At 53.0% G+C, this 136459-nt stretch overlaps 10 protein-coding genes and 1 long non-coding RNA gene across 25 annotated transcripts in view; 10 read left to right on the top strand and 1 right to left on the bottom strand.

Annotated features, from left to right (window-relative positions):
* The first annotated feature begins 4085 nt into the window (after positions 1-4085).
* HOXB9 (homeobox B9) lies at positions 4086-9069 on the top strand. Its single transcript, XM_070393385.1, has 2 exons — positions 4086-4691; positions 7239-9069. The coding sequence occupies exons 1-2, from the start codon at positions 4178-4180 to the stop codon at positions 7472-7474; spliced, it is 750 nt and encodes a 249-aa protein (XP_070249486.1). The 5' UTR covers positions 4086-4177; the 3' UTR covers positions 7475-9069.
* On the top strand, positions 4606-17996 carry HOXB8 (homeobox B8). Of its 7 annotated transcripts, none has more exons than XM_070393387.1 (4): positions 4606-4691; positions 12775-12833; positions 15044-16021; positions 16852-17996. In XM_070393387.1, the coding sequence occupies exons 3-4, from the start codon at positions 15598-15600 to the stop codon at positions 17157-17159; spliced, it is 732 nt and encodes a 243-aa protein (XP_070249488.1). In that variant the 5' UTR covers positions 4606-4691; positions 12775-12833; positions 15044-15597; the 3' UTR covers positions 17160-17996. The 7 variants fall into 7 exon arrangements, with proteins under 7 accessions (XP_070249488.1, XP_070249493.1, XP_070249487.1 ...); XM_070393392.1 differs by having other exon boundaries at positions 15547-16021; XM_070393386.1 differs by lacking the exon at positions 4606-4691 and adding an exon at positions 11963-12042.
* A 1322-nt stretch (positions 17997-19318) lies between these two features.
* Positions 19319-22813, top strand: HOXB7 (homeobox B7). The gene is made up of 2 exons (XM_070393395.1): positions 19319-19824; positions 21982-22813. The coding sequence occupies exons 1-2, from the start codon at positions 19425-19427 to the stop codon at positions 22233-22235; spliced, it is 654 nt and encodes a 217-aa protein (XP_070249496.1). The 5' UTR covers positions 19319-19424; the 3' UTR covers positions 22236-22813.
* Positions 22814-25554: 2741 nt separating this feature from the next.
* HOXB6 (homeobox B6) lies at positions 25555-33839 on the top strand. Its single transcript, XM_070393394.1, has 2 exons — positions 25555-31961; positions 32937-33839. The coding sequence occupies exons 1-2, from the start codon at positions 31547-31549 to the stop codon at positions 33194-33196; spliced, it is 675 nt and encodes a 224-aa protein (XP_070249495.1). The 5' UTR covers positions 25555-31546; the 3' UTR covers positions 33197-33839.
* A 1868-nt stretch (positions 33840-35707) lies between these two features.
* HOXB5 (homeobox B5) lies at positions 35708-38331 on the top strand. The gene is made up of 2 exons (XM_070393384.1): positions 35708-36418; positions 37111-38331. Exons 1-2 carry the CDS (start codon positions 35854-35856, stop codon positions 37356-37358), a joined length of 813 nt encoding a protein of 270 aa, XP_070249485.1. The 5' UTR covers positions 35708-35853; the 3' UTR covers positions 37359-38331.
* Positions 38332-46934: 8603 nt separating this feature from the next.
* HOXB4 (homeobox B4) lies at positions 46935-54556 on the top strand. Of its 2 annotated transcripts, XM_070393382.1 has the most exons (3): positions 46935-47546; positions 51458-51816; positions 52670-54556. In XM_070393382.1, the coding sequence occupies exons 1-3, from the start codon at positions 47200-47202 to the stop codon at positions 52966-52968; spliced, it is 1005 nt and encodes a 334-aa protein (XP_070249483.1). In that variant the 5' UTR covers positions 46935-47199; the 3' UTR covers positions 52969-54556. The 2 variants fall into 2 exon arrangements, with proteins under 2 accessions (XP_070249483.1, XP_070249484.1); XM_070393383.1 differs by lacking the exon at positions 46935-47546 and having other exon boundaries at positions 51162-51816; positions 52670-54555.
* Positions 54557-54692: 136 nt separating this feature from the next.
* On the top strand, positions 54693-78942 carry HOXB3 (homeobox B3). 5 transcript variants are annotated; one of them, XM_070393375.1, is made up of 5 exons: positions 54693-54958; positions 55667-55845; positions 73607-73694; positions 76933-77266; positions 78084-78942. In XM_070393375.1, exons 1-5 carry the CDS (start codon positions 54935-54937, stop codon positions 78932-78934), a joined length of 1476 nt encoding a protein of 491 aa, XP_070249476.1. In that variant the 5' UTR covers positions 54693-54934; the 3' UTR covers positions 78935-78942. The 5 variants fall into 5 exon arrangements, with proteins under 5 accessions (XP_070249476.1, XP_070249480.1, XP_070249477.1 ...); XM_070393379.1 differs by lacking the exons at positions 54693-54958; positions 73607-73694 and having other exon boundaries at positions 55780-55845; positions 77203-77266; XM_070393376.1 differs by lacking the exons at positions 54693-54958; positions 55667-55845 and adding an exon at positions 60372-60674 and having other exon boundaries at positions 73607-77266.
* On the top strand, positions 55795-86674 carry HOXB2 (homeobox B2). The gene is made up of 3 exons (XM_070393381.1): positions 55795-55845; positions 84179-84848; positions 85583-86674. Exons 2-3 carry the CDS (start codon positions 84461-84463, stop codon positions 86263-86265), a joined length of 1071 nt encoding a protein of 356 aa, XP_070249482.1. The 5' UTR covers positions 55795-55845; positions 84179-84460; the 3' UTR covers positions 86266-86674.
* On the bottom strand, positions 78031-82774 carry LOC138993915 (uncharacterized). 4 transcript variants are annotated; one of them, XR_011468354.1, is made up of 5 exons: positions 82616-82771; positions 80842-80913; positions 79338-79396; positions 78878-78928; positions 78031-78244 (listed from the first exon to the last, which is right to left on the bottom strand). It is a non-coding gene; the product is annotated as an uncharacterized lncRNA (long non-coding RNA). The 4 variants fall into 4 exon arrangements; XR_011468353.1 differs by having other exon boundaries at positions 78866-78928; XR_011468355.1 differs by lacking the exon at positions 78031-78244 and adding an exon at positions 78259-78339 and having other exon boundaries at positions 82616-82772.
* A 9597-nt stretch (positions 86675-96271) lies between the features above and the next one.
* On the top strand, positions 96272-97648 carry HOXB1 (homeobox B1). Its single transcript, XM_070394910.1, has 2 exons — positions 96272-96851; positions 97320-97648. Exons 1-2 carry the CDS (start codon positions 96272-96274, stop codon positions 97646-97648), a joined length of 909 nt encoding a protein of 302 aa, XP_070251011.1.
* Positions 97649-121316: 23668 nt separating this feature from the next.
* SKAP1 (src kinase associated phosphoprotein 1) overlaps positions 121317-136459 on the top strand; it is a 304194-nt gene continuing 289051 nt past the window's right edge. Inside the window, exons 1-2 of the mRNA XM_070393189.1 lie at positions 121317-121393; positions 134681-134830. Coding sequence (XP_070249290.1) covers positions 134752-134830 — 79 coding nt within the window. The 5' untranslated portion in view covers positions 121317-121393; positions 134681-134751. The remainder of the gene's footprint in view (positions 121394-134680; positions 134831-136459) is intronic.

Consider the following 136459-nt stretch of genomic DNA (forward strand, 5'->3'; position numbering starts at 1 on the left):
CATTACACTCAGCTCTCTCTACTGGTCAGAGGCACACTTGTGTGGAACACGCTCATGCACAACTAATGGTGTCTTCATCTGGTGCCCATCACCACCATGAAATAAGGATCACACGATGCACGCTGCCCCCGCAGCTTTGGGAAGGATATGCAGTAAAGGATTTCATGGTCGGACAAAAAAGTCACAAAATTCCATGACCTCCTGAACCAATTTGAGGCATTTCCTTCACCTTCCAGAGTAATATTTTAGAAGGAAGTTGTAAAAGAATCCAGCTTTAAGCCACATGCATTTGTTGGAGAATACGGGCGGTATCTACTTGGCTTGAATATCAAGTCAACAGGCAGATTTTCAATGGCAGCTTCCGAACCCACTCATGTTTTATAGCTACAATTCAAGGACACAAATACTCAAGTTTTTCCCTTTTCATAGGGGTGTGATGGTTACAAAAACGTCCACAAAAGCTTTTGGATCATAGATCTTCTTATATGAGTAGAGCTGTAAATCTACATCACAGGAGTTATTCACACATCCACATATATACCACTAGATCTTACACACAAATGCTTAAGCAATCAGGTATTATGGTTGGGCAGACTTTTACTTATTACATATTCTATATGCAGCATGGAATACAGTATATTTACACACTAGGTTCAATATTGATTTGAAATATACATACAGGATACACACATCTATTCAAACACAGCATGCATAAATTTCAGCTTAGCTTATCGATTAAAAACAATCTTTCCCCTTTATTATTTTTGTTTTTACTTTCTTCTTTTTTTTTGGTTTATTTCCCCCTTTGTTTAAAATTTTCTCTTACTGACAAGGACCCTTCTAAAAGCCACCCCTCAAGCTAGGCACTCACCAGCTGGTCCGGGCCAGGCTTGGCCTCTGCGCTCCCCACCTCGGCCTCACTCCTGTGCGCTCAGGGCCCCAGTGTGAGCAGGGCTGCAGCTTGTCCCTGCCTGCTCTTCCCCGAGCCACCAGACACCAGCCCAGCTGTGTTCAGGCGCGCTCCTGTGCAGGGAATGGCAAGAGGCTTCGAGGGAAAGCAGGGTTTCCCTTCTTTCTCTTTAGGATTGGGGGTGGGGTGGGGTACAGTTTGCTCTCTCAGGACAAGGTGACCCTCACTCAAGGAACCCCTCTATTAGGCATCTTTAGAAACTGGGCATCACTGGCTGAAATCTTGTTTGCCTCCCTCGGTCAGGGTAGGTAGCATTGTCTGCGAGAGAAAATAAGGGTTTTGTGGGGGGTTTTTTTTTGGGGGGGGGGGACGATGGCCTTTAGAACACCCAAACCAGGGGCCCCCTCTCAGCCAACCCTTTGGTCATTTGTCTGAACTGGAGTTGAGTTTCAATTTGGAGCAACAGTGTTTTCTAGAAAGCCCGCCTGGGTGGGGCTCATTGCTTGGTTGCACCCGAGTCCCTACCTGGAGGGACATGAGCTGAGGGGCCAGTTCATTCTTTTCCTTTCAGGGTCCCCTGAGGAGACGGAGACCCTCAAAGCCTGTCATTTTGACATCGTTCCCATTCTCCAGCTTCTGTGTGAGCGCAAGCTGAGTTCTGGGGGCAGAAAAGAGGTCTGGGTCCCCTCGTTCAGCACCCAGGAACCACCCAGGGTGAGGGGCAGCTCCTCAGACAGTCAGCAGCCCGCAGCCTAGACCCTGCCTGCTGGGACCCTCCACCCTGGGAGGGCACAACCCATGAGCCCAAACGCTCTTCTTCCTCCAACTTCTTCCCTCAACTCAGTGGCCCTCTGGACTTCTCTCCTGCAAAGGGAGGCAGCAGCACAGCCAGAGTGGGAAGGGCCGCCAGGAGGGCTGCAGGCGAGCTCAGCGCCGGCACAGCCTGAGTCTTAAGAACAACCCAGTGCCGTGACTTTCCCATAAATAAATAAAGTCTCTGCCCACAGTCCGAACCTCCTTTGGACCCTAATTTATATGCCACAGATGCCATGTCCGCAGCCCGCCCTGCTTCAGAGCACGATTATTTACGGCAGGAGACACTTTTTTCCCTGAAGAGTATGTTTATTACAGGTAAAGCCAACAGCGGACTCCACGCAGCTGGCAAATTCGGAACAGGTGCTGCGCCTTAACTGGGACTCATCCACTCAGCGCCCAGCTTCCGGCTGGCGAGTCCAGGTAGCTCTCTGGGCTTTCCCAAGTGTCCGGCGCTACTTAGGATTGGCATCGGGGTTTGTTTTTTTTTTGTCTCTGCCGCACTTGGGTCCCCTGGAGAAAGCAGATCTTCCTGCTGTTTGGTTTCGGATATGCCTGCCTGTCACCCTCGGAGAGCTGGGGTGGGAGAGGAGGGGAGGGGGCGGCTGGGTGCCCGCATTGATCTTTAAAAAAATCATTTTGAAATCGCCATAATGTGAAGAAATATGGCGCTTTGCCCTCGTATTTCACATGTAATGACACGAGATGGCTTCATTTGGAGAGAAAAGCTGGCGGGAGGGTGTGTGTGTGTGTGTGTGTGTGTGTGCAGAGGTAATCTGCAGCCTGCTGCACAACAGAGAGGGCCATGGCCAACATGATAAAACCTCACATTAGCACGGCCCCGCTTGTGTTAAAATAATGGGGGGGGGGCCTATTTTATAAGGGCCCAGAGTTGGCGAATGCGGAGGAAATCAGCCCCAGCCTGCCCCTAAACCCAACCGGAGGAGAGGAGGGGGGAGGAGAATCGAGTCTGTCCAGGCCACTGCACCCAGGGCAGAAGCAGGAAGAGCCAGCTCAGGGCCCAAAGAATTGATACCAACAAAACGGGAGATTTGGAAACTCCAGCGAGAGAAGGCGGCGGGTGGGCGGGGGACCAACCCCACGGGCTCTCTGCCTCTGCTGGTTGGTGTCCAACACTAGTGCTGGAGATCTTTCTGGACGACAGTGAGGAGTGAGAGGAGTGGGACAGAACTTTGAAAGGCTCCATCCTCACTGGGCGGAAGGGAGGTAGCTGGACCCCTTCCCACACCTCTGCTCGCTGACACCTTAGGGAAGTTGCCTTAATCCTTTGTCACACCCAATTCCCCCATCTGGGCAATTTTAAGGGCCTGGCCTGTTATTCAGTGGAGGGAAGGAGAAATGGCTGTGTCCCCCCAGCCCCATACTTCCCTCTGGCCAGGGCCAAAGAGAGGTCCCAGAAGTCTAGAGGAGCTTTGGCAAGTTGTATTAAACTCTTCCAGAGGCTCAACTTTCCAGGGCCTGGTGAATTCCTTTCAACTCATGCAGGTTCTAAGTTCAGGACAGCTGAATTTTAGGTCAGGATTTTTGGACACTCACCCCCTTATATTCCCCTCTCTCAGCTACTGAGGGGTCAGGAGAAAGTCCCAGGGCAGTAACCTTCCTCGAATAGTCGCAGAGAGCCCCCTCCAAAGAGGATCACGTCTCAAAAATCCCCAACTTCTCTCCCACCATCTCCAATGAATGGCTGCTGCGCAGTTGTTTCATAAACATCTTGTGACAAGAGGACAGAAAAGAGGAAAGGAGGGCCCGAGGGATGGAGTGAAGGTGTGTGTGTAGGGGGGCGGTGGGGGGGGGGGCAGGACCACTTCCTGGTTAATTACGCCCTGGGCCCTTCTGGCTGCTCCCAAGCTGGGGCTCGGTCCCTCCCACTGTCCTGCTCTCCCTCTCTCCCTCCCCGACCCGCCTGGGGAGAGGGCTCCGCCGCCCGCGTCCCTCCAGAGGCAGCCGCTGCTTCCCTCCGCCTCTCCTCCGCCCCCGCCACCCCCCCCCCCCATCGAGAACTCCACCCCCCTTCTCGCGAAAGGCGGAGGGACCGGGCGGCCGGCTGCTCTCGCTGAGGTTACGTGGCCGCCCGAGCCCTGACGTGATAGCACATTGCATCAGCATAAAACAATCCATCCTCGATATGGAATGCGCTGCGGACGGATGACAGAGCGCGCGGCCCCCTCGCCGGATTGATTTATGTCGGAGTGACGCTTTATCAGGCAGTCGGAAAAACTTTGACCAATCATTTTGCAAGGAGCGCTGAGCCGGGCCGCTCCACTGTACTTTGTTGGCTGAGAAGTTGAGCAGGGGGTGGGGGTGGGAGGGTGGGGGGCCGGGGGGGTCGCGTCCGAAAGCCCTCACACCGGTCTGGGTGCCACCTCTCCCTGCCCGGGCGCCGCCGCGCGAGCGCTTCCCTTCCCCCTGCTAGCGCCCGGATAATGTCTGAGAATGTCCATTTCTGGGACGCTTAGCAGCTATTATGTCGACTCGATCATAAGTCACGAGAGTGAGGACGCGCCTCCAGCCAAGTTTCCTTCCGGCCAGTACGCGAGCCCCCGGCAGCCGGGCCACGCGGAGCACCTGGAGTTCCCCTCCTGCAGCTTCCAGCCCAAAGCGCCGGTGTTCGGCGCGTCCTGGGCGCCCCTGAGCCCGCACGCGTCGGGGAGCCTGCCGGCCGTCTACCACCCCTACCTCCAGCCCCAGGGCGTCCCGCCGGCCGAGAGCAGGTACCTCCGCACCTGGCTGGAGCCGGCGCCGCGCGGCGAGGCGGCCCCGGGGCCCGGCCCGGCGGTGAAGGCGGAGCCGCTGCTGGGCGCGCCGGGGGAGCTGCTCAAGCCGGGCGCGCCCGAGTACAGTTTGGAAACTTCGGCGGGCAGGGAGGCCGTCCTGTCTAATCAAAGACCCGGCTTCGGGGACAATAAAATTTGCGAAGGAAGCGAGGACAAAGAGAGGCCGGATCAAAGTAAGTTATAAAAAGTGAGGAAATGCCCAGGCCGAAGGCCAGGCGAGGGGGAGGGGAGAGGCCATAAACGGCGGACAATGTGAAGGGAGACCGCGGCGCGGGCGGCGGGCGAGCGGGGGAGGAGGGAAGAGGGCGGAAGGAAGGAAGGAAGGAAGGAGGGAGGAAGCCGGCCGGGTGTCCCGGAGGGGAGCCCGAGGCCGCGGGAGGAGCGGCGCCCCCACTGCGCAGAGCCCTGGAGGAAACGGGGGAGCAGGGACCAGCTCGCGGCTCTCTCGGTTCCCGGAGCCCCGGCGGGCGGCGCGGGGAGAGGCCGGGCAGGCGGAGGGCCCGGCGGGCCGGGAGGGAGCGCACGCGGCGGCGGCGGCCCGCGCGGCTGGCAGAGCTCCCCGCGCCACGCGCGCCCCGTCAAAGCGGGCCAAGGGGAAGGGGGAGGCTCATTAGGATTTTATTTGCGATGCCACAGCTTGGCGGAGGACCGAGCCGCGCGGATTTCGAGCAGGAGCGGCTCAGGGTCCGCAGCCGGCGCCGGGAGGGGCGGGGAAGCCCAGGGCCCGGGGACTGAGCCTCCTCCCCGGTGCGACGGCCCCTCCCCGGGAGCCTGCCCTCCGGCCTCCTCCTCCTCTCCTCCGCCTCCTCGCCGGGGTTGCGGCTGCCTTTTCCTCGGCCTCCCGCTGCTCTCCGAGGGCTCCCCCGCCCCAGCCCGCGCTGTCCGCCTGGCGGGGAGTCGGGAATCGCTTCCGAACTTCGGGACCGACCGGCAGAGTGGAAGAGGAGAGATCCCGAAGGGCCCCCCGGGAGCGGAGGGTGGGGGAAGAGAGGCTGACGGAGGGGTGAGGGACTTTACCCTCTGACGGCAGCTTCTCTTCACCTCCCACTCCCCCCTAAGCACCCCCTCCAGGAACCCGTCGGGCCGTTTCCCGGAGGTGCTGCTGACAGGGTGGGGCGGTGGTAGGGAGGGTCCTATGTTTTGTCTTTAAGGTTGAGAAGAGCAAATTGGTTGGGGGCTCAGCCCCAACCAATAACCCTGAGGCTGGTGGGGCCAAGCCCTCACCCCTTCTTCTTTTTGGAGCGTGGGGGTCAGATGCTCACTCTGCTTGCTTTGCCAGATTTCCCACCAACAGAGTGGGGCGCAGGCCCTTTGGGGTGTTCCTACGGCCCCACTCCCCTGAGCTGCCTGTGGGATCCCACCTGCCAGGTTGAATCACAAGAGCTGGCATTTGGGTAACACCCCCTCTTCCCAAACCCTCCCTGCTCACACCCAAATAGAGCCCCCCACCCCCAGCCCCCCAGCCCCCCAAACTCTGCCTGGAAAACCCATTATTGCAAGGCAGCAGTTTGGTTAGGATCAATTATTAACATTTTTTCCTCTTTCATATTTAATGTGAATGTAGGTCCTATCACAGGCAATCACATTAAGGAAATAGCGCTGCAAATTGGTAAGACATGGTACTTAGTGTAGGATGGACCAGATTATTTTAAAAAATATTTAGTAGTTTTATTTTTATTTGGGGAGAAGGAATCTAGTAGAGGGCGGCTATTATTTTCTAATAGTTCCGCTTTATTTGGCAACTTTTCTGAATCCCAGGATAGGGAGAGAGACCAGAAGGAGAGAGAAGCCTGTAAATATTTCTACCCCCCCCTCCACTCCATTACCCTTTCCTCTGTTCCCCTTCACCACAAGGAGCCAGTTGGAGGGAAGTGTGCTGGGAAGAGCTCTCTGTTACCCCGCCTTCTCCCTGGCTCCCCACCTTGGGACTGGAGCAATCTTGCTTCCCAATTTCCCTGAACTTGCTTTCGCCAAACTGCGAGCTGAGCAGGAGCGGAAAAGGAGAGACTATTGCAACCATAAGTTATCTGGGAGCCCCTGGCGCTCCCTTGTCCACAGACTGGAGTTGATAAATGGTTGCAATTGGGCTGCTGGTGAATTGGAGTGTGCTGGATGTTCGCATCTCTGAGTGCGGACACATATTTGTGGGGGGCGTGTACATGGGGGAGTATCTACATGGACATTACATGCCTGCTACCATGTGGCCAAGAGACTAGAGATTGGGACCAAGGCACGGTGCACTGGGACTGGGCTGGCGGGCCAAGAGGTCTCTTGTCTGTGGCTGAAGCTGCTCTGCCCCAGTCCAACCCTCTCACCTCCGGGCCCTAGAGCGAGGACCTTCAGATCAGCCACCCCTAGTTGACCGGTAGTGGGGGGGGGAGGCACCATGCTGGGCTCTGACTTGAGTCCTTACCTGTTTGGACCCAAGTGTAGAAAGAGATAAAAAGAAGACCCAAGACAGGCAAAGCTTTGGCCATGCTGGGCACCCTGGCAGCTGGTTGGCTCCCTCCTGTCCAAATCACCTCCACCCAGAGATGTCCACAGCAACTCCCGGCCCATGGCTGGGCCCCTGTCTGGGAACTTGAAGGCCCAGGTGCCCCTTTCTCCAATACCAGGTGGGGAGTAGATTGCCAGGGGGGTGCCCTCTTGGAAGGAGAACAGGAGACCCCTCCATCCCTCCCCCCTTCCTTTCTTTGATTCTGTCGCTGCTTCTCTTTCAGCTAACCCTTCTGCCAACTGGCTGCACGCTCGCTCTTCCCGGAAAAAGCGCTGTCCCTACACCAAATACCAGACGCTGGAGCTAGAGAAGGAGTTTCTGTTCAATATGTACCTCACCAGGGACCGTAGGCACGAAGTGGCCAGACTCCTCAATCTGAGTGAGAGACAAGTCAAAATCTGGTTTCAGAACCGGCGGATGAAAATGAAGAAAATGAATAAGGAACAGGGCAAAGAGTAAAGACGCCCCCTCCCCTTCCCACTCCTTCCCCATCTCACGCTTATTTATAAGGTGGCTGCAGAGCCAGTGCTGTCTGGGATGTATCCAAGTGGATGGGGAAGGGAGTCTTTCCCTTCAAAGCCCTTTCCTGCGACCTAGAGCCTCTCTCCTTTCTTCCGCTCTCACCAGCCCTCCTCTCCCTAGACCTCAGGAGAAAGTTTTGTTAATTTAGAAGGTAGACATAGTTGGTTCTTAAGAAGGGAATGGGCCACAAGGAAAGAGAGACCCTAGTTGAACCCCTAGCATCCCGCGCCCCCCCACCCCAGTCTTTCTGGGAAGCCCCAGCCCCTCACTTCCAGCCTGCCTATCCCAATGCCACCCAGGGACACTCCAGCTGCACACAGCCCAGCAGATGCCCTCATACATGAAGCCTGGGAACACAGTAGTGACAGGGAGAGCTCACAGCCAACACTCAAATGCAGTAGCCTCCCTAGTGCAGACCGTCGCACGGGCAAATCTGTTAGAACAGCCAGCACACCATCAGGCAGGATTCTACCCCTGATGCAAATACAGAGCAAGATGTCTAGAGACACACTCCTGAACGAGGCACTGCAGCCCACGGGGCTGAATGTCAGCATGCCACCCCCACAGAACCCCCAACTCTCCCCTTCCGGGCCCAAGAGCGAGGGGGACAAGCTCGGCCCCCAAGCTGCCGGGCTGGAGGGGGGAAGGAAAGGCAGCGTAGTCTTAGGAGGGTATCTTAGGTTTTCTGAAGGCGTTCCACACATTTTGTTGCAGGAAATGTTTAATTCTGCATGTTGTTTTCCTCTCCTTCCAACAAAAGGAGGTCAGATCGTGGGTCGTAAGCCTTGCCAGTGTTGTCCACCCGTTCATCCGTGTCCCGCTTGTCTGCGACTGTAGCCCCTCTTGCTCGCCACCGGCCCTGCATCCTTCCGCATCCCCCCAGCTCCCAAATCAACTCTGGTTGGCCAAATCCACCTTGCACCAGCGACTCAAGCCGCCCCTGGTGGGAAACCCTCCCCTCCAGCCCTCTAGGTCCACCCTGCCTTAGGCAGGAAAGCCAGGGCAGAGAGTCCCGTGGAGAATTGATTGAGAATCGATTCCTGAGCGCCCTTCCTGGATAAGTTGTGGCGGACAAGGAGGAGCAAAGGCTCCCGCGCGCAGGCCTGGGGCGCATTCCTCCCCATCCTGCCCAGGTCCCGACCCACTCGGAGGAGGAGTCGCGGGAACTGGCGGCTGCGGCCCTGGCGCAGAAAGAGACGGCCCGGGCGCCGATCTGCGATCTGCTCCGGGCCTGGATGGCGACCTGCGCGGCTGCTTCACGCACGCTTCTGGGGATCAGTCCCGCGTGCAAAGGAAAAGGCGGAATGGCACCTAAGCTTCAGGCCCAAGCTGCCTCTCGGCTTCCTGTCCGCCCCCTGCTCCCCCACCTCGCCAGTCCCTTTCAATTCCATGGACTCTTGCTTCTGCGCCTCCCGCCCTGGCAAGGGGACATTCCAGTAGAACTTCTTTTGCTTCGTCAGTGGCTGTGAAATTGTGCTGTGTTTTGTGATTTCTTTGGGGGTGATTGTCTCGCCTGTTTTCAGTTGTCTCTTACATGGGAGGGTGGTGGGTGGGAGTGGGGAGGGTCAGGGGCTTAGAGCTCTGATTGTTTTGGAAGAAAAAAAAAGAAAAAAGTACAAAAAATATATATCGCTCTAGAAAATAAACCTCCTCTTGTGTCTTATTCTGTGCTGGCTCTTCTCACCTGGCCAGGAGCAGAGGTTCTAGTTCCTCTTGGGTGGCTTGGTAAGAAGGAAGTTTAGACCCTGCAGAGCTGGCTCCTGGGGGAGCTGAGAGCTGGTGGGGACCCCAGGTCCCAAGACCAAGGCTTCCATTGAGCAAGAGCCTCCCACAGGAGAGCTGGAGATGGGAGGGGAGGAAAGGGCCTGGTCTCGCTTCTTCCAAAGGTGTACCAGGGGCTCCCACAACCCCCAGAGCCGGAGGGAGGGCAAGGCCCGGCCCCCGTGGCTCCTGGAAGCAGCTCCTGGCTCAGCTGCCTGAGAAGGTCACTGTGGTTTGGTCACTTTAAAATCTCATTCATGCCAGCGAGGAGGCAGTAGCTTCCTTCTGCTGTTCCCTGCAGCCGGGACGACTGGTTAGGCGGAGGCCTCCCCAGGCTGAGCCCTCCTTTCTAACATTCACGAGGATCAAACCCCTTAGGGCTCTCGGTTCCCTCCTGGAATCGGAGCCAAAGGTAGCTCCCTTGGTACCAAGCGGGTGGAGGTTGTTGTTGGTGATGGGGCGACCCGGGCAGGCAGCTCCAAGGGCTCGGAGAGAGGATTGAATGGGGAACAGAATTGTCTCAGGAGAGAAAAAGAATTCCCTTTCCAATCAGGCCCCAGAAGTAAGTTCTGTTGGGAGAGGCACCTTTCTGCCCCCCTCAGACGGTGGGGTCCGTCCCCGCCCCCCCGCAGAGCCCCTTTGAAGGCTGCTGTTCTCGGCGCAGCGCTGCCCTGCGCATCCAGGCTTTGGGACTCGGCTTGTGCGGGGCTGGCGCTGGGGAACCCGCCTCGCTCGGAGCCTCCCACCTGGCCACGCGCCCGCGGCGGCCTGCCAGGACCCCAAGGGCTCGGGTAGAGGTGCGGACAAAGCATAGCCCGAGTGAAAGGATCCTGGAGTGAGAAGGCCAGGCCTACCCCTCTCCTGCGAACAAAGGGATGCGCTCATCGGAAAGCTAGCCGCCGGCAGGAGAAAACGAGGCTCCTGGCCGCGGTGGGAGGGCCTGGCGCCCGCCTCCTCCAAGGGTTCCATTCGGGTTATACAATGAATCTGGCTTTAGAGCCTGTGTAGACCAGGCTCCCTCCTCCTCCTGGTCTCCCCGGAGCCGGCCGGGGCTGAGAGCGAGCCGAGGAGGCCGGTGCCGCCCAGAGGAAACGCAAGAAGCGAGAGGAGCCTGCGGGGCGGGGGGCGAGCGCGCTGGGAGCAGCCTCCAGCGGGGTCTGCCTCCTCCGCGGTGGTGCTTCTTTAAAGACAAACAAAGGCGAGGATGCGGAGGCCGGGAAGCCGGAGATGGGGAAAGCTGTTGCCATAAAAGAAAGCGAGAGATTCGGAGAGGAAGAGCGCGCAGAGTGCCAGACAGAGAAGCCGGGAGAGGAATTCAATGCCGTGCGCGCAGCCATAAAAGAATATGACCGCTATAAAAGTTTATAGCGTATAAATTTCTGAAGGTTAAGAAACTAAGCAGCAGCAAAGCAAACAGTGAGGGGAAACTTTCCGGAGCCGGGAGAGCCGCAGCTGGGCCTGGGCTCCGGGCCTGGCAGGGGTGGGGAGATGGGAGGGGGGACAAGGGGGTGACCAGCTCCCAAGCCCCCACTTTCCCCGCCCAGTACCGGGTTTGAGGTTTCCGGGGCCCCAAGGGGCAAAGAGGAGAGAAGAGGGAAGGGAGCGAGAAAAACACTTTGTTGTCACCAATGCTTTAGAGAACGCAATTGGAACTCTTGTCTTTGTTCTTCACTGCCCCCCCCCCCCAGAATCGGACGTCATAAAGAAGCCCCTTGCGCGTACACACACACACACACACACACACACACGTCCGGCGGGGCCAGACGTCTGGGCGCGGGCAGCCTCTTGATCCCTTTACAGTCCCATTCCACCCTCTCAGGCCTCCTCTCCCCCCCACAAAAAGCCCAATTGTTTCTTCTCAGAATTTGAAACAATGTGTTGGGTTTGAAAAGTGCTCCACTCCCCCTTTTACGGGCTATAAACGGCTCACTGCTCGGCGGTCTCCACCAGAATTTCGGGTCTTGGAATCGGGGACTGGTGTCAGCCGTGGCTTTTCTTTTTTTCTTCCCCGCCCCCTCACCCTGTTTTTTGGTTGGTTTGTTTTCAGCTTATCTGCACAATTCGAGGAACCCTTTCCTGATTTCCGGTGCCCTTTCTCTCCCCCTTTTCTGCCAAGAACGAAAGTTTCTCCTCGCTTCTCGCCTGGGTGGCTGGCTCTCGGAGAAACCGGCCGAGCCGGTGGCGACGGCGCCTTTTCTCAGGGTGGCCGCTAGATGGCAGCCTTGCTCCACGCGAAAATCCCCGGTGCGGCGGCTGCGGGCGCTGGTGGCTGCACTTCGCACCTTTGGTGGGCCCAGAATCTACGAACTGAGCGCTGCGAAAAGTCATGAATAATTTGTGCGTAATAAAAATATAGGGTTCATTATGGCCGTTTCCCCCATTTTATAGATTTCAGATGTATTGATGTTGCCCCCCCCTCAAATAGTCAATTTTACGCATTTCCCCTAGGAGGAGGGCTCAGCGCTTCTCATCCCCCCAGTTTCTGTGTTCTGTGGGGGCAACACACGCAAATAGAACGGGGAATAGTAATAATAGTAATAGTAATAATAATAATAGGAATAATGGGTCTAAATAAAAGAGGAGAATTGGTTCGGGGAAAAAGCGTTTTCCGGGGAGGGGAGCAACAGGAATGTCTGCGGATGCGGGTGAGCAAGTCAGGTGAGAGGGGGGAGCCGGCAGAAGAAGGTCAGATGGAGAGGAAGCTGCGGGAAATCTGCTGCCAGATCCGCAGGAGAGGGACCTGGGTGAGCTAGCCCGGGAGGTGGGGGGTAGGGGATGGGGGGACAGTATTTTTGGGGGGAGAAATGGATTCGTGGCTCTGGTGGGATTGGAGGTGCCCATAGCCGGCGAGGTGGGCTCCGCATGGACTGAGGCTCCAAGAGCCTTTGTAAGTGTCGGGGTCTGGGCTGGGCGCGCGCCGGGCCAAGCCGGGAGCGGGGCAGGGGTTCCCCGGGAACGGCGAGGCGCGGAAGGCTGCCTTGTTTCGCCCGGAAAACACGCGCGTTTTCCAGAAGCGCGTGGGGCGGCGCGGGGCGGCAGGGAGCGGCAGCTCACTTTCACCCGGGGTCCGCGGTCCCCAGGTGCGAGCTCGGGCTCCGGCTGGGGCGCAAACGTGGGGGGGGGGGCGCGGGTCCTTTCGCGATTTAGCAGCTGGAGGCCTGGGCTCCGGGCGCTTCTCACCCTGAGACCCGCGCACTGTCTGCCCTTAGACTCTCCGATTCCAAATCTCCTGTTTCCTCCGGACCCAGCTCGACCCGCGCCCCTCACTGGGACCAACCTGCGCGAGAAATAGCCCCCCGCCCCCCTTAGAACGAGCCCCCTCCTCCCCCAGGAGCGCGTGCGAAGAGGCGAGCGGACTTTCTCAACTTGAGTTTCTCTAATAAATCTGCGCTCCGTTGGGTGTTTATAAATTATCTCCTCGCTCTTTCCCGTTGCATTTTTTCCTTCTTATAACAGAAACATTTTCCTTCCATCAGGAATTTCTGGCACGGTGTAGGGATGATTTAGAACAAGTCATTGAATTGCTACCTTACCGGTGAGTCCTCAAATCGTGACCATAAAATCCCCCCGCATTTGATAAAAATGTTGCTTCGGCAACAACTTAACTCTCTCTCGCTTCCACTGCCTCACCGCCCTCTTCGCCTGGCGTTTGAAGATTCAACACTTTCCCTTCCCTTTCTCCTGTCTCGCTCCCTGGCAGCCCCTCTCCCATTCTCCAGATTCACCTGTGAAGGGCCAGCGGCCCCCATGGTCACTTCCCCTTAGAAAGGCGATGGTTTGATTTTTACAAAGGTTGGGGTGGCTCGGATCCCCGCAATACACAGCAAACCACGCTCCTAAATAAACAACAAATGGAATGTATTTGTAAAACCTCCACTTTTCTTGCTAGAAAATGTCTCTCCTCTCTCCCCCTTCCTTCCTTCTTTCCCCTTCCCTTCCCTTGGCCAGTGAGCCCCCCCAGGAGCCCATAGGTTCAGACCCTCAGACCAGGGCCTCCTGAAGCCTAAGCCACCACCACCACCACCAGGCCTGGCAGGCCAGGAAAGGCCACCCGCTCAAGGGGATGGCACCAAGTCAGTTCGGAGCTGCAGTCCATACTTCAGGCCCCAGGTCCTCAGGTTGGAGGGAAAGCCAAGCCCAACTAAAGGCTCCCCAAGAGGGGGGGGGGGTAGAAAACGGGGGACTCGGTGGCCTTGCCGCGTCTAAATCCCCTCTACTCCAAGGTCAGTTTAGGCAGTGACAGTGGCTCACAGGATGCTGAAAGCTAAAAGGCGCCCCCTTCATACACACCCTTGCAGCCAAGGCCTAGGGCTGAGGAGGGCACCGGGCAGTGGCATCAAGGCCAGGTGCCAGGGCCTGGTGCCCAGCGGGGGCTCCAGTGCCCTTTGCTCCCTGTGATGTGCTCATAGGCTTGGCGGTGCCCTCTCCCCCAAGCATGCTGGGAAGGTCGGGAGGCCACTGGTCTTGGTTCCTGGGTCCCCAGGCCTGCGTGCAGGAGTGCGACAACCAACTGGGTGCCATCCTGCTGGTGGCATCAGGCTCCTCTCCCATCACACGAAGTTGGCCCCCCAAAGCCCTGACTGGGCCCAAGCGCCTTCTATCAGAGACCTCCTCCCCATTCCAGACCCCCCCCCCCCCTTAACCAGGCTGTGCAAAAACTGCAGAATCCTCCGTTTTAGGGGGAACTTGCTTGGTGCCCATTAACCAGAAAGTTTCTTCTCCCTGTCCCGGTCCCTCCTCACACCCTCCCAGACCCCTTCTCCAAAGAAAAGCCTGGCTTGTTTATTGAATAGGGAAACGCTGGTGAGCGGCCTGGGGGTGGCAGAGGGGGTGGTGGTCTGGGGGCTCCAGAGAGGGGGTGGGGACAGGTGCTCTGCACAGCTGAAGGAGGCAAAAACTCGCGAAAAAGCCACCGTTTGCACCGAAAAAAAAAAAAAAAAACCCCACCAACCCATAATCGTTTTCATTTTGGCTTTGCCACCCCCACCGAGCTGCAGCCGTGCAGCGGGGGCGATCGAAGCTGCAGTTTTATAGCTGTAGAGGAAAGAACTCGTAAAATGCTAACAGCTTTTATGCGCTGCGGCATAAACAACAACAGACTCCGGCTTTATTGCGTTTTATAGTTTGTTAAAGAGTTTACAGGCGTTTTTTTCTGGGGGGGCCCGGCTACCCAGCCAATTCCCTTCACACGACAGTTAAACCTTTATCAATAATAAGGAAATTGATCATTAAAGCTTTAAATATGACTACCTCGTTTGTCGGAAAATATGTTTAGGAGGGGAAGCTGTATGATTTGATAACTTGTATTAAAATACCAATTACATTTATCGGACCTTTTAAAACTCAGCGCAATTAAGCCGCGTTCTTTTACATTTTTCCGAAGCGACCCTGACATTTAAAAAGACTTCAACTGCCTCGTTAAAAATCACGAAATTAACAGCGTTGCCTGCGTCTGGCGCTGGGTCTCTGTGTGTGTGCGCCTGGTTGTGGGTTTTTTTTTTTTTTCGTGACTCCCCAACATCAGTCTTTGGGGGTGGTCTGCGAAGGTATTTGATTTGTTGTGAGGGAAGAGATATCTCATTAATGTAGGTAGTTAAACAGATTTAATCTGTATTCATTCTCTCTCCCCCTTCTCCCTCTCCCCCTCTCTCTACCCCCCCCTTCTCTCTGGGTGTTTTTTTTTTTCTTCCCCTCCTCCCCCCCCCCCTCTCGCTCTCCTCACTCCCTGGCGCTCGCTCGCTCTAGCTCTCTCGCTCGCTCGCTCTCTCTCGCTCTCACCCTCGTTCTGCGTTCTGTCCGGGAGGAGTACGGAGAAGCCAATAGGATGCGGGGTCTCTAATGGATGCAAATGATCATGAAAAGACAGTGCAAAATATGAAACAACTCATTTGCAGGGAAGTAAATCACCGAAAACTGTTTATGAACTGGCATCCTTTCTTCGAAATGTAAAGCGAGGACCTCTTGAAGTGGCGGTAGATTTTTGTTTGGGGGGTGGGGGGTGGGGGGAGGGCGCGCGAGCCGGCTGCCATGCGAGCTTAGACTTTTGGAGGCTCCGCGGTCCTTCTCTATTCCTGGAAATCGCAAAAAGTGCGGCGGCTCCGAGCTCTCCTTCGCCTTTTTCTTTCTTTTCCTTTTCCCCCTCCTCCCTGTCCCTCTCCTCTCCTGGCGAGGGTGGCTAGGAGCCGGCGAATCCGCGTTTTTTTTCTCTCTCTCCCTCCCTCTCCCCCTCCCCACCCCCTCCCCACCAGCCCCCAACTACAGCCGCCGCCGCCGCCGCCGCCGCCTCAAAATTCAATAAAATGAGCTCTTATTTCGTCAACTCACTGTTCTCCAAATACAAAACGGGGGAGTCCCTGCGCCCCAATTACTATGACTGCGGCTTCGCCCAGGACCTGGGCGGCCGGCCCACCGTGGTGTACGGCCCGAGCGGCGGCGGCGGCTTCCAGCACCCGTCGCAGATCCAGGAGTTCTACCACGGGCCGTCGTCCCTGTCCTCCGCGCCCTACCAGCAGAACCCGTGCGCCGTGGCGTGCCACGGGGACCCCGGCAACTTCTACGGCTACGACCCGCTGCAGCGCCAGAGCCTGTTCGGCGCGCAGGACCCCGACCTGGTGCAGTACGCGGACTGCAAGCTCGCGGCCGCCAGCGGCCTGGGCGAGGAGGCCGAGGGCTCGGAGCAGAGCCCGTCGCCCACCCAGCTCTTCCCCTGGATGCGCCCGCAAGGTGAGCTCGAGGCCGGGCCGGCGAGGGGGGCGCGAGCCCCGAGGGCCCGAGGCCGGGCCGGGGGGCCGGGCAGGCCGGGGTGCCCCCTCCGGCTCCGGGGGAGCCGTGCCTGCTCGTTCAGATGGTCTCCCATTTCTTTCCTTCCTTCCTCTCTTCCTCGTTCTCTCTCTCTCTCTGTCTTTTTCTCTTCCTTTTTTTTTTTTGTTTCCCTTGAAGGAGGGTCGCTAAGAGACATTTCCTGAATCCATAAACCCCTCACCCCGCCTGACTTTCCTTCTTCTCCCCCTGCTTTCCCCCCTTTTACTGTTTTATGGGGGGGAGTGGGGAGAGGGTGGTGGGAGTGGGGGCGCTCAACTTTTGCACTTCTCAATGGCTTTATAGTTTAATTGCCCTGAAGAAACTTTTCTTCTGGGGCAAAGGCTCTGGGGGCTTTTCAAGGTGGGTCCATTCGTCCCCATCCTGGCATTTTTATTCTTATCTCTCCCCCCCACCCCCCATCCTTCACATCCTTCCTTCTAAAGTTTATGGCACTTTTAATAGATTTGAACCACCCCCACCTCACTCTCTGGTGCTTGTTACCAGGGGAGGCGGCTCCCCCTTTCTGGCGGCCTTAAATTCTGTGGTGTCTGATCCCCCTCACCCCCCACGCCCCCACCTCCAGCTGACCGCGGCCTCCGAGCGCCCCCTCCCCCGCGCGGGGTAGCAGGTCCCCTGCCCTTACTTATTATGCTGGTCTCCCAGGCTGGTTCACGAATCTTCCAACCTTCCCCGTCCCCGTCCCCTCCCCCACCCGCCCCTTCCCTCCGTCTCGCCCTTTCCCCCCTTCCCAGCAGCCGCCGGACGCAGGCGAGGCCGACAGACCTACAGCCGCTACCAGACCCTGGAGCTGGAGAAGGAGTTCCTATTTAATCCCTATCTGACTCGCAAGCGGCGGATCGAGGTGTCGCACGCGCTGGGACTGACAGAGAGACAGGTCAAAATCTGGTTCCAGAACCGGAGGATGAAGTGGAAAAAGGAGAACAACAAAGACAAGTTCCCCAGCAGCAAATGCGAGCAGGAGGAGCTGGAGAAGCAGAAGCTGGAGCGGGCCCCGGAGGCGGCGGAGGAGGGCGACGCGCAGAAGGCCGACAAGAAGTAGCCTCCAGCTGGGACTGCCAGGGCCGCGGCCGCCCTCCGCCCGCCGGGCTCCCGTCCGTCCGCCCGCCCGCCCGCCCGCGCCGCCGTCGCCCGCCCGCCCGCCAGCCCGAGAGCTCCGGGCCCGCGAGCCGGGCCGGGAGCCTGGCCTCCCGCCGCAGCGTCCCCACCGCGCCAGTCCCCGCTAGTGGTAGTATCTCGTAATAGCTTCTGTGTGTGAGCTGCCGTGGATGCCCTTCCCTTCCATGGGGGCCGGGGAAGACAGGGATGGTGAGCAAGGACCCCCTCGCCCAGCGAGGGGGAGCGGTTGCTGCTCGGCCGAGCCCCCTCCCCACGCCCCCGTCCCGTGTAAAAAGCCTCCTTGTGCAATGGCCCCTTTTCCCTGTAATGACCGAGGTACCGATTTCTGCTAAGTTCTCCCAACAACATGAAACTGCCTATTCACGCCGTAATTCTTTCTGTCTCCCCTCCCTCTCTCTCTTTCTCTCTTTCTCTCTCTCTCTCTTTGGCCCCCCCCCTCTCCTTCCTCATTTCCTCCTCCCACCCCCTCTGTCCCCGCTGCCCTACCTAGCTCGCTGGCTTTCTCTCTTGCTTCTCTCTTTCCTCCCCCTCCCCCTCTTTGATTTGACAATTTCGTCTTAAGTGTTTCTCAAAAGAGGTTACTTTAGTTAGCATGCGCGCTGTGGGCAATTGTTAAAAGTGTTCTTAGGTTTACTGTGAAGAGAATGTATCCTGTATCCGTGAATTGCTTTATTGGGGAGGGAGGGAGGGCTAATTATATATTTTGTTGTTCCTCTATACTTTGTTCTGTTGTCTGCGCCTGAAAAGGGCGGAAGAGTTACAATAAAGTTTACAAGCAAGAACCCGAGACTGGCCGGGCCTCGCTGCTCATTCGCTCCAGGCGCCTTGCAGAGCTGGGGGGGGGGGGGGGGGGGAGCTGGCCACCCGCCTCCAGCGCCCGCCAGGCCTGGACGCGCGGAGGAGGGGGCGGGGGCTGGAGGCAGGTGGTGCGAGTCCCTCGACCCAGGGGCGCAGGGGCTGAGGGAGGCGGCTGCTGCGTGATTGGAGGAGAGAGGAACGAGGGAGGGGAGCCCAGAGAAACCCCCACCCTTTGCGTTCCGAGACTGCGTGGCCCTGGAGACCCCAGCCCTGGCCGCGCAGGAGAGATGCGCCGGGGCTGGTGGCTGTCTCCTCACCACTTCTCTCCTTTGTTTCTGGGTGCCCTCTGTGTGTGTGTGCAGGGGAGGGGGCGGAGGTGGAGTGCGGGGCTACTGAACAAGCTTATATATTTTTATTTTTCCTGGAGTCTGATGGGGGGAACGGGAGGAGAGGCGAGAGGCTCGTGCCTGCCTCTCCCTCTGGGACGTGGCCACCGAGGCCCAGCTCCGAGGTCTTGGCTCGCCGCCTTCCTTCCTTCGCTCCCTCCGCTTCTCCGGCAGCCGGGCAGCCGCTCCACGGAGGCATCCGCCTCCCGGAACCAGAAGAGCAGTGCACCGGGCTGCCCTCCTCCCTTCCTTTCTCTTCCCACCCACCCCACCCCCCTTCCTTAAAAAAAAAAAAAAACATTTTTAAGTTTTCAAACCTTTTTTTTTTTAAGCCGCCAGAAAACGCAGCATCCAACACCCGTGGGCTGGATCCGGCGCCTCAAGGAACACCCACGAAGCCTGGCTCCTTCCCTGCCCTGTGCCCGGGGCGCCCAGAGAGCCTGCCGCCAGGCCCCCCGCGCTCCTCGCTCAGGACCGGGCTGAGCCCCCCAAAGGCCCAGCCAGGCGGACCTGGCCCGGATTAATAAAGACGTGACTGGCCCACACCCACCCGCCCGTGGCGTGCAAACCCTGCATTTGTTTCTCGCCGGTGGCGGCCTGGGAAGGAAGGGGGGGGCGCCAACACGGGTGGCTCCCCGCTTATTTATTTCCCGGCCACTCCGTGCCTTTCTCCCCACATCTCGCCGGCCAGCGGCCTCCGGCCCACGGGGGTCGACAGCGGCCCTGGAGCCCCCAGCCCCAACCCACAGAGCTGGTCTCCCCCATGCATTATTGATCATATTTTATAAATCCAACGCCACACAATTTTTTCCACATTACCGGAGCCGTGGGGAGGCGGCCCGGCCATTGGCGGAGGGGACGTCACGTGGGCGGGGTCACGTGGCCCGGGGAGGAAAAAGGGGGTCCTTTTTGGTGTAAATCTGGACTCTAATTCTGTAATATATCAAGGAATCTCGTAAAACCGACACTAAAACGTCCCTGCCTACAAATCATCCGGCCAAATTATGAGTTCATTGTATTATGCGAACGCTTTATTTTCTAAATATCCAGCCGCAAGTTCGGTTTTCGCCACCGGAGCCTTCCCCGAACAAACTTCTTGCGCGTTTGCTTCCAACCCCCCGCGCCCGGGCTATGGAGCGGGGTCGGGCGCCTCCTTCGCCGCCCCGGTGCCGGGCCTGTACCCCGGCGGGGGGGGCATGGCGGGCCAGGGTGCCGCCGGCGTCTACGCGGCCGGCTACGGGCTCGAGCCGGGCTCCTTCAACATGCACTGCGCGCCCTTTGAGCAGAGCCTCTCCGGGGTGTGTCCCGGGGACCCCGCCAAGGCGGCGGGCGCCAAGGAGCCGAGGGACGCGGACTTGGCGGCCGAGAGTAACTTCCGGATCTACCCCTGGATGCGCAGCTCAGGTAACGCCACGCACCGAGCCGTCCCGAGCCGCAGGGCCCCGGGCGCCTTCCCCGGAGGGCGCCCCCTGCCCGGCCAAGTGCCCCTTTCCGCGTCCACCGTGCTCCCCCGGCCGGAGGTGGGCCCTGGGGACGCGGCACCCCCTGGGCCGCGACCCGGCGCGCTGCCTCCACCCCAGGTTTGCTGGGCGCTCTCAGGCTCGCTCTGCTTCCCGGCGGCGCTCTCTCCGCCAACGGCCCAGCGCTCGGATCCCCCAGCTCGCCCCCCACCCTTCCTCTCAGCCTTTTAGCTTTAAATATTTATCAGCCGCGCCCGCAAAGGCCGGGGAAGAGGCCGTTTGTCTTGCGGAGGAAGGCTAGGGTTTGCAGAGAATAGCCATTAGGGTTCTTCCCCCCCCCCCCTCCCCGCCCCCTTACCCCCGCTGGGGATCGCAGCTCTGGGTGTGTCCCCCAGTCTCGGCTTGGATAAGGTCTAGGGGAGGGGGCTGCAGCGATGAGCAATTCTCCCCTCCCCCTTCCTTCCCAGCCAACCCTGCTCCCGCATTATTCCCTTCTGGACAATTAGAGGTGGGCTCTGGAGGCCTGGCGGGAGGAAGGGGTATGAGAGATTAGGATCCAGCCTGGGACACAGAGCCAGAGAGGCAGGTGGAGAGAGGGGGCAGGCTGAGGCCAAGAGAGATGAGGCTCCTGACCCCCCAGTGAACTTGGGAAGGGGGAGTCAGGAGAAGGAGAGAAAGGGGCAGAGGCCTCATGTTGAGTACAACGGGCTTACTCAGGTGCCCTTCTAGGGCTCCCCGGCCCCCCTGGAGAACTGGCCAACAAGTTTGCAGGTATTATTCCAGGAGGGTGCTGTCCTCTTGGGGGAGGCACTAGGACTTTATAGAGTCAAATCAAGAGCTCGAAAGTACAGGCCACTAAGCCAGCTGCTGTAGGAACCCCAAGAGACCAGGTGCTCCATGGAGTTTCCTGACAAGCCTTCCCCAGGCATTCTTCCTAATGCTGCCCGGGACTCAGCGGTCAACCCCAAGGTCCGGAAGGCCCAAGACTTGTGGTCAGAGGCTCCCAATCCAGCCAGGGCTGAGGCCCAGGAGAAGACCAGCTCCTACCCCATCAGTATTGGTGGTCATGGTCCCCATTACCTGCTCCATAATTCAACTGCCTTTCCAGTTGATTTATCAAAGTCCCAATTTTTCTGCTCGTAAACATTTCAGCTTGGCTTTTATCTGACTTGAAATTAGGGCCCCCAACCTCTCCTCCCACCAGCTTCTTCCCTGGCGGGCTAGCACCAGCACCTCCCCCGGTTCAACCTCCCCCAAGCCTCCTCAGGGTTTGGGGCCTAACCTGCGAAGCTCTCCTCTGCCCCTCAGCCCCCATCATCCAAATGCTTTATGTTCTACCCCCAACCCAGGCTGCTGTCTGTACTCTCCCCTGTGCTTTCCTGGAGGCTGAAAGATTGCTTTGGAGAGCTAGGTTGTCAGGCAGGTGGGCAGGCAGGACAGCCTGTCCCTGTAAGACCTCTGCCGCTCACTGGAAAATAGTCATCAGAGGGCAGCTGCTCTCAGACCAACTCCATGCCCCAAGGAAATCTGTGAATTCTCACCAACTCCTCATTCCACAGGGGGGGGGGGGGGGCGGGAAAGGAGGGGAAGGACTGGACATATGAGGGTCCTTTGTCTCCTTTTCTTTTGGGGAAAAGCACTCAGGCCAGGCTTAGTGCTTTATATTGGGGTCACTCACATGGTTCCCCTTGCCCCCTACCCCAAAGACCATCAGAGCCAGCATCCAAGGGCTTGAGGCCCCTAGTCCTGAGGGTGATGGCAAGATTAAGGTCCCTTGTCCCACATACACCCCTTCGGCCCTGGGCCTGTAACAGGCAGCAGTTTAGAGGTTGGGTTCAGAAGCCCAGGCCTGGAAGATTTCTTAGCTGGAAAATGGGAATGTTTGCCTGCGCAGGCCTGTAGAAATGTCTGCACACGGAGGAAGAGGGTGGGCATGGACTGGGGTATGGAAAGTGAAAATTTGGTTTAATGGGAAAATGGGCTCTTCTAACCACTGGCTCCAAATCTCCAAACCACACACAAGGTCTAAGAGGGAGACGGGCAGGCTCCTGGCCTTTTTCCCCCCCGCACGCGCTGATTTTTCTCTAAACACTGTGCGCAGGGACCGACCGCAAGCGAGGCCGCCAGACCTACACGCGCTACCAGACCCTGGAGCTGGAGAAGGAGTTCCACTACAACCGCTACCTGACGCGGCGGCGGCGCATCGAGATCGCGCACGCGCTCTGCCTCACGGAAAGACAGATCAAGATCTGGTTCCAGAACCGCCGCATGAAGTGGAAAAAGGAGAACAAGACCGCGGGGCCCGGAGCCGCTGACCAGGACAAGGCTGAGGCTGAGGAGGACGAGGAAGAGTGAGGGATGGAGAACGGGTGGAGGAAGAGAGAGATGAGGAGGGGAGAGAGAGGGAGAAGCCCAGCTTTGGGGACTGAACCAGGAAACGCAGATCAAATAGGGGAGGAAACCCTATTTAAATGGAAAACAGTTTAAAAAAATTGTTTAAGGAGAGAAGGTGAAATTTTGGTTTCTTAACACTGAAAACAAAAACTACCTATAGAAAAGTCCGCCGGGTTTGTCTTGTACAGTATGGGAAGGATGTCACCTACCTGTTCTATAGCTTTCTGGAATTTGCCTCCCCCTTTTTTTTATGTCGCTAACTGTAAGGTCTTTGTAAAATGTTGCTGTTTTGTAAGCCCCCTTCTTTGACGCTGTCTTTTGTGGTCTGTGGGTCTGGACTAACGTGTTGTTCCCCCGCCCTCATGAGCCCACCTTCCCAGTAGAGTCACTGAAGGGGCCTTAGGGAGCCCCAAGGACCCACCAACTAGCTCCATTGTCCTCTCTGTGCACCTGCCCTGCCCGATGCTCCCTGCTCCCGCCTGCCCTGTGGTCCTCTTTACATTCTGTGTGTATCTGAAGAAAGGAGAAATAAAACACAATTTAAAAACAAACGGATGCTCTATTTTCTGTCTCCCTAAGGCTGGGAGGGGGTCAGGGTTAGCCATGCATCCCCGCACCCCTCCGCTGTGCCAGCTGATGCTGGCCTATTTCGTTCTGTGCTGGGCTCTGTTCTTTTTCCTGGGGGCTGCCAACTAGTGAACTCCAACATCGTACACACGTTCCCTTTACATTTTTTACACACAAACGCACACCATCCCATATTTATAGGCTGACGCCACCTATAAAGAAATATATATGGTCAAACACAGCCACAAAGACACACTCATCTTCATATATTCACCAGTACACGGACAGGCGTCCTCACATCCCAACTTCATGCCCAGATGCATGCACTCATGTTCACACACACAAGTAAACACAGATTCACACGCCCTGCCAGACACATTTATACATACCAGTGTACACTCACACATTGGCTTATAAACACACAGATTCACATCCCCCAAGTAAACACATCCAGAGCCCACATGCTCAATCGCACACAATCACAAAACAAACCTCACTAAACCCTCACACTTCCACAAACTTCCTCCGCCAGGCCTTCCCCGCAGGCCGAGGGCTGGGCAGTGCCGCCAGGGCTCCAGCTGACTTGCAAAGTGCTGGCTGGGCCCCATGCGGAGGAGGCGCGGAAGGAAAGGGAAAATGACCACCCAATTCCACTCCAATTCTTGGGATTCCTGGCCGGCGGCGTGGGGCTGAGGCCAGACCAGAAGCGGGAATCCGGGGAGGCCTCCAACGCCAGGCGCTCCCAGCTCGCTCGGCAGATATTTTCTGCAAGATCCATGCGGTCATTTTATTTCCATTCATTTGCACTTCCATGTCTTTTCACGTATATGTCCTAAATTAACACAGTGGCCCGGATAAAACTTTAAAATGGGGGCTGGGGGGCCGAGCGGAGAGAAGGCCAGCCTGGGCCGCGCGAATTTACCGGCTGGTGTGGCCGCATCCCGGCGCCCGACCAGCGGCGCCGCCCGCCCCTTCGCCGCCGGCTTCTTCGGCGCCTTTCGGCTCGCTTTTGGCGCCGCCAGCAACCTGCAGTCTCCTCCGGAGCTCAGGGAAAGAGAGAGAAAAGAGAAACATTGGCGGGGGAGTTATTTCGTTTCCAGAATTGGGGCGCTAGGAGCTTAATTCAAAATACCGGCTGAGGGTTTGGGGGGGGGGGGCTGAGAAACAGGAGGTGCATGGCGTGGTTCTTGGGGTTGCTTTTGCTCCAAAAGACGACTCCCTAATTGAGGGACAAAGCCCCGGAGGCTGGCACCTCCGAAGCTGGACCTGCGGCGCCGAGTTGGAGTGTGTATTCGATGATCAACCCTGGATTTTTATTTCAATGGAAAGAACAGCAGTCGGCAGACTGAAGGAAGAGGATGGGAAGCGCGTTTTAAAATCTGTTTGATTGGGATTTGTAAGTAAAAGGCCCCTAAACCTGCAATTCCCCCCATTAATGACCGCAGAACCCCCTGGAGAGCACATGGAGTTGTCCCTGGGAACCTGGGCGTGTGGGCATTTGGGTGGGAGAAGCAGGGATCCCGCTTTAGCCTCCTCCAATTCGTGGGGTGCAGAGGCGAGAATCTGGTTGCTGCACATCTGCCTAGCCCCCCATCAGGGCCACCTTTCCTCCCTGGAGGAAAACTAGGGCCCCCACACCCACCATGCTGCAGCCTCACAGGTGGGGGTCCCGCCATTAATAGAGCTAGGAATGAGGGGGGTGATCACAGAAGCAGAGGGGGGCACGGAAGCTTTCATTTTGCCTCGATGCAATTGGCAACTCAGAACACCAGCTGCTGCTCCCGACTAACCCCCAAATTGGCTCAGAACAGTCCCCGTGTGGAGTATTTGGGGTGAGTTTTTACTAGAAGAGGGGGCAGAGCTCCTGTGAGAATAGGGAGGTTCCAAAAAGAACCCCCTTCCCAGCTGGACCCTTGTGGCTCCTCGACCTGACTGCCTGCACCCCAAATATCACCCCTTCTCAGGGTGGGGTTTCCCAAAAAAAGCGAGAAGGAGAAGAAAAGAAGATGGCGACTGAGAAAAGGGTTGCTGGTGGAGCAGCCATGAAGAAATGCAATAAATTCCTTGTTGTTTTATGAAAATTTACAACTTTGTGATAGAAGTTTATGAGTGGTTGAATCCAGCGATTGGCCGGCGCCGGTCATGTGGCCGGGCGATCGTGAACATGAACTTTTTATCATTTCCCTGGTGGTTATAATGCAGCATTCTTTTGGACACCACACCTAGGTCGGCGCACTGTCGTCCTTGAGGGCTCCAGCCTCTTGATATTTTTATACTTCAGTATCAGTTCGATCAAGCAAAAGAGAGAGGGAGAGAGAGGAAGAGAGAGGGGGAGAGGAAAGAAGAGAGAGAGGGGGGAAGGAAGGGTGGGAATTACACAAAAGAGAGAAGCTAAAATAATTTTAATTCCTAAGTTAATTTCCTTGCTGATCTGGGATTTTAGTCATCATGGAGGGTAAATGGACAATCTGCCCAGGACTGCAGGCTGATACCATTTTTCAAAGCCAGAACTTACTCCATTTTCTATGCAAATATCAGAAAAACGAAACACCCTCTCTCCCACCAAGTCGGAGAAGGGGAAGCGACGGCTCTCAGGTTGGGACAATATTATCTGGAAGATGAAGAGGAAACCGAACGCTCTTTTTTCCCCCCCTCCTTCCTCCCCACCCCTTTCCATCGGAGGACAGAAACCTCAAGGTCTGCAAAGGTAAGGGAGATTCTACAATTTTCTTCTTATTCTTTTGCCTCGATTTTGTAGGTGGGGCTTGGGTTTGTCTCCCCCCTCCCCTGTCCAAGATGGGGTTGAACCCCACCTCTGGGTGCTGCAGGGAGAGGCTTTCCCAGGAAATTCGGCGGTAGAGAGAGGGGTGGCTGCTTCCTGGAGGAGGAACGAAGGCAGGGAAGATGGGAGGAGGACCCGAAAGGGGCCACAGAGGCGAGCTCTAAGTCGCCTTTTTTAAGCCGGGAGGAGAGGCTCAAGCGAGGGGGCTGCCACAGGGAGGATGGGGGTGTTTGGGCTTCAGGGCACTCGAAGAAGAAGCCGGTGGCTACAGCCTCTGTGGGTTTGTGCCTCCACCCCCTCCCACCATCCCTCCCTCGTTCTGGCCTCCCCCCCAATTGCCCCTACGCTGTTCTCTTGCCCGGTAAGGGTGTCGGCAGTTTCCCGGCAGCATTGGCACGAGGGGCGGTGGCGCGGAGGGCCGTCCTGGTCTCTGGAGGGCCTGGAATCTCCGCAGAGGCCATGGCGGGCAAGGAGGCGGCTAGAGAGACAGAAAGAACAATTTACGGAGAAACATGCTCATTCTCTCGCTTTGGAAACATTTCTGAAATTAAAGGGCTGTAAGTGGAGGCACCTAAATGGAGGTACTCCCCTCCCCCCAGCCTGCCTGAGAATGCCCAGGTCTCTGGCCACTCCCGAAGGAGGGAGCCTGGCTCTGCAGGGAGACCATGTTGTGGTGTTGAACGCGGTAGGTTACAATGTGCTGGTTTCTGTGCGACACTGATGCTATTACTTGTGTTTTGTTGGTTTGGGGGGTGTGGGTTTCGGTGGAGGAGAAAATTGCCATTTGCATAACTGATGTTGAAACATTTCAAACTTTCCTGGATCTAAACCTGGTGATTGTGAAGAAGCTGTTCAGTGTGTTGTTGTTTATGGCTTGTAAATTTAAAAAAAAAAAAAAAAGGAGAAGAAAATAAAAAGAAAACCCAATTAGGGGGCCTAATGGTGTCCGGACTAGAGAGCTGCCTGGCGCTGAGCTCAGACAGCTAGTCCTGTCCCTCGGGCACCGGATTTCATTCGCCAGCCAGGCCTTCTGGGGGTGAAGGGGAAGCTTTGGGCTGGAGACGGAGATTCCTAAAGTAGCTGGTGGGGGTGGAAGACGGTGCAAGTCTCTGGGTGTGGACTTAAAATAGAGCGAGAGGGCTTCTGAGGAAGCTGCAAGCCAGGAGATCAGCGACTCTGGAGAGATTGGTTCGGTTTGGTTTGCACGATTAGGCGGTGGCTTCTCTTCTTAAAGACCAGAGGCCGAGCGTGGAGCCTCAGGCCCCTGGTTGCCTAAGGAGGTTGTGTCCGGGGATACCGGCCCTCTGGGTCCCGAGCTGGCAGAGAGGGACTCGGCCACTTGTGGCGCGGGAGGGGTCCCTGGAGGCCCAGGTGGATGCCCTCCCAGCAGGCCGGGCTTGGGGCGCTGGGGGGACCCCGCGCTGCGCATAGCCAGAGAAGGTCTCGGCTACCACCCACGGCCCTTGGAGCCTATTCTCAAAGGGAAAACCCCCCAAACCCACCCGGACGGAAGGTCTTTTTCTCCTGTAGTCTCGGCGGGGTATTAATCATCCCTTAGTTTGCTGTGATCCAAATTATGCGGTTTGCTGCCATCTACCGTCGGTTCGGAGACATGCGGCTTCGGCGCCGCGAGCCCCGCGATGCTGCCTGTGTCGTGCCCGACGCCTGGAGCCCGGGCGCTGAGGTTTGGCGGGATTCGGGGACCTCGGGCCCAGATTGTCGCTTCCCGTCGGACCCAGGTTCCCCCCTCCCGAGTGTGGACTGGAGAACTAGCGTCCCCTCCCCCTCGCCCGCCCGATCCTGGCTCCGAACCTTGCGGCTGGCGGGGGAAGCGGCGTTTTCTAGGGCATATTTAAAGGGACTGATGCCGCCTTCCGCGGGCGGGGGGCCCTGAACCGGGGAGCCCCCCACCCACCCACCGCGGGCGCTAGCGGGGATCCTCCGGGCCTCTCGGGGGATCCGAGGCCAAGGCTGTTCCAGGTTTATTTGGTTTTCTTTTTGGCCAAGGGAGGGGCCCGCAGAGGTGGCGCCGGCCCGGCAGTTCCACCCGGTTGTCAAAAGACAACCGGGTCTGTGTTCTCCCGGTTGGCGGGTGGGTCTTGCCAGCTCCTTGGCTGGCGAATCGGTGATGAAGGAATTGAGCCAAATTTTCTGGAAACGGTCGGTGTCTGCAAGTGAGTGGGGGCCCCCTCCCTCATTCTCAATCGTTTCAAGCGAAATAATCGACAAAGATGCTTCGGGGGGAAATTGGGGGTACAGATCAATCACCGAGGAACCAAACCATGAAGATTTTCGTTCCTGCCGGACCCCTCACACCCGCCTTCCCAGAAGGGGTGGCGAGGGCGGGGGTCCGCGCCGCGGCCGCCTCGTTTGAATATTGGCCCCTGTCTCTCGGGTTACTGATTAGCTCGGGCTTTCAAGCCCCAGGAGGAAGCACTGGCCGTCCCTTTCAAGGTGCGGTGGCCCCGGCTCCTGGGCGGGGGCTCCAGGAAATTGCCTGCGGTGCCGGGCAGCCCGAGGTGTTACTAGGGTCTGGCCTGGAGCTGGAGGGGCCCGGCGGGGCTGAGGGCAAACGCCAGGGCTACCGCCCCCCGCGCGCCCTCGGCAGCCAGAGCGGGTTTTCCTGCGGCTGGAAGGCCCGGCCCCGTGCGGGAGGCCCCGAGGGAGCGCGCCCCGCCGGGATCGAGCCCCCCGGGATCAGGCTTTTTCTTGTGGGCAATCCAGAGGTCAGGTAGGGAGGAGAAGGTGGCTGGTACCGAGGGTGGAAACACTGCAGGGCTCCTAGAGCGCTGGTGGACCTGAGGGTGGGGGAAGCGGGAACTGGGCGCCGCGGCCCTCCCCACCCCCAGATCAGAGACAAGGTGGTTCATTTGCATATGAAAATGAGGTCCTGGCGCCGAGCTCTGGGCCGGCCCATCTGAAGGCCCTGTTCCATCTAAACAGCTCGCAAAGGTCGGGAGCCATCACGTTGCTTCCTCTGGGAACATTTATGCTTCCCAAACCCAGAGACTCACAGAATTGGGTAGACATGTTTCAACTTGCCACACCCCGGTCAGAGTGACAAGTGGGGTGTGGGGGAAGGTGTCCACAACCAAAGAGCTGGGGGAGAGGGGCGCTTTGTAGCTGAGAGGAAAGGGGAAGCCTGGACAATGTCTCATCCCCCCTCCCCTCCCCTCCCCACAACACACACATACAGGCGGATACCCTCCCTTAGGTTGCTGGTACAGGAGAATTTTCCTCCTGAGCTGAACACAACTGAGGCATTTCCCTGGGAGCTGGAATGTGTGTGCGTCCACAGGGCTGCAGATTCGAAGCACAGAAAACTACAATTATAAACCCTGCCTGTGAGGTTTCTGTGCAATCCTTCTGTTGTGTACTCAAGACTCGGTACACATATCTATCCACCTCTCCATAGGCATGCTTCCTCATTGAAGCAGGGAGAGACCCCCCCCCCCCCCCCCGACGGGCAGCCGGCTGCTGTGTATTTACATATTCCCCCTTGGAGACAGACAGATGGGACAGTGGACTGAACCACAGACAGATCTGTAGAGATCTGGCTCCAGGAACCAGGCGGCCTCTGGCCCAGCTCTGCCTGCCTGCGCTTTCTCCCAAACAAACGGATCAGAGGCATAAACGCTCATAAATACCTCTGGGTTTAGATAAGAGCGATGAGGCGCTATTTCCTTTCATGCTGGACTACAGGCGCCCAGGCCCTGCCTTTTCGGCTCCATCTCCCGACAGGCAACCTGCAGAGGTGAAGTTAATTTGGGGCTGTGACTCTCTCTAAGGACAAGGGGATTATTTTCCTGCTTCTCTCACCGGGGAATCTTACTTTGTCCAAACTCCACCGGCAAGCCTACACCATCCAGTCCCAAGACTGGGGACATAGTGGCCAGCGAGGGGATAGCGAGGGCTGAAACCCAAGGCCCAGCTTCAGTGGCAGGGAGGGGGGAGGTGCACACCTCGCTCTCCTCGCCCAAATGTTCCACGTGCCTCTGTGGGAACGGGCCCAATCACAGCTAGACTGGAACATTTATGATGCTCCATCATCAGAGGGCTTGAGTTTGTTTTTCTTAAATCTTGATAAAACGACTGCAGAGTCAGGGTAGGAAGGGATCACTACTTGGCCATGAAGGGGCAACCTAGATGTTGTCCTGAGTTCAGGAAGCCTTGTAGGCCATTTTGCTACCAATCTCAGCCCTCTGCCATTTCCCCTAGTGTCTTGTCACACCTTTAGTGGGTAGAGAGGAGGCGCAGCCTGGCCCCTTCATCAGCTTTTGTCCCACACCCTGGCCCATGCCCAGCTCCAGGTCTGAAGGTGGTCCCCCTTGGCATCCTCTCCGTGAATATTAGAATTTTGAAAACACACTGTGGCTGTCTTCCAGCCTGGCTTCAATGTTCATTTTCTTTAGACGAGAGCCAGAGACATGCACTCTCACACACGCAAGCTTGTACTGCAGCAAAGCGGGTGCTGCAAAAATGAGATGGGGGTGGGAGGGACTGTAGAGATGCTGAGAGACAGAGGGTGGTGAGCATCTGGAGAGGGGATGTGGGCTGATAGTTCTAAGCTGCCTGCTGAGACCTCTTCCCTCCTTATAAAACTAAACCAAAATGAAGTCCGGGGAAAGAATTAATTTTAAAAAGAACGGCCAGCTTCTGGAGAGACTTGGAAAAGGTGTGAGGACCCCTCTCTCCCTGGTGGTCTCTAAGTGCCTCAACTATCAGGAGGGTTTGAGGACCCCAACTTAGAGGAGGACCAGTTTCTCTCCTATACCCTCTTTCTGAGACAACCTTGATTCCTAAGGCTCTGTCGCCCGGGATAGCCTCATGTCTTTGTGGGGGTGAAGGTTGCAGGCAGGATAAGTGATCAGACAAACCCGGGCTGGGGGATGCCCCTCACACCCCCTCTCTTTATCCCTAAGTGGAGAGGGCTAGACCCTCTCCCCATCACCCCTTCCTGTGCCCAGAGCCAGCGGTGCACGCTAGACCCAGGCCTGATGTCTTGGGGAGCAGCCATAGCGGCCCAGGAGGCTCCTAAGCCAGCTGCAGAGCCAGGAGAAGGTTAGGCTTAGACCCTCCTCCCATTTACAGGCCTTCGGGGTCCTCTGGGCAGCAGGCTCTGGCCTGCCTCTCAGACATGAGAGCTGTGGAGAAGCAGGAATCATAATCCCAGGCTTGGAAGAGAGAGAGTGGATCTGAGAAACAAGGGGAGGAGGGATGTGTTCAAAACCTGGGAAGGGGATGGTTTCCTTTTCGCCTCTCTCTCTCTCTCTCTCTCTGAAAGGATGCTAGTTAGCGGCGAACTGAACTCTTCTCCCCTTCGACCAACACAAACCTCTAGAAATAAACCGCCTTTGGTTCTCTCCTGGCTAGGCTGAGATGTGAGATTCAGGGATGGCTGCCCACCCTTCCCTCGGGGGGAATGGGGCTCAAGCCACGCAGGGGTTAACTTTCCTGAAAACACAATTAACTTTTTCCTATCCTGAGTGGGGAGGGAGGGGGAGATTTATTTAATCACTGGGGGATGCGGTGGTCTCCACCAAAGCTCCCTCCTCCCGCACAGACGTCTCTCTCGCAGATCCTACGTAGAGGGAACAGAACGCGTAGTGTTGTTGGGGGAGAGAGAGAGAGAGAGAAAGGAGAAGGAGAAGAAGGAGGGAAAAAAAAGGTTGATAGGTTTGTGCGCGGGTCCCTCGCGCGGGCTGCGCTCCTCCTGGGTGCTATTTGACAATTCCTGCCTCTGCCATTGGTCAGTGCTGGATCAGATGCTTGTATTTCCTTCTGGCCCTCACTGGCACCTCGCCATCCCCCCTCAGCGAAAACCCAATCTCAGATATACTACTAATAGGCGCGGCGCTCGGACTATAAAACACAACAAATCATAAGCCCGGCGGAGCAGCAGCGGCCGCGCGCCTCCCTCCCAATGAGTTCCTATTTCGTGAACTCCACCTTCCCCGTCACTCTGGCCAGCGGGCAGGAGTCCTTCCTGGGCCAGCTCCCGCTCTACTCCTCCGGCTATGCGGACCCGCTGCGGCACTACCCCGCGCCCTACGGGCCCGCGCCCGGCCAGGACAAGGGCTTCGCCGCCTCCTCCTACTACCCGCCGGCGGGCGGCGGCTACGGCCGAGCGGCGCCCTGCGACTACGGCCCGGCGCCCGCCTTCTACCGCGAGAAGGAGTCGGCCTGCGCGCTCTCCGGGGCCGACGAGCCGCCCCCCTTCCACCCCGAGCCGCGCAAGTCCGACTGCGCGCAGGACAAGAGCGTGTTCGGCGAGCCCGACGAGCAGAAGTGCTCCACGCCCGTCTACCCGTGGATGCAGCGGATGAACTCGTGCAACAGTGAGTGAGGCGCCGCCGCGGCGGGATCCCTGCGGGCACCCACCCCGGGAGACAGAACCAGTGGGCTCCCCCCCTTCTCTCACTGGGTGCCGGCTGGGCATCTCGGTTAGGATCGAAGGGGAGACCCCCGCGCTGCCCTCTCACCCTCAGGAGTTAGAAAGTTTGCCAAGTCCCAGCCGCACTCGGAGCCCGGGAAGCGAGTGGGGCCCGCCGAGCCAGGGGGCCAGGCCAACCCGGGGTTGCGGGTCAGGGGTCGCAGCCACGGGCTTGGCTTTCCCCGGGGCCCCAAGTCCTGGTCGGCCCCCCACCCCAAGACTGTGCCACTAAAACCCGAGTGCGTCACGGGAAGGGGGCGGTGTGACGCCAGCAGGGGAGAGCGGAGTCTGTCCCGCACTGTTTCCCTGGGGGTGGGGGGCTGGCGAAGGATGAGGCACCAGGAAGGGGCGGTCGTCAGAGGAAGGAGGAGAAGAAGGGGAAGGGAAGTGTGGGAGCAGACGGAGGGGGTGAGTGGGAGAGGCAGGCGCCGGGGTCTCAGGGTGGATTATTTGTGGGCCTTAAGTCCCAAATTGATGTCCATTAGCGGGACAAGAGAGTGAGGAGCCGTTAATGCCCACTGTGGATCGATCCACGTCATTGCGGATTAAGGGCTGGAATCTATCACCGGGGGCGGGGGTGGGGGCTAGATGCCTGCAAAGAAAAGATGCAGCTGGGAACGGACACACCTGGGCGCCGCTCCTGCAGCCCCTCCCCCGCGGCTCAGGTGGGAGTTTTGCTCAGCTCCTCCCCTCCCCCCACGGAAAGGCTAGGGAGGCGCAGGCCCGGGAGGCCCGGAGGGCATCTGGAGGGGGCGCTACTGGGACCCGGAGAGGGAAGGGCGTCCCGGGACGGGCTGGAGCCCCTGTGTGAGGGTCGAGTGGGAAAGGGAGCCCTGGCCCCGGTGACCCCAGGCCTCAGCATCTCCTCTCTACGTAACAGGTTCCTCCTTTGGGCCCAGCGGCCGGCGCGGCCGCCAGACCTACACGCGCTACCAGACCCTGGAGCTGGAGAAGGAGTTTCACTACAACCGCTACCTGACGCGGCGGCGGCGCATCGAGATCGCGCACGCCCTGTGCCTGACCGAGCGGCAGATCAAGATCTGGTTCCAGAACCGGCGCATGAAGTGGAAAAAGGAGAGCAAACTGCTCAGCGCGTCTCAGCTCAGTGCGGAGGAGGAGGAGGAGAAGCCAGCGGAGTGAAGGCGCTGGGAAGGCCGGGGGCGCGAAGGGAGAGGCCTGTGGGCAGCCGAGGGCCTTGGAGCTCTGGAGAAGGCTCTGCGGGCGGGGGGCGCCTGGGGACCCGCTCCCCAGCACGAGACGGGCGGGGCCCAGGGCTCCCCGCGTCGCCCCCGCCCGCAGAGCTCTGGCGGGTGCCGGAAGGCGGTGCAGCCTGAGCCCACCCGGCCCCCCTCGGGCCCCCTCCCTCCCCGCCGCACCCGCCTCGGCCTGACCAGGCTCCCTCCCCCCGCCCCGTGAGAACTGAGGACCGGACTCACTCGAGGTTTCCTGGAAGCAGAGCAAAAACACTCTTGTCCCTGTCGCATCTCATTTCGCCCCCGTCCCCCCGTGCACGGTTCAATGGTAGCTTCGCAGCCCCCTCAGCGGGGGCCTCGAAGACTCCCTGACCCCAGACCTCTGGCCCAGTCCCTCCCCGAAGCCACTGGAAGGAGCACATACTACCTAGAAGCAAGAAGAGGAGCCTGAGAAGAAAACAAAGTTCTATTTTATTAATTTTCTATGTGTTGTGTTTGTAGTCTTGTCTTAGCTCTGGACGTGAAATACTTCCGTAATAATATTAATATTATTAATAATGATGATGATAATAATAAAGACATAAAAACTCGCCGCTTGGTCACCTCTGCTCTTGCCGGCCACGCCCCCACCCCCGCGGCTACCCCGCGGCCCCTGGGCCGGAAACTCCGCCGCACCGGCTGCAGCGCCCGCCGCGGGCCCCCGGGGCCTGGCTGGACTCGGAAGTTACAGTTGAGATAAAGGCTGGAGCCTCCAGCGCTGCGCCTCGCCTCGCCGGTGCTGGGGCTCCGAACGGCCTCTCTCGGTGCAGACTTGGGGGACCCAGAAGGGCCGTTTCCCTCGTATTCTGCAGCATTCCCCGTTTGCCCGGGGCAGGAGGGACGCCACCCAGGCCCCCTAGCCCCAGCTCCTGTAGACACTGAGCCAGGAGGGTCTCGCGCCCCGAGCAGCGCTTTTTGGTCCTCGGAGGCCGTGGCCTTTGGCCTGCCCACATGGCCCGATCCTTGCTGGCCTTGGACCTCAGGCTCTTGGCTTGTGGCTCCGGAGACCGACCAAATCAGGGTCGTGCGATATCTCTCCCCCCGCAGCTGAAAGCTCCAGGCGCCTTTTCCTGCCTTAAGTAGCAGTTCAGTGACAAGGAGGGGGATGCGAAGCCACGGGCAGGCCAGGCGCAGGCGGAAGGGCACGACTTTCTCCTCCTTGGGAAACCTGAGAGCAGGGGGCCAGGTTAGGGGCAGGCTAGTCTGCTCTCATCCAATCTACCGCAAACGACCCATTCTCTCTTATCCCCACCCGCGCCCAGGCGGCAAGCTGCGGACGCTGTTTTCCTTTCTTCCTCCTCCCTCTCTCTCCCTTTTTTATTTTTAAAGAAAATAGCCTATCGGCAGAAGGGGCCCAGCTGCGGCTTGTCTCTGGCCGCCCAGCGGGCTCAGCAAGGCGCTGCCGGTCCTTGGAACCTCTTCCCGGGAAAGGCATGGGCCGGCCGCGGGGCACATTCAGAAAGTACCCAGACGCTAGCGAGGGGCCTCCAAAGGCCATAGCAGGCATCTGGTGCGGAGGTGAAAACCTCCTTTCCACCGAGACCCCAGTCGCCGGATGCGGTCGCCGCCTCCGTTTTTCCCCGGACAACTAGGCCGTTTAGCCTCAGCCAGGCTCCTCCTCGGGGTCCCTGTCCGGCTCTGCCATTCCCCAGGCTGGGCTAAGGGTGGGAAGGAGGTGGAGAAGAGGATTCCCAACTTCTAAGGGACACAGGAGAAGCGAAAGTTTTTCCTTCCAACACTCGGCCCAGCCCTGCCTGCTCGGCCTGAGGGCTGTGGATGGGCCACTGCAGCCCCGTAGGAAGCAGGCCAGGCCGGGCTGGTGTGTGAGGGTGTGGGTATTCCGTGTCAGTAATTGTTTTCCACACCCATCTTCCAACCCTCTCTCCTATTTCCGCTCCCTACCCGGAGACTTGCAAAAACCAGAGTAAGGGAAAAGCAACTCAATGAATGTCTGATCATCTCATCCAGAGTTAAAATAATAATGACAGAGCGAAGAACACAACTAGAGAGAAATAACCACACTCCCAGGAAAGTGAGTAAAGGCTCAAAAGGGTCCCTCCTCTCAAAGACTCAACCCTGCGGGTGACCCTAGGCCGGGTTTCTTTCCCGCCTGACAGTTTTCGGGGAGCCAGCAGGGAGGCAGCCAGCCTGCGCCGCCATGGCGGTCTGCGGCCGGCGCTCCCGCCGATTGCCGGGAGGTGGCGCGCTCTGCTCAGAGGCCGCTGCCAACCTTCTCCCGGCGTCTCCCCCTTCTCCTTGTTTCCCCCTCTCTCGGAGGCTCGCATTGAATCGGCCCTAACGATTCTCGGATCGTCATTATTTGTAACCATAGAGCATGAATTACCTCTTGAGGTCATCAGTGAGAATTTACGACTGGTCAACAAAAGCACGTGATTCCCTAACGCCCCCCCATCCCCCTTCCAACCTCCCCCCCCCCATATTTGGCCGCATACATAGCAAAACGAAGTACAGTGCATCGCTATAATTCATTAATACATCATAAATCGTGAAGCACAGGGTTATAACGACCACGATCCACAAATCAAGCCCTCCAAAATCACCCAAATGAGCTCCTACTTTGTAAACTCCTTCTCGGGGCGTTATCCAAATGGCCCGGACTATCAGTTGCTAAATTATGGCAGTGGCAGCTCTCTGAGCGGCTCTTACAGGGATCCCGCTGCCATGCACACCGGCTCTTACGGCTACAATTACAATGGGATGGACCTCAGCGTCAACCGCTCCTCGGCCTCCTCCAGCCACTTTGGGGCGGCGGTGGGCGAGGGCTCGCGCGCCTTCCCCACGCCCGCCCAGGAGCCCCGCTTCAGGCCAGCGGCGTCGAGCTGCTCCCTGTCCTCGCCCGAGTCCCTGCCCTGCACCAACGGCGACAGCCACGGCGCCAAGCCCTCTGCCTCGTCCCCCTCCGACCAGGCGACCCCAGCCAGCTCCAGCGCCAATTTCACCGAAATAGACGAGGCCAGCGCGTCCTCGGAGCCAGAGGAAGCGGCGAGCCAGCTAAACAGCCCGAGCCTGGCGCGGGCGCAGCCAGAGCCCATGGCCACCTCCACGGCCGCGCCCGAGGGGCAGACTCCGCAGATCTTTCCCTGGATGAGGAAGCTGCACATCAGCCATGGTAATTCTGGCTCTCTCCTCTTTTTTGTGTCTTCTCGGCCGTGCCTTCTCTGCGTTTGGGGGGTGGGGGTCGGGGCGAGGAGCGGTTGGCTTTCCTCAAATATAGGTTTATTATTTTTTTCCAGGGGGGGCAGAAGTCTCTAAGAGAGTCCTCACAGCTCCGGGGACAGAGCCAACGAAGGTGTTTAGCTGGGAGGGGGGTGGGGGCTGGGGAGGAGTATTTTAAATAATTTGTTCCCCGACTCGGCATGGGTTTTATTCGCCCAGCTGTACTAGCTGTGGGATGAGGGATGGGGTTTCTGGAAGGTGGGGAAGGGTCCTGTTCGCTACCGAAATGTGGAGGCTGCCACCGGCAGAGGAGGGGCGAGGAGTCCAGCTTTCCAGGGCCAGAGTGCAGCCGCTCTCCTCCCTCCGGGGGGCCAGCGGGCCGCCTGAGCCCAGCGCAGGGTGAGGCGCAGGGAGGGAGCCAGAGACAAAGCCGGGCGCTTCGCTGCCCGCAGACGTGGGGGCTGCGGGAGAAGAGGGTGCAGAAAGCGAGCTCGGATTCGGGGCCTCTGGAGTGGGGAGGATGGGCGCTGCAGCGAGCTGGTGGCCGGGGACGCCTGGGTCCTGCTCCACGCCCCCCTCCCACCCGGGGCCCCCCTCCCTGAACCCGAGTAACGTGGCCTCGCGGCTCTGCTCTGTCTGCTCCAGATATGACCGGGCCTGACGGCAAGAGGGCCCGGACCGCCTACACCCGCTACCAGACCCTGGAGCTGGAGAAGGAGTTCCACTTCAACCGCTACCTGACCCGGCGGCGGCGCATCGAGATCGCCCACGCGCTCTGCCTGTCCGAGCGCCAGATCAAGATCTGGTTCCAGAACCGCCGCATGAAGTGGAAGAAAGATAACAAACTGAAAAGTATGAGCCTGGCCACAGCCAGCAGCGCCTTCCAGCCCTGAGTCCTCTGGGAGGAGCCCTGGGCGGCCCAAGAGCCCCGGCCGCCCCCCAGCCCCGGCCCCTCCGAGCCTCCCCGCGCCGCCGCCGCCGCCGCCCGCTGGGGACTGGATCCCATGCGCCTGCCTCGCCCCAGCCTTGTGTTACCATGTTTTGTTTGGTCTTAGATCTTCCCGTGGCTCCCTCTCTCCTGGACTGGTTGATCTTGTTATTATTGTTAATAATGATGATAATTATTATTTGCCCTCCCTGCTCCTGGCTCCCCTCCGCGCGCCCCACATCCACCAGTGTTTCTGAATGTTCGTGTCCGTGGTTGCACTCCTTCCCCCAGGAAGAAAAGAAACTCGCATGTGTAATGTGAACTTTCCCCTCCCCATCTTGTTCTTCTAACTTATTTATAAAAGGATGAGCGCTGTATTTTGAGTTTCAGCTGGAAACTTCTCTAAGGGGCAGCAGTGGAGGTGGGGTGGTTCCGCAGTGCCGGGCCCAGCTGAGCTGGCCTCGGACATGGAGTCCATGACTGTGTTTCTTTCCGCCCTCCTCTCCCTCCGCCCTCTCCACTCCCCAGGCCCAAGTCTCTTGGTGGCTTGGTCCTGGGTGGGAAGGGGCCAGGGAGGACCAAAGCGGTGATGTTGAGAAGAGGGAAGGTATATAGTGAGATTTGAGTTCCTGCCGCCTGGGTAGGCCCCACAGGCCTGCCCTGGGAGTGTACGGAAACAAAAAGAATCCTCAGTGTAAAACGTCGTGTGTATTCCTCTGTGAATCCATGGGCCTGGTGTAGAGAGGCCTAACGCTTGTAAATAGGGGGATGCTCTGGGTAGACCCATCTCCTTCCCCCCCTTATCCATTTTGCTTCCAAGACTATTTGTAGTGAGCGAGTGGATGCTGTGCTACGTGTGAAATCTGTCTTTGCCGGGCCTGTCTCAGTGATTCGCTTTTGGTATTTGTTTGTAGCTTTCCTTAAAGTCAAATAAATGTTTCCCCTACTCCACTGCCCTTCCACTTGTCTTTTCTCTGAGGGGCTGCCTCTCCCATCACTGGGCACACCCTAGACCATGCTTGATGGGTCTGGGGAGCAGGGAAAGGAAAACAGGATGCTCACCAGTGGCCCCTCTCAACTACCTAAGCCCCTGGCTGGCTCAGCAGTGCTTGGGCCAGAGGACAGGCCTGCACGCCTGGGGGACTGAGGCCCAGAAACCCCACATGGGGCTGGGGCAGGGAAAGGCTCAGCTGGACTTCACCCTGGCCTTCCACCAGCTGGTCAGAAAAGCCCCTGAAACCTCTTCAGGGAATGTAATTTGGGCCTAAGTTCTGAGCAGGAGGCTCCTGGCCAGTTGGGAGTGGTACTGGGGTACCCAGCTTCCCTGTCCCCTGCTCCAAATCCCAATTCAGTTCTGCCACCCACTAAAACAAAATAAATAAATAAATCCGCTGGATTTCAAAGGTTTCCCTCACCCTCAATCTTCTCTGCACTTATCAAGGGCTCTCTCTCTCTCTCTCTCTCTCTCTCTCCAGGGGCCTAACTGACCTTCCCTCTTGATTAGGAGTTGAGGGGTCCTTCCTGGAAAACCCCTGGTTCCCCCTCCAGTCAGACTGGCCTAGGGCCAGGGCCCAGTCCTCCTCCATCCAAGTCAGCCTCCACCCTGAGCGCAAGAGTCAAGTCTGAACACTTACCCGCACATCCCTTCCAGCTTGGCCCAACTTCTTACAGGACTTGTGGGGGAGGGGAAGCTGGTGAGGAGGCAGCAGAGGGTCTTGGAGGCTCTACTGGGCCCTCTTTCCCCCTCACCCCTTGACTTTGTCCCCCTTTGTCCATAGCAAACTATCCCAAAAGTCGCTATGACATTTAGATGTCAAATGGATAGGGGTTTTATCTCGAAGTTAGATCGTAAAAATCGCGGAGAAGTCAGACAGATACCCCTCACTGGCTCGAGAAAGTCACGTGAGGTCCATAAAGTTAGTTTTATGGTTTTGGGGAGTTGACACCGCACGGTATATTTCACATTCTCCAGAATGTTAAGTGACACTTTAACTGCTCGCTGTGGTGGGGAAGGGGGCAGAGGTAGGTGAGGGCTCTCCCAGCCCAGAAGGCAGTGGCGGCGGCGGAGGCCCAGCACTCCCGCAGTAAGTGGCTTCCAGCTTTGGCTTTTTCCCCTTGCAATTTTGGGGCTTGGAACTGGGGAAGGAAATCTTGCCTCCGGCAGGGCTATAGGATAAGTGGGCGAAATTTGGTCTGCTTTTTGCTTTTTGCACCAAGATCTGACAAACTGGGTGTCTGAATGGGGGGGGGGGCATTTAGTTCAATAAGGCCTCAGTGGTTGGGGCGCCTGGTTTTTTATTTGCAATAGTGTCTGACTCTTTGTGGGGGAAAGGGTCTGTGTGGGTTCCTTCAGTGTCCTTGGACATGTAGGTGGTAAGAAGAAGGGGTGTGTACTACTGAAAGAAGGGCCCCTTGTGGGGGCCAATTCACTGCTGGATCTTCAGACAGAAGTCTCCCACCCCCAGGAAAGAAACTTTATGGCATTCATGTGTTAGGGGTGTGTTGGGGGTGCGCTGCTGGGCACTTTTATCTGGCTACATCTGAACTGAGAAAAAGCACCCAGAAGGCTAAGGCAGCTGCCTTGCACTGGAATATTCTTTGGTTTTCAGATCTTGAACCCCATGAAAGAGGTACCTCTGATTCTCTGTAGCCTCATCAGGATTATCCAAGATGGGAAGCATGGCGCTTTTGCACCCCACTTCAGCCTGTTGGTCCCAAGCCTACCCTTCTGCTGGGCTCTAAGTAGGGTCCTGAGATCAGAGTGGGGAGCGGACAGAGCTGCAGTGGGCTGAAGGGGGGAGCTTCTCCCCCTGCCTAGAGGGGTTAGATGCTGAAGTAGGTCCCTGAAAATCCTTCCACAAATAAAACTTGCTCAAGAAAGAAGACCCAACTGTCCGGAGGGATAAAAGGGACTCAGGAGCTGGGAGAGAAAATCGGAAAGGTGCTTTCTTTCCCGTCCTCTCCTTTTCTCCTCTCCCGCTACCAGATCCTTAAATGCCCTTTTGTTTTGTGGCACCACAAACCAAAGGGATTTCATTATTTGACCCTCAGGAGCCTGTTATTTTCCAAGGATAAGTCACCCTTCCAAAAACCAGAGGCCTCTTCTCCACCAAATTGACCCCCCGATTTTGAGACTTATTGGGTCAACCACCTTTTCACTCCAGCTTTTGCCAGCCTGCCAGCTCTTGCTTCCGCTGACCAATTCCTGTGGATAGTGCCTGGAATTGGACATGTGGCACCTTAAGAAGCTTCTGGTCTTTGGGACAAGGGAAGGGTCACAAGATTCCCTCCATTCCCCCTTAAAGGACTTTCTCCCTCTCTCCCTCTGTCCCCGCAGCTACCCTCTGCTTCCTGAACTCTTCAATCCCTGCACAGGCCTGACTTACAGGAGAGCCTTCACAGGCTCTGAGAGCAGAAAGGACAGAGAGCTCGGGGTCCTCACCCTGATTTGAAGACCCATCTCCCCAAGAATGATGGGGCATTTGTACACTTTGGAAAGGAGGCTCTTCTCCCAAAAGATTCCCAGCAGCATATCAAATACTAATAATACATGTCGGCCAGAGCTTCCACCGGCTTCCGCTGTGGATAAGGCAGATGAGTTGAGTGAGGTGCAGAGGAAGCTGCCTCGGGGGCAGAATCCGACCTGGGGTCTCCTGGGAAGCCCCATCCTGTGGCGAGCCTGCCTCCCCTCTCCCAGAAACGCCAGACCACCAGGCCTGCGTCCCTGCAGACTTTTTGGCCCTCTCCCACGTCAGTTCTGCAAATTCTGATAAAGAGTGTGGGACCTACGGCCCAGGGACATGTGCTGGGCATATCTAGACAGATTTTCCGGAGTGGTAAAGAGCAGCCCGGAGCAGGCGATTGCCCATTTCCGCTGCGGAGGCCAAAGCGCTTGGAAGGTCTTCTGCTCTAAGCGGGTCCCAGGAGAAGACGCTCTCGCTGGGCTTTCCTCTTCTCCCCTTGAGTAGCCGCCTCTGGACAAGTCTTCCTTGAACCCCAACAGGGACCTGTTTGAGGAGGAGATGAGAGGTGAGCAGGGGTCTCTGGTGCAAAGGAGCTCAGTCTTCTGCCCCAGACCCCCACCCTCCCCTCCCACCTTCCTCAAGACATTCTCCAGGTCTCGCTGGGACTTTTCACTCTCTCCTCTCCTGCCAGCGACTGCGGCTTCCTCTCAATTCAGGCCTCAACCTTCTGAGCTGCCGGCTGGTGCCATCTGGCCAGATCCTTGCACCCAGCCTCCCAGCCAACAGCGCACCCTCACCTCCGGGGAGGGCCCAGGAGGCGGCAGCAGGACTTTGAGGCTGAAGTTTCCCTTTCCCCCTTGGAGGCCAGCCTGACCATCACTCAGTAGACAATTTGATTGTTTTGTTTTATTTGGTTGTGTTTTTTGTTTGTTTGTTTTGTGTTGTTTCTCCTTGGCCACAGGGGTGGGAGGAAGTATAAAGAAGTGTAAACAGGAAAGCCAGCCGGCCTGGAGTTCCGAGGGCCCATATTTCATTGGCTTCCCTTCCATAACTGCAGCCGGGACACTTAACCCTTCCCTGGCTGTGAGAAGGTATTCACTGGGGGCTGGTGAGGCAGGGTGTGGGGAGGAGAGCCAAGTTGGAAGCTCCTTTCTGGCCCTGGGGTCTGGGTGCCGGGGTGGAAGGCCGAGGATTCAGAGCAAGGGAGAAGACAGGCAGACGGCACTGTGCAATCGCCCACACTCAGTCCCTGCGGGGACGGAGAGGAGAAGGCTCATGCACTTCACAGCCTGGGGCCAACCTGGACCAACCAGGGAGGACAGGGTTGGCAAGAACCCCTCCCTTCGGGTAGGGGAGAGCCCACTGGCCACTCTCTTCATTTTGGGAGATCCTAGGAGTAATCAGATTTCAGGCTGGGCTCTGCCCACAGCGGGATTTATCGATTACTGCAGCACTGTTACACATCCATATTAATTAACCCAGACACCGCCTAGAAACCAAGGAGGGGGAGGGGAGAAATAGGGGCTCCTTCAGGAGTAGGGACAAATCTCTCTGAGCGTCCCTGGGGCCCAGATTGGAGAATCATTCCCCACAAGAATCCTATGGCCTTACTCAGCTCAGTTCCTGCACTTCTCAGCAGGGATAAGTGAGAGGTACTCTCTACAGTCCACCTCACACCAAATCTCCTGGGGGTGGGGGGCGGGGAGGAGAAGGAGGGAATTAAATACCTACCCCCAGGACCGACGGACTTTTCCTAGTCAGAGTTAGGGTGCCCCAGCCCTCGATTGGACGGATTTTTTGATACTTGTTCCCTGCTCGACCTTTATAGAGCGGGCAGTGCCCCTCCCCACCTTTTTTTCAACTTCCCCAAGGTAGAAGCTTTTTCTGGTCTGGAAGGTTGTTTTGCTTTAGTGTTTGGTGGTGGTGGTGGTAGCGATGGCCTATCCCTTCCTCCTGCCCCTCCCTCCAAAAAGTGATTAAAATCTGTTAAAGGATTTAATTAAGAGAGTTAAATGAAAATGAAGGAGGCGCAAATGAGTTGGGGAAGAAAACCCACACCAAAGCTATTCTCAACGATTAAATCGCCATTTTAACAATATAATGGAGTTTGCATCCTGAAAGGGGAAATCAACGCTCATATCTCATCAATAATTCATAGAGTTCGGGATCACGCAGAGGTCAGCAGACAGGGCCAGAGCGCCGGCCTATGTGGGGCTGCCAGCCGCTGCCGCATACATTATTCGCCGGGTGCCAACCGCTACCTTCACCGCTCAGCCCCGGGGGCCGGGGCATGCCGGCAGGTTTAGGCGGATTTTGCGTTCTTTCATTTTGGAGAATTTACTGAGACCACATTTCGGGCTCCAGGAGGAAATGGGATTTAGGAGACGGAAAGGATTGAACTTCAGGCAGTTGGGGATCTGTCCGACTCCCAATATGACCACCTTCCCAAATTGTAATCTCTCTTCCCCTTATTTCTTCCCCCTTTCTCTGTTTTAGGCGTCCCCTTCCCTTTCTCTTCTCTCCTTAACTTTCCTCTTCGAAAGGAAAATGCACTCTCTGCAGCTTCTTCTAGCTTTTCCTGCCCAGAAACGCTCGCTGTTCCAGGCTGCCCCCCCCCCCCCCCCCCCCCCCGGCTGTGCTCTGGCCTTGCTCTCTGAGTGGATTGGGGCTGATCCCCCCAAGGCTGTAGCCTTGGCTGCCACCTGGAGCTCGAGTTCAGAGGCCCCACCTTGGTGACGGGGATTCCCGAACCTCAGGACCCTGTGGGCTAGAGATGGCTGCATCGGGGGAGAAACGGTGCCTAGCCAAGGGGTGATCCAGGTCAGGCGGGAAGGAGGGAATTCTGCCCAGAAAGCAGCATCTAGGGGAGAAGTGAAGGGAGAGTCCCAGCAAGTGGGAACCTGTCGTCTAGGGGAGTTGGAAGCAGCAGGGAGGATAAGCCCTATCTGGCAGCTTTTCTGCAGGCTTGTTCCATTTTTGTCTTTCTCTCTGGATGTTTCTCTAACTCGCTCTCTTTCTTTCTGTTTTCCGACTCTCCAAGGCCCCTAGGGAAAGAGGAATGAAAGCCTTCCTTGGGAGAGATGAGGAGCCTGGGACGAAATATTTGCGCGCAGGGGGAACCCAAAGAGCACAGGTTGCCCGGCGGCCGCTGCGCGGGCCGAGAGGCTCAGGCTGTAACGTCCCCGAGCTGCCAGTAGAGTCCGCCTTAGACCAAGTTCACAGCCAGGCTGGGGCCGCGGAGGCGCCAGCGAGCGGCGGCCGCGCAAGGTGACCCGGAGCCCGCCGGGCCTCGCCTGGCCCGGACCCTGAGCTCTCTCTTTCTCTCCAGCCCTGTGGGGACTGTCGCCTCCTCCGCTCGCAAGGAACTCTTGCTCCAGAAATACCCTTCCTTAGGCCAGACCATTCGACCGCTCCCCAAACGTCTCCTTGCCAGCAGTCGCCCCCCACTCTGGGGGACAGGAGTGGGGAGAAGGGGGTCATCAAAAGCTCTTCCAGGCATCCTAACAGGAGGCCGGTGAAAATGCGGGAAGGGGGGTCGATGCGGGAAGGGGGCTGGCGACTTTCCCCCCAGACGTTATTTAATAATCAAAAGACTCCTCTTCCCCAGGTCTAAGGCCCCCAGTGTGTGTGGTGGTGGTGGTGTGGGGGGTGCGTGTGTGTGTCGGGGGGGGGGGGTTAGGGGGAGGGGCAGGGAAGGGGGTTTGCGCTGGGGTTGCTGCAGCCAGCGCAGCAGAATGAGACCCTGGGCGGTGAGGCCAGTGTTATTGCCGGAGGGGTCGGAAAGTTGGAGGGTCAAAAGTTTACGGCTTGCGTGAGCAGGCGGCGGTGGCGTCTAGCGGCGGGGGCGGGGTGGGAGAGGGGAGGAGGCTGTGTGTATGAAGAGAGAAGAAAGCAAGCCAGGGATGCTGGAGGTAAGGAAGGCTTGTGGGCTGTGGGGTGGGGGGAGTGGCAGAGCAGAGCTGGGGAGGGAGGACAGGCAGATGTTTGGGGGAGGAGAAACGGAGGGAGGATGAAACAGTTCTCAAAACAAACAAACAACTACAAGACCCCAACACCAGGCGCTAGTGGAGCGGGGAGCTGTACAAAAGAGAGCGCTCGGGGAGATGGCGAATCCTCGGCGCAATTTTCTCTCCCAAAGATAACCTTTGAGTCACCATATAAAATTTAATTATAACCTACTTAGAAGCACACATTTTAAAAATCCAATTACCTATTTGTCCTTGCAGGAGGTTTGGTGGGGCCAAGAAGGGCTTCCAAGGTGAAGGCCTGAGTCCCCACAAGATCAATCCTACCCAGCTTACCCTAAAGGGGCCAAACAGCTGGCTCCCCCAAACCCCTCTCTCTCTCCTGGCAGGCCTGTTCTTCAGGCAGGGTTCGACCCCCAGGCTGGGTGCAAACAGCTGAAATCCATGACCATGGGCCAAGACTGGAAGATTTCTAACCTCCCATTCCTCTTCCAAATTGCTTGATTTTAAGAACCTGGATACTGAAAGCAGTTTAGCTTGTCAATGCTCTCAGTCTCCCAAACCTCCACTTGTGTGTTCATCCAGCTCCTCTCTTTCTATTTGGAGGAGGGAGGGGAAATGAGAAGGAAAAATACCGAATGGCCTCATAGAGAGCTTTTTAAGTGGAGTTGAAACAGGCGACCTGAAATGAACCTTGAATTGATGCATTAAGCTTATCTCCTAAGTAAAAAGCTTAGAGACCTTGTAATTATAACACCAGGGCATATGTCTATTTTGGGTCTTTAAATGACTGTTTGTTGCTTTATGAGATGTCATCATATTCTCTTCTAAGCATTCAATACAGGAGGTGCACTGTGGGTGTTTGTCCTGCCAGAATAGAGATAACCTAAGAGTTTTCATAAAGATGCCTTTTGAAATATGGCCAGAGAGAGAATGGTTGAATGTCAAATTTCAAATAGATTTGACCCCAATTTTTTTTTTTTTTTTTTTTTTTTTTACTAAGCCAGCTGGGTATGGGTCCCTGTTTCTACTCAGCCTTTAGGCAAGCTTCTCTAGGGAGTCAAGCCAGGAAGGAATTCCTGGGGTCTAGAGGAGGTATAGGTAAAAGCCTGAACTGGAGGGTCTGTCTCCTGTTCCCCCTTAGTCTCCTTCTCCTGCATCCCAGGACATAATGTTAGCAAATTTATGGTCCTGTGGGATAGACTGGAGCAGCCCCAAGTCCTGGGCCAGAGGGGGCCTCAGGATGGGGAAGGGGAATCCTCTGCCACCCCAGGCCAACCTGGGTACCTCGGGACTCTCTCCCCCCACCTCCCTGTACTAGGGGGACACCAGTTCACTCCTCCTAGGCTTGAACTGGATGGAAGGGGAGTCACCTGATTTGCCTTTATGGGTCCCCCGGAGGCTGCAGAAAGGGGAGATGTGTTGTTGGCAGTCCACCAGATTCTGATCCTACAGGGGCAAACCAAAGACAATCTCTGAATATTTTTGATGCCTCTTTGATTTGCCCCTGAACCTTCTTGTGGTGGGGATAGGGGTAGGCAAAGGAGTTACTGTATAGATAAGTGGTTTTAAACAAAAATTGCAGGCTGGGAGGATATTGTTTTGTTTTTAAGGAAGAATTAGAGTCTCTGAAAGCCAAGTCCTCAGCTTGGACCAGTACATTTCTATCTGTCTTCCCCAAATTTACTGGCCTATGGACCAAATCTCACCCACCCCACCCTCCAGGTGGAGGGGTCATTCCTGAACCTCTGGGGTCTCCAAAGTTTGGGTAGAAATGGGGGCTATTTCTGACATTGGGGGATAGAATAAAGTAGATGGAGTATGCAGTAGGGTTGAGACACAGGCCTGCCAAATTCAGCCATTTATCGGGGAGACTGTAAGGAAGGGGGCTTTCTGGCCTGCTCTCGGGGACACAGACCCCCAAGGCCACACTTCCACTTCTCCAGGTGCCAGCCTCCTTCACAGGCCACACAGGCAACCCCCACAGGATCCTACCCTCTTCCTCTTTGCTGGGAACCAGAGCTGACAAAAACATAGGAATGACAGAATATTAAAGCGGAGGCCGGGCAGGCTGAGTCCTCTCCAAATGGGACCTTTGTGAGATGGGGGTTACGTTGAAGTGAAGGAAAAGTTCTGGCAAAAAGTGAGCCGGAGAGGATGAACTGAACCAAAATTCTGCTCTGTCATTTTTCGCCCAAGTAATGACCTGCAACAAAATTCAGGATGACCTAGCGAACTGCGAGGCTGTATTATGGTAACTGGCTGTTCATGGGGGAGGCCTGGAGAGGGGTGAACCGCAGGTCACGGCGTCTAAAAATTATTAAAATGTTCGAGAGCCTCGTGACGCGCCTAGCTGTTTAACAAAGACTGCCAAAGTATGAGATTAATACGAAAACTTGCGCTTCGAAAACACACCAAAAAAAAAAAAAAAGTCTTGTTCCGGCCTCCAAGGGGGCCTAGAGCTCTTCTGCCGGCGGCCGCGGTTCGGTTTTCTGGACACACAAGAGTGGACAAGAGCGAACTGGGCCGTTTCGGCGCCGATCGCGGGCGGGTCGGTGGCCCGGAGGTTGGGGAGCCGCCCCGTGAGTACCCTGCCCGCTCCCGCGCTGGGCCTTCCACTCCCGCGGCTGCCAGGGCGATGAGCGGACCGGCTGGGGCTTGCCTCCTTGGCCCTTGGGTTTCCTGCCCTCGCTCTGCCTGTCCCTCCCACCCTGCCGACAAAAGGTAGATGATTTCTCGCTGGCTGGGACGGCGGAGGGGCGCCGAGCAGCGAAAGGTCACGCTAGCAACCTGTGGCTGCGGGAGAAGGCGGCCCGCCAGCCGCTGGAGCTCAGGGGAGGTGGCTCGAACGCGCGCGGAGCTCTGTCCGTTTCTTATTTTTATTATTATGCGCATTGATGTTAGGCTTCTTCTGGGAATGGAGGACAGAGGCAGACTCCCGTTCTGGTGAAACCCATCATGGGAATCGCTGATAAACCTTATCTTCTACCCATCGCGGCTGGACTGGGCTGGGGTGGAGGGTAGGACACTTCGTGGGATGGGTGGCATGGGCAGGTGGCGGCTCCCAGCGCGCAGAAGAGAACATTTCTGTGCTGTATACCGAGGATCAGCCATACACAGCCCCTCGGTGCTCCTGCCTCCCATCCCTCTCTCCTGGGGTGTTCTGGGCACTTGGGCCACATCCCTTGAGAAGTGTAGAGCAGCAGAGATGCCCGTGACCAGCTCAGCGGCCCTCCCATAATTTTGAAAAGCCCTGAGTTGGATGGCGTTTCAGAGAGCTAGAGAGTTGAGAAGGAGGTATGGGGTGGGGGAAGGGCCCAAACAGTTGGAGTGGGTTGTGCAGCTCCTAAGTGGCCTTTGACAAGACTTGGAAAGGTCCTTGCTTGATGCCCGGGGCCTGGTGGAGGTCCTACTTAGACTTCAGTGTCCCTGGGTGCCCAGATGGGGGTCTGAGATTCAGATAGCTACAGTAGAATTGTGTGTGTGTGTGTGTGTGTGTGTGTGTGCGCGCGCGCGTGTGCTTTTTCAAATATATGTGAGTCCAGCCTGGCTGGGAGGGTGTTGGCGGTAGAGATCAGGCCTGGAGGCCAACAGGAGCACTCTAGATTTGGGATAGAAAAGAGGGTCTCTGGACCTAGTTGCAGGCAAATGGGAGCGCTCCTCTTAGCCACCTGCAAGGGTCCCAGGACTGGGATGGGCAGAGACTTCTGGAGTGTGGGGGGCTAGAGGGTCTTTTTGTGTGTGTGTGTTACTGCAGTATTTGTGAACGAAATTGATGTTATTCTGACTCATTCACTAGGGATACAAAAATTATTCAGACCTAGGGAGATGGGTAGGGAGCTGGGGTGGGGAGGAAGTTGCTTCTGTGCACTCTTGGCCTTACAATGGGAAGGCTGTCAGCTTTCGCAGTCGAGGATTCAGTTCCCTCCAGCCCAGCCCCCTGTCTCCCAGTTTAGTACATGTACTGGTTGCTGGAAACCCCAGATGCCCTGGGTCTCCCAGATCCCCTTTTGGGTCCCACTGTCAGCAACCCTAGCAGGTGGCAGAGTGAGCAAGTTGAGAGAGAGAGAGAGAGAGAGAGAGAGAGAGAGAGAGACCGCCTGCCTGGGGCTAGGGAGGTGGGGAAACGGGGTCCTCCTCACACTTCAGGGATTATCCTCCATTTCTGGCCCCAGGAGGTCTGGGAGGTTGGGAGGGACCGGAATATCATCTGGCTGCATTTTTATGGTTCTTCATTGCCCTTCATTCGGAAATGAAACGCCTTTGATCTTTTTCTCAGGTTGTAAACGGAATTGCCCGTCATTAAATATCCAGGGCCCCATCTGCTTGGTCTCCCAGCATTTTTCTTTACAGCTGTTTCTCCCTCATTTTACCATTGAAATTTTCCAAAAGGACTTTATGACACCCGCTTCACACCCAGCCGCCTTTCCCCCCTCCCTTTGCTAAGAGGCGCCTTGAAAAATATATAGATATTCGTTTGATCGCAAACTAAAGGCTGCAAGGGTCACTGGAGGAGCCCATTGGGGTTTTGTTTTTCTTTTTTAAAAAAAAGTCCTTGGGGGATGGGAGGGGTGGGAGGGCACCCAGAAGGGCCCGATTCTGACTTGCCGCAGCCTCAGGATGACCCTTCCTCCTTTTGTGTTTAGCTAATGTTTACATCTCATAATTCATGCCCCACCGCGGAGCGTTGCGCAGCGCTGCGAGGTTTGCGTCTCTTTGCCAGACTCGCCGCTTCCAGTTCTCCCTAAAAGAAGAGGAAGAGAACGGAAAACCTTGTAATCCCAAGGATGGATCCGCAGTATCTTTTCCTGTTCCCAGAACTCAAAATCAGAACAGAACGAAATAAATTCAAAGCGTTCAAACCACACCCCAAACGAAGAACACCCGGAAAGTAGGAGAACTGGAAAATGTATGGGCCAAGAAGATCTCTCTGTCTTCTGTATATACCCTGTAGATCCGAATTTGTGTAAGAAATTTTGTGGTCACAAATTCGTATCTAGGGGAATATGTAGTTGACATAAACACTCCGCTCATTTTTCTCCCCCCTGAAGAAATTTTTTTTTTTTTCTAAATGAGGACCATGCGGTGACTGGCCATGCGAAGACTCCTTCTTCTTTCTTCTTCCTTCTTTTCCTCCGGAAACTGGTTAGAGAAATCATCTACCTGAAATCTGCCCATGTCTGTCCCTGGGAGCCTTGGTCCCTTTTCACTTCTCTCGATAGGTTTCATGCTGGTGGTGTTTTAAATGTTATCCTCTCCCTCCAGCCCACCTAGTCTCTCCTCTGGGTTCAGGGAGGTTTGACTGAAAATCTGGGGGAAATGACTGTTGTCCTCAGTGTGCGAAGGCAAAGGAAATTCACTTTTCAAACGGATGTTGATGTCGCCTTTCCGTTTGGGTTCAGGACAAGATGCCCTGGAAATACCTGATTACCAAGGGGCGTTATTGGGGGTGTGTGTGTGTGTGTGTGTGTGTGTGTGTGTGTGTGTGTGTGTATGTCACCTCCAGGGCACCTACCCCAGCATCACAGGGCTGTGCGATCTGTGTGCACTGAGGAGGCTGTGGCATTAGTGACAATTACCACGCCTTCACCCCCGCGGTTAGTATTGCTCCGATGGTTCTGGAATTAGCAAATTGCTATTCAATGCGCTCTCAAAAGTTGCAGGGTTTTTTTTATCCACGGCTCACGTTCAGTGTGGGAAACCAAGTTGTTCCTTCCGTGTCGGGGAAGGAGCGGAGTGGGCAGGAGAGGGGAACAGACAGACGGACTGACAAAGCCAAACTAATAGCGCAGCTAAATGCGATTTGGAAGGCGAGGTCTCCCCGAATTAGTGCATGAATTTTCTATCGATCCGCCCGCGGTTCCATTCATCTCTGACAAGCCCCTCCGTGCACCCGCCCGCTGGCTCCCCACGCCTCCTCTCTCCTTCCCTCCCCCTCCCCGTGCGGCTGCCGGAGAAAACCTCCGCGCTCAGTGCCTCTCGCCCCCGAGTGGGCTCCCCTCTCCGGGCAAAGACCCCCGGCCTCCTCTCACTCCACTCCCCACGCAGAGCAGGGCGCACGGGCTCCCTTCCCGCGGGAGGAAGGGAAGGGGCCCACGGAGGCAGAGAATGCGGGCTGAGGTGAGGCAGGACAGGAGGGGCTACACGGGGAGCCCCAACTTCCGAGGGTGTCTAGGGATTGCGCTCTGCCCAGGGCCCCACCAGGCCCTCGGTTGGCAGTCCGCTCGCTCTCTCCCGGGGTCTCGGGGACGGCCAGGCCGCCCCGCAGGAGCCCTATGCAAATCCCGGCGCTGGCTGGGTGTCTGTGGGTGGGTGGGGAGGGGGCAGAAGAAGGGGAAATAAACCCCTTTGGCTGGAGTAGGGTCCGGGTGAGCAGATTTCCTTATCCGGGGATCGCAGGCGGGGCGGCCATTGGCTCCCAGGATCACGTGGGGCCCTAACTTTGTTCACTTGACAGTAAGTAGGAGGGCTTTCGGAAACAGGAAAACGAGTCAGGGGTCGGAATAAATTTTAGTATATTTTGTGGGCAATTCCCAGAAATTAATGGCTATGAGTTCCTTTTTGATCAACTCAAACTATGTCGACCCCAAGTTCCCTCCGTGCGAGGAATACTCACAGGGCGATTACCTCCCCAGCGACCACTCGCCGGGGTACTACGCCGGCGGCCAGAGGCGAGAGAGCGGCTTCCAGCCGGAGGCGGGCTTCGGGCGGCGCGCGGCGTGCACCGTGCAGCGCTACGCGGCCTGCCGGGACCCCGGGCCCCCGCCGCCGCCCCCGCCGCCCCCGCCGCCGCCGCCCGGGCTGTCCCCTCGGGCTCCGGCGCCGCCACCCTCCGGGGCCCTCCTCCCGGAGCCCAGCCAGCGCTGCGAGGCGGTCAGCAGCAGCCCCCCGCCGCCTCCCTGCGCGCAGAACCCCCTGCACCCCAGCCCGTCCCACTCCGCGTGCAAAGAGCCCGTCGTCTACCCCTGGATGCGCAAAGTTCACGTGAGCACGGGTGAGTGCGTGGGCGCCCCTTCCCCCTCCCACCCCCGGCGCTTTACACCAAAGGGACCTCGAGGCATGGGGGGGGGGGCGGGGGGAGCCGGGGGAAGCCAATTGTCCCCGCTATAAACTCGCCACGGCCGAGATTTACGGTCGCCTGTTTTCAGAGCCACATAATTACATCCCCCATAAATTTTTATGGCCTGGTGGGCCCCGCGCCTTTGAAGTCGGCTCCCCATTCTCTGTGGCCATTCTCACCAGCGACTTTCTCGCCAGGGACGCGTAGTCTCGGTGAAGTTGGAAGTCGGGGAGGGGGCGGGAGGTGGGAGAGGAGGAGGAGGAGGAAATCTGTATTTAAGCGGAGCGTTGAGTCAACTCCCACGACTGATTTTTTCCCCTTGCTTTCCCCTGGCCTGGCTCCTGGGCGCCAGAAGTGGGCAAAAGTTTTTTGTTGGGGGCAGGCACTGCTTGGAATCCGAGCAGAGAGGGTGGGAACTGACAGCAGAAAGGTTGAGGGAAGCCCCCTCCCCTTTCACCCCTCATTCTCCCACCCCGGGCCTCGGGCCAAGGCGGGAGAGGAACGAGGGAAACCTGGTGAAGATTTCCTCACTCTGAGCCCCCCCACCCCCCCCCCCCACCCCCAAACAACATGGAGATAAGCCTCCAAAACTCCGAGGTCTCCTTTTCTTCCAGCGGCCCCGCTTGCTTCCCTGTCCCCCCACCCCGCCCTCCGGAGTCAGAAGAGGCGGCGGGAGAGGGAGGGAGGGAGGGCGGGCGATACTGTGTTCTCTGGAAGAAAGTGCTCTCCCTCCTCCCTTTGGGGGCCATAAAACTTTCTCTTTCTGCTTCTCTCTGTGTGTGTCCAGTAAACCCCAATTACGCCGGCGGGGAGCCCAAGCGCTCTCGCACCGCCTACACCCGCCAGCAGGTGCTGGAGCTGGAGAAGGAGTTCCACTACAACCGCTACCTGACGCGGCGCCGGCGGGTGGAGATCGCCCACGCGCTCTGCCTGTCCGAGCGCCAGATCAAGATCTGGTTCCAGAACCGGCGCATGAAGTGGAAAAAAGACCACAAGTTGCCCAACACCAAGATCCGCTCGGGCGGCGCCGCAGGCGCAGCCGGAGGGCCCCCAGGCCGGCCCAACGGAGGTCCCCCCGCGCTCTAGTGGCCTCTGCGAGCGGGGAGCCACGGACCTGGGGCGGGGAGGGTGGCGAGCGCCGGGAAGGCGGGGGAGAGAGGCGGGAGGAGACCCTGGGGCCTGGGCCTGGAGAAGCCTTCCTGCCTCCCCCCCCACCCCCACTATCTATTTTCACGAATAAACGCAGAGAAGGGGTCGGGGAAGCTTTATTTATAGAAACCACAATGGGGAGCCCCCCCCCAGAAGCAAAGCTCAAGTCTCTTGCTTTCTTAAAAAAAAGATAAATAAGAGGAAAGAAGAAGGAAGAAAGAAAAGACAGAAAGAGAAATAGGAGGAGGCTGCACGCCTCGTTTTCAGCTGTGGCGAAGATGGATCCACGTTTCATCTTTAATCACGCCAGGCCCGGGCCCATCTGTCTTGTTTACTCTGCCGCGGAGAGGACGGGCCTCGGTGGCCACCATTACCTCGACACTCGGCTAACAAATGAGGCTGCCGGGCCGCCCGGCCTCTGCTGCTGCCGCCGGAACACAGCCCGGATTTTCTTTCTTTGTCCCCCAGGCCTGACACCCAGCGAAAGCGCCCTCTGATTGCCAGAGAGCGCGGTGTGTTGGCCACGGTAACACACACACACACATAACACCTCCTCCCGGTGGCCCATCCAGGCCCCTTGGCGGGGACACTGACTGCACCCCGTTCCACGGCGGGGCTGGGAAGGGGAGGCAGCAGGAGGGGGGCAAGTCGAGGCTCGGGCGGCCTTGGCAACCGCAGGGAAATTGAGTCCAAGGAGAAAGAAAGGAAAGAAAGAGACACGCAGACCCCGGAGGGCCTGCCTTGGGCAGGTCAAGCTGTCCCTGCAGGGTGAGGGCGGCCGAGTTCTGGGCACACCCCCCTCGCCCATCTCGAGTTGTGCAGAGTTGACCTGCCCTCCTAGACTGAAACTGAATGTGAAACTAGGAAATAAAATGTTGCGCCCCTCCCGGGTCTGGGAGATGATGTGCCAGAGACCTCTCCCATAGTTGATCATTGTTGCATTGATTATTATTATTAATTAATTATTATTATTATTTTATGTTATGTGTGTCCTTTCTCCTCTTCTCTTCCTGACATTCCAAAGTAGGCCCCCTTCCTAGTTCTGGGGCTGCCTGAGTCTAGAACCCTTCGTTGGCGTGAAAATGTGTGTCCTGTACCGAGTGACAATAGAAATAAATGTTTGGTTTCTTGTGACCAGCACAGCGTGTTTTTGTTTAAGCCTTGATCTAAAGATACGGACAAATGCCCCCTAGCCTCGATCTGAAGCACCTCCGTCCATTTGGATTCACATTGTATGTGGCTGAGGATTTTTTTTTCCCCCCAAAGGGTCCGATGGGAATTTCTATCTTCAAGGACTCCAAACTGTGGTAGCTGGTTTGTTTTCTTTTGGGGGTGGGTGTGTTCTTTAATTGTCCCCCCTCCAGTCCAAAAAAAATGGATGGAAAGGACGAGGAGGGCTGACTCCAATCCCTAATGTGGAGGTGGGGGGAATGTTTCATTGTAGGACACAAGAGGCTTAAGTATGGCAAAGCCTCTCATATCATGATTTATTTGTCATAAGCAAATAAAATGCGGTTAAGCTGTCTCCTTCTAGACAGACGGCTCTTTGCTTATTAAAGTTCCGAGAGAGGATTCCGCGAGGCCGGCCTCTTTTCTCCTGCATAAGAAGGTATCGTTTTCCTCGGAGGTGTTTAAGGCTTTAATGAGTCTAATTTTTTGCACAGATGTTTCTGGGTGTTTGCAGGTTTTCAGAGTATTTTTATATTACAAAGGAGCTAGCCGGTGCCATAGCTCAAACTCTGACAAGCAAATAGATAATCAAGAAGACAAATGGCCTCTTTTGTGAAGCCCTGCTCCTGTATTAATTTTCATTTTCTTTCTCATAGAAAGTATCGAAAGTACGACTGGGGACCGACTGGGGACCAAATCGCTTTCTGTCTCGGAGGTCCCAGTCACCCCTAGAATGGAGTGGGGGAAGGGAATGCAGGTGACCCTCAGAAGTTCTGTTAAGCATGGGCCGCTTTTGTGCAGTACCCACGAGAAGGTCGAAGGTCTGGGGGCTCCAGCCTGAGCTCTCCGGTCCTGTGGTGGCCCCGGGTATAGACCCTGCCTCCAGAGAGCCCAGGGCTGGGGAGAGCATATGAATGAAAAGTGGTTGGTTGTTTTAGTCCCTTCTCCCTTTAGAAAATAAAAATAGCCAAGTCCACCCACACATTTCATTGTTATTTCTTTATTGTATCCCCCTGGTTTGCAGCACCCGGGAGTTTGAAGCTGGGTAGGGCCAAGGGACCGACGGGGCTGGTGTCCCTAGCACTGAGAAAGGGTTGAACTGCCGGTTTAAATGCTGCGGGGAGACTCGTAAAAAATCTCCCAGACCTGGAGGATGAGAGCGGCCAGCTTTGTTTGGTCCATTTTGGTGTGATGTTTAGCTGCCAGGAGATGCGACTGCCCTTAGCAGAGGGAGAAAATAGTTCTTAAAAAGCATATGCCCCCCGAGGAATGCCTCTATAGAACCAAATCAAAGCTACTCCTTGGAAGGTATGAATAGAATAAAAAAAAGATTTCTATGGAGCTTAAAGTTCACAGCCATTCTGTGTAGACAAGAGCTAAGAAAAATGTGAGAATTATACAGAAAACCATTAATCACTTCTTTTCTTTAAATACGTATCCTCTCTCCTTTGTTATTATTCAACAGCAAATCTCCGCAGACCGGCTGTTGGGGGGAAAAAGTGTTAGCCGCCTCTCCCAGATCTGCGAGGGGGAAAAATTTTGGAACCGTAAAGTTGAAAACTTTTTTCTCTCAGTTTGGAAGAAGCCCTTCGCCATGAATGGGATTCGAGAAGTTCGGGGCGAGAGGAGGCGAGAGGCGCAAAGGTAACAAAGCCCCCGCCTGGGCTGGCATTTTTTTTAAAAAAAATCCTTTTATGAGCTTTTTTTTTCCTTCTGCTTTTTTTTTTTTAACAAGGGAAAGAAGAAACCCCTATCGTGGTGGGGTTTTTATGGTGACTCTGGTCAGGTTTGGGGCCTTTTATGATGACTGATGCTTGGGTCAGATGGGAGAGAGGCCTGACACCTGGAGAATGTTTGAACTGCGGGTGCCTGCGTGTGAGGGTCCCCGAAGAACCCCAGAGAAGGTTGTGTGTGAGGCAGCTCAGGGTGCTGTCCTGGTTTTGGAGGATGCAGGGGGGGCCTGTGGCACCCAAGCATCTGTGCATGTGTATGTGTGTAGCGACGCGCACATGTGGCCGGTCGTTCTGTGACTCTGTTTGTCTACACTGAGGGCTTGTGTCCCACATAGCTGTTTACAGTGAGATGTCATGCTGCCCCCTGGAAAAACGGAATGCATTTCTTGGAGGGAATGCCCCAGGCTTGGAGCAGCGTATAGGTGGATGTCTTCCTTTCCCCCTTTTTGTGGCAAGCTTGGGATTCCAGGCAAATATTCCCAATTCTCTGGAGCAGGAAACGGCTCCGTTCACAGGCAAGGTTCCTGCCGCTGGAATCTTCCTCGTTAGCTCTGTCCCCCTCCCTTTTTCCTGGAGGCTCCGTGTTCGGTTTGGTTTCCTTTTGCTCTCTTAGTTTGGGGGCTGTGTCCCTCGCCGCCGCTGCCCCCCCCCCCCAACCTGGGGCCCTGCTTCTGAGGATGAGTGAGCCAGCGGGCTCTGCCTGGGACCTGAATGTGCTGGCCCTTTTTCCCTGAGGCTCACTGTGAGTTTGGAGGCAGGAGGTTGGCAGGAGAGAGAGTTCATGGAAAGGCCACGTTTTCTAGGCGATTAGCTCAGTATTAGAACCACAAAATGACCTCGGAAGCCCCTTGACCTCTCTGAGACTGGACATTGTGCTGGCTCCTGCGTCCTGCCTGGGAGGGAAAGTCACACCTCCGCTGGGAGCCAGCGGCCCCTGGGCTGCTGTGTGCCCATGTCCACCCCCTCTCGCCCCCAACCCCTTCTTCGCTATTTTGGAATTTCTAGATTGTTTTTCTGTTACTGCATATTGGGGAGAGAAGGAATAAAAGTGTTTGCTTGGGTACAGCCAGGGGAGGGAGGAGGGTGAGGGTCTGGCTCCCTGCAGGGCTCCTTCCTTCAGCCTGGCTCCCGCCGTCCCCATGTCCAGCTTACCCCTCCTGTCCTGTTTTGCTTAGAGGGAGCTGAGGGGGGACCGACAAAGGGAAGTGGCAGGAGAGGCCCACAAGGCTTCAGGGGCTAGGGGTGCAGCCTCTGGGTCCAAAGGGGAGAGAGGGCTCGCCACTTGAACAGTTCCTTGGGGATTACTGTGTCTCAAAGTCTGATATCCAAATCCACAACCCCTCACCCCATTTTTTTTCCTGAAGTTCCTTTGTTTGGGAAGCTACTCCTAGAATCACTTTCACCCCTTTCCCCTGATCCCCAATTTCACCTCAGCGACTCCCAGAGCCCGTGGAATACCTCTCCACCAAAGGCACAAGGGAGCTGGGAGAAGGGCCAGCGCAGACCCTTCCGACCATCTCCAGGGAGAGCTCTGCCATGTTAGCCAAAGTTTCCAGCAACTTTTAATTTTCAGAGATGGGTGGACGGTTTCTAAGAGCCTTTCTGAATCTGTATGCCGCTTGCTGTGTCTTAAAAATCCACATGAGCAGCCATCCTCTCCGGAGGAGATGGGGGGGGGGGGGACGATGGGGGGGACACTCCAGCTGGGAAGAGGAAACGCTCCTTTGGGGTTAAGACTAGGAGAGGCTGAAGCTTGCTGGGCTGTGCTTGGTGTTGGTTTGCGTGTTGTAAATGCTCTATTGGCACTTAGGGACTTGGTCTTAGGTGAGAAATAACTGGAGTTGGTTGGTATCCTCTTTGTCCCTGGATGGCATAATAAATGCAGGGGGTGGAGGCCTTCGGAAGGAAAGGGAGTGAGCAGAAAGGGGAGCTGGGCTGCTCCTGGGCTGGAAAAAGCTGGGGCTTCAGGGAGATGCACCCATTAAAGGGCAGACAACCCATTGTGGGAGCTCTCTAGGCCCAGGGACTTTACAAGCTTCTCTCTGGCAATGTGAGGATTAGGGGTTCACCAATGGGAAGGAGGAGGAAAACAATGGAAAGGGAGGGTTAGGGGCCACTCAAGGATTTCATCCTACAGGTGGGAACGTGAGATCTCACTTTCCCCCATTCCCAGACCCCAACCCGGAGCGCTGCCTAGGGCTCCCCGGCCCTTTGGGCTCACCGTCTACACTTCTGGTGGCTGCCTCTAGTCCTCCTCATCTTTGACCTCTCTTCCCTCCAGGCCCCTGGTCCTCCCCATCTTTCTCTTACTTCCACCGCCTGGACAAACTGGGGGCAGCCCCAGGCCTCGTGGTGGGTCTCCCTGGGAAGCGGCCAGGGAATGGGGTCTGGTTAGAAAGCGAAGTGGGGAAGTTTCCCAGCGTGAGTTGAGCGCTGACGGATTTGTGATCGGCCATAAAACCGGCGCGTTCAGATTCGTAAATCAATCTCGCCTTTCTCCCAGTATAAACGTTCGCTTTATCGGCAGCAAGAAAGCGCTGGGCGCTCGGCTCGCTCTCGGCGCTTGTTTATTTGAACACGGACATTCCCAGGATCCCAGGAGTGTGGGCATTTTAACAGAACCTGCCCCGCATGCCTTTCTGTCAGTTTGCTGTTCTTTTCCTTGTCCTGAAAAAGCATGTCTCCGTCTCAGAGACTGCCACCCTCCGCTGCCCCAGCGTATTATACCTTCTCTCTTGCTTGCTCATACTTTCCTTTTAGACGTTAGGGGAGAGCTTTCTTGGGGGGACCACTTGCATGGATTTGTGGTCAGGACCTCGCAGAGAGTTGCACGGGCTCGGGACCCACGCCCCAAGCAGGCTGAATTCAATACCAGTCTGTGTTTTGTATCTGAGACAATCAAAGCCGACCACCCCCTACAGAGTCTGAGCCTGGCCCGGGCCTGCCGGCGCCCCACCAGTGCACCGGGAGCAAGATTCTGAGGAGGCCAGGCCGGCCCGGTGCCTGCTGCAGGGGCCTCGATGCCGCCCCAGCTGGACCCTACTGACACCCACTCGGGGGGTGGATGTTGCTTTGGGGGTTATTAAACCATCTAGGCTCTCGGACTTCTCCCCATTGAGTTGCTTTTGGTTCAGAACCCTCCAGACAAATCAAAAGGGGAAGCCCCAAGCCTCCCTGCCCGAAAGCGCATTTGTTCTTCCCCTGTCCGGCCTGCCCTCGGCGGCGGTGGCCTGGCTGCCCCCAGAGCTGCTGGAGATAAGGCTGAGAATGTGCAGCGAGGGGCTTCTTCAGGAATGTCTTTTCCACTCCCCTTTGCGCCCTCACCTCAGCCCATAGCCAAGGACTCGGACTCTGGTTGTAACTGGTCTGCTCATTCTGGGGTTGAGCTGTGTGGGAAGGTTTGGGGATGTTTTATTTTATTTATCTCTGAGATGAAGGTTTCTCTCTCTAGGCCCAGGGAATGGCTCTCTCCTATCATCCTGGGTGTTCAACCCTTTAATATGCAACCCCCCCCCCCCCATCTTTTTCCTATTGACCAGTCTCCATTGTCTGTGGATTGGAAGCTCAGGGTACTAACACCTGGGAAATAGGGGCCCGGGGCTGCCAGGCCGACTTTGACTTCAAAGCCTCTTTCTTCCTTTCCCCTCCCCACCTCCCTTCAGTTAGAATCTCCAGCTGTCTCCCGTGGAGTTGGGGGTAAGGGGACTGAGACAGGGTGTGACAGAGGTAGAGAGAGGCGGACAGTCCACTTCTTTTGTTAGAAACTTTAGTCCGGTCTTTGTCTCTGGACGTGCTCTCAATCCGTCGGTAGGATTCGGTTCCCTATCATAGTAACACCACAAACGAAAAAAGTCCCAGCTTGCGGTTCTTCTCAACTTTGGAAGTCCCAGAGTCGCCTGTCCACCCAGTCCCTTTTCCGCCTCTTCAAAAGGTACCACAAGAGATAAAAAAGAGAATGAAAGCCACAAGCCCCATGCTTGATACATATATAATGTGGACTTCAGAAGTGTATCTTTCGGAGATGGTCCCTTTAGAAATTTTGTTGATTATTTAGGAAGGGGGGCGGTTCCACTAAAATAGTTTCCTAAGAGTGAGGGAGAGAAGGGAGTTGGGGGGAATCTTAACCTTAAAGGGTGCAGGGAGAAGAATTGGAAGCTGAGAAATCCAGGGGCTTGGAGAAGGGCTCTCGCCCACCCCACCCCCACCCCAGACGCCCCTGCAGACTATTTCTGCACCTCCACGAACTAAGCAGAAGCAGGAGGAGAAGAGAGAGAGGAGAGGTGGGCTGTAGGTAAGTGTGTCCGAGGTGGAGGTGGTTAGGGAGCTGTAGCTACAGCAGGCATAGACATGAATCTGGAAGAGAGAAGGAGAACTCGATACTATTCCATTGGTGGGTTGGGGGGGGGGGACCTATTTTGCAGGAAAATTTCTCCTCCTGAAGGGGAAGGTCATAGTGGTCCTTTGAGCCTGAAATCGAAAGACCCCCTTCCCCCCCCTGGTCACGTGATTCATTAAATAATTAATGCCGAGGTTGCAGAATAGATATGTATTCGTCAGGAAAATCGCAGGCTTGGTCTCCCTGTTTCTGACGTGCAATTCAACTGTCCTTTGAAAAACAAGCCTGTACCCTGAGAAAAAAGAGAGGGGGGGGGGAGAGAGAGAAAGAGAGAGAGAGAGAAAGAGAGGGAGGCAGCAATAAAACAGCCCCGCAGCCGGAGCCACACCACGGGCTGGGGTATTGTAAGTAGAAGGGATTTCTCACTACCTACCGTGTCTTATATGTCCATGTAAATTTATTGTTTGTTATTAATGTTATTGTCGTAAACTGTGACAAATAGCCATCTTCATTTCCTGCCATTTCTCTTCACACGGTGCTCTGTGTGTTTATATCCATTGAGGCATTGCATAGAGATTTTAGGAATATTCCTCTCCCCTCTCTCTCTCTCCCTCTCCTCCAACCCTTTTCTTGATTTATAGCAATATGGGTGTCAGCTTCTCGGGGCCCGGCATGCCAGCCATTGTGTGTGTGTGTGTGTGTGTGTGTGCTTGCGTCTGCTTGTGTTTGTGAGCGAGTTGTGTTGTTTATGGCCATGTCTCCGATAAATCATTTCTCACGGAAAATGATGTGGAAGCTGGGCTATTTCTGCGGCCGGGAGAGAGTCGCTCTCGGAGGCACTTCCTCCCTCTTTGCTCTGCTCCCAGGAGTTGGTTATTTCAGATGATTTACAGTAATATATCAGCAGTTAATATGAAAGCTCTATAGCTGGAGGTCTTAAATTACAGCATCCGTGATTATCAATTAAGGCGAGATTTGTATAAATTTGGTAAACCAGAAATGCCTCATTGGCATATAAACCCAGTCAAAGACCATGACCTAATATAAAAATTATATTTTTGAGCCTGATAGAGCCAACATTCCTGCAGCAGCAGACAGAGCTTCATTTTTCAGCAGTTCCCCACCAGAGGTTGGCTGCTCCAATTCCAGCCACTGGGAAAGAACCCAACTCTGAAGGCAGAAGGGAGCCTGGGGGCAAGAGAGGTGGAGGCAGAGGAAGGAATGACTGGAGTTGAAGGCAAAGATTCTTGTTGTTGATGGGGACCAAATCCAAGCCCCGTGCAATTGGGGCGGGGGGGGGGGGGGCCTGGAGAGACTCAGCTATAGCATTAAAGCTTAACCTATAGGACTGATGTGTATGACAGGGTATTTAGGGTGGAGAATGAGCTGCCCAAATTGGGCGAGACAATGGAGGCAGAGGGTGAAGGGCATGGAGAAAAGCTGAAAGCCCTGGCTCCCCACCCTCCTGGCTAACAAAACAAGGAAATGAATTCACACCCCAGTAGCCTTCCTTCGACCTCCTGAAACAAAGAAAGTTTCCTCAGCAGCCAGGGACTGTGTGTGTTTGGGGCTAAAGCAGGGAGAAGTTCTCCAAGTTTTTCTAGAGAAGAAATGTAGCAGGAATCAGGTGGTCCCAGAAGTTGAAGCGTGTTCCTCTCCCTAAGCCCCGTTTCAAAGAGGAAGCAAACAGGGTACAGACTGGGCAGGGGGAGCTGGTAACTTTGCCCTAGGGTTTCATATGGGGGGTCTCAGTCCCTCCCCATCAGGGAAGAGAGAAAACTAGTGGTGTCTTCTGGGGACATGCTATGCTGTACCCCAAAGTGGTGATAGATGAGGGGCAGAGAGTACAGCCTTTGCCAAGTCTGGCCAAGGCTACTGGCTTTTTCTCCCCTGGCTGGAGCTGGGCCAACTGACTTTATAGCTACTATTATCTGTGATATTTAACTCTGCCTGCTCGTGTAAACCTTTGAGTAGAGAAATTAGAGGGACTCTGCACCCAGGTGTTAATTATTTATGGCATAAGCGTCTCTGAGTGGCTGCTTAGGCCCCAGTGGAGCATCTAGGAGCTCGCTCCCACGCTCTACTCCAAGTGGGCGCTGAGCCCCCCTGTCCTTGTTAACAGGCAGATTTGTGGGAGGGTGGTGGGTGAAGGCTCCCAATTTGGGAGTCTGGGTTGACAAGGGTTTATGGAGAAAGAGAAGGAGAGGAACAAGACCCTAGGCTAGGATGGGTGGGGGCATGACCTGGCCTGGATAAAAGGAAGGTGGAGTCTGGATTCCAGGGCTGGAGGGTGGAAGGGTTGGGGGGCAGCAGCAAAGAGATCTGAGGGGTAGGGGGCTCCAAGCCTTTCAGGCCCTCCATCCTTCAGTGTTGGAGAATTCCCCGTGTGGGAGGGGACAAGGTGGGTGTAAATGTGAGTTCACCCTGGAAACTGGTGCTCCAGAATGTAGGTCAAAGTCTTGGAATCCCCGAGAGAGCGAGTGAGGTAGGATTACCTCTTCCTTGGAGAGGAAGAGGGACATAAAGGAGAAGGGAGAGAGTGGAGTTGTGTTTATTAGCTCCTGAATTTAGTCTGTTTTGGAGGCTGGGGAACAGAAGGGTGGAGGCTGAAGGATTTGCTCTTTCGGACAGGCCATAGCTACTGGGAAGAGGTGGGGGCTAGTGCCATGGGCTCCTACCTCTGTGTTGCCAACTCCACCCCCTATCTTGCCCCCTTTGCTGCCTTTGCTTGTGCTTATGACATGGAGGTCCCCCCCCCCCTTTTCCTCTCCATTCTTTCAGCCTCCTTCAGGTCTTTGTCTCTTCAGGCCCTGGGGATACCCCCTCCCTTTCCCTTTCCCCAACTCTCACGCAGATGCTGCCCCAGGAGACAAAAGCAGGGAGACCATCCCTTTCCACCAGTATCTTTTAGTCGCTGGCCCCTGGTTAAATCTCCATCTGTGAGGCCTGATGCCCTCCATCCAGGCACAGAGGCCTAACCCCCCAAATCATCAAGTTTGAAAAGACTGTGTTGGTTTAAAAAAGGGATACATTTGGTACATTTAACCCTGAAGCACTCTGCCTCTTGCCAGGTCTATGCACACACACTCTCCGTTTGCTTTTGTGCTTGCTGTTCGGGGGGTGGGGGGGTCTAAGGCATTTGATGGAGGGGGGTTTTAGGAAAGCTGCTGATTCTGTTTTCTTCCCAGACTCTGCTGGTGTCCACTTTCTCTGTATAATTATCATGTTTTCCCCGTGCCTTTGAGAGGCTGGGCTGCCACTGCTTTCATGACCAGAGGAGTTGGATAGAAAGATGAGGAGAGAGGATGAAGGAAAAAGAGAGGGCCCCAGAGAGAGAAGGGGCAGAAGGATCCCTTTCTGAGGTGGGAAGTCAAGGCAGACCTGTAAGGAGAGGATGGCAGGGAGAGTGGAGACAAAGGCCAGTCTGAGAGGCAGGAGGCTGTCCTGGAAGAAGAGCCCCACAACTTGGATGAACACACACAGAAAGAGAGAGAGAGAGAGAGAGAGAGACAGAGGGAGGCAGGCACACACTCTCCTCTGAGCTAAGTGAGAAGAAGGGAAGTGAAAAGGAAACCACTTCCCTTGCTCCCTTTTCTGTAGAGGAGAATGTCTCCATACAAGAGGGTAGGTTTCCCCTGTAGATGAGAGGGCCCGGAGGCCAAGGGCTCCACACTGCCTCTGGGAGAGGGCCGGCCTAATAAGGCAGCCCAGCCCAGAAGTGGTTTCTGGAGATGCTTCCACGTCCTTCCCACGGCTCAGTTCAAATTTACTTAAGAGACACAGAGAGGCAGAGTATGAGAAGACAAAGGGGCTGTGAGAGAGGGACAGGGGGCACAGAGACGGTTAGAAAATGGGGGTGGAGGGCAGAGAGAGACAGAGCGCACCAGTGAGCCCAAACCCTTTGCCTGACCGGGCAGGCACACGGGGGAGAGGGCTGTGGGACTGGAAGCTTTTCTAGACTCCCTGCTTTCTTCACAGACAGCTGCCCAAGCTGAGACCGTCCCAGGAGCAACGGCCTCGGCCTCGAGAGTAGGCCCTCGGGGTGCTATCTCAGGTGGGAGGCAGCTGGGCAGCCACTGAAGTTTCAGGAAATGGCCAAGATGCCGTGGGCACTTCAGTCTCCTCTTCTACCACCATCATGAGTCACTTAATGGTTGGACTGGCCCCCAAACAGAATTCCACCATGAGGAACTCTCTCACTCCTGGACCCTGGGATCTTCTTGGCTTTCTCTCTTTCCCCTCATGGGTACGGTCTGGGTCTGGGTCTCTTCCTTTCCTCTTTAGGGAAGGGGAGAGGTTGATCTTCCAGCTGCCTCTGAACTTTCTCCCTTTCACCTCCCATCTACATCCCTTCGCAGGAATCTCAGCCTGAACGAACGGATGCTACCTTCACTGACCTCTTTCCTATCCGTCGTCCCCCCGCCCCCCCCATCTTTCAGGAAAGAAAAGGGAAAAGGGAAACAAAGTTCCTGGCCGCCTAAGCAGCCTTTAAAGACTCCGGGGAAACTGGGAAATGCAAACCTTTTCGCCTCTCCAGTCCCTCTTTCCCCCCCTCGCCGCTGCTCTGCTCCCTCCATGGAGCACCCCCAACGCCGTCCAGTCCTGCCCAGAGCTCTCTCCCTTCCCCTCCCTTCTCCGCCGGGCCGGACATATGGAACCCATTTCGCTGGTGACATTGAAGAGCCGCCCGTGCGCCCGCCTTCCCTTCCGCCATGGCGCCCCCGGCGCTCCCGCGCCTCGCCGTGCCCCCCGTCAGTCGCGGCTCCCCTTCCTGGCCACCGGGCCGCCTCTCAGAGCCCCGAGCCCAGCGCCGTGCCCGGCCGGCCCGGCGGAGGGGGACCCCCGGCTCCTCCGGAGAGGGCGCCTCGAGGGCAGCCCCGCGCGCCCCGCCGCCGCCCGCGGCCTCGAAGGCCGAACAAAGCCGGGGGCGGGGGCGGGGGCGGGGTGCGGGCCGCGCTTCCGGGCCTCTCCCCGCGGCCGCCCGCCCGTCCCGGGGCCGCCGGGGGCGGAATGACCGGGATGCGGCCGGCCGAGCCCCAGCGGGGGCCGAGGGACCCGAGCCTGGCCGGTGGCGCCCCCGCGCCCGGCGGCCTGGCGCGGCCTGCGCCCTAGCGGGAGCCGCACAGGTAAGTGTGGGTGCGGGGCGGGGCGGGGCGGGGAGCGGAGCGGAGCGGCTGAGACCCCGGCCCGGCCTCCCTCCTGGGTCGGCACAGAGGCCCGATCCAAACCGTGGGAGACAAAGATGAGGGCAACTTCAGAGGCGGTGGGGGCTGAGGGGGTCGAGGGACCCTGGTGCAGGGCAGAGTGGAGGACCGTGGGTGCGCCTGTGGTGTGTGGACAGGAACGGGGTTCGGGGAAGGGTGTTGGAGGCGGTGGAGGGCTTCCCAGGGCGGCGCGGGGCATCTGCTGGGGAGGGGCCAGCGCGCCCGGCCGGCTCCGGCCCGCACAGCCCAGCTGCCACCGTGGCCCAGCCTTTTAGCACCTTGCGGGCCATTTGAAGCTGAGACTACAAGGGGCTGCGCTGAGGCCGGGTGTGACCCTGAGAAGGTAGGAGAGGGGGTGATTTATGGCTGCAGCGAAGCTGTGTTTACTCCCTGCCTGCCTTGGAAACCAAAAACCAAACAGAGCGGAGGCCTGGAGCAGCCCCTCTCCTTGGGGCGGGAGGCAACGCCAGGTGGATGCTCCGGGATTTATTTTCTCAGATGTGGGGAGATGGTGGGAACTCCCTTGGAGGCACAGAGTGTGGTGGGTCCGTGTGAGGTGTAAGGAGGGTGTGCGCGCATGCACACGTGTAGGTGTGTTCGTGGGTATGTCAGTTCTCGGGCTGGGGTTTGCTGGGCGCAGCATGGCTTTGTGAGTGGGCGCCGGGGAGCTGGGGGGAGGCCGGTGTTCTCTGGTCCTGATCCTCTGGGACGGGGCAGCTCTGGACACACTTTGCTGCTCCGTTCCCTCGCCACGGGGCACTGATTGGCTCGGCCTGGGCGTTCTTTCCTCCCACGGCCACATGCAGTAGAGTCCACTTGGCCTGGCCCCGGCCCCTCTGTGTCATCTGCCCACGCGCCACCTGATATTCACTTTGAACCTTTAACTTTGCTGTGGGAGACTAAGGAACTGGTGGGCATAGCTGTGTGAGAAGGGGAGGGGGGAGGAGGAAAAGGCCTGGGGGAGTAGGGCAGATCAGTGGTTGGAAGCTGGGCCTTGCAGGCTTGGGTTCCACCATTACTGCTCAAATTCCCCTGAAGTTGCTGCTTGGGGGAGGGGGGGAGGCAAGGGAGCACAAAGGGGAACAGAGCAGGATGGTGGGGGTGGGGAGAAATATATTTTTGACCCCCAGATCGTTATTTCCGCAGGCCAACTGGTGGCTCTTGCATTTCTGTCCAGACGCCCCAGCTTTGCCTGGAAATTGTTTTGCATTAAATTTTCTCAGCCGCAGAATTATCTTTCCTCGCCTCCAGCTAAACTTGCATTTTTCCACCAGACACTTGGGTCCTGCACCAATGAAATCTGAGAGGAAGCGGCTGGGCCCTAAGTGGCCGTAATTTAATTGATTTTATCATAAATCATCAACTTGATGAAGAACCCGAGGTTTCAGTGAAGTAAATTGATATTAATGGGAGTTTCTTGAAATGCAAACTCGCTGTATTGCTGGATTGTTGGGGCATCTTGAGCTGGGGAGGTGGATTACTTGTATCCCAAGAGCAGGGAGCCTGGGACCTGGAGCCCAGCACAGCTAGGGGGTAGGGAAAGCAAGCTGCAGAGGGCAGCTGCAGGCGGCCTGATTTCTAGGGGGCGGGGCAGGTAGGGAACAGAACTTTGTAGGGAAGGACCAGCGTCTGACTCCGTGAATCCTGCTGACCATCTTGGGAATGCTGGTCTCCAATTGGGGGGAGGCAGTTGGGAAGCTGGGCTGGTAGGTGTGTGGGCAGAGTTGGGGGTCGGGTGAGAAGGCCAGGCTGGTACAATGGGTGCATTGAATTTTGGTTAAAAATTGCCAGGTCGAAGCCTTCCTCCTCTAATTATACAAATTAATTATTTACTGCTAAGGTTCCTGTGTTCAAAATCAGCACTTTTGAGTTGGTGGCGAAGGTGGAGAACAACCCCCCCCCCCCCCCCCGCATAAACACTCACACAAGCACAAGCGGGAAAGCAGTAAAAGCCAGTGTGTGAGCCTCTGTGGGGCAAGAAGGACCAAGATGGAGTTGGTGTTTGGTAGTAGAGGTGTAAGCTTTTAAATCCCAAAAGGAAATACTCTTCCTTATTGCCCGAACTTAGTGTTGTTGGTTGTTGCTCACTTTTACATTAGCACACAGGGAAGCACAAACTCTCAGTCTAAAAAGGACCTCAGGCCCATCCCCTCCCCTCCCCTCCACACATATGCTCTGGCTTTACAGAAGGGGATACTGAGGCCCAAGGAGTTCTCTGCTTCAGCTCATACAGCCAATCTGGAACACCTAGAATTTAAGCCTCCTGACTTCCAAGCCTATCCCAAGGATGACTTAAGACAAGTCATTTCCCTGGTCTCAGTTTCTGGATCTGTAACAATGACAGGAGTGAACAGGGTGATCCTGGCGTTTTCCCAGCTCTGACCCGGGTGTAACTCTCTGGTGCTTGGGAACATCTCCCTTGCATACAGAAGTTACTGCATGCTTATTTGCAATATACAGGGGGTTGGTACCCACCCAGAGCAGTGGGTGGTGACTCAGATTTGCTCTAGGAAATCTACTGGCATCTGGACCATTCCTCCTCCTGAAGATTAGAGGAGAAGCTCAGGCCTCTGAGAGCAATGGAAATAGAAGGCAGTGGAGAGGGGCTTGCTAGCTGGATTGGGCTGGAATTGGCATTTGGGCGCTAAGGAAGCAGGGCTCAACCTCACAGAGCAAGGCACTCTTCCCCTAGGTGCCCAGCTGAGGCTGGAGTTAGTTGTTCAGAATGCAGTTCTTAAAGTCCCTTCTACCCCAGCCAGGGACGGAATTGTGGTTTTAGAACTTAGATTCTATGATGGCAGGCTACCCCCCCCCCCCTCCCTGCCTCCAGCTTCACCCTGACCCCTAGGTCTTTGGACCCTCTTTTGGTAGGAGAGGGCACTATACCACTATACCAGCTCTTCTGCCAGGGCAGCCAGGATAGGCCTGCAAGGCGGGTGACCCTCCCCCACCAATACTTGTTCTCATTTTCCATCTCTTTCCCCAAACTGGGAGAAAATAAAATTCAAGAGGGGTGGGAGTTTCTCAGAAGTTTAATGGTTATGAGAAGAGAGATTTCTTGTAGGAGCAGAGATATGAGTAGGAAGAGGGGAGGGGGGAGTTCCTCGGACTGCCTTGGGAAGTGTGAGCAGGGATATGAGTTGTGCAGGAGGAAGTGGGAAGAGATGGGAGACAAACTCATCTTAGTTCTGGAAATCAGAGTCTCAGGCCAGAGAGAGAGAGAGAGAGAGAGAGAGAGAGAGAGAGAGAATGTGAGCGCTGGCAGGTCCAGACTCTGGCCCTATCCCATTCGACTTTGGAGTTTTATATTTGGAGGCAGTTCGGAAGGCCTTCAGCTGATTGGTCATTAATCCGGTGAGTTATTGTCTGTTAAACAGAGGTCACTGGGAGAGAGACATCCAATCTGTCAGGAGAGACCTGCGCAGTCACTCTCAGCGGCTGGGCCCCTGTTCCTCCCCGGCCTGCTTCTCCCTCCCTTCCCCAGCACCCCCACGCCCTGCCCAGCTGTCCTAGATTCGACCCTCTCCCTGGTGCCTTCTCTACTTTGCCCACCTTTGTCTCGACATCCGCAGGTGTGGGTTAGCTGGGCCAGGACCATGTTTCTAGATGAGGCGGGACCCCTGATTCAGAATTGACTCATGTGCCAGCAAGGCGCCCGCCTGCCGGTAACTCCCAACTTGGCCGAGGCAGCCCCATCCACTGCTCCTCAGCACATTCAGGCGGCCTCCACGGTCACCCGGTCACCCGAGGAGTCTTTGAAAATTCTCTTGGTTGCCCTGTTTTCTCCTGCCTCCCTTTTCACCCCGTCGCTTGGGGTTGGGGGGAGTACAGCTTGGATTTTTCTTCAACCCTAGTGGCCTTTTTATTCTTTCGATCCCGATCCCCGTTTCTGCTGAGCCAGGTCTATACCCGGTCTATACCCGGTCTACACCGGTCTCTGCGGAGGCGCCAAATCTGCTTGCGGCTGCCCCTTTGTTCCCTCCTGCTCCCGGCATCTTGGGGTGGAGTGGGTAGCAGGGGAGGCAGGTTTGAGGATCCAGATACCAGGAGCGGTCTTCAGTAGCAATTACCATTTTACAACCCCAGCTTGAAAATTTTTATGAATGTTTAGATGGAGATTTGGGTGTGGGTGTGAACTTTACAAGACTCTGCCGCTGCAACAAAGTTGGGCGATGAAGCTGGAAGAGTGTGGGTCTGGGAACCAGACAGGACTAGAGAGAAACAGATCCCCAGATGCTTCGTTGGGCTTGCAGGTCCCAGCGCCTCCACGATCAGCCTGCGGCCGGAATTTGGGGCAGAATCCTTGGTCACCCCAAGGCTGATCATCAGAAATCGATTTTAACGGGGCCAGCCAATTTGTGCTTTGTGAGAGGAGAATTTTCGTTTGCTCTTTGATTTTCTGTGTATGTGTGTGTGGGGAGGGCGGGGGGGCGGGGAAACTGACGTGATCCCCCAAAGGCCTGGAAGGCTGGACCGCCAGGGATTTCTCAAGGGTGTTTAAAGTGCTCCGGGTCCCCTGGTACTGGGTACCCATTACAAGTGGGGGAGGGGAGTGCCAGTGCCAGAGAGAGCGCTCTAGCTTTTTGGAGACTGAAGCAGAGAGAAAAGAATGTCTATGAAGGGGGACATTTTCTCTAATTTTTACCTTTATTGTTAATTTTTGCCTTTAATTATTAGATTACACTAAGGTCTCTGTGTCTTGATCTTTCTCTCCATTTTTTTCAATTTCTCTCTCTCTCTCTCTTTCAACACACACACACACACACACACACACACACACACACACAGTAAGTTAAGTTTCCCTGCCTTGAGTCCAGGAAGAAATGGTTTCCTCTCCTCTCTGTAGTCTAACCCTGAATCAGGACTCCCTTGGCATCGGTGAAGCCCTCTCCCCTCCTCTTCTCCAGACCCCAAAGTCTCCCCTCAGACCCCTCCGGTGTCTCCCACCCCAAGGTCCTTGCCCACACTCCTCACTATCCAGTCTTTGTCCCTTGAAGTTTGAAAGGTCCCAATCCTGCATCAACACCTCAAACGAAATGGGAGCCCTCAGGGCTGCCTGTTCTGCCGTCCACACCCCCCACCCTCCCTGTCCCAATCTGGGGCAACCGGCCAGCCAGCAATCTCCAAGAAAGGAAGAAAAAAGCAAGAAAGAAACCAAAATAGGATCTAATTGCCTCCCAAACATTTCAAATGGGCTCTGCTTTCCAGAACTAAGAAGTCCCACTTCATCTCCTACCGCATTTGGGGGCGCATGTCTTCTGAACTTTTTCTCCAGGTTAGTTTTCTTGCTCCCCAGTTCTTTTTGCTCCCACCCCACCACACCCCAGTTCTTTGCGTAGCCAGAAGGCACCACAGTGAGTTGAGGTCCCAGGAGGGGAATAGTCCACTGCTGACTCTGGAAAGCGCCTCCACCCCCAGCTCAGCGCCAGGCCCCATCAGCCTGCAGCCCGGGCTTGCAGGCCGGCAGCTGGCGGGGTGCCCTCCAGGCTCTCTTTTTATTCCTTGATGCAAAGCTTTGGAGCCACAAACAACCAGGTTTTCTCTTCTCTCAATTTTATGACGATCTTCTCTAGCAACAGCTAGGAGAGATGGAGGGTCTGAGATATATTCTTGGCTTTTTAATGTTGGGGAGTGAGAGAAAAGACCCAAAGGTGCTGGTTCCCTTAAGCCTCTGGCAGCCTCTCTGGGCTGAGTCCCTGACCCACCAGACCCAAAGCTACATAGAGTCCCACTCTGTAGGTCACTAACCAGGCACTAGAGATCTCAGGACAGATTTCTTGCAGCCACATCCTCATGCGGCCATACTCACTCTCTTCGAGGGTCATGGCTTGAGCCACAGCATTGGGTCTGGCTTGGGCATTTTCTTTTCTTGATACTCTTGATGAACACAGAAAAAAATGGCTCCCACCCTCTATCTTCATCTCTCCTTTCTCTCAGCCACCATCTCTCTAGGAGGCCGTAGGATCCTTGGGAATATCACAGTGAAAGCTCTACATGCGGTTCTTGTTGCTAGAGGGTAGGGAGGCCATGGGTACCCCATTCCCTAATTCAGCAGGGCCCCAGGAAACCTACTGCTTCAACCCAGAAAGTCTGACTTAGGGGGCCTGGAAGAAGTGGGGGGGGGGGCAGAGGAACCCAGGAACCACTTCCTATGGGAATAGAAGAGTTTCTCAGGCCAAAGCAGAACCTGTGAGTGAGGAACGATAGGATCTGAGGGAAGCTTTGCCAGACACAACCACCCTCTCCTGGAAGGAAGACAATAGAATAGCTGGAAACAGTTTCTCACCTTTGTTCTCCCAGTCCCATCTCTCCTTGGTGCATCCAGATGGGAGAAGGCAAAAGCCAAATATTCTAACCAGGAGCTCACGGGGTAGTGGCTGGTGCTATCCACAAAAAGTTAAGAGAACAAGTTTTCCAAGCTGCCTTTGTAGGAAAAAAAAGAGACCGGTTGCCTCCTATTTTATCCCCTAAACCCAGAGTCAGCAGTTAGCAGAGTTGCAAACGCTCCTCCTTTTGGGAATGTCCTGGTGCTCTTTTTGTCTTTTTCCTCCACCAACGGGACTCGTCCCCACCCCCGGCCCAAATCTGCAGACACCTACATTCCTGGCTCCTGTCTTCCTCCTACAGGCCTCCCCGCCCTTCTCAAACACACGCTAAGAAAAGTTTAGCTTCTATCATCTTCCTTACTTCTGCCCAGAATCATCATCTTGCAGAGCTGAGAGAACAGGTTTGTTCTGAATAATAATAATAATAACAATAATAAATGACAACCACCACCACCACCACAACTATCCTCTGCTTCTCCTGCCGGCTCACTTAAAATTAAGCCATTTTGCTAGTTCTTCTCATCTCCTTAGAAGTACAAATACCCTTATCGCCTCTGAGCCCCTCCTGCCCACCCAGAGGTGAGAATCCTAACAGAAACTTCTCTGGGAGGTTCTTACAGGCTCTGGCCAGCCGGTCTGGAGCTGAAGCGAAACACAGGGTCCTCCTTTTGTCACCATCTCATCAGCCCCCCTTCGCCCTGCAAGATGGTCTGGGTTTTTTAAATAATCACTCACCGCTTGTTGTCTGTTCTCAAAAAAAAAAAAAAAAAAAAAAGGGAGGGGGCTGTTTAAAAAAAAAAAATCTGGCCTTCCCTCCCTACCAGTTGGAAACTGGGTCTGGAAATTTGTGGGGAGAGAGGAAGAATAGAGTGGGTGTGGGGAGAGAAGCAGCAGACCGGGAGGCTCAGATGGAGGGAGCCAGAGCCAGAGGGCGGAAGACCCAGCCACCAGTCCCAGAGGAGTGAAACTACTTAAAAAAAAAAAAAAAAAAAAAGTCCTAGTGTTCCACTGCAAATGAATACAGAGGGGCGCCACGCACCCCACCCCCGGGGAGCACAGAGCCTTTGACTAGGCCTCCCAACAGCTCCTTCCCAATTAGCATAATGGTTTATCACTGGGGTGGTAAGAGCTGGGAACTCCAACTGGCTTCCCTTGCCTGGGCTCCCCCTGCCTCCCCTGCCAAAATCTCCACTTAAAAATGTACCTGTTCTTACAAAATGAAAAGACCAAAAAAAAAAAAAAAAAAAAAAAAAAAAAAACCAAACAAACCCCAAACCTCTACCTTCTTTCCTTACTCACCCTTATTTTGGGGTGGGGGTGGGGTGGGGTGTAAAAATCCCCTCTCCCCCAATACCACCATCACCTTCCCTCCTTATCAGGCATCTAAGCCCGCTAAAGGGGGAGAGGTGGGGTGTGTGTGTGAGCGTGTGTGTGTGTGTGTGTGTGTGTGTATGTGTCTGTGTGGTTTTTTTTTTCCCTGTGCAAAAGCAGAGGCCATTGTTACGGAGAGTAGGGCGTACCAGTCTTATAGGGCAACCACACTGTGGCGACTTGGCCGTGGCGGAGCCCGGAGCTGGATTCTCGGCGAGCCCCGCAGCCCAAGCACCTTTCGGTCTCCTGTTTTTTCCCCGCTCCCCGACCCCCTCCCTCCTGCGCACCCCCCGCTCCTAAGCCGAGTGAATTGAAGCGGACGCCGCGCGGCACCTCCGGCCGCTCTGCCCCTCGGGCTCCCCAGCCGGGGTGGCTGTTGGGGAGGGGGGGCGACGCCGCTTTAAACAGTGGTCTTTTTTTCCCTTTGCCTTCAAGGAGGGGAGATTTCTCGCCTGCCGCTCGCGCTGGGGCTCGATGTGAATATATATTATGTCTGCCTGTTCTCCCCTCGTCGGTGGCTAAGGTAAGCGGGACTAAAATAGGCTATCAGTTTGTGAATGGCGGAGAGTATGTCTCAATGATTTATGGCCCATATGACTCCAATCTCGGTTCAAGAAGAGTTCACAAGCTTTAAGCTTCCTTCCACGCAGCGACTGACTCTCTCTCTCTCTCTCTCTCTCCCTCCCTCCCTTCCTCCCTCCCTCTCTCTCTCTCCTTCTCTCCCTCCCTCTCTCCCTCTCTCTTCCTGCTTCTCTCCTTTTCTCTTCTTTTCTTTTAGCAACCAGGTCCTGGGCAGAAATTTTTTTCTCCTGCTGATAAGAAGAGCCTAACCGTTCTCTTCCTTCCCTGTTTTATTTTTCTTCCTTCCATTAATTTATTTTTTTTTATTTTTTAAGTCCTGGAAGGTGGCCTCTCCCCTCTCCTGGGGTTCCCCCACCCCCCCCGCGATTGTGACTCTCCCGGCTCTTCCAGGGGTGCGCCTGGCCAGGTGGGGCTCTGGGGGGTGGCTCACTCCAGCGAGACCCTGGGGGGAAGCCAGGAGCCACCGGCTCCCTCCCGAGAAGCCATATGGAGCCTGGATTTTTCCAACATGGAGGCAAGGGAAATAGACATGTTTGGCTGTTAGAGCTGCTCCCCACCCCCACGGCTCCCGGGTCCCCAGCTCTCGGATCCCCGAGGCACCTTTCCCGCTCCGCACCGTCCCGCCAGCCAGGCCCCGGCGCCCCGCAGCCCGGCCCGGCCCGGCGGGGTCCCGGGGCGGAGTTGCTCACGCGCCTCTAATCCGGTTACCGCCAGCGCCCAAAGTTGCTGCCGCCCGTAGGGCTCGGCTCTCAGCCCGGGGCGCTGGGAACCTGCCACCGCCAACCGGGTCGGCGCCCCGGACGCTTTCTCGCCGCCTCCGTGGGCCCGCGTAGCTAGTCGCCAGCCACCGCGGCAGCAGCGGCCCAGACAGCCCGGCGGCGGCGGCGGCGGCGGCAGGAGCCGGGGGCTCAGCCCCTCCGCAAACCTTCCGGCCCTCTCTCCCCGGCGGCGGCGGAGGCTCCATTCTTTCCTACCGCGCTCCTGGCTCCTCCGCTCCCCACGCTCTCCCGGCCGCGGTCCTGCAAGGGTTTGCAGGTTTATTGCAGGGGGAGCGACAGAAATTTCGGCCTCAGGCGTCTAGTCAAATTATTGTTTTATTATCCTCCTCCTCCTCCTCATCATCATTACTGCTGTAACAATCATTTAGACCAAATAAAGCCAGGGCCCGGCCAGCCAACCCCCTCCAACGTTTTTATTTTATTCTTCTACCTATTAATAACAAACTCAACGGATGCCTGTTAATTAATTCCCCCTTCAGCCAGGGCTGCTCCGAAGCTAATTTTGGTTAAATCATCAGAGACTAATGGTAATAATAATAAAGGCGCTGGGTCAGCCTGGTCAATTGAACTCCAGTTTTCCTGAAAGGACCTGCTGCTTTGCAGACCCATGTGTATTTTCCGGGAACAAATTCTTCCCAGAAACCAATCGGACCTCAGGGCCACCCCGGCTTTCTTTGGGGTATAAATCTGTGCGATTAAGAAGGGGATTTATGTGTGGGAGGGACTTCCTTCACCTACACGCCTTTTCTGTTATTTTCCTATTTTTAGTTTTCTTTGGAGTTTGCCAGCTGGGCTGAATGAGATTTAAGTATTCCAAACTCACATGTCAGAAGAGAGGGTCAGTCTGGAGGTTTTATGAAAAAGCGTGGTGGTGAGGCCTTGGGGAAGACAGATGAGGGGGGAGGGATGCAGTCAGAAGTTTCAGAAGAAATATACAAAACCCTATGACAGCTCCAACCTTTATTTTTCCGGCACACTTTAAAAAGGCTGCATGAGAAAAAAAAAAAAAACAATGATTTTATTAAAAAAAATTTTGCCCCAGAGAACTTTAGTAAACAGGGGTACCCTGTTCCCAGCCCAGAGAATAATATTGTTCAAATGGCTTTGTTGACTTTCTTTTTTTCCTAGGGATTTTTTTTTTTCTCTTTTAGAAAGTCTTTTCCCATCTCTTGGTAGAAAAGTCCAGCAGTTATCCAGTTTCTTTCTTCTTTTCTTCTGTTGAAGGAATCAAAGGAAACAAACTGTCAAGAAAAGGGTGGGAAAAATTAAGTCCTGTGGGGAAAAAAAAAAAATGAAGGAGGGAGGAGACCTGGGCCAAATGGTCACAGCACCAAGCAGCCGCGCCAGGGAATTGAAACAATCCTGCTCCTTTTGGGGGCCTCATGGGGGCGGCGGGCCCGGTCCCAGACTTGGCTGGGCCAAGACTTAGCCTGGAGGTGGTGATACCTGGAGCAGGGACATGCAGGGACACGGGAAAGGCCCAGTTCCTCTGGTTCAGGAGGTGAAAGGTCTTCAGGAAGTTTCTAGGTCAGGCCGTTGTTATTGTCTTTGTGAGGTGAGAGGATCCCTGACATAAGAAGGCTCTCTGCTCAGCCTGCTTCTTCCTTCTGTCTCTTTCCGAGTTCTGTCTTTCCTTCCGATGAGACTCTGTGTGGGTGAGAGAGACCTGATGGACACGGAGGGAGGCAGAGGCAGGAGGCCTCAGCTCAGAGAAGGGTATTGCTGATGCTTTTAGAGTCTCCCAGTCTCCCCCTTCTTGAGCCACCCTCTCCAGAGTTGGGGTGGAGGAGATAGGGGGAGGAAGGAGGAGAGGTTAGGCGAGTGTGCTGGCACAGGAGAGAAAGCAATGACTTTTGCAGTAAGCAGGAAGATTCTAGACCTAGCCAGACCCCAAAGGAGTACCGTCCTTATTTTTAAGTAGAAATGAAAACCGGTGGGCTTTTACTTTACAATTAAAGCGTTGAAATTAAGGAAAATCCATTGCCGGCCAGGAAGCGGCCTCAGCATCTGCTGTGAAGATGCCGGGGTTGGGGAGAGGAAAAATCCCTATTGATGTCAGTTCCCTTTTCAGTTCCTAAGATGGATTCGAGCCCCAGTCCTCTTCTCCCCCTTGTGTCTCTTCTCTCACCCCGCAGGTCAGCGGCTCCGAACAGACCCCGGGAGGAGGGGGGCAGAAAGGGGAGGGGGGGTCCGGCGCCTCACGTGACCCCCAGGGGTGCCAATGTCCGGTCGTGAGGGTATCAGGCCCTTGCAAGTTGCCACCCACTGCCCGGGTTTCGCCCAGCGATGCAGAAAGCCACCTACTACGACAACGCCTCGGCTGCACTCTTCGGAGGCTACTCCTCGTACCCTGGCAGTAATGGCTTCGGCTACGATGGTGCCCCCCCACCCCCCTTCCAGGCCGCCACGCACCTGGAGGGTGACTACCAGCGCTCGGCGTGCTCGCTGCAATCCCTGGGCAACGCCGCCCCGCATGCTAAGAGCAAGGAGCTGAACGGCAGCTGCATGAGGCCGGGCCTGGCCCCCGAGCCCCTGCCCGCCCCGCCCGGCTCACCCCCGCCCAGCGCCGCACCTACCAGTACCACTAGCAACAGCAGCAGTGGGGGCGGGGCCGGCAAAAGCGGCCCCCCCAAATGCGGTCCCGGCTCCAACTCCACCCTCACCAAACAGATATTCCCCTGGATGAAAGAGTCGAGGCAAACGTCCAAGCTGAAAAACAGCTCCCCCGGCACAGGTACCAGCTCTCTGCCTTCCTCAGCGTGCGCTTTTGTCCGGGCCAGGAATGTCGCTGTTATTCTAGCACCCAGCCCCGAGGCGCCCAGGCGGCGGCCTGGGGACAATATCAGGTGGAGGTGGCAGCGGCGCAGCTCCCCGACCTCCCACCACCTGATGACCCCTGACCCCACTCACACCCTCTCCCTCCGGCCACCCTGCACCCGAGCTCCAGAAGGCCGGGCGCGGGGCCAGTAGACGCGGCCAGTAGACGCAGAGTCGTCAACGATGGATTATTATTAAGTATGATTACTGTGGGTATTAATCACAATCTCTCGGGCGGCCCCGGGTCCCGGCCTCCAGGCACGGCAGCCTCTTCGCGCCACACTCCCGTGTCCTGCCCATGGATGTCCTGGTGCCTCAAGGGTCGTCCTCGGCCACCCCCATCCTGGTCACAGACAGGGGCAGGAGAGGGGGGAGTGACTCCCCGGACCTGGAGTTGAGGATGGGGGAGAGAGTGTGCGAGAGAAAACCCAGCCCTAAATAAATGGCCATGTGGCTCTGTCTGCGTGACATGATCAAATTTTCATAAGCTGGGGCAGGAGAGGAGAACAGGTCTCTTAATAAATGCCACTATTATAGAGTGTCCGCTAATGCGACGGGCGTTGGGGGGGGGGGGGGGGGCTAGCACGGAGGAGGCGGGGACGGGAAGGGGAGGCGGCGGGGGATCCGAGTCCAGGCCTGGATTTATTAAGAAACGATGCATTCAATTTCGGCGTGTTCAGTAATTATCTTTTATTTCATTTTCTCCCCTTCCCACCCCTCCCCCTCGGATCCAGCGGAGGGCTGCGGTGGTGGCGGCGGCGGAGGCGGCGCAGGCGGAGGCGGAGGCGGCAGCGGCGGGGGCGGCAGCGGCGGCGGGGGAGGGGACAAGAGCCCCCCGGGATCGGCGGCGTCCAAGCGGGCGCGGACGGCATACACGAGTGCGCAGCTGGTGGAGCTGGAAAAGGAGTTCCACTTCAACCGCTACCTGTGCCGGCCGCGCCGCGTGGAGATGGCCAACCTGCTGAACCTCAGCGAGCGGCAGATCAAGATCTGGTTCCAGAACCGGCGCATGAAGTACAAGAAGGACCAGAAGGCCAAGGGCCTGGCCTCGTCGTCCGGGGGCCCCTCCCCCGCCGGCAGCCCCCCGCAGCCCATGCAGTCCACGGCCGGCTTCATGAACGCCTTACACTCCATGACCCCCAGCTACGAGAGCCCGTCCCCGCCCACCTTCGGCAAAGCCCACCCGAATGCCTACGCGCTGTCCTCCAACTACCAGCCCTCTCTCAAAGGCTGCGGCGCCCCGCAGAAATACCCGCCCACGCCGGCGCCCGACTACGAGCCCCACGTTCTCCAAGCCAACGGGGGCGCCTACGGGACGCCCACCATGCAGGGTAGCCCGGTGTACGTGGGCGGGGGCGGCTACGTGGATCCGCTGCCGCCCCCTGCCGGCCCCTCCCTCTACGGCCTCAACCACCTTTCCCACCACCCCTCGGGGAACCTGGACTACAACGGGGCGCCCCCTATGGCCCCCAGCCAGCACCACGGACCCTGCGACCCCCACCCCACCTACACAGACCTCTCCTCTCACCATGCGCCTCCTCCTCAGGGTAGAATCCAAGAAGCGCCCAAGTTAACACACCTGTGATGGGAGAGGTGGGGGGGGGGGGGGGCGGAGGGATGAGGTCAAGGGGTGGGGGAGAGCCTGGAGTGGTAGCCTGGAGGTCTGAAGGAAGAGGCAGGGTCTTGGCAACCAGGCTTCCTGGGAAGGACAGGCCTGGAGTTCCTTCCCTTCTTGGCCTGAGAGGTTGCTTTTTAAAAATCCTCCAGCCCTTGTTCCATCTGTCTGCCTACCCACTGAAAAGGAATCCACAGCAGATTGGAGATGACCACCCCCCCCCTCCAACCCCCCTCAACCCTAGGCCTCTGACAATATGCAGTTGGTATTCCAGGCTTGGGAGTGGGCTAGAGGGAGGAGACAGGGCAACAAGGTAGAGAAGCACATTTTAAAAACACAGACAAGATGGCTAGGCCATCACCAACCAACTTACCTTCAGTCTCTGTGGGTAATTCCCCCAAATCTGGATTTTTTTCCCCCCTTGCAATTCTCCTTTAAAAAGAATTAGAAAACATTTCAAAACCAGGGGCACCAAGCACGAACCCCTCCCACCTCCCTGAAGTCTCAAATGTCCTCCCATCTCTTTGAGGTCAATTGGGCGCTCCCTTCTAGCACCATATTTTTCTGCTCCAGGACATTAATATCTACACCCCGACCCCATCAGTTACAGTTTTCAGAGGGCTCAGGGATGGTGAGAGATCTTGAAAGTCAGAGCTGTCTATATTATAAATATATATATTTTTTTCTTTTATGGAAAAGCTGGGAGGTGATTGTCAGGACTGAGGGTTTGCCCATTCTACTGCCTCCCACCCATCTCAGCTCCAGGTCCATCCCCCTCTTTCCACAAAAAGCAATCGGAGACACGAGGTTCTTCTACACTTTTTCTTCAGTTGCTCTCTTGACTTAACGTGAAAACAGGGTATATTTTAACAAACTGTCTGTCCCAGGCAGGGGCTGAAGCTGGGGCCTGTGTGCCTTGCTCAAGCCCCTGACAGGACACTTTCGTTGCACTTAGAGTTTACATTTTAATGGATATAAAAACAACTGTGAGAGATGCCTGCAGGAGTCCAGCATCGCTCAAAAAGTGTGTGTTCTAGTGAACATTTTCATATATATTTATTGGTCATAGCCTGTTAAAATATTTTCCTTTTTTTTGTATTATTTATCCCCTTACATTATGTATTTATACGAGGGAAAAAGGAAAAAAAACTGTACTTTTTTTAGTATTTACTTGTTATAAAGGACGTGTTTCCTGTCATGTAAAACCAGCTATTTTAGTTATTATTGTACTCTAGAAAAGAGCTGTAGATTTATGTTAAACTCGTACTTATGAGCAATTGTAATTAGTTCTAAAAGGCATGAACTCAGCTCCTAATTGTCACTGTATAGTCCTGAATTTGTAGAATTAGAGTTAATTCCCTCTTGGAACTTTCTTTGTTCTTCCGTAGTCACTTTTTTTCCTTACTTAAAAGGGTTGTCTGTCAAACAATTCTTGAATAAACTTTCTGTTATCAATTTTATCTTGTCCTGGTGGTCCAATTTAGATAGCAGAGGGAGGCTGCTGACTGCCAAATTTTCCCCAAGGGAATGAGGACACTGGAGACCCTATCTTGGCCTTTTCGCCCACTGCTCAGGCGCCGACCTCCCCTGGCTGTATCTCATGTTTATATAGCTTTTCTCATTGGAGCCTGGGACATCCTGCCAACTCCTTGAGCTAAGATTTAAGAAACAAGTTGGGAGGAAGGAGGACTCTTGGGTGCACTAGGTCTTTCTGTTTGGCTTCTTTGCCTCTCCATTTTTATCACTCATTGACCTTTTGTCTTTTTGCTCCTTTGGCTACAACTTCCTTGCCCAGCCCCTGCCCCTACGCCCCCCCCCCCCGCCCCCCAATAACAACAACAACAAAAATCGGCAGATTACTGCTCCTTCCACGCAACCTAAACTTCACAGTTCTCTTCCGGAGCGACAAAGAAGTCGTCACGTGACCCGAAGCCCAACCACCATTGGGTCTAAAATGAAAACAAAGGAAAATGATTAATCTAAAAAAAAAAAAAAAATCTGAGGCCTGGACTTCTAAGGTCAAACCTTAAAACCAAAGTGAAATTAAATTACTAAATAAAACTGGGGGCGGAGGGAAAGGAGGCCCCTTTGATTTCCCCAGCCAGGCAGCGAGGGAACGGGCAGAGGCGGAGGGTGGGAGAAGCTGTTGGATCGAAGCGTAAATAAAATAGTCCCCAGGCTAATGTGCGACTCTGTTTTCCACGATCCCTGGGAAAACTTCATTTCTTAGTCGTGGTTCCATAAAAGTTTTATCACATTGGAGCGAGGATAGAGAGGGTCTGTCAAAGATGAAATGTCACCGCTGCGTCGCTGGAGTCGATAAGAGCGAGGAGACAGGGCGGCTGAAATATGGAGCTAATTCGTTGAAAGGGAAGCGAAGGCGGCTTGCTGAAGAGTTGCATAATTCTAATTGTAAGCGATGCGCAGGCATTGCTTAATTAGGAGCATATATTTGGTGGAAGTGATGGGTGGGGGGGTGTCGGTGAGAATCTTTGCAGGCCCTCAGCCTTAAAGAGAGGGCTGATTTTCATTTTTATGTTGCATCCTGGCAGTCCAAGGTTAGTAATTACAGTCTTTATGCAACAATAAATAACAATAAAAAAAAAAGCAACCTGAGTTCTACACCCCATCCCCGCCCCCCCCCCCCCCCCAGTAGGATTTTTAACTGGACTCGGCTCATCCAAGCGGCAAGCAATTTAGCATTGGGTCAGGCTATAATTTAAAGGCATAAGAGCGTGCAAAGTTTGATTGGGATCAAATAACGCTCAAGGGTTTTTCTTTCTCTCTCTCTCTCTTCCCCTCTTCCCTGAATAACATTTTCTGAATGATGTAACTAGATGAGGCGCCATGTTTGGCTCTGGGGGTGCCGTGGATTGATCATTTAGCAGGAGAGAGGTAGGCCAAGAGAGAGAATTTAGCTCGAGCTTGAAAACCAGAGCTCTGGCTTAAAGCTGGTTGGCAAACAAGAAAAATAAGGGCGGACTTAGCTTGGTGTCTCCCACCCCCTTTTTTTCTGCGAGATTCCAGCGCTAGCTCAGCAGCCAAAGTCATGGCGAAAATATCTGTGTGTAAGATTCACAGCGCAACGGGGGGCGGGGAAGCCGTGTCTCCGGGAAGGAGGGCTCTCTTGGCCCCTTTTAACACCCAAGTTTTCTGCTGTTCTCTAATCTGGCAGTAAAACCTGTCAGCAGGGTTAGGGAGAGCCGTATTTCCTGCAGGGGCAGGCTTGGCCGGCTGGTGCCGGCAGAAGCCCTGGACCCTGCAGCCAGCTCCAGAGCCCGTGCAAAAACTTTCAGGGCTTCTCAAGGGGGTGGCTGAGAGAGAGCCCGCTCTCAGGCCTCACTGCACAACTTGCAGACAACCACTGCTCCGATCCTTCTGAGCCTCTCCCGCCCCTCACCCCCGTCCCCATCCACACCTCCAAATGGTAAATTGTGCTTTCTTTGGAGCTGAGCTGGACATAACCGTCTCTGGCCAGTTTGTCCAGTTCATAGCAGTTCTCTTTTGAGCCTTTCAGAGCTTGCCAGACCGGCCACCCCCTGTCCCCGCAGCCCCCACCTCCAACTGGCTCTTCTCCAGCCCCAACCTTCCGATGCAAGCATCTCGGTCCTTTTTAAATACTCACCACAACCCACGCGGATGAATACTCACCACCACCCACGCGGCTGTTTGCATTGACAGAAAGTTTCTAGTTCCAGCTCCCGGCTGAGTGGCCATGTCTCTGCTAACCAGCCTTCTCCTCCTGGCTGGGCAGCTGGGAGCCAGGAGGGGGAGGGGAGGCCAGAGCCGTGGGAGTTCTCCAAACAAACTTTCCACCCAACTCAGCGCCCTACCCTCTGTCCCCATTCCCCATCTGTTTCCCCAGCTCCCAGAATCACCTTTCTCTTGTGCTAACACCACCCACCCCCAGGCCTTTTAAAGGGATGGGGAATTTCGGCTGTTCCCTCTGCTTTCCCAAAGAGCCAAATTCTTTGATGCCATCCGAGGGAGCTGTCAGGGGGCTAAGATTGATCGCCTCATCTCCTCTCCGTCCCTCTGACCCACTTATTTAAAAATCTTCCCCCAGATCGACTTTTCATTTTCTGCTTTGAGATCTGGTTTGCCACCAATTGTTTGGAACCCTCAGTCTTGTGCCTCCTCCCTGCAGTAAATTACAGCACTACCTGAAGTTCAGACTATCTGGGTCCCTTTAAAATAAATAACAAACAAACAAAAAAAAACACACACAAAAATTCCCTCCGGGGCCAGGAAAGGAGGATCATCTCAGTGGTCATTATTTCTACCCCCTCCATGTTCAGGGAATTCTTTCTTGACAGTGATTTTTTTTAAAAAAAAAAACTAGTACAATGATAAAAATGGGAGGGAGCATCTCTTTGTTCTAGGGGAGAAAATCCACCCCCACCCCCAACTTTGAGAATGCTCTAAGTGAAATGAATGGGTGGCCACCTTGGTTCTCGTTCATGTTCCTGGGTATAGCTACAGATAGAGGCTTGAGGCTTGAGTGGTGCTATGCATTTTAGACCCTGACCCTTGAGGGGGCGGGTCAGAGAGGAGTGCAGATGCCTCCAGGTGAGCAAGGCAGGTGGATGGACATAGGGGCAGGGGCAATGCTGCAGACACTGGGCAGAAGGGGAACTGAGACCACACAGCTATGGAGGCCAGAGGCCCAAAAGGGCCTCTCACCATCTATCTCACTCCTCTGTGTCAGCCTGGGAGTGCCTGTCGATTTTCCAAGATTTATCTGTTGCTTTTGGAGGGTGGGATGGGGATAGTGGTGCTGATGATTGTAAATCTCTTCTCTTCCTTATTGCACCTTAACAAGGACTTTTCCCAAAGGCTGGCGGGGAAGCCTCTTTTTACTACCTCTTCCTGCCACACTGAGATCCTCACTCAACCTTCTTTTTTGGGGGGTGGAGGAAGATGCTGCTGGCCATGTACAGAAAGCAATTAACGCTATTAAAATATTTCAAAAAGAGGAAAATCTCTCCCTTAGATACTCTTGTTTTCCAGGCTTCTGGAGGATCTTAATTCTCTGAAGGAGATGAGGGAAAGGTCCTCTGGTGTTTTTTGTTTGTTTGTTTGTTTTTGTTTTTGAAGAAAGGGAGGCATTGGGAGAGGGCGTGAAGGACTGGGGGGGCTCATGGTGTCCAGGTCGGGGGTCCTCTAGAGTTTTTGAATCAATTAAAGCAAATAATGCTCTCTGTTTTCCACCAGGCCCAGACCAGCGATTGGCCGAGTCTGGTCCCGTGACCACGAATTCCCTGCAATTTCGCCAGAGTCCTGGGTTTAATAGAGAGAGTCCCCATACGCTTGTATTTATCAGCAATATACAATTATAAAGGCCCCAAATTTAAAAAAAAAGAGAGAGACAGCAAAATCCCTCCCTCCCAAAATCGCTCCATCACATAAACCTGGGGGGGGCAGGAGGGGGGGTCCCTTCCGATCCTCCCTCCTGACGCCCCCCCCAGCAGGCCCCCTCCCCCACCATTGAAAGCCATGAATTTTGAATTTGAGAGGGAGATTGGGTTTATAAACAGCCAGCCATCGCTCGCCGAGTGTCTGACTTCCTTCCCCGCTGTCTTGGAGACATTTCAAACTTCATCAATCAAGGAGTCGACATTAATTCCTCCTCCTCCTCCTTTCGAGCAAACCTTCCCCAGCCTCCAGCTCGGCGCCTCCACCCTTCAGAGACCCGGGAGCCAAAAGCGAGCCGAAGATGGGCCCGCTCTGCCGCCGCCGCCGCCGCCGCCGCTCCCCGGCGCCCCCCTGGCCCCCGAGTTCCCCTGGATGAAAGAGAAGAAATCTGCCAAGAAACCCAGCCCATCGGCCACGTCTCCTCCGGCCGCCTCCTCGGTCCCAGCCTCCGGGGTCGGCTCGCCCACAGGTCAGTAAAAGGGGTAGGGGTGGGGTGAAGGGCAGCTAGAAGACGGGGAGAAAGAGCCATGGGGGAGGAAGAAAAGGTGGCAAGCCTGTTGGGGTTCCTAGCCCCGTTGGTTTCAGTGACAGGGAAGCAGAATAGATCGCTGGGGTTCAGGCCTGGCCGCTGCCAGATTCCATCTCCCTCCCCCCCGCCCCCCAGAAGATTTTGGAAGCTGGTTGGGGAAGAGCTTTTTCTCTGCTGGGAGAAGAGAATTCGATTGCCCTTTATCTGTGAGGAGGAATGCATGTGTGTTGTTGGGGCTGAATCTGAGGACAGGAAAAGATTCGGTCCCACTCCCCCAGCTCTTACACAGGAGGGGGAATCGAGGATCTAGGGAGGAAAGGAGGTGAGGAACCATCTTTCTTTATACACCCCCTCCCTGCGTGGAGCCCGAATTAAGGGGTCCACTCGGAGGACCTGGGGAGGCTCTGAGGTTCTGGGGGCGGAGGGGAGCCGGTCCTAACCCCTGCATGGCCCGTGGGCGGCTCTCTGAATGCTTTGCCCTGACCTGGGCCGGCTGTGCAGGGAGAGGGACGGGAAAGAAGGAAAAGCCATGAGCGCGAGCGGCTGTGGTGGGCGGGAAGGAAGGGGCACGGCTGCTCCTGTTTTTGGCGGATGGAAGAGTCTTTTATTTCAGCTGAACTGTGGTTGGGAGGAGGATGCGGCCCGCTCTGATGCTCCGTCTGCTTTCCCAGCAGATGGCCCGGGGCTGGCGGAGGCGGCCGGCGGCGGGGCGCGCAGGCTGCGCACGGCTTACACCAACACGCAGCTGCTGGAGCTGGAGAAGGAATTCCACTTCAACAAGTACCTGTGCCGGCCGCGCCGCGTCGAGATCGCGGCCTTACTGGACCTCACCGAGAGGCAGGTCAAAGTCTGGTTCCAGAACCGGCGCATGAAGCACAAGCGGCAGACGCAGCACCGAGAGCCGCCAGACGGGGAGCCAGCCTGCCCGGGCTCCCTAGAGGACCCCGGCGAGCCCGCCCCGGAACCCGCGGCCAGCCCCGGCCGCCTCTCCGCCCCGCGGGCGGCGCGGGAAGCCTGCTCTCACCCGTCCGAGGTCGCGCCAGGCCCCCTGGGCGCTCCGTGCGCCCCGCCGTTGACCTCTATCCCGGACGGCGCGGGGACGCCGAGCCCCGGCTGCGCCCTGCGCGGGGCCCGCGGGCTGGAACCCGAGCTGTTGCCCGAGGACGCCTTCCCTGAGCGGCAGGATTCGCCTTTCCTGCCCGACCTCAACTTCTTCGCGGCCGACTCCTGTCTCCAGCTGACCGGAGGCCTCTCCCCGAGCCTGCAGGGCTCGCTCGACAGCCCTGTGCCCTTCTCCGAGGAGGACCTGGACTTCTTCACCAGCACCCTCTGTGCCATCGACCTGCAGTTCCCCTAACCATCTCCTCCCGGCCTCTCTGCCCCCCCACCCCCAGGGCCTCCTAGGACCCCCCAGCCCCCAAGTGGTTTAGACTTCTTTATGTATTTTGCTAAAATTCAGGTATTATTGAATTAGCGTTTAATCCACGTCCTTTCTTCTCTAAAATATTGGATACTCGGGCGTCTTTTGGAAACCGCAGAAAAATTCCGTTCGGTAGACTCCTTCCAACGAAATCTCAGGAATCATTACACTGTAAGGGGCGGGGCGGGGCTTTTCTTTAAAAAGAACTAGAGGAGCCTATTTTCCACTTTTTTTTTTAAGTTTTAGGCCGTAGATTATTTATTAAAACTCTTTAATAATAGGAAAAGGGGAAAGTATTTATTGTACATTATTTTCATAGATTAAATAAATGTCTTTATTATACGAACACGAGTGCTTGTGTTGGGACGCAGCCCCTTCCCCCGAAGCCCTTAGGTCGGCCTGACGCCCTCGGTTCTCCCCGGGCTTGGTCTGGTCCCGGGCTGGCTGAGTCCGCGTGGTACAAAAATGGCCCCACTTGGCCACCCACCGCTTCTCCTCCCGCAGCTCCGAGAGCGCAGGGAGGTTTGCTGGAGGCTGGGTCACCTCGCCACCGCCCCACCGATGGCCGCTGGCCCCGCGCGGGTGTTCCGGGCCTCGGCTTGGAAAGGTGGGCGGTGCAGGGAGAGGTGTGCGGCCCACGGGAGAGGGTGCAAGGAGCGGAGGCCTCGGGCACGCGCGTGGGAGCCCGGGCCGAGGCCGCAGAGACGCCATGGGATGGGGAGGGGGCCCGGGGCTCCGCGCTCCGAGCTGCCGCGCTCCAAACGGGTGGAGGGCTGCTCCCGGCGCGCAGGGCGCCTGGGGACGCGAGGCCTGGAGGCTCGGCCTGGAGGAGTGGAGTGGGCGCCGGGCTTTTCTCGGGAAGCAGGCCCCGTGCCCCGTGCCCCGTGCCCCGTGCTCCGGCCCCGGGAGGATAAAGGGCCTCCACGTGGGCAGGAAGGAGCCGCGGGAGCAACGCAGCGGGGCCGGCACCGATGCTCTTCGTCCCCGCAGTCGCTCTGGGGCTGGGAGAGCGTCCGAGGGGCGGCGGGCCGACCAGCCCAGGGAGCCCGGGCAGCGTCGGCAGGCGCCTGGCCTGCAGGGAGGGAAGGACGAGCGAGGAGTGCGGGAGGGAGACGGGGAAGCCAGGATGATGCTCAAAATGGCGCTGAGGCCGGGCGGCGGGGAGGCGAGGGAAGAGCCGCCATGACGGCCGCTTCGGGACGCGCGGGGCCGCGCCCGGGGGACCGGCCCCGCACCCCCTTTCTCCTTTCTGGACCGTTCAGACGCCAGTGCAGAAAGGGAGCCAGGGAGTCTCTTTCCAGTTTTTGTTTTATTTATTTATTTTTTAAATTGAGCCCAATGGATGCCGAGGACGCGAGATGGACGGAGAGTCCGAGTGGAGATGAGAAGGGGAGGGGAAGGGGCGCGCCGGGTCTGCAGGCCCGGGTGCGCCTGGGCGACTCGGGCTTTTGATCCTTCGCTCTGGGATTGTAGCCTGCCCAGAGCTTTCTCCAAATGCAGACCTACCTGTCTGTGCCAACAACTTCATTTGCCATCTCAACACTGTCTCCTATCCCCCACCTCCCAGGCCTGGCTACTTGCAAAGCCCGTAAGCGGGAAGCCAGGATCGATCTTCCCCATCTGCCTTCTGCTTTCTTCCGGGGAACGTGGAGATTTAAAGGGCCCTGGAAAGCAATCCATCCTCCTTAGGTTTATTTAATATTTCTCGGGCCCAGAAATAGACACCGCAGGGCTACCTCCTAGCAGACGCTGCCAGTCTCCAAAATCAGTTTATTTGTTGGGCCTCCCAGACGTTCCCCTGGACCAACAGGCCGAGGACTTGGAGTCCCGGGCACCAACAGGCAACAACTGTCAGGAAAAGCCAGAAGCCAGCATAGGTCATGACATATAGGACCAGACAGGCCTCTGAATATTTTTTTTTTAACTGGACCCTCGGTGTGGGAAGTACACACGTCTTATTCAGCTGAAATTTCATCCCTTAAACTGTCTTCATATAGAATTCACCTCCTGCATTAAATAATCTTATGTCATGTTAAATTGCACTTATTTCTTTCATAAATAAATTAATATAGAACAATTAGACGTGTTATTATAATATCATGGATCTTATTAGTTTATTTTTCCTCATAAAATATATAGGTATGAAATAAATTCAATATATTAAAGTAATAATACACAGCTTATTGGCTTGTGTGTTTATTTTCCTCATAAATAAGTGAGGATACAATATATTAAAACCACACTATACATTTTATTGGGCTATGTGTTTATTTCCCTACAAAATATGCCCATAGGCAGTGTTTAACATCTTAAAAATCACAGCACATAGCCATTTCCACACTAGCAAAATGAAACAGGCATTTCAGCTGGGGCTTTGATTTCTATGTGCCGCCAAACTGGATAATTTGGCCTAATTAAAAATGCTCTTTCAGCTATAACAGGTTGTTACCAAGATCAAGAACACCAGAAGGATCTTGCTAATTGCCCACCTTCCAGCTTTCTTTGGTCAAAAAGAGAGCACCTTTCATCAATGCCAAAAGAGCAGGATCTGCTCTGCTGGAGAGAATTCACGTCTTGGGATCAGGGCTTGGTGTGCAATACTCAGGGCCTCTGAGGCCCTGGTTCTGTAAGAGCCTTGCTGTCCTGTGGCCCAGCACCATCAGCACTACCTGTGAGCTGGTTAGAAATGCAGAAACTTCGGTCCCACTCCGAAGAGAATCAAAAACTCAATTTAGCAGATCCCCAGGTAGTTTATACGCACATTAAAGTTTGAAAAGTGCAGCTAGAGCAGTGGTTCTCAACCTTGGCTGCACATTAGAATCACCTGGGAATCTTTTTAAAATCCTGATTTCTGGGCCTCATCTTCCAGAAATTCTGTTTCTTTGTTATGGGGTGGGGCCACAACATTAGCAACAAAGAAACAGAATTTCCGGAGGATGAGGCCCAGAAATCAGGATTTTAAAAAGATTCCCAGGTGATTCTAATGTGCAGCCAAGGTTGAGAACCACTGAGCTAGAGCATAGCGCTACCTTGCTCCCTGCCTTCCTCCGATGCTTAAGAATTTCTGACCCACTTTACCTGGCTATGGCCTTCCAAGCACCCCCCCCCCCCCCCCCCCCCCCCCCCCGCCACCAACCCAAATCTCAGCTCCTGCCTGAGGCTGCAGCAGACCTGATTCCTGCCTGCCAGGAGGGTCCAGCCAAAGGCTCAACCTACCAGTCTCGTTCTAGGTACTTAGTGAGTCCTGGGGGTGAAAAGCAATCAATCCAAGGAAATTGGGAGTTTCAGCATTTCCCTTGGTTGATTATTAGGGAGCAGTTGGAACTCTTTTTACAGGCAACACACAGATATTCTTCTCTCTCTCTCTCTCTCTCTCTCTCTCTCTTCTTATATTCACAAAACTCACCATTTCTGATGCCACCACAGCAGAACAAAGAGACAATGCATTTTCAGAAGGAAATGACTCCTGCTTTCAATCTCCCCACCCACTTTAAAATTCAAAGGAATGCCCTGACCGGTTTGGCTCAGTGGATAGAGCGTTGGCCTGCTGACTCAAGGGTCCCAGGTTCGATTTCGGTCAAGGGCATGTACCTTGGTTTCGGGCACATACCCAGTGGGGAGTGTGCAGGAGGCAGCTGATCGATGTTTCTCTCATCATCGATGTTTCTAGCTCTCTATCCCTATCCCTTCCTCTCTGTAAAAAATCAATAAAATATATTTTTTTAAAATAAATAAATAAATAAAATAAAATTCAAAGGAATGCCTGGCAATGTGGGATTCATGAAGGATTGGGACGCAAGATACCTGTGTTCCAAATTAGCTCTTTTTTTCTTGTCTCATCGCTGGGGTCATCCTCTTTAGTCTGAGTTTCCTGGTTGGCTATGGAGGTGGAAGGAGAAGAGAGCTTCCCAGATAAGGCAGCAGACTCCCCAGTGGTGGGTAGTAGGTTAAAGGACAGTGGCTGTGCCAAGTGGCTGTACTCACTTATCTCAACCTGTTTAGACCTGGACCCAGGGTGAGTGGTCTTGTAGCACAAACTGGACATAAATTGACTGTGGTTGGAATGGGAATATTTCAGTGCCTTCCCAAAAGCTGCTTGTCAGTCTGCCCTGCTTTTGATGAGTCATTCTTTGAAGAAGAATGGCTCATTAATATTATAGTGAAAGCAAAGGGCCATTAGATTGAGGAATTATTTGCAATCACGATAACCCTGAGTCATTTAAAAAAATGTAACTTATGCCTGGACAAGTCTCTTCTCCTTCCTAGACCTCAGTTTCTCTATCTGTAAAATAAATGGAAGAACTAAATGCCGCTAATGTCCTATACATTATGTGCCCGAAGTATATTCGTTAGTCTTCACAAACGATACATTAAATATTTATTGTCGCTGGTGCTGTGTGCTTTTAAATGGAGGTGGTGACAATCGCCCACCTCCCAAGGATCCGGTAGAGCCATTTTAACAAATTTTAATTTGTACCTTTACACCAAAATTGTGCCCATAGTCATTATTTAAATGTGTAAGGAGAGAAATCTTTTCAACAAGCATGTAATTGGATGCGGTGCTGGGTGCCAGATGCCAGGTAGTCAATAAGTATGAATATTAAGAAGTGTCCTAGCCATGTTTTCCGCTGGCTTTCATCCACTGCCACCTTCCCCAACATTTGGTTATGTCTACCCTGGTTTGAAAAAGAGTAGGGCTCTCTCTCTGCCACTTGCTGCTGCGTCGTCAGTAAGGAGGGTAGGGGAGCCAAGCCCGGGCTTGAATAAAGACTCTTATGCTTTTGCATTGGAAAAAAAAAAAAGAAAAAGAGTAGGATGTTTTATACAAAAGGAGGCAGGCACCACACTTCTCCGTTGACACGGTGTACTCCGCTTTAAAAGTCCCCCTCAGATTTTATCTGCTTGCCGGAGCACCAGAGCATTGGTACAAATGCTGGATCTCCCTAAACAGCCCTGCTGAATTGTCCTGCCCACCTTCCCCCAAGTCTCTGACAAGCACTCAGTGGCCCCACGGCGCATCTTCTTGAAATGTGCTCTAGTCAAATACATTTCTTCAGTTTGCAGAAAGTAGGGCCCCATGTCCTCATCCTCTTTACCTGCTGTGGTTGGTATGGCCCCCATCCTCCAATGACCTCTCCAGCTCAGCTCTGCTCTTCTGCCCCCTGCCCGGCATCCTCTCTCCAGACTCAATGGTGAGGCAGATCTTTAGTGCCTGAAGGACATCTAACAAACTGCTTCCTCCTCTAAGGAAGAGTCAACAGTGAAAGAATCCTGCTAACGCCTTCTCTGACCACCGCAGAAAAAGCACAGTCTGGACAGTCATTCAGACACAGATCCAGCTGGATCAGAACTTGGGGAAGTTTCCAAAGAGGATATTTTGGCCACAAGGACCACACTTGGATGAACCCACACCAGTAGGAAGTTATGCCAGTTCTTCCTGTCACTCTAATCCAGTGATGGCGAACCTTTGGAGCTCGGCGTGTCAGCATTTTGAAAACCCTAACTTAACTCTGGTGCCGTGTCACATATAGAAATTTTTTGATCTTTGCAACCATAGTAAAACAAAGACTTATATTTTTGATATTTATTTTATATATTTAATATATATTTTATATATTTAAATGCCATTTAACAAAGAAAAAGCAACCAAAAAAATGAGTTCGAGTGTCATAGGTTCGCCATCACTGCTCTAATCTTTCCTTTTAGAAAGATCCCAACTCTCTGACTTACGTTTCAACTCAGATGAAGGTTTACATCCTGCTGGGCTATCTAGATTCTAGAAGTGAGGTCTAACCATCCAGGAAGGACTGTTTCTAAGTGAATCCCTCAAGGAAGAGAGACAATGTCCTCCCTAGAAAACTTTTTCCAAATATGTATAAGATCAGGAAGTTCTTGTTAATATCCAACTTCAAACCTTCAGCTGCAATTTTAATGCTTTGGGTTCTTTATAGGTTATATAATATTGGGTTTCAATGATCAGAAAACTCTTCAGCTTAGAAAAAAAAAATCCCTTGTCTAAACAAAGCCAACGGTCACAATTCTCAGTGAAATTTGCATATGATAAAGTACATATTGTATAATATATGATGATATGTTACATGAAAATATAGCACATATGCTATTTTCCTATCACATATTTCCATATTTTAATATGCTAGTTTTATTAAAAAGCAGAAGACTGACTCATACTATTTCAGAATGTGCATGTAATGTTAATATCATACCTGTATAGTGTTCTCTATGGCTTATATTTTCTTGTTTACTAACAATGCAGTGAAATAAGTAGTATTAAACCCATTCTTCTTCTCTGAGGCTGAGACTCAGAAACCAGAAAACTTGTCCAGGGTCATAATGCTAAGAACTGGTCAAGCAAGAATTTGAACGCAAGTATTCTGGCCCCCAAACTAGTAGTGTTTGAATTACAATATGCACCACCTACAGGCTCTGGTTCTTGACCAGATTTGTGGCAATTTAATTAGCTTGCATTAAAAGAAATACCACTGAATTTAAATCCATCCTTCCCACAAACAGGAGAAATAATTATAGAGAAAAAGTTATAACCCTGAATATCTTTTTAATTCTTAAGTTCCAAGCTTTGATCTTGGGCTTGGCCTTCAAGATCTGAGCACTGAGGAGAGCAGGCAGAGAGACACATAAATACCTAAGGAAAGAACTGTTCAAATTGCTCCTGCCAATCCCCAGCTAAAGCAGCTTCCTCCACAGAAAAGGCCAGAATCAAGTGTAAACTTCTAACACATCCTCCTTCTGATTAGAATTGTTCCCATGTTTGCACACTCAGTGTGATAAGGACTGGCACCTCTCAAACATAATTTCAGTCCTAAGCATTCCTGTGTTCTCCTTGCTCTCCTATATGTCTTATCTAAGTAGATTATATAAATGAGGAAATCAACTTTATTTCACTTGGGTGTTGGGACCATCAGACCTTCTCTGGTGAAGCTCATTTGGTCAACCAGAAACTCCTAGAGCCCATAGGTTCCTCCAGATGTGGATTACTTGTCCTTGTTTGTTTTGTTTTGCACTCAGCTGTGGGATTAGCAGGAAATCCAGGCTCCATAGACTTTCTCCTCAGGTCAGATGGTGAATCTTCTTTCTAGGAGGAAGTGACTTGGGAACCTAGGGAGCCAAGTTGTTTTTTTCTCCCAGTTCTTTCTGCTGGGGCTGGGAGAGCCAGCAGGGATTTTGGGAAAAGTTTAAATCTTTCTGCTACACAAGAGAGGGAAGCAAGACTCAGGGATGAAGTGGAGATTATGGTGACTTTGGAGGGCTGAGGGGGAAGCAATCACTGACAGTATAACTTGAGGCACTTTTGCCCCGCCCCCTTCTCTTTTTGTCATTAATAATGGACTGCTGGTGGCTTCAGCTGTTCCTCAGGAGACTGCATTTCCCTAGCTCCCACACAGCTTTCTGCTGTTTTATTAAACTGATTTGGAATTTACTTCCTCCTTAAGACCTCAGATTGCTCCCATAATTAAAAGGGCAAGGGATGAGGTGAGTAGTTTCTGTCTGGTTGAGGGAAAGGTGGAAAGAGAAGACTCAGGCCTCTCAGAGGCAGGGCAGCCAGGCCTAGCTCGGGGTTAGGCCTAGCTCAGATATAGGCCTAGCTCAGATTTGGGGTTAAAAGAGAAACCCTAGTTCCCTATACCCTTCTTCTCCAAAGGCCACTGTGGAGAACATCTTAAAGTCAGAGGAAAAAGCTGGGAACATCTACAAACCCAAGAAGTTTCTGGGAAATAGAAAGAAATATGCTTGCCCTTACCTCAACACCCTTTTCTCTTCAATCTCTCTGCAGGCCACCCCTGCCTCCCATCTCAGTTCTCCTTTCCTTTGTCTGCCCTCATCCCTTTGGCAGTGAACATTATCTCACCCTCCCCTATTGTATCTCTCTTAAAGAAGTAACCAGCTGTCCCCCCTCCCCCAGCTTGTCCTGGTCCTAGGCAGGGGTCCGAAGTAACATGTGAGGAGGGAAAGAAGCAGGGTCCTGTGAAATGCTTTGAGGTCTTTCTTGGTTGGGGGCTCAGCAAGGCTCACAGTAAGAGAAGAGAAAGGCGGTGTGATTCTGGGGATAAAAATAGAAAGCAGGAGAGGTGACTGTAGAGGAAAGGCAAAATGAGGGGGAATGGGAAACAGAAAAATGGAGACTGAGAGATAACTTTGGGGTTTGTTGCAGAGTGAGGAGTACTCACCCTGCCCTTTCTGTGGGTGAGGAAACCTGAGGAGTTTGAGGTTTCTCTCTGGACCTGTCCCACCTGCTTCTCTTCCTTTCCTGAGCTCAATTGTTTACAAAGATCCCTCCCTGAACTCTTGCCCTCCTGGACTTGCCCTAGCCCCGGCCTCAGGCCTCCAGCCAGGCAGACACCCTGACAGGTTACAAATGAGCGTGGGTGTTGGATTGCACCAAGCTCTTGTCCTCCGAGTCTGGAGGAGGAGAATCAATGGGCTCTACCTAAGAGCTTCTCTTCCAGTCCCAGCCCAGTCTGAAGAGAGTGAAGGAGGCACTTCCTGTTCTCCTCTCCTCCCCCATCCCTGACTCAACAGACACACAAGAGCAGAAAGGGGTGAGAGTCCACTCCTGAGCCTCAGGACCTCCACACCGAATCTCCCATTCTCTGAGCAAACTCCCTTGATCTAGTCTAGAAAATTCATTGAAAATTTGAGTAATCTTTAAGATGTAATTGGTATTGAGCTTATGGATTTGAGGCTTGGGATTCTTTTGGGCAGTGGGGAGAAGATATGGAGGGTGGTGAAGGAGACAAGGGTAGGAGGGAACTAAATAATTCAGGATCCACACTAGTTTTAAATGCTTCCGAAAAAAGAATAAAATTTCCCTCCTCTTCACCTGTAAACATCACCCAGCTCGGAGCTCATTATGGCTCTCTGGAGAGAGACAGGGAGTTATCTGAGTTTGAGTGAGCGAGCCAGCTACAGCTATGGATGGCTAGAGAGAGGATAAATACATCTCGAGAGATGAGTTGATGGATAGGTAGGGAACAAATATAAATATGGAGAGAGATGGACGAACAGAGAGATGGATTGAGACAGAGGGAATATAAAGAGAGGCTGAGGGAGAAAAATGGATGCGTGAATGAGGAGAGAGCATTTATGTGGAGAGATGGAGAGAGAAATGGGGGCATTTCTCATCCTCCTTCCACATTTCTGCCCTGTTTTTTCCCCTGAAATGCCAGTTTCCCACCCTTCATATAATGAATTCAAACTCTAGATTCTAGACCCTGCCTCACACCCTTAGGTGTTTTTGCACCCTCTTCTTTCACAGTCTCACAGTCATCCATTTGGCCCAAGATAACATACCTCACCCAGCTGTCCTAGCCCATCACCCCTAGACAAACTGGGAGAAAGAAACTGGGAGTGGGAGCTGTGGGCAAGGTAAGGAGGCTGGATTCCCTACCTCCCCATCTACAGCCTTGGGGGGAAGGCTCCTTTGGGGTGTGGGAAGAGTGAGGGGCAGCTGGGTTGAATTTGCCCAAATCTAATAACCCAGGAGCCTATTGAAGGTCTTGGGGGTTGGGAGGGGAGGAAAGTCTTCAATATTCTTCTAACTTTCCCCCCCTCTCCCTCTGGTCCCTTCTTTCCAAAAGTCTTTGAAGAAAGATGTTTTTGACGCTTCCACGTCGCTCTCAGATGGATGGGCTGCGGGTGATTGAAGTGTCTTTGTCATGCTAATGATTGGGGGGTGATGGATGGGCGCTGGGGCTGCCAAACTCTGGCCCACTGCGCCCATTGGCCTGGGAGAGATCACATGCGCCCCTCCACCCCCACTCTCTACCCCCTTCCTGGGGGAGCGCTGGCCCAGGAGAGCTGGCCCAGGCCATGGATGCAAGCTTCAGCGCTGTGACATACTGCCGAAAGGTTGTAGGGCAAGAGGGTGTCTCCCCAAAACGGGCCGACCCTCCTGCGGCCTCCACGCATGGACTATAATAGGATGAACTCCTTCTTAGAGTACCCACTCTGTAACCGGGGACCCAGCGCCTACAGCGCCCACCACAGCGCCCCTACTTCCTTCCCCCCCAGCTCGGCTCCCGATGTTGACAGCTACGCAAGCGAGACCCGCTATGGTGGGGGGCTGCCCAGCCCCGAGCTTCAGCAGAACTCAGGCTATCCCGTCCAGCAGCCGCCTTCGGCACTGGGGGTGCCCTTCCCCAGCTCCGCGACCTCGGGGTACCCCCCGGCGACTTGCAGCCCCAGCTATGGGCCTTCTCAGTACTACCCTCTGGGCCAACCAGAAGGAGATGGAGGCTATTTCTGTCCTTCGAGCTATGGGGCCCAGCTGGGGGGCTTGTCCGACGGCTATGGAACCGGCGGAGCTGGCCCCGGGCCGTACCCTCCGCCACAGCCCCCTTACGGGACGGAGCAGAGAGGGAGCTTTGCACCGGCCTATGCTGATCTCCTCTCCGAGGACAAGGAATCGCCCAGCACGTCAGAACCCAGCGCCCCCACTGCCCGGACGTTCGACTGGATGAAGGTTAAGAGGAACCCGCCCAAGACAGGTAGGGCTCAGGCGTGGCCACCCTCTCTCCGGGGCCCCAAAGCCGCTCTGCTGCTCCTGCACTGGGGTGTCCTGAGCCCAGGCCGGGGTCCTTGCTCGGAGACGCTCTGGTAGAGACAGGTAAGAGCACTCCGCCTGTCTCAGGACGGGTGGGGACCCCACTGAGTGAGTGCGGGTCTACCCTTCAGAGTAAGTCTCCACCCTCACCCCCAACTTCCTGATCTGTGTGCCTAGCACAGCCCAGGACCTGGCGCGCCCAGCGGGCTGGGGGGTGGGGAATGGAAGTGTGGGGCAGGTTGCTCCAGATCTGGAGAACACCTTGAGGGTGGGGTGTGCCTGGTGATCCACGAGAACTTTGAGAGCAGAAGTCGGACAGAATGGTGAAGGGGGTGCAGGGTGGCCCGGGGGGAGGGGGCGAGGAGAAAGGTGAGCTCACTGACGCGCCTTCTCCGCCCCGCCCCGCCCCTAGCAAAGGTGTCGGAGCTGGGCCTGGGCGCTTCCGGCGGCCTCCGCACCAACTTCACGACGCGGCAGCTGACCGAGCTGGAGAAGGAGTTCCATTTCAACAAGTACCTGAGCCGGGCCCGGAGGGTGGAGATCGCCGCCACCCTGGAGCTCAACGAGACGCAGGTCAAGATTTGGTTCCAGAACCGGCGCATGAAGCAGAAGAAGCGCGAGCGGGAGGGAGGCCGGCTGCCCCCAGCCCCTCCAGGCTGTTCCAAGGAGGCCACGGGAGACGCCTCCGACCAGTCCACGTGCACCTCCCCGGAGGCCTCGCCCAGCTCCGTCACCTCCTGAGCTCAGCCTCCCGACCGACCGACGGGGCTCCCCAGCGCCGCCATCCAGCCCTCGCCTCCGCCGCCTCCGCTCCCCCTAACCCGGGCCTGGGCTAAATTACCGATGGGAGATTGTCACCATGGGCAGGGGGCCGGCCGGGGGGCGCCAGTTTGGAGCTGCCTTAGGGGGCAGCAAGGAAACACTTTCCTCCGGTCTGGGTGGGATGCTGACGGCTGGGGACCCTATGGGACCAGAGGCGTGGGAGACCTGTAACCTGCCGGATGTGGAGGGAAGGGCTGCCTGTCGCCTTTGATCTGGGGATCAGCCCGGGTTGGGTGGGAGCAAGCGGAATCTCCCGAATTCTGCTTCCCTCACAACTTCGGTTGGCTCAGTTCAGTGCCTTTGAGCTGCGAGGACTGTCCTCATGCACTCACCCCTGTCCTAACTCCCCCTTCTAGGCCTGGGACGGAGAGAAGGCCTAGGAGTTTCTTGTGTGGGACGTGTTTGGGTGCGGGCCTATCACCAATGCTTACTCTCTCCAATCACCACAGACCTTACAATAGCACCAGCTGCCTTGTGACAGACCAAAAAGCACCCCCCCCATCTACCCCTATTACCCCCCCCCCCCCATTTGTATTGCACTAATGCAGCCTCCAGAGGTTGTTTCCTGAGACCTGACTCCTCCCCTCCCAGCGATCTCATCTCTAAGCCACCAAAGTGTTTCGGAACTTGGTTCTGCTGAGACTTATGGAATGTTGTGCGAGGCCTGCCCCCAGCAAGTCTCCACCAGGAAGGCGCAGGCGCGCCCCCACTAGTTCCTACCCTATTTATTGCCTTCTGGAAACCCAGGACCCTCATCCCCATCTCCACCTCGGCCCCCCACTCTCTGGGGGGAGAACAGGGAGGCCCAGGTGCTGCGACAGCTCCTAGCAGCTGCAGGCATTTCTCTGAACCTTGGAGACCGTGGGGGCACCACCCGAGTTTCTGGAAACCTGAGCCCCAAGCAAGCTGGGTTCTCTCTGTACCTCCAACTACCTCATTGCAATAAAGTCTGTGTTTTCCCTTCTTCCCGACTGCTTCTGCTCCTCCACCTCAGGGTCCAGATGGCTTTCTGCTCCAAGAATCCTGAGGAGAGGGGAAGACAGAGTTGGCCAAGCCTGGCTGGGCTGGAAAGAACTGGGTGGATCTAAAGCAGAACCAGAACCAGGTCTCCAGGTCTGACAGATGTCATTCCCCGGGTCACTGGAAGAAGCAAGACAGAGATGGAGGAAAAGGGCATGGGGAGGAAATAGTTGGGAGAAAGTCCTGAGAGGAAGGCAGGAAAGGAGAGCTCTCTGGAGAAAACAGAAAAGGGTATAAAAAGAGTAGGATGAGTGGGGGAAGGCAAAGGCAACTCCCCCCTCCCCCACCCTTACCCCCCAGACAAGGCCTGGCATACAGAGAGAGAGTCAGAGGATGGGTCGTCCCCAACCCAGCTCTCTTCCACTCAGCCAGGACATCCGTCCAGACATTGGAAGCCAGAGAGGCTAGGACACTCAGCCACAGCTGGCCCACCTCCAAAGTGCCAACCACCCAGCTCAGTGCCACCCTCCCAGGGTTGAAGGTGAGCTCCCCGGGTCTTTGGTGCTGGGCCACAGGAAGAAGGCGGCCTCAAAAAGGGCGAGTGGGTATGGGAGAAGGGGAAGGTGGCCCCAAGGGGGCAAGTTGGAGGCCCAGGGGCCTGGGGGTGGGGGAGGAGGCCGAGGTAGGTCCGGATCTGGAGCTGACCTTTTTACCTTCAAGCGCCTTTGGGCTTTCCAAACAAGCCAACAGAGCACCCGCGGGGACAGCTATTGTCTCCAGGGCCGTCCCACCAACAAACCCTTGGTCTGCTGCGGGGAGGGGGTGTGGGGGTGGGGAGGCCTGGGCTCAGGAAGCTCCGCGATGGTCAACAAACCTCCATCGCTCACTGGCCTCTCAGTGCCATTGAGATGACCCGCGCCTGCGGGCTCCGGGCACCAGAGACCCGCTTTATTGATTCCGGTTACCCAGGGAGCCCACATGCCCCCGAGCCAGGACAGCTGGTGGGGGCGGCAGTGGAGGGGGGGGGGCACTTATCCACCCCATCCATTTAATTTTTGACGATTCAGAGGAAGAGAGGCAGCGAAGAGAACAGCTAAGAGGACTAAGAGCATGTATATGAAACGCCCAGCGTTTGCTTCCTAATGAAATTGGTGCCATTATAGGAGAGGCAATGAGCAAGAATGGCACAGCCCAGCTGCAGAGGAAGAGAGTGTGTAGCAAGAGGAAGTCTAGCTTTCCCAGAGGTTCCTGCCTGGTCCTCCGTCTTCAAAAAAATCTACTAACTGCTTTTCTATATTTAATTGAAATTGCCATCAAGATGGGCTTCCCCAAAGGGAAAGAGGGGACAGAGCAAGTGTCTGTGGAAACAAAACTCCCCTTGCTTGGAGCCGGCCCAGTGTAAGCCAGTAGAGCCTTCTGGTTGGGGTAATTGTGGATCCTACAACTTTGGATCAGTGGGCAGGAAAGCAGGGAGGAGCAGTGGTTAGAGCAGGGCCACAAGGATGGTGGATCTGGGCCTCAGGCTGGTCCCGGGGGAGGGTGACATGATGGAAGGGACAGGAGGAAAGGGAAGGCTGCCCATTTGATTTTGTGTCACAGCGCAAGGAACCACCAGATTCCCCCAGGGAAGGGTGAGGGGGCAAATCAATTCTCTGTTCACAGAGGCACAGACTCAAAATAATCCACAATAAATAGGAGCCTCCTACCTCCTTAGGTGCAAAGCCACTGACCCCGTCCCCCTTGGCTCTCTCCTAAAATCCCACTTTGAAGTTAAGGCCCCAGATTGGTTTCCACAGGAGGCACTTATTTGGAGAAAGAAAAGATCACTGTGTGTTTCCCCAGCATAAAGGACAAAGGAGAAAATGGTCAACCAAATAAACAGAAACACAGTTTGCTGCAGTTGAATTAAGTTGATGGTCTTGGTTAAACTTTCCAGTCAGAGACTCCTCCATGCCTTTCAGACTGGTGGGTGTTTCTCAGGCCTTGAAGGGGTGAAGGGAATCATATTCACCAGGGCATCTGAAAGTGCATTTCTGCAAAAATTGAAAGCCCTCCCGCCACTCTTACACCTTCCTTTTCTAGATTTCAAAAAAAATCTGCTGGTTTGAAAGTAAAAATCTTGAGAGGTTTTTTTTTCTTGATTCTTCAGAAAACTTGACAAGGTTTCTGAGGAGCATCTCCTGGCCCCTCCCCGACGGTCTGAGTGGTGGGACAGTTAAGCCTCCACTCCACCCAGCCCTCTGCACCATCTGTTTCTCAGCCCCAAGTGTGAACTTTTCCTCTTTCATTTGCCTTTTCCTTTAGCGTTTGTTCTCCCAATGCGAGGTCCTTTGATCTTCTGGACAAGAGACAAGAAAAAGAGAATTAAAAACCCCTGAAGTTCTCCTTACTTTTAATGTGGGTTTCTTTGTTATGAACATTCTCTGCACCAATACCACTGGGCTGCTGGAAGGGATTTGGTGGGATGGGGAGTGGAAGAGGGTGCAGATGGGAAGGCTGGGGACACCTCCGGGTGACAGCCGAGGGGTTGGGGAGATGTCCTGGACACCTGGTTTCAAATCCTTCCAGCGCTGCCTCTCAAGCCTTGAGCAGGCTGCCTAATTCCCTGCACCCAGTCTTACTATCTACAAAATGAAGATCATAATAGTACGTATTTCATAAAGTTGATGCTGGGATTAAATAACTTAATATGTGCAAAATGCTTGGAGCAGTCCCTAATAGATACATGTGAGCTATAATAAGAATAATAGTAATTATTATTATTACTCAAAGGGACTCACCCTCCCCCTTTTCTATAGTCCTTTATCTATTCCAGAGCACTTCTTGATCCTTTGAGATGTGCGCGCACTCTCACATCTTGTTTGACCCCAACTTAGGTGTATGGAACTAGAGACAGGGTATAGGGCTAAGGACAGGTAGAAGGGATTCCTTCTTAGCAGCTGAGAGCACCTCATTGGGTTGAGACCCCTTCCTTTCCTTCAGGCCTCAGCCTACTCACCTGAGGAAGAGGAGAGCTATCCTGAGCCTCCCACACTCGTTCCCTCCCTTCTCCATTGAGAGGATGGATAGGAAGTCTTGAAGGCAGACACTTTGAGGTCCTGATTTAGAGTGGTGGGGGGCAAAGGTTCTGAAGTATAACTTCGTTATCAACGTGGCCCCCCTCTTATTAGCTGGGTGAGCTTACGCCAGTTATTCAATTTCCCCGTGCTTCCATTTCTTCAGATGTAAAATGGAAGACATTGAAGAATAAATGAGATGTATCAGAAACACTTAGAATGCTGTCTGGCAGTGTTCGGTAGAAATTTTCTGTTTTATGTATTCCCACGAGACATTTTTCCTACTACTTTTTCATCCTGAGTTGTTTTTGGCATGATGGAAGCAGATATCCTTCAGCCTTGGTCCTCTTGCACTGCACCCACAGACCCACCTGGTATCAGAACCATGAAACTTGCTGCTAGGGAATAAATTATGGATGAAAGGGTTCCAGGTAGTCCCACAGAATACTGGTTTACAGTAAGTAGTGTATCATAAGGAGACATGCTCTTGGCAGGACAGCCTCCTTGCATAACTCTGGCAGCACATTCTCATGTAGGGCATGAGATTGGCACCCCCTGCAGTTGTGACAGATTTTTTTCTGATGGTTTAGTCCTGGCTCTAAGGACTTCCTTGCATGACTTCTTTGCATGACTTCTTTGCATGACTCAACCACAGATGCTTCAGCTTTTGCTTTATATAATCAAAGTGAGTCTTGGGCAGGACAGGAGTTGGAGATGCAAAATATTTAATGCCCATTTCTGGAAAAACAGAGAGGCTCAAGCAGCTGTAGACTTCAGCTCAGAGAGAGACCTCTTGGTCCTTGTCCACTATTGTTCGCTTCATCAAAATATAAATGGATCAGATACTCCAGAGAAGAACTTTATAGGAGGTTCCCAGAATTTTCTCTACCAAGGGCCTCTTGGGTGTCCTCTCTGGGCCTGCTTTCCCAGTTTTTAATACAAATTGAATTGTACCACTGCAGCTTGGCTCATTCTTTCCTCTGAGGATAGAAGAAGACATAGGGAAGAAGGAATGTTAACCTTGGTCTAGGATGGAGGTGCAGGTGGGGGGGGGGGGGGGCGGGAAGCATCCGGTTGCATATAGTCTACTGGCCTAGTTAGAGCTAATTAAATTCAGTCTCACCCTAAACCCCACCCCACCCCTAGTCCATTTCCTTCAAGCTCTCAAGCTCACTGGCCTGGGTCCAGATAATTCTGAGCTCTGCAGTTCTTTCTGCCTAAAGGGGAACCTAGGAGGGAGGGAGTCCTACAAAACATGTACCCTCTGCTCCTCTGAGGCCTAAAGCTCCCTTCAGTTTACTCTGGCTTGACAGCCCCATTTCAATCCCCACCTCGGAGATGAGGCGGCTCAATATTTATCCAGCCAGAGAGGTTTGCCTAGAAGCCTTGCTTCCTCCTCAGTCTGTTCCTGCTGGCTCTCTCGGCCTCCCCCACCCCCATTCTTTCCTGGTTCATGGAGAGTTCAGCCCTGCAATGGCTTGCCAGCTCCCACCCCCCAGCCCCTGCTAGCAGTCTGTCCAGAGGATTGCTGAGGCCAGTGGGGCGGGGGGAAGGGTCTTGGTCATGGGGTCATGCCCTGGTCTCTCCAGTCTTGTTAGACCAGCAGCCTGGGCCTCCCAGAGGAGAGAAGATTCAGCAAATGATTGTCTTTTTGGGGAACGGGTGCATGGAGATTGGCTAAAATGGTATTGTTGGTTTGGGGAGATGACCCAGGACTGTGAAGGGCCACATATCTATCTGCATGTTATTAGTATTATAGATTATGTTGGTAAACTTGTAATAGTTTGGACTCTTTCCAAAGACACCAAAAGAGTTAATACAGCAAAGAAGTGACATGCATGTTTCCAGCAACCATATATGAAAACAATCTCTCGCCTCCTAACATTCTAGAATGGAAGGTCCATGAAGGCTGAGATTTTTGTCTGTTTTATTCATTGCTTAATTTCCAATGCCTTGAACAATGCCTGGCACATAGTAGATGCTTAGTAAATATTTGTTGGAAAAATGAATGTTGGAGCAAAAGTCTCCTGTCCAGACATCCCCAAAATGGTGCTCTGAAATGATGAGGGCTTCAGATGTTCAATTAGTCCAAGAGTTTTACCAGAGGCAATGTATTAATATTAATATAAAGGTAATGGAAATAGGGCTAGAGATGGGAGGAGTTTGGGAGGCATTTTCTTTTTCTCCCCCCTTCCCTTTGTTAAAAGTATCTGTCTCAGGCAGTGATGGCTTCAGGGCGAGTGTGCTCCCAGGGTTGCCTACAGTTTTTGTTTGTTTGTTTTGTTTGGGCTCCTTTAACAAGTGTAAACTCAAGAAAAGACTCAACTTTGGGAACGTAAAGGATTTGAAGGCCCAGCTGGATGTTTAGATTGGTAGAAAGGTCGGTAGAAAAGGGACAGAGATGCCATCCTTCTGCAGGGAGATCCAGGCGAGGTGCTCCTGTCACAGACAAGCCTTCTCCATCCCCCAGCTGACCCCCCCCCCCCCCCTGCGCCCCGCAGAGTCAAGTGTCCTTTATATGCGAATGGACCAAGGTTTCCTTTCATCTTAAAAAAAAATGTTTGGGATGTCTTCCCCTTCTAGGGCCAATAAAGTGAATTCACGCAGGGCAGTGCAGTGCATGGATTTGTTTAGGTCTAAAGGGGTACATAAGAAGCATTACTTTCAATGCTAATGGAACTCGAAGGCAAGGAAGGCCACCCCTTGAACGTTTCAGAGCCCCGATGAAGATCACCCAGTCTGGCCTGGCCAGTTACCATCAGTGAAAATTGTTGGGAATTGATGTCATCCTGCTGCTTATTCCCACCACCATAGATCTACACACCTGGATCCTGCTCCCAGAAACAGAAGCCTAACTTAAAGCAGGAAAAGGAAAGGGAGACGGTTAAGGAAAAGGGAAAGTTACCTGACTGGTCTCCCCTACACTTCATCCTGGGGTGAAAGTTCTAGATCACCCCACCCAAACAACAAAGCTGGGGGAGGGAATTCTTCAGCAGCAACCTGAAGGAAAGCAAAGAGTGGAGGGTCCTGGGCCTGGTTCTAACCATTTTGGCCAGAGTTCTTTCGCCCAGCCCGCAGCCTCTGCTAGGCGCTGTTGTTTTTCTGGATGAGAAGTCTGAACAGGTGAAATCTGGACAACCAGCTGTTTAGGGGAAAAATCCTTTGAGGTGCAGGTAAGGAAATACAGGACGGCAGCTTGCAGGAAGAGCTATTCCACATTCTTTTCCAGCCCCGAATTCCCTCCTCCTCCTCCCATTCCCTCTTCCACTTCCTCCAGAGTCTGTCCTATTCAGACTCAGTCATTTCCTGGAACTCAATTTTTAATTCCCACCTTTGGGGCTCAGAAGGGGAGACCCTGCCCAGGGAGCTGAAACTAGAAAGAGTCAGAGGAAGCCAGGAAGCCAATGTCTTCCCAGGAGGATGGGTGGGGTGGGGTGGGGCAAGTCCCGAATCCAGCATGGGGTCTCCATTCAGCAATTCAAATTCAGCAATTTGGGTGCATGGAAATGGGGAATTGCAGAGATGCCTTTGAAAGGGTCAGCGGGCCTGCAGGCTCCCACCTACAGTGCAAACATTTCAAACCCATTGAAATCCACACCTTGACACATTCCCGCAGACATGCCGGCCTCCCTTACAACAATTACAGACCTATCTAAAAACAAGCATTGTTACTTGTGACCCCGACCAAAAACACAGCTCTGCAGACATGGCTGCAACCGCTCGCTAAAGCAAGGCAGGTTACCTGCGTGGAGAGCTTCTCTTGCTCTTCCACTCTTCCGAGTTCCTTGTGGCTGTAAGTAGTGCCAAACAAACCTTCCGAGCAGTGTGAGTGGAAAATAGAAGAGTTCTCCATATAGACATAAAAAGTAAGAGGGTTTTTTGCTAAAAATCCTTCAATCTAACCTATTTCTACAGAATTCCCAGGATGGAAATGAAAATGAAAGGAGTTGAGAAAGGAATCAGCTCTCCATGTTAGGTGGTATGTGGCTAAGCAAAAATTAAGACACAGCAAACTAAACAAACGAAAAATTCCAAACATAACTAATCTACATTTTCTTCACAGAATACCAAAGCTCTGGAAAGGTGGCTTTCCTGGTTTTCATTTGGGTATTTGGATCCAGAGTTTAGTATGCTTTACCTGAATTGTTCTACCTCGAGTAGGAAAAAAAAAAAAGAGCTTGTGTTTATCCTTAGAATTTTTAAAAAATATATATATTTTATTGATTTTTTTACAGAGAGGAAGGGAGAGAAATAGAGAGTTAGAAACATCGATGATGAGAGAGAAACATCGATCAGCTGCCTCCTGCACATCTCCTCCTGGGGATGTGCCCACAACCCACGTACATGCCCTTGACCGGAATCGAACCTGGGACCGTTCAGTCCGCAGGCCGACGCTCTAACCACTGGGCCAAACCGGTTTCGGCATATCCTTAGAATTTAATAATGAAGAACAATGGGACAGATACAAAAATTAAAAAAAAATTCATCCAGTTAATGTCTAATACCAATTCCAACTTTGGGTTCTTTAACATCCTCACCTAATTTTGAAAGACATTAAACTTTCAAATGTGCATTAAATAAATCTACCAAAAATAGTTTGTCTTCCCAAATCCTCTCTTTCTAAAAAACTCTAAAGAAAAAGAAATCTGTTTTTAAAAATTTCTCTTTTTGAATAAGAAGAGAGTTTATCAGCAATAGATATAGGTCTTTTTTTTTTGGCGCTTTAGTCTTTCTAAGTGAAAGGGATATAGAAGATTGGAAAATATTCAAAGCAACATTTTAAAAAAGATATATTTTTATTGATTTCAGGGAGGAAGGGAGAGGGAGAGAGAGAGAGACAGAAACATCAATGATGAGAGATTATCATCTATCGGGCACGCCCTGCAAGCCCCCTACTGGGGATAGAGCCTGCAACCCGGGCACACGTGCTCTTGACCGGAATTGAACCTGGGATCCTTCAGTCTGCAGGCCGACGCTCTATCCAGTAAGCCAAACCGGCTAGGGCTCAAAGCAAATTTGGCTCTACTCTTCCTTTCTCTTCTTCCAGCTCTCTTGTACACAAATCTCTGTGGGGAGTGGGGAAGCCGGATCCTAGGATTGAAGTGAATTGAATCAGTACATAAATCTCTTGCTCTTATGTATTCTGCATTGACCAGGTGCTGAGATGCTTCCAATGTCAGATTCCTCCCCTGGAAAACAAGAAAGGGCCTGATTCCCTCTCCTCCCCCACCCCCACAGATATTTTAAGTTTAGTTTTCAATCTTATTTTTGCTGACAAGTGTAAATATTTGCTCTGTTGCTGAGACATAGTTCAGATTCTTCTCTTGGGTCAGGGAAAGCCTGGAGGAGCACTCTTCCATCCTCTTCTTTCCACTGAGTTAGGGACCAAGATGCAGACAGTTTTCCTGAAGTCACATAGGGTCTCACTCAGCCCTTTCCTGCTTCAGCCTTGAACTGGGAGTGGTTTCCTGAGCCACAGGGTCCACTCTCCAGTGGGTTCTGAAAACCTGGATTAGGAGAGAAGAGAGAAAAGCTCACAAATCGTTGACAGGTCTGAAGAGTAGGTCTTTCTATACTAGGTGTACCTGAAGAGAAAGGACTCTCCCTGCCCCCACACCCCTGCCCCCATACACACCATGACCCTGCAAGCTTAAAGGAATTTTGTTAAGGGAGAAGAGGAGTAAGTTACTCTGCTTCCAGCAGCGGGGAGAGGTGTCTTTCTCCTGGCCTTTGGCAGATGTGGAAAGAAACGCCTGCCCAGTAATGAGATACCAATCCAGCTTTCAGATCAACACTGCCTTTGGATATTTTGATGACCATCTAGCTGCTTCTGAGCTCACAGAGCTGAGGAATCTGAATTGCTGAACTCTATTCTGTTCCTTTCCCCATGCAACCCCTGAAAATAGCCCCAAAGCACTTGATTTCTCCTTCAGGTAAGTGAATTTCCCCAGACATATCAGTGCGGAAGCTGACTATTGCTGGGAATGTCTTGCTTTTCTCAACCTCGCTAAGTGCCCACCTGAGATGGACTTAGAGGATGAGGGTGGGGCAAATCAAAGCAACATAATGATTAAAAGCTTGGAGATGGAAAGAATGTAAAGACCTTGTCCTTTCTACCCTCACCCAATCTTTACTACAACATCCTGGGCTCAGACACCTCTAACAATAGGGGACCACTATTAGGAAGATTCTTCCAATGTTGGACTTCTCTAAATGATAGAAAACACTCCTCCAAATATTTGAAGAAATTGTCCTATGTGGCCCTTCTCTAGGGTAATACACATTCAAATTCCTCAATTGCTTTCTTAAGACCCAATTTCCAGATCTTCCCTCATTCTGTCTTCCTTCCTTAGTTAATATTTTCCATAATATTAAGTGTCTAGAACTAAACAGAAAACAAAGTGTAATTAGATCAGTTCAAAGTAGAGTGGAAGTGACCTTGATGTGAGCACTACATTTCTGTTGATACAGGCAGGATAGCTTGGGCAGGGAAGAACAGAGGGCAGGCTAGTGTTTGGTGATAAGGGGAGGAATCCCTTTTCTCTTGCAAATTGTGTCCATCCATTTGACCTCTAGTGTTGCATCAGTCACTGATACCATAAAGCCCCGCAAATCTCCAAGCTCAGGGAGAGAGCTACCAGATTGGCCATTATTTGTGGGGAGCAAACATTTGCTGAGCAGTCTGTGTCATCTGTGAGAAGGGAAAGGGGCATTCGAGTAGAGAAACAACGTGGACAGGTGAGAAGGAGGGGCCTGTTATCTCAAGGGAAGGAAGTACAGATGATCTTGGCTTAGACAGCTACTTCAGTTCTGCTCCTTATCATTGCTGTCCAAGTAACTGCTCCTTTCACAGGGCTTTGCCCTGACCTTCCTTCTTAGTGGCAGCTGTTCTCATTTTTGCTACCACTGTTGTTTTTATTGACATTTATATAGCACTTTGCTATTAGTTCTTACTTTCCATCATATCTCTGGAAGGTTAGTATGATCATTACTCCTTATATGAGGAGCCCGAGGCTCAGAGAAAATAACGAATGCGTCCAAGATCACATATCTGAAAAGCAACATATCATTTCCTTTTTCTGCCTCTGGCCCTCAAGAATTTATACGTAAGTCCACATATTTGAAATATGCAATGCATTTTCGATGATGGCCTCTCTCCCACCTCATCCTACCCCCAATTCCACCCTCGCTATCAGACCACCAATCATTGTTCAGGGTCACTGTCTTTTTCCTTTTGGAGGAGAAAATCAAGCAGACTACCCAAATATTTAAGATAACCAGATTCAACTAAGGAAGACCCCTCTCTGTGCAACCCTTAAAGGTTGTTATTTCCTGAAAATAGAGTCTAAGTCAGATATTGGTTGACTTGCAGATTCTGTGAAAAACTCTAATGGTCCACGGTTTGGTCATGATGAAAGGTTTTGCTTTAGGGATCTTCCACGTGGGGTGGTCTTCTCCAAGTTTGGAAAGATGTAAACACTTTGAACATGACTGATCTTGAAGTTGAAGGGTTCAGGCTTGGTATATTACAGCAAACCTGGGGAAATGGGAAGGAGGGTATTCAAGTGAACTTGGGAAGGGTTCTCACTGAGGACACATATTTCCAAATTCTTCTGATGGGTATACGGATGCTACGACTCCCCATGTACTGGGAGTCATAAAACAGGGCTAGATAAAAAGTAAAAGCTTTCCACATAGTTCAGGTGTCTGCTCTGAAATGAATCAGCTTCCCTCCATATTCTCCCCTTCACTGTGTTGAAGATCCTGGTCATGGAAGATGTATAGGTCAAAGCTTAAAGACTTTGAGGAACAAGCAGATCAAAGTCCAAATCTCCAATCTCTTCCACCTGTGAACCTCCCAGCACTGGTCTGCAGAGCCAGGCACAAGGCAGATGGAAGGCAGAAACCTGGAGGCCAGGAGCAGCTTCCCATTCCATAACTCAGCTGGTTCCTGGAGGCCTCTAGTGTGGTCCTGACAGTATAATTAACATGAGAGGAGACAGGAAGAGGGAAGAGGAGGGACACAGAGCCAGATTAGGGGCAGTAGATCACCTGGGTCTGGCATCTACTCTCCTGCTTCATGCAAATGTTGCTTTAGCCCAAGGAAGCCACATTCCGGGACTGGCTTGCTTGCTGTTTATTTAAAAATACACAGACTTTGCAACCCATCTGGAAAGCTCTGAAGGGGATCCTGATAAGGGCATCTCATCATATTCCAGCAGCAGGGCAGTAAATCGAGAACATGTAGAAACATCAAAAAAAGCCCTTCCTTGATCAGATGTAAAGAATCTGCCAAGTCTGCAGATAAGGAGATCACTAGAGAGAGTGCGGGTGTGACTCCCTCAGAGAAAGCTTATTTATTTTCTTCTTTCCCTTACCTTCTGCTCCCTAGATGAGAGCAAGGCATGCACAGCAAGGGGAGGTGGGTGAGCACTGGTTGTGAGGCCACGCAGCCCAAGTCACCAGGTGCTCCCAATAAGCAATGTAAGGAGAAGCTCGCCCTTCCTTATCGGTTCTGGAATACAAGGCACCGAGACGCAGCAGCTGCCAAGGTAAAAGGCTATCACAGAGCAAATACCCGAATGGGAGAGACATATTTGAGAAAGAACAGATAACATTTTCAACATATTTAGAGAGCCTAGCCCTCATCCAACTTCAGTATCCCTTTACCTGAGCTTTTACCAGTAAGAAGTGTCAAACAAATTAAACAGTTTATGGGAAGGCAGGAGCCAGGCACCTTCCCAGTCCTTTTTTCATGTGTTGGAGCCGGCAGGCTGAAATAATGGGTCTTGGTAATTTTACAAGCTAAGGGTCTTCAAGGATGCCGTATTTCACTTACTCTGCACATAGCCAGTCAGTACCATATTTTAAGAGCATCTTAGACCCTCTGAATTGGAAGGGACCACGAAGATTATCTGGCCCAATCTCCTTTTTGTGACAATGTTTTCACCCAGTGGTTGTCTAGCCTTTGATTGGTACCCACCCATCATCGGAGATAGGAAGTTCACATCGGAGATGGTCAGCGTTTTCTTCAAACCACTTTGACTGCTTTTCTTTTTTTTTATTTTTTATTTTATATATTTTTTTTATTAGTTAAGGTATTACAAATGTGTCCTCATCCCCCCATTAACCCCCAACCTTCCCCGCCCCCCGCCGCACACTCATGCTCCCATCCCCCTGTTGTCCATGTCCATTGGTTTGGCTTATATGCATGTATACAAGTCCTTCCGTTGATCTCCTTCCCTTACCGCCGCCCTCCCCTACTTTCCTTCTGGGGATTGATAGTCTGATCGCTGTTTCTCTGTCTTTGGATCTGTCCCTTCTCATCATTCTATGTTGTTCTCTATAATCCACAAATGAGTGAGATCATGTGGTATTCATCTTTCTCTGACTGGCCTATTTCACTTTGACTGCTTTTCTTTATTTAAGATGAGATTTGTTTTACTGAAGCTTTTACTCTTGGCTCCTATTCTTTCAGAAGACAGTCACGATGCTTTCCCACCCCACTCTTTTCCATTGCAGGTAAAACAACCCCTTATCCTTCAGCTGCTCATTATATGATATGACGATATTACAAAGAAACCAGAGGAATATCCTCTGAGAACAACCAGATGAACTCCTACATGGTGTTACCACCAGTAGAGACTCAATTGGGACTATAACATTTTCTTCTTTCTTTTAGTCCTGAACCTCTCACTAAGTGGCCCCAGACCTCGCACTCGCAGCAGCCAGCCTTGGTTCCCAGGTTGGCCTTGCCTGGGCACCTCCAAGCCCAGCAGAAGTAGCAGCTATCTGCAGATCACTTTGTATCTTATGCTGGCTTGCCCCAGGCAGAGCAGGTGGTGGCTGACCTTGGCCTGTGCCTCCTGGGAGGCCCCAGAGCCAGCACCCCAGGTGGACAGCTCCAGACCATGTGGAAGCACCACCCAACCACCTTCACAAGCAACATACTCAAGGGGTTTACTCAGCAGGCACCAGAGCCCCACTGTAGTAAATCCTGCTCTGTGGAGTGGGCCCCCACACAGCTGACCCTCCATGGTGGTCAGTGGTCACAGTCAGTTCTTGCAGCTAATCAGCTTGGGGGTAAATACCTCCCATTGAGGTGCCATCAGCAGTCAAGGCTCAACTACAACAAGAGAGTGTACAGCCCACATGGAGGGGCACATCTGGAGTGTCCAGCTTGAGTGAACAGAGAAGCTTTTCTTTGTTGGGAAATTTTTGATTACTGAGTCAATCCCATTACTTCTTAATCATCTGTTTAGATTTTTTGTTTCTTCATGAATAGTCTTGGTAGGTTGTATGTTTCTAGTAATTTATACAGTTCTTCTAGGTCAGTGGTCGGCAAACATGCGGCTCTTTGGCCCCTTGAGTGTGGCTCTTCCACAAAATACCACGTGCGGGTGCGCATGTACAGTGCGATTGAAACTTCATGGCCCATACGCAGAAGTCGGTATTTTGTGGAAGAGCCACACTCAAGGGGCCAAAGAGCCGCATGTGGCTCGAGAGCCGCAGTTTGCCGACCACTGAGAATAACATCTAGGTTATTCAATTTGTTGGCATATAATTGTTAATAATAGTCTCATATGATCCTTTGTATTTCAGTAGTATTATATTATCTCACTTAATCCTCTCAACAGTAGGTAAGGTATATATATTTAATCTCCATTTTACAGAACAAAGAAAGGGAAACTTAGAGTGGTTAAATGACTTTCCTAAGGTTATACAGCTGGTAATTGCCAGGACTTGAACCCAAGTCTTTTGACTTCCAGTTCATTGTTCTTTCCCTGTAGAGGGCAATTCGAAAGTCACTGGGAGTGCTGAGCGTGGACAAGAAAAGACTAAGGGCAGACATTATAGATATTTTCAAAGATCGCAAAGAGTGTCACATGGGGTTTTTGAAAAGGCTTCCATTCATGCTATTTTCCTTCTATAAGAGAAATTAGGAAAGGAATAGGAGGAACTTTTTTTAAAAATATATTTTATTGATTTTTTACAGAGAGGAAGGGAGAGGGATAGAGAGTTAGAATCATCGATGAGAGAGAAACATCGACCAGCTGCCTCCTGCACACTCCCCACCGGGGATGTGCCCCAACCAAGGTACATGCCCTTGACCGGAATCGAACCTGGCACCCTTGAGTCCGCAGGCTGACGCTTTATCCACTGAGCCAAACCGGTCAGGGCAGGAGGAACTTTTTAATAATAAAGGCTGTTCAAAATTGAACTGGGCTTCCTAACCAACTCCCTATTACTCAAAGTGTTAAAGCATCAGTAGATGACTATCAGTATATTGCATGGCTGGCTTAACCACACCCACCGCCAGAGATGGGCGTCACCACTTTGTAGAGAAGTGGATTATGTCTTGCTGTCAGAAGCAAGTAAAGAAAACAACTCTGAAGTAGAAGAAATAAAGGCTGGTTCCCATCAGGAAGTATGTTCCCTCCAAGATACTTCAGCTTGAGATGTTAAAAAGTCCTCATTCCAATCGGAACCAGGAAATCAAGATCTTCAAAACTCAAAAGGCGTGACCAAACGGGAATAAGGGGAATGGTTACATTAAGGGCAAGGCGGAGGGGACTACTGAGCAAGACTTTCCATCTTGGCCAAATCCTTTTCCTGGAAGCACTTTGAAAAGTTGGCTTTATATTCTTTCTGGGAAAAGGGAGAAGTCAGGAACTTTGAGAGTCAGGGTGGGAAATTGTGGAGACATAACCCAGTTGTCATATGTCCTTCATACTCCTCTGTCAAGGTCTCTAGGATCCCAGGTGTCCTGACTGCTCAGCGAAGCACTGAGCTCCTGGGAGGAACGGGTATTGGAAGAATATCGATGTCTGCGCGCTCAGGATTTAATAATCCAGACACATATTGTCCTCGCCCTTCTGTGAACCCCGACCTTCTTTTCAAGTCCCTGGCCTCCATGTTCATTAAAAAGTCTTCTCACCAGTGACCTGGGCCCCAGTGTAGCTGACACGGCCCCTGTCCTTTCATTTCTGCTCTGGCCCTGATGTGCTCCAGGGATGCAAAAACAGCCAGGGCTCAGTGGTGAGAAAATAACTTGCTGGAGAAATCTGTCTACAGCAAGGATTTCAGTGTGGAGCTAGGAGATGGGAAAAGGACAGCCGGAAATAAGAGGTTTTGCCCTGCCGAGCAGAAAAAAATATTGTTTTCATGGGCCGCAAGGAGACAGAGGTTGAGCCAAGGATGAAATTCTGAAATTCTCTTCTAAGGCAAGAAAAACAAGAGAAAGGGCATCTCTCCAGCTACAGCCGAAGTAGCTTTAGGGCCAACCTTTGGGTCAGGTATGCCCTCTGGTTTCCTCTCACGGCTTTAAATTCTGGATCTAAGACCTATCTCCAACTGATTTTTGAAAGGGTGATTTGGGTTATATCCCCGACAGATTCTTTTTCAAAATGTAATTTTGAGGTCTCGCCCACTGTCTCTGTAATTCTCACTCTGAACCTTAACAGAGATATAGCGCCCGAGACTTTTGACATGAGTTGACATTTTCCAGGCTTTGACATTGAACAAGGACGTGAGTTATGACAAATGACTCTCTTGGTCCAACAGGATGTACACACTGAGGGGCTTCTCTGAAAGTGGGGCTGAGACGCACTGAGTAATCCACTATCTCTGGCTCAGGTGCCTTAGTGACAGCATTTGTAATGTGACCAGGGAGGCTCAGAGGTGCCACCTAAGATTGAAGAGCAGGTTTTTCTTGGCATGACCTAGCACTTAACAACAGCCTGAATAAATGTTTGTTGAGCACATACTTTGTGCCACATACAGTGATAGATGGGGCAATAGCAATTGATGTTTGCATAGCACTTCTGTTTATAAGGCATCTCCTTTCCTCTACATAAGAGCTCTGTGAAATAGGTATGGCAAGTTATTATTCTTTTCAAGTTTATTTTACAGATGAAGAAACTGAGAATCAAATGAATTAAGTGACCTGCCTAAGGTCATACAGTTAATTAAGGGTGGAACATGTTTTCAGACTTAAACTCCCATGTTCCCTCTCCTATAACAAAATAACCTACACCTATGGCCAGAATAGCTAGCTTAAAACAGACTATTTCTTGTATTTCTTGTAGGTGGGTATGGATGATATAAGATTGGCATTTATTGATAGTTGCTGCAGTTGGGTATATGAGAGTCCATTATATTCATACTAGTGGTCCGGTGCACAAAATTTGTGTGTGTGTGTGGGGGAGGGGGAGGAGAGGGTGTTATCCCTCAGCCCGGCCTGCACCCTCTCCAATCTGGGACTCCTCGAGGGATGTTTAGGTCTGTGGGATCAGGCCTAAACTTGCAGTCAGACATCCCTCTCGCAATCTGGGACTGCTGGCTCCTAACCCCTCACCTGCCTGCCTGCCTGATCGCCCCTAACCACTCTGCCTGCCAGCCTGCTCTCCCCCAACTGCCTTCTCCGCTGGTCTGATCATTCCCAACTGCCCTCTCCTCCTGGCTTATTGCCCATAACCACCTCTGCCTCGGCCCCGCCATCATGGCTTTGTCCAGAAGAACGTCCGGAAGGTCTCCTGGTCTAATTAGCATATTACCCTTTTATTAGTATATATACATAGATATATTTGAAATTTTATATAATAAAAAGTTAAAATAAAAAACCTGTGCTCAAATCCTGCACCTTTGAAACTCTTCTTAGATAAATCTGATTTTCCTGTCTTCTCTTCTTTTAATGGCTGCCATTTATTGAGTGTTGATTGTATCCAGCAGGTACTCTGGTAAGTGCCATCTTTACGTCTCACTATTGAATCCTCACAACCACCCCGTAAGTAGGAACTACTATCCTTGTTTTTCAGATGAGGAATCTGAAGCTTAGAGAGGTCACATAACTTGCCCAAGATCAGGCCTTTAGTAGATATCAGAGCAGAGACTTGAACTCGGGTCTGTCCAGAGTTCAATTCCTATTTCCTAGCTTACAGCCAGAGGGGGACATCCTTCTCTTGGAGGCAATGCTATCTGAAATGCGCTTTCATTCTCACCAGCTTATAAGAAACTCCGAGCATGAAATTGGAGACATTCTTATCCCACCGCTTGAAAAATAGGACTTGTAAACAGAAACGCTCTTCCATTTGGCCAGGCCTGTCTGTCCTCACCTCCCTTAGGGGATTCAAGCACTTAACTTTGTTTTGTAATCTCAGGTGCATGAAGCTGGCACCCATTACCATCTAAGCGCAGGGGTCATGGGTTTTCTTTCAGTCCCTGCCAGTAAAATTTCTATCAAAGAAGTGGGAAAGCAGGTAGAGTGGACTGGGGAAGGGGACAATTGCCTTCAAAAGAGATTTAGGTTCCATGTCTCTTCGTGGATTCACAGAACTAACCTTTGGCAGGCAAAGCCTTTCCCGTCATCGGACTGGCCGAGGTTAAAGGACACCAAAACCAGCTTCACAGGGGTGGCTCCACCTCAAGCCTTGCCTGATTTCAGCCAAATCTTGCTCTGGCTAGTCCTCCCTAGTGGCAGCCTTCTCGTACTAGTGGGAAGAGCCGTAGGCTGTTATCTGGTGTGGTATCAAATATTTAGCTGGAGAACTTTCAGAGCGCTTCAGGGACGCAGGGAACTGTTTAGATATCAGATTCTCTCCTGCCAGGTCAAGCGAACCCTCTGCTGACGAATGGCTGTGTTTCCTCAAGCATCTTTCCCAGCAGCTAGTTATCTCGTGTGCCCTTTAACTTGCTGTCCAGCTGAGAGGCCCCAGGCCTGCAGAAGCTGTTCTTCTAATCCCCATCTCAGGCTCAAACTGCTGCAGTGGGCGAGGGAAGATTGTTTACAAAAGATGAAGGCTCGCTGCCTTGCACCTGGTTTCTGTCTGGCCCACGCTGACGGGGATGAAGGATCCTTCATTTATCTCAGCTTCTCTTCTCAGGCAGCTCCCGCTGTCATGGCAAGCTTGGGCCGGTGTTTCATTCCCTGATAAGCAGCTTTCTGAGGAGCTGGGGAGAGCCACTTACAGGCCTCCATACCTCTCTGAAGTCCCCCTCCCCGGTCATGGGGAAGCAGGGCTGAATGGGGTAGGGGCTGCTAAGGGTTTAGAGAGAAGGTCAAGTGGCCTTGATTCCAGATATCTGGTGGTCAGGTCATTTGCTCTTTCTCTATTTACAGATTTTGGAAATAGGTAGCCAAATAATAACCATCTGCCCTTTTACCTGCTGGAGAGTGAGAGAGAAAGGGCACCTGCTGGCAAACAACATCAGGGACAACCTTGTTTTATGAAGAATGGGGACAGTGTAGAGAAAGGTCCACTGAGACAGACATCACATTCTAGAAGGAGGGAGTTGGTATGCAGAGTGTGAAAACCCATCCCTGAAAGCTCCTAAAGATAAAGAGATGGTTCATGATAATAACTAACATTTATGGGGTATTTACCATGCGCCCAAGCGCTATGCTAAGCATTTGATCTCATTTAATCCCCAAACGTAAATACTCTTATTATATCCATTTAATATATGAGGAAAGAGAGGCTTAGGGACATTAAGTATACAGCCAATTTGAAGAAGAGCTGAGATTTAAACAAAGGATAGCTCTGTTCCAGGGCCCCAAGCCCAGAGACCCACTGTGGGTAGCCAAGTCTGAAGGTATAGAGTTACGTGGCTACTGATGTGTGTTTAGGAACATTGGTGTCTGGTTTTACTTGGTGACAAGCTTGGTACTTGTCACCTGGTACTTGAACCTGGTGTGAGGAAGCAAGTGTAGGTGGTGAATTAGGGAAAGCAGATAGCAAAGGGTAAGTGTGATTTGGCCTCTCAGTGAAGCTGAATTTGGGGAGAGGCAGGAGACCACAGGCCTCCAACAGCCTTTGGGGTTTTGAAGAGGCAGATTTCCATGAACACAACTGCTTCCCTCTGACTTGGATAAATCCACTTGCTGCCTTCCACCTTCCTGGGAAAAGTCAATAACGCTTTGGAAATAATATGTAATAGTAGATCTAACAGTGGTATTTTCTGGGTAAAGCAGAAAGTTAATAATCTCAGTTTTTGGAATCTACTCCAAATAGTTGAATAAAGCACTGACCCTCTAGGAAGGTGTCTCCCCCTTCCTGGGACAGGTGCTTTGAGTGGCTTGGACAAACCACCACCCTCCTCTGCGTTGGAGGAACATTGGACTCGTCCACAGACAGGAAGCCCCCGCAGACGCACCTGTTGTGCTGATGATCCTGGAGAACCAGGCCGGACCGTGTGGATGGCGCAATGACGCTACGTCCCTGGCTAGCAGACAATCCTGTTGAGGAGTCTGGAGCATTTTCACTTTCAAAACTGGTGGTAATATTGGCAGCTGAGTGGAGAAGAAGGACTGAGGCCCTTAACCCAGGCTTCAGTCCCGGGAGGGCTGGTCCAGGACCCAGGAGCTCTGTGCTCCATTTTGATTCCACCATTGAGTTGCTGTGGACATTAAGAACAGGCTTAACAGTCCCTGGACCTCCTCTTCCAGAACAAGGAATTTTGCCCCATTCCTGGACATTAGACTATGACAAAGACAAAGACAAACAGGACCATTCAAAATGTCCCCTACATTCAAGGCAAGGTGGCTTTATTAAAGGTAAGTCCATGTCACTGTTCTCCCTCACCTCCTCCTGCCCAGGTCTGGGCTGCAGCCCAATCAGCTCCCAGGACCTCACTGTCTGGGGGCAGAAAGCATTGACAGAAGACCTTCAGGCTTCATTCCTACAATTGCAGCTCCTATCTGACCCCTTGAGGACAGACGGTTGGAGACAAGGGAAGATTGAGGTGGGGGAGGGAGGGGACGCTCTGTTTCACACTCTTCCAACCTGATGCCCCTGTGAGGACTGGGATGGTGACAGGCCCTGGACTCAGTGTTCAGAGCAGCTGAGTCTTGTGGACAAGAAGCAGATAAACTGCACCAGGCCTCTTAATGAACCCAGCGCCAGCTTCAGATAAACTGTCGCCACTTACTCCTCCTGGCCCTCCCTTCTCCAGGAAAGGAGCAACAGGCCTGGAGCAGGCCCTAGGCCAGTGACTGTTGCTCTCCAGGGAAGTTCCGGGTGGAGCTGACTCTCAGAAACTCTGATTAGAACCTTGTTTGATTCCCCTTTGCTCCAGCCGAATCCAACTCTCCAGGCCCAAATAGAAGCAGGAAACTAGCAGCTGTCAGAAAAATACAGATAAAAACCACTGGGGGAATGTTAACTCAAAAAACGTGTTCCCTGGTACCTCAGAGTGTGACTGTATTTGTAGATTGTTCCCTTAAAGAGGCAATTAAGGTAAATGAGGCCATAAGGGTGGGCCCTAAACCAATATAGCCGGTGCCTTTATTCAGCGGTTCTCAACCTTGCCTGCACATTAGAATCACCTGGGAATCTTTTTAAAATCCTGATTTCTGGGCCTCATCCTCCGGAAATTCTGTTTCTTTGTTACTAATGTTGTCGCCCCACCCCATAACAAAGAAACAGAATTTCCGGAGGATGAGGCCCAGAAATCAGGATTTTAAAAAGATTCCCAGGTGATTCTATCCACTGAGCCAAACCGGCCAGGGCCCCGGTGATTCTAATGTGCAGCCAAGGTTGAGAACCACTGCCTTAGAAGAAACCAACCCTGCCAATACCTTGACTTTGGACTTTTAGTTCCAGAATTGTTAGAAAAAAAAAAATCCTATTGTTGAAGCAAACAAAAAATAATGCATTTGCTTTCTTGTTTTTTTACCATTTCTCTTCCCACAGAAGAAGTATGTACATTATAAACCAGTCAATTTTGTTTAGAGATATTGAAAGCCCCATCCCAGATCAGCAGGGCAGTGGCAAAGATAAGACTAAAATCTGGGAGTATTGCCTCCCACCAGGAATTTTTTGTTATAATATTTCCCCTCCTATTTATCTCAATAATCGCCTCAATTGTATGCTTTGTGTTGGCCCTTGGAGACCTGACCATGCAGGTTCTAAGAAATGGACCATCTCTTTGTAGGTCATTGGGGCAAGCAGATACAAGCTCACTTCTTCTAGGTTGCACACTGCTAGGATAACCCTATGAGCCCATAAGAGTTATACAAAGGTTAACTAAATAGTAATGTGTGAGCAAGTGGTCATTCTTAGGAAAATTAAGAAGGCTTTTCTGAAGGCATCTGAAAGAGAGGTATATGTTTCTCATTGGGGCAATGTCAAAAAAGTGTTGGAACACTAGGATAAGGGCCAAGCCCAGGACTGGAGAGAATATGATGACACAAATCTCAAGCATATCTATTCCAACAGTTTTGAGATTCTATGGGAATTTGGCAGAAGATAGTTATAATGTGAAGGATATGATCTAGCGAAACCAAGGACCTTCTAATTTTTATCTCAATGTTTTACATCCAGGGTAAATATTTTTAACTGAAGGAGATAGGAACATTCCAATTTTTTCTTTTTGACCTAGCTGCTGAGTTTGGATGGATTGGTATTACAGTGGGGCGTTGACTTACGAGTTTAATTCGTTCCAAGACCAAGCTCGTTAAGGAGCTCTTAACTCAAATTACTCTGTCAACTCAATGCAAAAAATCTGCGGAGAGACAGCTGGTATCTCAAAAAACTCATTAGTCGGGACACTCGTAAGTCAAGGCCCCACTGTATTCTCGAATGGTTTCAGTTAAGTGAGCAAAACATGCCAGAAATTTCTCCTATTGCCCACACAGTGGCTACTTACCACAGCTCTGATCCCTTAGTAGGGCTCTATTGAATTCTGAAATGAGTTTTGGATGCTTCCTTAGCTGGTGATGCCCATTGGTATTACCATCCTTACTATTTGACTAGTAAACAATCCATAGCCTTCGACTCAAAGTGTGACCCAGGCACCAGCCTCAGCAGCATCACTTGGGAGCTTGTCAGAGGCTCAGAATCTCAGGCCCACCCGTATCTATTAACTCAGAGTCTTCCATTTAGCAAGCTCTCCACCTGATTTATATGCACATTATAATTTGAGAAGCACTTGTTCATATTACATCATCTCATTTCATTGCTCTTCTATCTATGAGGGAGGCAGAGCAATTACCTCCATTTCTTATCAGTGGAAACTGAGACTCAGAGGTCAAGCAACTTGCCCATGCTCACACACAGCTAAGTGGAGGAGTTGGAATTTGAACCCAGGTTTTTTGACTCTAGATCCTAAGCTCCGCCTACTATGCCATGATTCAGAAGGAGAGACAAACTGCTGACTCGGTGCAGTGAGTGATCCAGCCACTTCATCTCTTTGCGTTTCTGACTGTTTTTCTTATGTGTAAGGCGGTCTCTGAACGAGTGTGAGGATGACAACTTCGGTTCTCCCTTCAGTCCTCTTCTCTCCAGCCACCTAACGGCATCACCAACCCTGGCCAACTGCTTCACACGCACAGGCTGTTAGCAATAATTGCCAGCACCTGTCACAGTGCGTGGCATTTAGTAGGCACTCAACAAATGTTTGTTGAGCCAAATAGAATTACCTAGCGTTAGTGTGAGCTCTCAGCTGTTGACTACCAAGGCGCGTGGGTGAAGGGGTGCTCTGGGTCATCGTGACTCCTCCCTCAAGCAGAGAGAAACATTCAAATCACAGGTCTTCCTGACAAGGATTAGGAACACCATCTTCGTAACCTGAAAGGCAGATTTCAAAAGCAAATTCCATTGTCCGTGTCTGTCTCCTGAGTAGGACCTGAGCCAGGAGCTGCCTGGAGCTGGTGAGTGTGGAATTTACATGCTTACATTGGAAAACAGACTCTGCTGCATTTTCTCGACTGGAAGCATGGAGTGTGGGAAAAGTCAAGAGCATTGACTAAGCCCAGTTTGAAGCCAGGGGTCAGCAGAAGGAGATTACTGGGTGACTGTACTGGGATCTGCCTATAAAAGTTGGCTAAAAGTTGAGGCTTTCTCTGAGATTGTTGATACGGGAAAAACCTAAACAATCAGGCAGGGGATTTCAGTGCATTTAAACAGACACAGAGCTGAGTAGGAAACGCCTTGGTTTCGTTGCTTCTCCAAGAGAGTAGAAATAAAGCAAAGCTCTGAGAAGGGTTGAATGATTACTCTGTAAGAAGTTTTCTGATGACCTGGGCTATGAAGATGAATTCCAGTAGTAAGTTTGGCAGCATTTTAGCATCCCTTACCAAAATATAAGCAAGTTCCTTGTCTTTTACAAGGAACTTGTCGCGCCTCACTATCCCTGAGCAGGGCCCATATTTGTGGTTCCTCTACCTGAGTAGGGGTAGGGCTGGTTGTTCGGTTTTACCCATACGCTCTCATCCAGCCCTCTTGGTGTCTGGTGAAATCTGTGAGCCATAAGATAGACAAACCTATAACTCTGTCTTCCTCTGTGAGTGTCAGATCCTAAACTACAGAGGGAGTGAGCCCCAGATGCAAAAGATGCAGTGTGGCCTTTGATCATCTAAAGATTAAAGAGGCTTGGTTCATCCTCGTCCAGCTTCGTTAGTAGCCTGCACAGTGACTCTTTTGCTTCCACATAACAATCTGGGGAGGCAAGGATTAGAAGAAAGTCCTCCCTTTGCTCCTCCCTACCCTGCTCAACTTGTTTTGGCCAGGAAATCTGGGATTTTCTAAGAGCTAGATCAGAAAGAAAGACTTACCAGCTCCAAAGTAGAACTATTTTCATTGTTACCTCCTTTAATGTAATTGTTTTGCCTGACTCAGAGCTTTGTTGGGGTAAGTAGATTTCTTTCCCTTCCTGTCATCCTGCTCACTGAAATCTACTCCAGGCGATTTGCTGGTTGATTCCCTTATCCAACAAGCATGGATGTGTAGAGCACTGGGTAGTCATGGGAGAGAATCGACTTCTTCCTCTTTGTCCCTCCCCAGGTGCCCCCTACTCAGACTTCTGTCACAGCACTTACAGCATTTTATTGCATTTATTTGATATGTTTTCGTGTATCTCCACTTAAAAGACAATGAACATCTTGAGGGAAGGAGTATCTGTTTCTATCTTAAGCATTTAGCCAGGGTGTCTGGCACAAGGGAAATACTCAGTATATGGTTGATTAAATGGAATGAACAAGGAGGGTTGAAAGGATAAAGATGAATCAACCAGAGAGATCCAGGTCTCAGAACAAAAAACAGCAGATTTCAGTTCTTCTGAGTAGCCTGGGCCTGGGGTAAACTTCCAAAATGATTCCAGGTTTGGAGATTTGACCTCTTCAATCTTAACATTGCTATAGCCTCGGTGTGGTCGCTGTGCTGTTGATAGTGTCATGAAGATATTTGTCAGGACTGAGGACAGCTGTTAATATATTATCATTTTGAATGTCACAGAGAACATTTATCAGTAATAGAGCATTGCTTAGGCACTATTGCAACAATATATTTTATTAATTGATTTGTAAAATTATTGATATACATATTAGTGTTCATATTTTGTGTGAACATTTTTTTTATCCTCACCCAAGGAATGAGGATATTTTTTCCATGATTTTTTTTTTTTTTTTTTTTTTTTTTTAGAGAGCGTTGAAGTGGAGGGAGAGAGAAACATTGATGTGGCACATTGATTGGTTGCCTCCTACACGAGCAGGGATTGGACCTGCAACCCAGGTACGTGCCCTTGATGGGGAATCAAACTCAAGATTCTCTGGTACACAGCCCTACGCTCTACCCACTGAGCCACACTGACCAGGGCTCTTGTGTGCATTTTAAATAGAAATATAAAATGTCAAAGGTGAAAAGACTGTAGGAGGAAGTTCACCCTCTTCTTTTTACAAATGAGGAATTGAAGCTCAGAGACTGAGCAAGAACATATCACTAGCTAACAGCAGAGCTGGGATTAGAACCAAAGCCTTCCAACCCACAATAAAATGCTTCAAAACTATGGAGAAGATGGCAGTGGCTATGCAAAGGTTGCTTCTCTCTTATTAGGGAATGAGAGCATTTTCTTCTATTTCCTTCCAGCTGAAACATACACAGCTGTTTCGCTCTCTCTCTCATTTTTTTCTCTGTCTTACCCTCCTTCCCTTCCTATTGCCAGTATTTATTGAGCACTTACTATGTTCCAGGCATTTTGGTATGCATTCTCTCACTTAATTTTCACTATAACCCTATGCAGTAAGTAAGCCTAATAACAATTATTCTTCCCATTTTATAGAAGAGGCCCAGGGAGTTAAACAACCTGCCTCGTTGAAATTCAAATTCAATATGTCTCACTGTAGAGTCCATGTTCTTAGTCATTGCTTTGTAGTTTTTAAAAATAATTTTACACAGATTTAAGCACTGTATAATTAGGCAGGTTAGAGAAATGAACTCTTTTGCTGTAAAAGTAACCATTTTTTGGTCAAGTAGGTACCAAGCTCCACCCTATTTTGTACACATCAGCCACTACAGCTGTTTGCTATGATTTGTTTTTAATGCCCATCTCTTCCACTAGAGTGGAAGGAGAAGGGGTTGCGTCTTTCTTTTAAATTTCCAACACCTAGCACGGTGCCTGGCACAGAGAAGGTGCCTAATACATGAATAGATGAGCCCTGGCTGGGTGGCTCAGTTGGATGGAGAGTTGTCCCGTACACCAAAGGGTTTCAGGTTTGATCCTCAGTCGGGGCTCATTCAGGAGGCAGCCAATCGATGTTTCTTACATGGATGTTTCTCTCTCTCTCTCTCTCCCTTCCTCTTTCTCTAAAATCAGTAAACATATCCTCAGGTGAGGATTAAAAAGAATAGACGAATGCAACTCTGATAGAGCTCACAGGATACAAACATTAGCAAAAACACTCCGAGCCCCTGTGCCAGGGACCGGCTCCACTACATCGGCTCTTTTTGCTTGGTTTCCTTCTGGGAGAAAGAACATGCCCTTCAAAACAGAAATGTCAGTAGATAATCTTCCAATCTCTGAAGCCTAGTGTCTGGCCCATTTACTCCTTTGCTGGGTACCTTCCGGAGGTCCACGTGGAACGCTGGCAGTGCAGATGATATCTACAGAACCAGGGCCTATCGTGCCCAGCATCAGTGGGTACAGTGTGCCACACCGGAAGATGGCTTTGTTCTCTGGCCTGCTACAGACGCCTTGGGGAGGACGATGGAGGGGGAACAGGGCAGCAGTGGGGCACCCCTCCTCACTTCAGCAATACTTTGATGTTGGCAGCCAGAATCCCTTTCTCTCCCTGATGGCTTGGCCGGACCTCCCCAAGCCAGGAGTGACTTAGGTTCGGCAGCAGAGCCTCCTAGGGAGGTTATGGAGGCTTATTGGCTACTGAAGATCAACCTGCTATTTTTATTTTATTTATATATTTTTTAAAAATATATTTTATTGATATTTTACAGAGAGGAAGGGAGAGGGACAGAGAGTTAGAAACATCGGTCAGCTGCCTCCTGCACACCCCCTACTGGGGATGTGCCCGCAACCAAGGTACATGCCCTTGACTGGAATCGAACCTGGGACCCTTGAGTCTGCAGGCCAACGCTCTATCCACTGAGCCAAACCAGTTAGGGCTAACCTGCTATTTTTAAACAAGGCCAATTTCCCCCAGTCTATGTTTCCAAACTGGGAGAAGCATCCTAATATCTGGCCAGAGACCCTGTAGGGCCTGCTTTGACTTGAAACCCTCTGCATAGGAAGGTGGCTGCTTCAGACCGTGTTCACTTCCCTGGTGAGCGGATCACCTCTGCATGCTGTTTGCATGCTTCTAGTCAAAGCTGGATAGGATCGGTGTTCAACTCCCCACATCTGCTCCCTCTTCCTGCTGAGGGAGCTGACCTGGCCCAGGCCAGGCAGGGTGGGTGGCCATCCAGGTCTTCACGCTTCCCAGTGTCCAGGGGGTTCCAACCTCCCCTTGGGAGACGGCCTGCTGTTCACGACCCCTCTCCAGAAATGTGCTCTCCATGGGTAACGATATGGAACCTTCCACCAGGAGCCCCCAGGAGAGACGCAGTCAGAGGAGGCGGGGAGTAAAGTCCCCTGGACTGTAAATACATCTCACACGTCTTCTGTAAATCTCCAGATGTGTCAGGAAGGCACAAAGAAGCGAGCTTGAATTAGAGGCGATTAGAGACCGTATTCTCCCAGAGCAGGGCAAGCCTGCCCGTCAACCGCGCCCCGAACGGCCCCAGGGACCACCTCCCGAGGACGCGTACCTCCCCGCAGCTTTCCCGGCTGCCCCCGCCCCATTCGGGGGCTCTGGAGCTTTGGGAAGGACAGACGCCGGCGTTTCCCCCTTGCTCTTCTGCCCTCGATGGGATGGGAAGAGCGCTCCCGGGTGTGCCCTCAGCCCTGGGACTGGGGGTGCGAGGAAGAACCGAGATGAGGCGGCCGCAAACTGCCCCGTCGGTGGGTGATTTATGAACTGCTGAAAAGCATCTTCGAAGCTGTCATTTATCTTACAGCTCTCAGCCTAAATAAACACAGAACCCGCCTAATTATAGTTACAGTGGAAACACAACACCCAAACCTCCTCGCCAGCGCTGCCAGCCCCCATCTCCTGGCCGCCCCGCCCCGGCTCCCGTGCGGCGTCAGCCCACAGCTGCACCCTAGCGGCTGCCTCTGCACGGAGCCTCCCCCCCCCCCGCCCCCCCCCAACACACACACTTCCAGCTTGGCAGGCCTGGCCCCGCTGCTCTCTTGGCGCCCCTCATTCCCACCCCACCCCCGCCCCGCCCTCACGTTTCTCTCTTTCTCACGCTCACTGCCCATCCTGCAAAGAATTTGCCAAGAGCGAAGGCACCATGTCCATCTTGCCAGGGACCGGCATCTGCCGGACCCATCTAGTTGCAGCAGGGGCTGCAGAGGACCCTTGGCCTGGATGCTCCAACTCTTTCCCTGCCCTGGGAACTTCCTAGGGCTGTGGCCAGTGGCTCTAGCCTGGCCCAGGGGAGTCCTGCAAGGTCAAGGGAACTCTCTCTGTGGTTGACCACATCAGGAAAGGCAGAGGGGCCGCGGGGATCCTGGGTAGAGAAAGGAGGAAATTCTTTTTGTTCCTCGGTGGTTTTGTGTCCTCCCGAGGAGGAGGGGAAGCCTCTTCCTGCTCGATGATTCGTCCTCTCTTTATCCATGGCCCCGCACTTGAACTTGGAACCCTCCTTCCCCTTCAGCATGTGGGAGGCCCCCTGCCTTTGGAGACTCTTCTGTCCTGGATGTCACAGCAGAGAAGCCGATGCTTCAACAGCAATCAGGACAGTGACATTACAGGGTGGTTCTGGATGAACCATCATGGGGGCACCCTCTCCAGCTTGGTCTTTGTCCTGGGGAGGTGGGGCTTAGGGTCAGCGCTGTGTTGGGCACGGCATCAGAATAACAACCAAGGGCAGTCAGCCCCATGACTGATGGAATCATAGTCCCTTCAAACCTGCTGAAACCAGTTCCCTAAAAGTGGGAATTTCAGGGCCCAAGGGGCCGCTCAGGATGTCATCCACGTGGTGTTAGCTTACACGCTAGCATATACATTACACTGGACATATAACTCACCTCTAATTTACTGCTGTCTCTCTGTGTATGCAGGGTCCTGTTCTTGCACACACATTTGGGGATCTGATAACAAAGTAAAGGAAGGATTGCTCAAGGGCAGGTGTAATCTGAGCAGGCCCCTGGAGGACCAGGAGCCCCCCTGGAGGGTGTGGGCTTTGCAAAAAGGGTCTACATAAAGGGCTGCCTCTCACCAGGGAATGGAAAGGAGTCTTTGAGGAAAGAGGAACTTGGAGTGAGTGAGCACATAAGACAGAACAGGATGAGGAAGTAACTCTGCTTGGTCAGTAAGGGCACAGACCTGGGAATTTTTAATCCTGCCTTTGCTTCCCAACTCAATCCTGGCTGGTTCTGTCAGATGGTTATGGACTCTAGTCTCCCCTGCTTTAGTCCCAGTGTTGAAACCAGAGCAGCCAATGCCTGTGACCCGCACAACTTCGAGGGGCTTCGGCAGCTGGATTCAGGAGAGAGGCTCTCGCGTCAAGCTTTCTGAGGGCCTCGGAGGCCTCTCTGCCAATTTGTGGGTTTCTCCCCTTTCCAAAGAGCAGGGGCCCTGTGGAGCCCTCCCCCCGAGTGTAGGTGGCTCAGCTAGGCCTCAGAGTACAGCTCGAAGGAGAAAGTCAGGGCCCTTTCCAGAGTACGCAGAGGAGTGTAACAAAAGATATTTTTTTTTTTTTTTACTAGTTACACCACTGCTTATCCATTAAAGTAAGATAAAAATACCTGTTCCCTGCCTGGCTCCCAGAGCGCCAATTCAAATGAATGAGGATGTAAAAGCTCACGGTAAGAAAATCTCTCCCCAGGTAGTTCCAGATGAAAGAGCAGCTCTTTAGCACTTCCAGTGAGTTAGACAATGAGGCCTCTCCGTAGAGCCGGCTGGAGTAATCTCTGCATTTTTTATTTTTAATAATAATAAGGGGGCATCAAGCCTCCGAACAGTTGAATGATGTTCCTGAAGCCACACGTTAAATCACTCTTGAAGACTTGATTCTTTATGGGGTCGCGATAATTCAAAGAATATTTGGTTTGCATTAACTCTTTGAAGGCCAAGACAGAAGAAAAGCGCATTTTAAAATGGCTTACTTACAAGTTAAAAAAAACTATATTTTTACTAGGAAGAGGAGAAAAACTCTCTCCTGATGTTTTGTTTTGCTGAGTTTCCCCCCCCCCACCTTTTTTTGAGGGGGGGTGTCTCTCTGCCATTCTCTTCTTTCCTTTCCCCAATTCTCCCTTTTCTCCCTTCCTTCTTAACAGTCCAGTCAGCAGTTTTTGTCCCAGGATGCTTTGCTTTTTTTTGATGCCAGCCCTTTCCTGCCAGCCGCCAAGCCCCCTCCCTCCCTCCCCACTTCCTCAGTTGATCCTGTGCAGAAGCCGATAGCTTATCTTCACGCAGCAAGGAGAAAGTGAGATAGTGGGCTCAGATGCCAGCAACCCAGAGCATCTTGGGAAACCGCCTGCTGTTGTGAACAGTCCTGTCCCCCCCACACCACCCCCACCCCCAAGCAGAGATCACCCACAGATACTTCTCTCCTCTGGAAGGAGAGGACAAAAGTCAGGGCAGACAAAAGAAAAGGCTCTGGGCAGCAGAGGGTGCATCGTGTCCTGCCGTATGCTTAGCTTCAAAGGGAGTTCAAGTCCTGGTATTTTTGTCTGCTGTGCTGTGCAACATCAGAAAAGTCACTCAGTCTCTCTGGTCTCCAGTTTCTGCAGTCAAGTAGGAACCAATTACAGGGGCTGTATGTAGTCGATCTCAGGTTGAGAGCACTGGCAAGTCCTTTCTGAGGAGTGGAGAGTAATTGCCATTTCCAGTCACTTCTGTTGGGACATGCCCTCACAATTTTCCATTTCCTCCTTCTGTCACTCATTCTGTACCCCAGTGACCTGACAGGGAAATGTTGTCCCAGCAGGGATTATCTCACCTGGAGTGCTCTCAGTTTCAATTCTGTGAAACCCCGGGGATTAGAAGTACATTACTCATCAGTTCTTAATCTAATAAATATGCAAGTTTTCCCGTACTAGAAAAATATTTTCCATTCCTGCAAGGCAGTAAAACAGAGAGAAATTGCTCCTTCTTTTGCCTCAGTGTAAGTCAGTAGTTCTCAAATGGGAGTGCTTTTTCCTACCCCCGACCCATCTGCTCAACACAGATCTTTGGTGTTGTTTGAAGACATTTTCAGTTGTCATAACTGGGTGAGGGTTGCTCCTGGCTCCTGGAGGCCGGAGATGCTGCTGAAAATCCTACAACGCACTGGACAGCCCTCGCTCCCCGAATCAAGTAATTATCTGTCTCAGAATGTACATATTGAGAAACCCCGATCTAAGTCATTATTAAGCAAGGTCCCTGGTGGAGTTTTGGAGCTCACAGAACATGGAGGTGATTTGCCCTTAGAAGGCTTCCGTATAATCAGGAAATAATGCCTCTGGCTGCAGAGTCAACCTGTCTAAGAGGAGAGACATGGTTTTTAACTCCATGCTTGGGGAGTTTAAAGAAAAATCATGTAGATATGTGATATATTAAACCAATGTTTATCCATCCAGCATGTGTTTATGGAGCTCCTACCATATGCCAGGGCCTCTGTAAGGTGCTCAGAATGACCTAAATGAGTTCTCAATCCATGTACCTGGGAGGGAGTGGCCCTTTCTTCCAGTCGTGTTTCCGGTCATCACTCCGGGCAGGTTTGACCAATATCCTTGTAAATGGGAAGGAAAGGCCAAAGAAAAGGCAGTATAGAGAGGCTCTGGGGAGCTGACTGGTTACGTTGGGTATATTGGGGGCAGCGCTTAGAAAAGTAGAAGCGACACTTGTGGGAAGAAAACAAGAGCTGGGCCCTTTGCAGCTGCTCACAACCAAGGACAGAGATCACTCCCAGCGGAACCAAGGAGTACAAAGGCAGAGACGTGGAAAGGGTCAAAGCCGGGAAGCAGGCGAAGTTTACTTTTTAGGTCTGGCTTCTCTTTTTCTGCAGCTGGCACGGGGCTGAGTCAGGAGACCTGAGTTCTAGTTTCTGCTGCTCACTTGCCAGGTGACACTGGAAAGATGTCTTCTCTCTCTGGGCCTTGGTTTCCTCATCTGAAACGAGGGTTTAGTTCTAAGTGATGCCTAAGACTCCCCTTCCAGCGCTGACCCTCGAGGAACTTTGAACCTTTTGACCTCTTCACTCCAGTGCCTCAGGAGGGACCTGCTGTTCTCTCAGGCCTTCTGTGTCAGCGAAACTGCTCTGTGTAGGCTCTGAGACATTCACACAGAAGCACCTTTCCTCCCAAGGGTATTGGCGTTTCAGTTGGAATCCAGATGAGAGGGAATGAACCTCTAACTTAAGGTTTCTTTTGACTGGAAGAGCAAGGGGCTTTTGGAAGGGGGAAGGGGGAGGTGGTGTCAGCAGGGAGGAACTTACCCAAGCTGCCAACTGGCAAGGCGCTCAGCCCTTGGGTGGAGATCTTGGCATACCTCTCCAAGTGTGGCACAGCCATGGACCCACCACGCAGCCTCTTCCTTTTCCAGGGACTCTGCAGGGATGCTGGCAGCCCCTCTGTCCCTGGAGAACCGCGTTCCAGCTCAGATACCAATGAGGTCATCGAGCCCCCGGTCTGAGCTGGAATTTGGCAACAGGGCCCACAGGGCAGCTGTCTGTGGTTTCTCTTTTCCTCTGAAGGAAAGTCTGAGCAGATGATCTCCGAGGTGCTGCCTGTTTCCATGTGAGAGGGAAGCATGTGGCTTCAGATCAGTGGGATGGGAGGGGGTTGGCAGGGAGAGGCCGGGGACACACATAAGTGACATATTTTGTGAGATGAAAGATCCCAACTTCTTTCAATAACTTCCTCAAGTCTGCTTTTGTTCTTGAGAACATTTCTCCCCTAATATTTATTCATGAAGAGTTTTGTTTTTGGAGACTTTGAGGAGCAGCTGCTTTGGGTCTGAGGGAATTCACTCCACTGTGAAGGCAGCTTTTCATCTACTCGGTGCAGCCAGGCGCCTCATCAAGAAACATCAGCTCCTTGGGGTGGAGGGGCCTCCACTTCCAGCAGGATTCAAGCACAGTTGGGGAGGGCTTGCAGCGTCCTCAGCCCCTGGCCAGGCGGCCCTGGGGCCTGGGGACAGGGCAAGGACAGTTTCGGGAACACAGGGGAAGCCACATGATAGGACAGGCATCCCTGCCTGGTGACCTCATGGAGCCTATTTGGCCAACAAAAGGCTATACTGGAGGCTCTGAGAACTAGGAGTTCCAGACAGTCTTCATCTTTCAAAGGCTTATGTCTGATGGAAGAAACCAGGGCATTCTACCCACCTGAAAACAAAGTCAATGTAACATATGAATAAGTGCCCAGTGGGGAGGGGCAGGCTTGTTCAGCAGTGCAGGGGGAAGACAATTAGAAAAAGATGTGCACAGAGCGGTTTTGATTGAGGAAGTCAGGAATTCTAGAATATCAAAGTTGGGAGGGACTTTCAGTTCTGGTTCAACCCTCTTGTTTTCCAGATGGAGACATTGTGAGAAGTGACTTATCTAAAGTCTGCATCAAAGATGAGATTTAAATATAGGCTTTCTGGCCCCAGCCCCATGCTCTTTTCTCTACATTTGATCTCTAAATGTCTGGGACTCCATTACTCATTCACTTCCCAACCAGCTCCTCCTCGTGCCCACCCTTTTTTGTGTGCTGGGTTCCTGCTCATCCCTCACTGGTTCACTGCTTTCTTTGTTGATGCCCATCTGAGCAAACTGCTCTGTCATAAGCCTCTGCTATGGTCATGGAGTTGTGGACATAAGGCTCCAGATTCCACATGAGTAAGGAGAGTCCTGGGAACATGTTTGCCTAAAAAGGGGACACTGACCTTCTATAAGGAAAGAGGTAGGGAAATCAGGACTCTGTTTTGTTCTTCCCGAGGCGCTGGACCAGTTCCTCTCATGGTCAACTGTCAGTTCTTCAACCTGACACCAAGTCCCCTTCTCCAGGGTTTTATAGCTTGACTGCCTAGTTACCTTCTCTCCACCTCCCACTCCATCCCACTCAAGGACTGCAGCTTTTAACAGTGTTTGTCATTGAGTACTCAGGCATTTGGATTAATTCTCTTCATTCCACACGTGTAACTGGCTCTACTCCCCCTTCTTAAGCCCTGAACACACTCCTGATGTCATTCCAAATTCTAAAATAATGTTGAGGATTCTTGGATATCTGCACTAAATCCGGGGAAATGGGAGATAATAGTAATTGAGATCACAGGCAAGGTAATGAAATAAAAATCGATTATGAATCAAGCTGTCTGGCTAGGCTTTTCTGCTGCCTTGCTGTGTGGTTTTGGGTAAATCCTCAACATCTCTGTACTTTAGTGCCTTAGTTATCAAGTGAAAAAAGGCTTCCTGGCTTATTGGCTTTTATGATATGTTAAAAATCAAATGGGAGAAGAGATTTAAACTTTTTCTTAATTTAAAAGAATATTGAAAAAAAAGAATATGACAACTAAATAGCATCACTTTTAGAATCCCCCCCCCCCATCTCATTTTATATATATAATAGAGGCCTGGTGCACGGATTTGTGCACTGGTGGGGTCCCTCTTCCTGGCCTGTGGGGATCGGGCTGAAACTGGCAGTCCAACATCCCCTGGGGAGTCCCGGATTGTGAGAAGGTGCAGGCCAGGCCAGGGACCCCACCGGTGCACGAATACATGCATCGGGCCTCTAGTATGCATATAAGATCTTTGGTTAATCTCTTCCCACCCTCCCCCTCACCCCTTCCCTGTGAGATTCATCAGTCGGTTTCATGTTTCCATGCCTGTGCATTGAGCATCTGCCCTCGGTGGTCAGTGTGCATCATAGCTACCAGTTGAATGGTCCAACGGTTGGACAGTTGGACATATAGCATATTAGCCTTTTATATACTAGTATATGGACTAGAGGCCCTGTGCACGGATTTATGCACCGGTGGGGCCCCTCGGCCTGGCCTGCAGGGATTGGGCCGAAACCAGCTCTTCGACATCCCCCGAGGGGTCCCAGATTGCAAAAGAGCAGTTCTCGGGTGACATACCCTGGAATCGGGCTCCCTCCTCTCTGGTTCTAGGTGTGTCACCTGAGAACTGCAGCTGCCAAGTCACTGCAGCTCAGCAGCTCCTGTGTTGAGTGTCTGCCCCCTGGTGGTCAGTGCACATCATAGCTACTGGTCGGATGGTCAAATGGTTGACCAGTTGGCCAGTCGCTTAGGCTTTTATATAGAGAGATAAAATATACATTTTAAAAATAATCTTCCTTCATCAATGTCCTCTGAGATATTTTGGTCAGCAGCTAACTGCTAACCTGAGTCTGAATTTCATCTCCTTTAATATCTTCTTTTCCTGGGAGAGGGGGCTGATGAGTAGTGTCATAACAAAGGATAGGAACTGTAATGGAGGACCTACATAACCCAGAAGAGTCTCAACAACCTCATGTTGAGTGTGAAGACAAAAACAAGGGAAGTAGCAGTAGGACAAGGTTCTGGTTCACCATCCAACAACCCTCACCCATTTGGATGTTGTGAGGATTGAGTTCAGATTGGGTTTGACTTATAATTAGAGTCTAGGTTAGGATCAAGTTTTGAGTTGGGGTTTTAGTTAGGTTAACATTTTGAGTTTAGATTCAGGTTTAGGTTATAGTTAGTTTAGAGTTAGGGTTGGGAAATTAGATTTAAATTCATATTTAAAGTTAGAGTTTGTATTAATTTAATTAAGAATTGAGGTTAGGTTAAGGTTAGGGCAGTGTTTCTCAATCTTGGCACAACTGACATTTGAGCCTGGATAATTCGGGGGGTGGGGGGGGAGCCTGTCCTGTGCTTTTTAGAATATTTAGCAGCAACCCTGGCCTGTACCCACTAGATTCTAATAGCATCTGCTCCTATCCCCATTGAAGGAACCAAAACTATTTCCTGACGTTATTAAATGATCCTGGAATGGGGGTGTGGATTTCCCCTGGTTGAGAACCACTGAGTTAAGATAAGGATTAGGGTTAATGTTAGCACTATGTTAGAGTTAGGATTTGGTCCTGGGGTCAGGTTATGTTTAGATTTTGAGTTGGGTTTGAAAAAACAAGGTTTTCTTAGATAAGGTTTAGAGTTAGGGTTAGGAAGTTATTTAGGATTAGAAGTGAGGTTAAGCCTCAGGTCAGATTCAGTTTAGATTTAAAGTGTGTGCACTGGTTATGTTTAAGTTAGCACCTTGCAGAGACAAAGGCATTATAGAAATATTACATAATGGCTTTTGTGTCTCTCCATTAGCATTACTGGGAAGTGGTTGTAGTACTTAGGGCACAGACTGCAAGGAAAAACCCTCATACTGGGAAGCTTCCCATAGAACCCTGCTGAGTCTGTAGAAAGTGACTTTATTATGGCCTTCAAGTCTAATGAGGTGATTATTTGGGGCTGCTCCTTATCGCTCTGTGTGACTGCAGGAGACTGGCTTTTGTGTACACATGTACTGGCATACACACTGTTTGTGCCAAATGCCTATCTATATCATGTTGCATATCTTATTTGCATGCTACCGTCACAGAGACACTCATGCCTAAGGTTAGGAAATCACTGCATACTGAGAGCTCCCCTTCTGTCAAATTGCTGCAGGTACAAGGAAGCCAATCTGGAGGCAGGAGTTCCTAGGAACAGTACAGCAAGATGACTCAAGGACCCCAGCTATGGGAAGATCTTGGAGCTGGAAGTCAGGGCACCAATCCATTTCTCACCTTTATTGTTCTACTGTGTGTGGAATTGCAGGTAAGTTCATCTCCTTACCTTAGGTTTCCCATCTGTAAAGTAACCAGAATAAAACGTACACGAAGCCCTCCATCCATCCCCAACTGGATTGGGGGATGAAGTTAATTTCAACAAGCTCTTGAAGTGTTTGGAAAGGAAGATGCTACGTCACCCCAGAAGATTTTCATTAGCCTGTTTCCAGAAGAAAGGTGTGCACAGAGCTTCTAGCTCAGCATCTGAGTGGTGGCTGGAGCCTGCCAGGGCCTCCATCTGCCCATGTCAGAGAATACAGGGGAATGGTGGTGCCAGAGGCAGATGCAACAGAGAGGGAACTGTGCTTCACCAGCTTGTCAACATGTCATTAGGGTGTTCCTGTGGGAGCCAAGAGCAGAGTCAGGAGGCAGGAGATGTGGGAGGGAGGGAGGGGGAAGCGCAGGGAGGAAGAGAGAAATGGAAGGGATGAAAGGGTCCATGCCAGTACCGCATTCATCCCTGTCATGAGGAGAGCTCTATCAAACCAAGGCCAGGCCTATAAATCAGGCCATAATTAGTTGCAAAGAGAAAGCTTTAACATCCTCATCAAATTGATTAATACATCTTACAGCTCAGGACAGGCTGGCCCTGCTTTGGAGGAACTGCAAGCTCGCCCAGCTGGGTGGCAATGGAGTGGGGAGAAGAGACAGCTCTAGCTGTGGCAGCCCCGAGTCAGGTGAAGTCTTCCCCTTTTGAAGGCTTGACAGGTGGCAGGCAAGGCCAGTTCTTAGTCCAGGAGAGCATCATGGGCCTGGAGACTGGATGTTCAAATGAATGTGCTGGTTTGGCCAGGAATCAGCCCTGACACCTCTGGCAAGTTATTTTTTTCTTCTAGGTCTCAGTTCCACCATCTGTAAAAGGCACATGCTGGACCCAGAGGCACTTTGATTAGTTCTAGTTCAGACATTGATTGTCTATGAGCCCAATGGACAAAGACATTTGGAAATCATGGCCAGTGAAGACCTAACTGCAGGTTCAGTTTCTAGGATATTCAATGAGAGGCCAGGAGTTTGGAAAAAGCTGACATTTGGTCTGCCTCAGGCCTGAGGCTACCAAGCATTGCCTGTTTGTCCTTTTCTACGGAGCAAATACCCTTCATCTTTCAAGGCAGCATAGAGAGAAAATATATAGATCAACTTGAGTTCCCATCCTGGCTCAACCGGTTATTAGCTATATATTCAGGAAAAGTTACCTAACCTCTTCAGCTTCCTCCTCTGTAAGACAGGGATAATAATGTCCACCTTGCCGGGTCATTATGAGTAGATAAGGTAAATTATATGTATACTAGTATATAACGTACTCAGCTAAGAGCACAGTAAGTGGTCATCAGGTAATAATTAGTATTATTATTGTTCAGATGACTCTTTTTAAAAAAAATATATATTTTATTGATTTCTTACAGAGAGGAAGGGAGAGAGATAGTCAGAAACATCGATGAGAGAGAAACATCAATCAGCTGCCTCCTGCACACACCCCACTGGGGATGTGCCTGCAACCAAGGTACATGCCCTTGGTTGGAATCGAACCCGGGACCCTTCAGTCTGCAGGCTGACGCTCCACCCACTGAGCCAAACCAGTCAGGGTGTTCAGATGACTCTTGATGTCTTAGTAATGGCA

This window comes from Myotis yumanensis, unplaced genomic scaffold (genome assembly GCF_028538775.1).
Source record: "Myotis yumanensis isolate MYYU_CA2020_CCGP unplaced genomic scaffold, mMyoYum1.0.hap1 SCAF_16, whole genome shotgun sequence".
Taxonomy (NCBI): Eukaryota; Metazoa; Chordata; class Mammalia; order Chiroptera; family Vespertilionidae; genus Myotis; species Myotis yumanensis.

Coding starts and splice junctions, on each gene's coding strand:
- HOXB9 (XM_070393385.1), top strand. CDS start 4,178: ATGTCCATTTCTGGGACGCTTAGCAGCTATTATGTCGACTCGATCATA. Junction 4,692..7,238: donor CAAAGAGAGGCCGGATCAAA/GTAAGTTATAAA, acceptor CTTCTCTTTCAG/CTAACCCTTCTGCCAACTGG.
- HOXB7 (XM_070393395.1), top strand. CDS start 19,425: ATGAGTTCATTGTATTATGCGAACGCTTTATTTTCTAAATATCCAGCC. Junction 19,825..21,981: donor CCCCTGGATGCGCAGCTCAG/GTAACGCCACGC, acceptor CACTGTGCGCAG/GGACCGACCGCAAGCGAGGC.
- HOXB4 (XM_070393382.1), top strand. CDS start 47,200: ATGAGATTAATACGAAAACTTGCGCTTCGAAAACACACCAAAAAAAAA. Junction 47,547..51,457: donor TCCCACCCTGCCGACAAAAG/GTAGATGATTTC, acceptor TTACCTCCCCAG/CGACCACTCGCCGGGGTACT. Junction 51,817..52,669: donor CAAAGTTCACGTGAGCACGG/GTGAGTGCGTGG, acceptor GTGTGTGTCCAG/TAAACCCCAATTACGCCGGC.
- HOXB2 (XM_070393381.1), top strand. CDS start 84,461: ATGAATTTTGAATTTGAGAGGGAGATTGGGTTTATAAACAGCCAGCCA. Junction 84,849..85,582: donor CGGGGTCGGCTCGCCCACAG/GTCAGTAAAAGG, acceptor CTTTCCCAGCAG/ATGGCCCGGGGCTGGCGGAG.
- HOXB8 (XM_070393387.1), top strand. CDS start 15,598: ATGAGCTCTTATTTCGTCAACTCACTGTTCTCCAAATACAAAACGGGG. Junction 16,022..16,851: donor CCCCTGGATGCGCCCGCAAG/GTGAGCTCGAGG, acceptor CCCCCTTCCCAG/CAGCCGCCGGACGCAGGCGA.
- HOXB6 (XM_070393394.1), top strand. CDS start 31,547: ATGAGTTCCTATTTCGTGAACTCCACCTTCCCCGTCACTCTGGCCAGC. Junction 31,962..32,936: donor GCGGATGAACTCGTGCAACA/GTGAGTGAGGCG, acceptor TCTACGTAACAG/GTTCCTCCTTTGGGCCCAGC.
- HOXB1 (XM_070394910.1), top strand. CDS start 96,272: ATGGACTATAATAGGATGAACTCCTTCTTAGAGTACCCACTCTGTAAC. Junction 96,852..97,319: donor GAGGAACCCGCCCAAGACAG/GTAGGGCTCAGG, acceptor CCCCGCCCCTAG/CAAAGGTGTCGGAGCTGGGC.
- HOXB5 (XM_070393384.1), top strand. CDS start 35,854: ATGAGCTCCTACTTTGTAAACTCCTTCTCGGGGCGTTATCCAAATGGC. Junction 36,419..37,110: donor GAAGCTGCACATCAGCCATG/GTAATTCTGGCT, acceptor TGTCTGCTCCAG/ATATGACCGGGCCTGACGGC.
- HOXB3 (XM_070393375.1), top strand. CDS start 54,935: ATGGAGTGGGGGAAGGGAATGCAG. Junction 55,846..73,606: donor AGGAGGCGAGAGGCGCAAAG/GTAACAAAGCCC, acceptor TTTGCCTTCAAG/GAGGGGAGATTTCTCGCCTG. Junction 77,267..78,083: donor AAACAGCTCCCCCGGCACAG/GTACCAGCTCTC, acceptor CCTCGGATCCAG/CGGAGGGCTGCGGTGGTGGC.